Source organism: Tasmannia lanceolata, unplaced genomic scaffold (assembly GCF_043159265.1).
Source record: "Tasmannia lanceolata isolate RefF3 unplaced genomic scaffold, GAP_Taslan_0.1 ptg000002l, whole genome shotgun sequence".
NCBI lineage: Eukaryota > Viridiplantae > Streptophyta > Magnoliopsida > Canellales > Winteraceae > Tasmannia > Tasmannia lanceolata.
In genome coordinates this window covers 28,103,175-28,219,602 of record NW_027518679.1, presented here as the reverse complement: position 1 = coordinate 28,219,602, position 116,428 = coordinate 28,103,175, and the positions used below count along the sequence as shown (strand labels likewise).

Genomic DNA, 116,428 nt, shown 5'->3' with positions numbered 1-116,428 from the left:
TAATTGATAAAACTTCTATAACTGTGCTTTCATTGTCATCTGCTGGATAAAAGGATTTTCATCATTATAATTTAGGAATTTTATACAATTCTGTGTCTCGGTTTTATTCTATATACAATCCTGAGTTTCAATCCCTCCTAAGTACCATAAGAATTAGTGAGGTTATTAAGATCAGATCCTTTATGAGTTATTGAATAACATTGTTCAAAGGAAGAATTTCATTAGAAAGTGTGCTGCTCAAGAGATGAACATCTACCGATGAAAGCTAACACATTCTCAGGAGAACTCCATTAGCAAGTGTGTTGCTCCACATAGTCTTTCAAACTATCTGTATCCGCTAGCACATTAACAAAGCTATTGTCTACATGACAGATCATTTATTGCCTGATACACATGTATTGGATCAGTTAAAACCCTTTGTTTTCCCGGTTTCCCCTGGTTACTCTCTCTAGGGTTAGTTCAAAGAATTTTGATCGCTTGAGATCGATTGTTCCGCTTTTCTTGTAGTGATAAGGATGATTCTTTGTGCTGTTGATTGTAATATCTTTCTTATTTTTATATTAATATACTATAGGGGTTCTGCCTATCCCAAACTTACCTATAAAAAAAAAGGTATTGCCTGATAGAGTGCCGCTCCATGGTTACTCATTGTCCCTATGATTGGTTTATGGAGAATACGCTCATAAGCCAAAAATTGAGAACCAAGAGCTATATTCCAACTGCAGCCATTGGAGTTTAACTTTTCAGAAGTAGTTTCTTGACTTGAAGATGTTTGAAAGAAGGCCTTTGAAGGAAACATGTCCTCTATCAAGTCTCTTTATGTGAAATTTTAGTTGCTTATTAAAGAAAAGAAAGATGTCCTTTCCTATGGCAAAACCATACTGAATTCAACACTCGTGCTATTCTCTGCTTGTTTGGAATTGGATGTGTAGTGATATTTTGAGGCTCAGCCAATATTTGTCAGAACAAGGCATTTAGAAATGTACTTGATCAAGTTGGAGGCTATTTCTTATTGCAACTTAGAATACTAATGCATGTTGGCTTTTGTTACTTCCATCGATCAATGGATGCAATTTGTTTGGGGATGCAAGAGTCCTTGGGCATTTGCTTAACTTAAATTGAGTGGGAATTTACCTACTCAAACTAAGAATTTCCTTCACAATTATCTTAGCTTTGAGTTTTACTTGATTTAATGATGGGCAGTGGCTGTATCTTTATGCTATATTGCTTGGATTTGTTCAAGTGCCAATTATGCCTCTGTTCTGAAAAGGGATTTTGGATGCTTTTGATGCAGGAGCATCTTGGGAATCTCTAAATCGGCTTATGATTGACTATTAGCTTAGGTTTATCTTGTATTGGTAGTGGTAGGTTTATAATTTTGGCACATGTAATTGTCTTTTAAGTATTTTAGTGTTAGTCGAGGCAGTTTAGGAAGTAATTTTGTACTAGGGCCGAGATATAAAGCCCATTGTTTCTCTTTTTTACCTTAGCTTTTGATGAAATAAAAATATTAGGGTTTGTTTTAGAGACTTGTGCGAGGGAGATTTCTCTTGGTTTTTCTATTGGGAAGAGAGTTTAGGGGCTGTTCTATGCAGCTCCTTCTTTCCCAAATTCCGGGATTTGGCAAATCTTCGGTTTCCATCCATGATAAAGGCTATGTGTTGAGGAATGGGACCGAAAGAGAGCACACAAAAAAGGCACCTTTTGAAGAAATTACAGATACTTGTATATAACCCAGATGGATTGCCCACATTAGAATCCTCCATTTCAAGAATCTATAACCCAATTCAAGCAAGAACACTAAAGCAAACTAGATTTCAACTGGGTTTTCTCTGGATTTGAAGAATAGGTGAAAGAATCTTTCTCTGAATTGAGAAACTCTACCCAACAGTAAACCTCAAAGACCTAACAGTTAAAGACAAGAGTTTTGAATCTCTTGGCTTAGGAATTAAATCAAACACTAGAGTATTTCATCGAAGATTTACAGAGCAAAAAGTAACCTGCAAACTAGATTTCAACTGGGATTTGAAGAAATAGTGAAAAAGTCCTTTTTCTACCTCAAGAAACTGTACCCAACAGTAAATTTCAAAAAAAAAAATTCAAAAAAACTAACTGTTAAAGACATGGGTTTTGAATATGTTTTCTTGGGCATTAAACCAAACACTTTGGTATTTATGAAAGATTTGCAGAGCACAAAGTAACCCAGTAGAATGGAAACTGAAGAAGGAAACAATCTTACCTTGCATGTAGTAGTGCAATATGGGTAGAAGGGGGAAAAAAATCCTAACTTGCCTTTAGGAGTGTAGTATATGGGGCTACTTTCTTAGAAGAATCTAACAAGTTGAGGAGATCAAACTCCCCTTGTTCTTCTTTCTTCGAAGAATCCAATGGAGAGTTTGACTCAGGAAAAGCGTGTGTATGAACTTTTGTAATGAAAGAATAGCACCGCTGTACCCTGTTTTTAGAACGGACAACCGGCCCTCTCTCTCTCTCTCTCTACATGCTCATGGACCATGTTTACCTCAAGCTTCTCCTATATATTTCCGAATTCTGATCTTCCCAGTTATGTAAATTCGGATATTTCTCCTACTTCTTAGAAGAGATTTCCTTACAAATCGTTGTAACTTAGGCCAGATTCCAGAAACAATATGGAAGGCAGGGAGGTGATCACACGAACTTGGAAACCAATTTTTCTTACTTGGGTTTCTAATAGAGCTCTCAGAAAGTGACCCGGACCTCGGGTCCATCCGGCCCGCAGGTCTGGGTCACTAAATTATTGACCCATTGAAATTTGACCCGGGCTGGGTGGACCTGCTGGTGCCCGTAAAAGCTCAAGTGATCGAGATTTCATATGGTAAAAGCCCATATAGTACCGGATTTTTTAGAAAGTAAGGAGCGGACCACATCATAGGATGATGTAAACCGTCCATGTGATGGAACAAAATGTAAATAGATTGTGCCCCCAAAATCATTTCCATGGGATGATCCTAGCCCTCTGATTTATGGATGATTGCATATTATTATTTATGGAAACCTCGATGGATCGGAGGGCTAGGATCATCCTATGGGAATGATTTTTTGGGCACAACCTATTTACATTATGGCCCATCACATGGACACTTTGGATCATCCTATTATAGTGTGGAAAAAAAAAACAGCAAAAAAAAACAAAACAGGGTGACCTGCGGGTCAACGCGGCCCATACGGGTGGGGTCCGGGTTCACCAAATAGTGTGACTCATAAGATTCTAAGTCATTAGTGACCCGGCCCATACCACCCGGAACTGTACCAGTTGGGTGAAATCCGGCCCGGCCCACTCGTTTGCCAAGTCTAGTTTCTAAGCAGAGCATATCACCGGGGCCACACATTGATCAAGCAAAAGCGCAGAACCATAACCGGATACCGCCTCTGCCGAGTAGCAGGGGGCGGCCTTGGAAAATAAAGGGAAGAATTTATCGGTTCCTGGAAATTATTATTGGAGGAATGATAGAATGAAGGGTTCCCTTTAAAAAAAAACAGCCACAAAGGCGCTCCTATTGGTCGGTTTCAGCAAAGCGCATTTATAGCAAAGCCGTTTTCATATTTTTCTGTGCCATCATAAATGGACTTTGCTGAAACCGACCAATGAGGAGCACCGTTGTAGCTGATTTTTTCAAGGGCGCCCTTCATTCTATCATTCCTCTTATTATCTGATCCAATCAAAGGCCCTTTTCTAGCTCTTTATCCAAAGGCGACCTTGCATCTATCATTCCTCAAAATGTATTTTTGGGGCCCATGAAGGACATATTGCAGATCAAGACCGTTGATCTTTCAGATCATCATGACGTGACCCACATGTTCTTTGTCCTATGCCTAATTCACATAAAGGGCAGGTGGGAGGACCTTTTTATGTTGATTGAGAAAGAAACCTCTTGGAAACCCATATCCAGAAGTGAGAATTCTTTGAAGCCATTTATCCATCTCTATAGTACACTCCTCTTCTTCCATAAGGACCCCCTAACATGCAATTTTTGGGTTGGGGCACGTACATGGCAACTCAAATGGTGGTCTTGGTCCCATGTTGGAGGGACATCTCATGTATATGATAAAAGACTAAAATAATCAATGGTTTAGTATTTCTTTTTCTTCTTTTAATGAAAACTGAATTTTTTTTTTAATAGAAGCAATAACAAAGAATGTGACAAGGCATACCACTAAATACTGTTGGGACAAATGGTATGGTGGATGAACAGATTGCTTAGTGCAAAGAAAGAGAATGAGAAACAAAGAGAAGTAGGCAAGCCAAGCCAAGCCCAAGCTTTCTCTTAAAGAATTTAATTTCCTCACTTATGTAGGTGGCTACCATTGAAATAAGTCCTGATGATACAATGCCTACACTAAGAACAATGGGCTGTGATACAATGCCTACACTAAGAACAATGGGCTGCACCCCATGTTCAAAGCAACCAGTATGCCCTTTAAAAATCAAGAAATAGAGAAGAGTAAAAGATGAAAAGACATGGAGGCACCCTTTCAAATGAAAAACTCCCTTTCATTTAAAATAACACCTTTTCACAACATGTATCTCTTGAATGGAAATACCATTTCACAAAAAGAAGAGTCTTTGAAAAAAAATGTTTTTCTAAAATACAATATTTTAAAAATATCCAACAAATACACCAACTAAAGTAGCACATGCTGCCATGACCAATATCTCTTATCGAAACTGGACCACACTGATGGTAAAACCAGTGTTTCAAAATGTGAATAAGCATCAAAACACAACTAAAGAAAGTCCTAGTCGACTCGCCATGACGTGGTCAAGTACTCAGGTTAATGCGGATGAGTACTCAATTGATGCAGTTAGACAAAGGAGTTTTATTTGACTTAATAGGACAAAACACGGTCTCAGACAAGAACACAGCCAAGGGCAAAGGGTGACAAGGTAAAAGGGAGTCACCGATGACATTGGAGAGTTTTGTAACTATGGGTAAAATATATCCATTTCTTTGTTGAGAAAATCTGCTGGGCAAATACGATTCGATCGTGCACAAATTAAACGAAAAAGTAAAATTAACACAAGCCACAAGATGAACACCAAGATTTTACGTGGTTCGGCCAAGCCTACTCCACGGGCGAGAAACACGATCTTCCACTATGAGAAAACAATACACAGGATTACAATTGATTAAAACCCATACCCTCATACCTGCAACCCTTTCCTTGCTTCTCAAAGCCAAGATGGTACACCGAGAAAAACCCGAGAGAAAACCCCAAGAGAATTACCCAAGAGAAAGCTCCAAGAGGAACCCAAGAAAATACCCAAAGAAAAACCCACTCTCTTCTCTCTCTCTCACCCTCTCTTGTTTGCCGCAGCCCAAATTATGTACTTTGGGTTTCCAAACCCTAAAATAGGAATTTCCTATTTGCCTTGCCACCACGTGTGGAAATAAGGCAAATTTTCAACACTCGTTCAGCATATGTTGCCTTCAGCATATGTTGCCTTCAGCATATGTTGCCATGACAATGGTTTAGCATGCCTTGGCGGAACCCAAAATAAGGCTTGATGGATCAAGGACCTAGAATTGTCTGATTCAGGAGTTCACAACGGGGAATTTCCTGACTTATAATCTTGATCAACCATTTAAGTTCTTGGGTCTTTGTTATGGATGGGTACCACACAAAGTTCTCTGTCATTAAACAATTCTAAATATTCAATTATAAAAAGATTAAACTTCCTCTACACTCCTTTCCCTTCATCAAGATCATGCAACTAGTTGTGATTTTCCTGACTCTACCTATAGCTTGTTACATGTAACCTATGGAATCCAAACTAGCTTAAGTGATATCAGATTTCTTCACATCTTTAAGATATTTGATATTTGCCATTCACCTAAAATGAGAACTACTCCATTGAACATCTTAATCTTTATTTTCCTTTCATTGTTGCAATGGTGACATCACTAGTATACTCGACACATATGCACACTATACCTATGCCCATTTATTGGAACACATCGAAATATTCCTTCTTAGATCAAACACAAACATATCACCTACAATTCATGATCTACTAATCATATGGTGAAGGAATATCATCTGTGGATACTATAAGACTATCTCAGAAAGCTATATTTAATTTGCTTCAAGTGGTCAAATTTCTTACAATGAAAGCATTAATGCAAGCCTTAATTTCCTACTCACCCTGAATCCAGACCTTTCATGGTCAGATCCCCTAGCAAATGATCTTCCTATATGGCAATATGGTTAACTGATGATGCCGATTGCCTTCAGAATGAACTTCCTCTTCATCTCATTAGATAGGAGCAATATCGTGACCTACTTGAACTTCACTGTCTCTCTTTTTCAAATATTAACAGAGACAGTAGCTTGTTACCTATTCATGGTTTTGGAAACCATCAATTCTTTCTCTGTCTCTCATAGTCATACGAAGAAACAAAAGTCACCAACTGTTATATAGTTGGAAATAGGAAAATAAATGAGAAGCTTAAGTTGGGCCCACCAATATGATTTAAACATAACCTTCATCGAGGCCCTCCGACTTGCGGATCAAATAATCAATTCAAATATTTATAACCATTTGATCATAGAACTTTAACGTGGACTATTACTTGTTTTTTCTTAATCGTTCATTTGCAAGCCGTAGTTCCTACGGTTGGGATCATTTGATTAGAGAACTTGATCGTATGTAAGTATGTAACCACAAAGGGGCCCCACAAATGAACGGTCTAGATCATCCTAATGTCATGTAAGTGGGTCTGGTTCATGATTATCATGCTTTTCTCATATTAAGGCTACTCTAATATCATGTCCACTTGCACTCGAGCTAAATTTCTGGTAAGAACAATAAATACCTTCTAAATACCCAGGGAAAGCTGTAATCTCCTGTGAATGTTGGAAACTAAGGGGTGCAACTCGGGTCGATATTTGGGAACTTGGGTTGAGCTTTTACCTTAAAATCGCGTTCTGGTTGATTGGGGCTGTTGCATATGAGAATGGAGGATGGCAAACCTATCCAAAGATAAATAAATTAAAACTTTCCCTATCTCTCGTTTAGCCCTAAAACTCATTTGCAATCCACTGGTGGACGCTATCCTTCATATCCGTGCACCACAGTGTGATTGTGTTCACCGGTGAAAAACACACTAAAAATTCTTAGTATAAATTGCAAGTGGGCAAAATAATGGCTGGACCCAAATGAATTTGTCACACACAGACGAGAGAGAGAGAGAGAGAGAGAGAGAGAGAGAGAGAGATAAAGAGGGTAGAAAATTGAGTTACTAATAAGCACTAAGAAAAGTTGCTACACAATTTAGTGGTATACTAATAAGCATCAACAAAAGTGGAAATGGGGATACTTAAGTAGTGTATAATTGAAACACATTTCACGAAAATTCTGAAGAAGAAACGAAGAAAGCGCTTATCAAAGGCATTCTCCTCACGACAATCCACATCAACTACGTACAGGGCATCACACTTTGCGCACAAACTGACCAAAGAATTAGCATTGGCATGAGGAAGCTCAAATGTGTTTTGCATGCAACCTCTCCAAACAAGTTGTAGAACACCCTTCTGATCCCCTCGCATCTCGATCAGACCACTTCAATGGTTTACTTGACTGCCAACTGTGTATTAGAATGGAAAACAAAAGAGCGATTGGAAATAAAAAGGCAAGAGAACAAGATCCTGCTCATCAGAAATGTAATAGAATAAGGGATTTTGGATTATAAATTCTTAATTTGTAAAGTATATCTTAATTGTTATCAAAACTCATGAAATGGCCAAAAAGTTTAATTTTTTGAATATTTTTATGGGATGTCCATAAGTAGCACAAGAAACTTTTATCTTGACAGAAAGTGTCATTTAACCAATTATAAATTAATGTTTTTTCACATCAGAAAGGGTTTTTACTTTTATCAAATTAAACTCATTGAAGATCCCCCCCGCGTGATTTGCCGTAAAAAAGCGTTGAAGTCTGCCCATAATTCACGTTAAAGGTGGGGCGCATTATCCTACAGGGGGTGAAAAAATCATCTCCCTTGGTAAATGAGGAGTATTTAGGGACTTGCTAAAAATGTTATTTAAAAAAGTAAAGGGTTTTTGGTAAATCATGATTCTTGATTAGTAGGTGGAATATTATTTAGAAATGATGAATTAAGGGTTTTAGAAAAACCTTAAAATGTAAAAAGTTCAAAAAGAAAAATACAAAGGAGGTGTTGATGTATAGACATTATTTATTCTACATTAAATAGATAGATAAACGAAAGAAAGAAAGTTTAAAGACATGTGTAATTGAGAGCCATTTTATTAGAAAAAAAGATAAAGAGGGGATAAGGATATAACGAACCTGGGATGGTAGAGGAAAGAGTGTTCTTTTGAAAAATCGTTGCTGCATCATCTCGCCAAATTGGGACAGTTGTTAATTTCCAATCTTTTGAGTCGAGTGGGGAGGTATGGCAAATTCACCAGACTTTTGCAATTGCTAATTATTAGTTGTTGCAGTGTGATGACACATTGTAGCCCATCAGGGAGTGATTCCAACTTATCACATCTCTCGATTTTCAGATATTCGAGAGCGGTGAAGAAGTTCATGTCATCCGGCAAAGATACTAGCTCATTACACCCAGCAATTCTCAATGACTTGACACCAACGAAATTGTACAGCACCTTGGGAAGACTCTTCAACTTGGAACAATCATCAATAGATAATCTTTCTAGTGCATTATGATTTTGTAGAAACCTTTCTGGAAAGTATGACATCGCATCAAGTTTAAGAATAGAAACTTCGGTAAGGGTGAGAAAACATGGCAGCGTTTTCAACTTTGGACAATAGCTGATGATCAAATTACAGAGGGAAGGAAAAGCTTCTCTTTCCTTCGGTGATTCCCACGTCTCTAAATTATCCATTGATCTTAGCCGTAGTGTTTTCAAGGACGGAAATGAGAATCCATTTGATGTGCCATTTCCATAAAACTCATTGCCTATTGACTTCACTTTATTCATTCTATATATATCAAGATGCTTGAGTGTGCGTAGTTGCCCAAGTTGTGGAAGATTTTCACATTCATTGCAAGAAGAAAAAGAAACTTCAACTAGATTTTGTAGTAATGAATTCTGCATCCATACTGGAAACCGAATACCCCCATAGCCCTGTATGTGTAAATATTTCAAATTGGAGTGAGGTCGAAGGCCTTCAATCACTTTTTCCTGCATCTCAACAGCACCACCACCACTACCCTCATAGCCAAGTATGTCCAAATATTCCAAATTAGAGTGAGGTTGAAGGCCTTCTATCACTTTTTCCTGCTTCTCAACAGCACCAGCACCACTACCCTCATAGCCATGTATGTCCAAATATTCCAAATTAGAGTGAGGTTGAAGGCCCTCTAGCACTTTTTCCTGCATCTCAACCTTACCATCACCACCACCACGACCCCATGATAACACCAATTTTCTAAGATTTTGCTTGGTTCTGAAGTTGGCGTCTTCGGCATCTTCTACATTTCTTACGCTCGAAAGTCCTGTTATTTCTAGTTCTCCTCCAAGGTTTAAATCTCGCAACTCACTAAGGCGACATCCATCCTTCTCACCCACAATGAAAACGGATAGCGTTTGGAGGCAACTCAACTGCTCAATCCCTATGGGCAAACAAGTCAATGACTTACAATCAGAAATGTCTACACGTCTGAGGCTGCTCATTTTTCTCATGTCCTTTGGCAAATTACGGAGTTTTGAACAATTTCTTAGGATTAATGTTTGCAAATTTTGTAGGTGGCTAATCGAATCCGGTAATGCTTCAGTGTAATTGTGAGAGAGGTTGAGGTATCTTAAATGTTTGAAAGTGCCTATTGAATCTGACAACTCATATTGAAAATTTCTTAGGATCAATGTTTGCAAATTTTCTAGGTGGCTAATCGATTCCGGTAATGCTTCAATGTAATTGTCAGAGAGGTCGAGGTATCTTAGAAGTTTCAATTTGCCTATTGAATGTGACAACTTACGGCATTGACAATTTCTTAGGATCAATGTTTGCAAATTTTGTAGGTAGCTAAACAATTCAGGTAATGCTTCAATGCAATTGTTGGAGAGGTCGAGGTATCTTAGTAGTTTCAAATTGCCTATTGAATGTGGCAACTTACGGCATCGACAATTTGTTAGGATCAATGTTTGCAAATTTTGTAGGTAGCTAAACAATTCAGGCAATTCTTCAATGTCATTGTTGGAGAGGTTGAGGTATCTTAGGAGTTTCAAATTGCCTATTGAATGTGGCAACTTAAGAATTCGACATCCACCCAGATCCAGCACTCGCAAGTGTCTAAGTTTAGAGAAGTCGCTAGAGATCATGTAACGACATTCTAGTTTCAGTAGTAGTGTCCGTAAGGTTTTGGCTTTATATAAGCCCCTGCTTGTGATAGATGATGAATCACAATTATCACAATAGAGATGCCGAGTCATTTTAGGAACATTTTCTGCTTTTCTAGCATCCATGATATAACTCGTGTTCCCCATAACAAATTGTGCAAGACCATGCATAAGGTCATGCATCTTGCACCTTGTTACATTTTCTTCATCATCTGTTTCAATATCTTGGAAGAAGGACCTCCCTAATAAACCATTGAAAATCTCATTGCCAATGTCTTCCAACTCCATTCTTCCTTGAGTTGGAACAAGGCCATTAGCCATCCACAGATGAATGAGTACTTCCTTTTCATAGACAAAACCTTTAGGGAACAAGGAACAAAACGAAAAGCATTGCCTTAGATGAGATGGCAGATTACTATAGCTCAATCTTAGAGCGGGCAAAATTTCATTTTCATTTTGTGGTAGTTCCCAAATGTCGCTATCTTTTATAGACAACCATACACTTTCCTCCCTTTTGAAACGCATGAGGCTTCCTAGTGCCTTTGCAGCTAATGGCACACCCCCACATTTCTTGACAATATCTTTACCAATTGCGACCAAGTTTGGATGCTCTTTACTTCTCCCTGATTCAAATGCTTGTCTCTCAAACACGGACCAACAATCATCCTCTGATAAACCTTTCAGGTGGAGGGCTTCAGGATGTGCACCCATTATTAAGGCAACTTTTTCACTACGGGTGGTTACAAGGATTTTGCTTCCTTCAGCTCCACGCGTTAAGATTTTTTTCAGTTTCTCCCACTCATTGTCATCCTCATTCCATACGTCATCAAGTACAAGTAAAAATCTTTTCTCACCTATTAGCTTTCCGAGGTATTGTTGCATGTTTTCTAACAGTGTATGCTTTGATATTCCACCAGCAGTTTCTATAATTTCTTTTACAAGATTTGTAACATCAAAATCTTGAGACACAGAAATCCACATTCTTAGGTTAAAGTGACTCTCTATGTGCTTGTCATGGTAGGCCATTTGAGCAAGTGTGGTTTTCCCTAAGCCCCCCATGCCAACTATGGCAACGACTGGCACTTTGTTTTCATTACTATCGACAGTTTGCAACAGTTTCACAAGCTCTCTTTTATCCTCATCTCTCCCGTAAACATCTGAATCATTTACTAAGGAGATAGTAGGTGGTCTCTTGTCTCTCTCAAAACTCATTTGTTGAGTTGTTACTCCCAAATTGAACTTATCCCTCTCTTCGTCAATCGAATTTAATCTCTGGAGTATCTTTTTTATCCTAATTCCTATCTTATGGCGAAGTATACAACGTGTGGAATTAAAACAAGGTAAGATGGTATTGCTTACCTGATTGTTGTCACACCCACTTATGCTCCCCACTTCTAATCCTTGAGCTTCCACACTCCAGTCTGCCAAGATGTCATCAGCATCATAAGCCGCATCTGCAAGTTTTGTGAGCCAATCCTTCAGCTCCTTATTCTTGAATTGAATCGCCTCTCCAGCTTCGAGTTCATGTCGAATCTTGTTTAAGATGTTGTCAAGATTGACTATGTCTTCCTCAACACCCAATTGTAAATGAAGCTCACTTTGGATCAAAGACTTCAAATTCTCAAGCAGTAGATTAAGGATAACATCTGCCATCTTTTTCTTGGTAACAGAAAAACAATTTCTCTAGAGTAAGAGCGAGGAGAATGACAAAGATATCTAGTGAGTTTCTTCCTATGTGATGATGTGCTATATATATAAACTCTTCTTTACCTCATTTGCTTCATTCTGTTCATCGCTTGAGAACCGTACTTTCTTTTCCTTCTTTGTGTACGTCTGCTTTATTCTGTTATTCACTTCATATGTACGTCTGCTTTATTCTTTTCCTCCCCCTGATAGCTTTCTTTTGTGTAGGTTCTCTTTATTCTTTTCCTCCCCCTGATAGCCTTACTTTCACTTTCTGTCTTAATATTTTGCTTTTGAGCATGTTTGGATCTAGTCATTTTAAAGTTCTAGATTTTTTCAAAATCCAGCAGTTTAAAAGGCTTGATTATTAAATCCAGGATTTTAAAATATGTTGTTTGGACAACATTATGTAAATTCCAAGTATTCAACATTATGCAGTTCTGATTCAACACTGGATTCCAAAAACACTAATTTTGGTTTTTAGCACATAATTTTATAAATATCACCAGTTAATATAGTTAATTGGGAATTCAAATGACTGCTAAACACTTTTTACGAAGGATTTTCATCTCTAATCATTGAACACTCCCAACTATCAAAACCTACATTCAGTTTGGAATTCCAATGACTACTCATGGGGAATCAAGAGGAGAGACGCAAGGCTAAAGTACATAAGAATATTGAAGGCAACTTCCATTTGAGGAGGGGTTTGCTTTCTTTAAAAAAGCATGGAAAAGCCACTTAAAATAAAATCAAAGCAACTAACTAGGAAAGAATATCCACAACCGAAATAGAAGAAGAACAACGTAGCGAAAGCGAGTCTTCATAGGGCAATTGTCACTGCTTATGGACTCATCAACAAGATATATCCAATATATGATAGAAGAACAACACTACAAGAAAAGAACAATAGAAAAAGATGATAGCATATGTATTTCTATGTTTGTTATAGTATTGTAATATCGCTCTTATCTAAGGGCATTATTGTCTTGTAATAATTATCTAGTTAATATAAATAGCAGCCACATCTATCATTGATGGAAGGTTTGCAGAATAACTCAAATATCTAATTGTCTTCATGGTATCAGAGCCGAGAACGATCTTTCCCATTGATTCTCTTCTAAATTTTCGTTAAACAATATTCCTCCTACCGATTCTCTTTCCCCTTTATTTATGTTATTCAACGGATTATCTTAGAATCCATTTATTATGGCCTCTGGACTTCCACCTATTTCTTCAAATCCAACTCCAATAACCGAACCTAGTATTGCTTCCTCTGAAAATATTCCTTCATCTTCTTACCTTTCTCAACCGCATCCAGTTTTTGAGATAGGAAATATTAAATCACTTGTTCCTATCAACCTTGACCATGAAAATTTCATACTGTGTCAAACTCTATTCGTTCCCATTCTCAATAGTCATGATGTTTTACATCATGTTGATGGAACTTCTCTTCCCCCACCTTCTACTATTCTTTTCGATTCTGGTATCCCAATCATCAATCCTGATTTCACTCAATGGAAAAAAATTGATGATCGCGTTGTGTCTTGGCTAAACGCTACTCTATCCACTGATGTTCTCAAACAAATCCTTAAACCTTATCATTCTCTCACTGCTCGTGAAACTTGGACTGCGATTGAAAAATTATTCCACGATCAAGCCAACGCCCGATACCTACAATTGAAAGTCGCATTTAGTGGAATTCAAAAGGCAAACAAAACTATGGCTTTATTTCTTCAAGAAATAAAAACTATCTCTGATTCTCTTTCTGCCATTGGTCATCCATTAGATGATGATGACTTAGTAATGCAAACTCTTCGCGGTCTTCCCCTTGAATATGATAGCTTTGTTTCTGCCACTACTTCTAGACCCCCCCTTCTTACATTCGATCAAATTCGTCCCATTCTTCTTGCTCAGGAAGCTCGTATTGTACAACGTAATCCTTCCCCACCCCCTGTTGACAAAGTTTTCTTTGCAAATCGTGGTAGAGGCTATAGAAGTGACTGTGGTGTTAGTCGTGGTCGAGGGGGTCGTACAACTCAATCTCAATTTCCTCCTTTATATGGTCGAGGCCGAACAAATCCTAATTCTTACAAATATAATCGTGATTATTCTCATTCTCGTAATTTCAATTCTCTCCCACCACAAAGATATACTGATGGAATTCTTGGCCGACCTCCTCCCATACTTCCCAAACAAGAGCTTTGTCAAATTTGTTTAAAAACAAATCATACTGCCTTGGAGTGTCATAATCGCTTTAATCAGTCATATACTGCTGATCAAATCCCAAATCTTTTGCTGCTATGAACCTTAATGACAATTCGCGTCAAAACTGGTATCTTGACACTGGTTCCACCTCTCATATGACACCCTCTGAAGGTAGTATTCTATCTAAAACTCCATATTTTGGATCTAATCGTATTTATGTTGGTAATGGTCAATTGTTACCAATTACTCATGTTGGCCATTCGAATTTGACAACTAAAACTCATTCTTTTCGAATGAATGATATCTTAGTTGTTCCAAACATTAAAAAGAACCTTTTATCTGTCAAGAAATTTGCTTTTGATAACAATGTCTCTTTTGAATTTACATCTGATGGTTTTTCTATTAAGGATATGGTGACGAAGAAGTCTCTACTTCACTGCGTTAATCATGGGTCCTTGTACGAGCTTCCTCCGTCAATTGCTCAAGTCAATCCTACGCCAGAAGCATCCTTTTCTGCTGTTCGTGTCTCCAAATCAATATGGCATAATAGGCTATGTCATCCTGGTCAACCTTCATTTCACCACATATGTCGTTCTGTACTTGTAGACAAATGTCAACCCTGTCATGCTTGTGAAATTGGCAAAAGTACTAGGTTGCCATTCTCTGTTTCAAATTCTCGTTCTACGTCTCCTTTAGAAGTTATTCACTCTGATGTATGGATGTCTCCTGTAACTTCCTTTTCAAATTATAAATATTATGTGTTATTTTTAAATGATTACTCTCGTTTCTCTTGGGTTTTTCCTTTGCAGCAAAAATCAGAAGTGTTTGCTAAATTCCAAATTTTTAAAGCTGCTGTTGAAAATGTTCTACATTGTAAGATCAAATATCTACAATGTGATGGTGGTGGTGAATTTGTTAATACGAAATTCCAAAGTTTTCTTCATAAAAACGGCATTCAATATCGTCTTTCTTCTCCTTACACTCCTCAACAAAATGGGGCATCAGAACGTAAGCATCGTTCCTTATTAAACATGGTTCGTTCCATGTTATTTCAAGCTAATTTGCCCTCATCATTTTGGGTTGAGGCATTACTTAATGTTGTATATGTCATAAACATGCCACCTTCAAGCACTTTAAATTTTCAAACTCCTTATTTTACACTTTTTCATAAATTACCAAATTATGATTTCTTAAGAGTTTTTGGATGTTTATGTTTTCCAAATCAATCTGCTACTGCATCTCATAAGCTCTCTCCTCGTTCTTTTCCATGCATGTTTGTTGGATATGCATCATATTATCATGCATATAGATGTCTTAATTTAGCAAATAATAAAATTATAATCTCTCGCCATGTCAAATTCTTTGAAAATGAATTTCCATTTCATACTTTTTCAACGAAAAATAATTTTTGATTTAGCTCTAATTTCGCTAACCCTTCTCAATTACTTCCTAATTTCTCTCCATTTAGTTCTCCTAGTCTACAGCCCACTTCACAATCTAATGTATATTCATCCTTATCAGATCCCTTTTTAACCTCCCACCCAAACTTGCAAAGGACGTGCTTCTCTCCACCCATTCCCCGTTTTCAAAATTCAACTGATGATATTCAAAATTTTTTGAATCTCAATCCAACGGCCGCTTCTCCTATTATTCCTCCTCCACTTCACCACGACTCCAATATTCCCATTTCCTCTCCCACTACAACACGTTCTACTTTTCAAATAGATAATATTCAAAATTCTCCACTTCCGCCTGACTCTCCTATTTTACATTCACATCAGCCCCACGTGCCTTCTCCACTTCAAATTCAAAACCTTCCAACCGTTCCCTCATCTTCTCAAAACCAATCTAGTCACCCCATGATTACACGTCGGCGTGCTGGCATTCACAAACCCAAAACTCTTCCTTCCTTCTTTTCAATTGAAAAAGTAACTGAACCTTCTTGTTTTACAATTGCTTTAAAAAATTCTAAGTGGCGAGAGGCGATGTCCAATGAATATAATGCTCTTATGGAAAATCACATGTGGAAACTTGTACCTTTCCCACAACATAAAAATCTCATTGGTTCGAAGTGGGTATACAAAATTAAATATACTGCTGATGGAAGTGTTGAACGGTATAAAGCTCGCCTAGTTGCTCGAGGTTATAATCAACGCCCAGGTTTGGACTATGATGAAACTTTTACCCCAGTCGTTAAACCTGTCACAATTCGTATCATCTTATCTCTTGCTTTATCTCGGAAATGGAGCATACGTCAACTTGACGTTAAAAATGCTTTTCTACACGGTGAGTTACAAGAAGAGGTTTTTATGTCCCAACCTCAAGGATTTGTGCATCCAGATTTTCCAGATTATGTATGCAAACTTAAACGGGCATTATATGGTTTAAAACAAGCTCCGCACGCTTGGTTTCAACGGTTCACAAGTTTTATCAAGGAAAAAGGTTTTAGGTGCAGTCAATCTGATCCATCTATGTTTATTTTCCAATGTGATTCTGATATGGCAATTCTTCTTCTATATGTCGATGATATTGTTTTAACAGCCTCAAATAGTTCTTTGTTGGGTTCAATAATACATTGCTTAAATCAAGAATTTGCTATGTCAGATTTGGGCGATTTACACTATTTTCTAGGAATTCAGGTTCAGAAAACAAACGATGGTTTATTCTTGTGCCAAGAAAAGTATACAACTGATGTTTTGGAACGGGTTAAAATGGAAAATTCAAAACAAGTTGCAACTCCGATAGCACAAAAGATTGATATGTTTGATGATTCTAGTGCTCTATTAACAGATCCAACTGAATATAGAAGTATAGTGGGCTCTCTACAATATTTAACTTTTACAAGGCCAGACATATCTTATGCCGTGAACATGGTTTCACAATTCATGCATACTCCCAGGGACATTCATTACCAAGCAGTCAAAAGGATATTGCGTTATCTAAAGGGCACTAGAAGCTACGGAATTTGTTTGTTTTCATCTCCTATTACACATCTTCGTGCTTTTTCAGATGCAAATTGGGCAAATTGTCTTCATTCCAGACGGTCTACTACAGGTTTTTGTATTTTTCTTGGCGATAATCTTATATCATGGTCCGCTAAAAAGCAGCCAACTGTTTCTAAATCCAGTACTGAATCGGAATATAAAGCAATTGCTTATGCAGTGGCAGATACGTGTTGGATAAAATATTTGTTGCGAGAACTTGATATTTTTCTAACACAGCCAGTGACGTTACACTGTGATAATATTGGTGCAACTTATTTAGTGGCGAATCCGATTATGCACTCAAGGACGAAACACGTGGACATTGATTATCACTTTGTCCGAGAAAAGTTTGCACGTGGTGAACTTCATGTCTTATATACACCAACGGAATATCAGATTGCTGATATTTTTACCAAAGGATTGTCTTCATCACGATTTCAGTTTCTAAGAACCAATTTGACCGTTTGTTCCAAACCCGCTCAAATTGCGGGAGGCTGATAGCATATGTATTTCTATGTATTTCTATGTTTGTTATAGTATTGTAATATCGCTCTTATCTAAGGGCATTATTGTCTTGTAATAATTATCTAGTTAATATAAATAGCAGCCACATCTATCATTGATGGAAGGTTTGCAGAATAACTCAAATATCTAATTGTCTTCAAAAGAAAGCTTCAAACTATGGAGAAAATGGGGCGAGTTGGCTCTTTTCTTCAATCACAAGCCTGCACGCAAGAAAGCTTCAATGGAGGTCTTGTTAGTGGAGAATCTCTAGAAAAATGAGTGAATGAGATTAGCTCTAGTTAGTGGAAAATAAAGAGTAAATGGCTTAGGGCCTTAGGTAAGTGATGATGCCGTAATCTGTTTCCTCAATCGATGGCTGGTAGAGTTCTAATATGTGATGGATGTGCGCTGGGTCTCGGGTTGTGACTCTAGGAGACCGGCACAAACATGAGAAAACCAAACAACAGGAGAGCTGAGATTAGAAGTGTTTGTGGGTGATTATTAGTTGGAGAAGATACATACCTTTGTGCGTGTTAGTGATTTTCAAAATAAAAATGTCTTTGAAAATGAATTTTGAAAATAAAAATATTTTATTTTGGGAAAATGGGTGTTTTTAAAAGAGAGAAGAAAAAGGCTTGTGGGAACTTTTTCGTGCACTTTGAACTTGCTCCAACTGCTAGTGCTTGGTCGGATGCTATGTGGAGCGTTAGATCGTGTGGTAACCGCCGGTAACAGATTGGGTGCAATCTGGATCGTCGAATAGTGACCCATCGAGTACCAAAGGTTAGAGGCCGATCGGGTACGATCCAAGCCGTAAATTAGGGACCAGACATGATCTAATGGTTATTGGGGGAGGATGGAGGTTTTACATAAGACAAGAGTCACTCCATAAGTAATGTGAACCGATGAATCGCAATAAGGCGCGTTCTAACGGTGAAATAAGCCCCTCATAGTGATAAGTTGCCATGAAAGAGTGTGATTCTACATGAAAAGTCACCAAAAGGTCTATAAATAGACCAGAAATTCATCATTTCTGCAGAAAAACGGGATTCCTTAGGGGGAAGCACATTCTTCTAGTGATTTCCCAAGCCTTCTTGTCCCTCTTAGAGTTTTGTAAATACTTTTTTTATTTCCTTTTAGTTGATTTATCTCTAATTATTTGTTTTTCGCGAAACAAACAGTAATAATATCTCAAAAGACTTGAGAAGTCCAAGGGTGTTTCATGTTTGTTTATGCTCGTGTTTGTTTATGCTCGTGCAAAGCGTGAACAAACATCAATAGGCAAGGCCTATTGGGCTTTATTGTATCTTAGAGCCTCTCCCTCATTCTTAGCGCCCCTATTCATTCGAATAATAGTAGGGCGCTCTTTATTCGATCCTATCAACTAGCATTCAATCTGCCCTTCTAGTTCTTCCTCCCTTTACCAGATAATGAGGTCGAAGCATCAATTTCTTATCCCCAACATTTTTTCTCGAAGAGAGCTTTAGGTCCTTATATAGAGGAGGAGTTCACAACCAGAGGCGGAGCCAAGGGGAGCAAAGCCCCCCCCCCCCCGCAACACACACACAAAAATTCTTACAAAGCCAAAGCCTTTTAAATTACCAAAATTGGCCTTTGCCCCCTTTAATTTCCATGAAGGGACAAATGCTGAATGGCCCTTTTTTTAAAAGGGCACCAAGGGCAATTCGGGTTTCTTCTCCAAAACTCAAAGACGTCTGATCTTTAGGGATTTGTTTCTTCAAAAACGTAGAGGGTGAGCCTTGGCGCAGCGATAAGGTTGCTCCATTGTGACCTGGTGGTCACGGGTTCGAATCACGGAAACAGCTGCTCTGCAAATCAGGGGTAAGGTTGCGTACATCTAGCCCTCTAGACCCCGCAATGGCGGAACCCTCGTGCACTGGGCTACCCTTTGTTTTTTGTTTCTTCAAAAACGTGTGGTTCCCAGAGGCGATTTCGGGTATTTTGCATATGGTCTCTCTATCTCTCTTTCAATATGGGTTTCTCCAAAACAGCAACCCAAAAGAATCCAGATTTTTTGGGATTTGTTTTTCAAAAACGTGTCTGGTTTGACAACATTGAGAAATTTTGCACAAATTGAAAAGTTTTCTTCTCACGTTGGTTTAAATGAATTTTTCGGATTTTTTTTGCCCTTGGGATTGCTTACTTTGTTTGTTTTGTATACCCTAGTCATTGGGGCTGTTGCATATGAGAATGGAGGTGGGCAAGCCTATCCAAAGATAAAATAAAACCTAATGGAGGAGGACATGCACATACTTTCATAAAATAAAATGGAGCTCATACTATTCGATGATCCAAATCATTCATTTCTTGGGCCCCGCCAGTGCAAACAGGCCTACCTAAAAAATCATCTCTATAGGATGATCCTAACCCTTCGATCTCACAGATCCAATGGTTAGGACATCTTATAGAGGTGATTTTCGAGGCAAAACTTATTTACTTTGGGCCTGATTTCTAAATGGCTTGGCTCATCGAATAATGAGGGCCCATTGTTGTTTAAAATACCACATAAAAACTCCAGTTAGAGAATAAAAAGGGAAATGACATATCCGCCCCTTTTGATCACCAGGAACACCTCCTGTCAGTGTTTGTGGCAATCAGGGGCATTGAATTCTTCTGACATAAGTACAACAACTCCTCTTTAGTCATTGATACACTGACAGGGGGTGTTCCTAGTGATCAAAAGGGGTGGATATATCACTTCCCAATAAAAAACAAATCGCTTTCATTCATTGCAAATTTTGTGTCATCTTTTCATTTTTTTTTTACTTTATAATAATAGGAATGCTAAATTTAGGGGATCCCTTGCAAAAACCAAGTGAAAGGGCGCCCTCATTGGCTGCATGTCATCAAAGTGCATTAATATGCTGGCGTGCAGCCAATGGGGGTGCCCTTTCCCTTGTTTTTTGCAAGGGCGCCCTTGAGTCTAGCTTTCCTCTTTAATAATTTATTGATTATTATGTATCAACCAATATGTCCTCCTCTATTACCTTCTTCTTATATCAATAAAATTTAAGGTGTTGGCCTGGGTGTCTACCATTCTCTGCCACCCTTGGAACCAATTCCTGGCTCCATCCCTGCCCGACCCTACCCAAGTTGCACACCTGAAACTAACTATGAGCTTACCAAAAAAAATTCATCACGAAAGAACCATTTCCCATCATAAAAATGGCATGAAAGCCTATAATATCTATTTAAAATCATTTAATATCTAATTCTCTATGGGTGCGTTTGAGAGAGAGAGAGAGAGAGAGAGTCGCTCGAGAATCAACGAATCCCACCTCCTCTGGGGGGTTTCGTGTTGCACCAAATATTCCCCTAGATATTCCGCTCGGGTTTCCTGATCACACGCTATTGTGACACCCAAACGCAGGAATTCGTAGAAAATGAATCAAATACCCATTCTATTTCCCTATTCCAGCGTACCAAACGCACCCTATATTAAATCATATAATATCTAAGGATTTAATAGGAGAATCCAAATGTATTTTCATTTTTGGAATTTGTTATAAATACGAGATTCCAAATGTAATTTCATTTTTGGAATTTGTTATAAATACGAGATTCCAAATGTAATTTCATTTTTGGAAATTGTTATAAAATTAGATTATCATAGATTCGCTAACATCACACACTTATGTCATTGCCAACTGATACATTGCATAAATCTCTCTCTCTCTCTCTCTCTCTCTCTCTCTCTCTCTGTATATATATATACATTGCTGGGTTGTCTTTGAACTGTTTGCTTGTCTTTTTCTATTTAAAGGACGTCATCTACCTCGACCCCTCATCCTAAAACTCAACTAAAAATATTCTGGTCAACCATATTGTCAAAAGTCATAGCTATTTCTGTTTTCTCATATGGGTATCTTTTTGGGTCCAAACATGCTGGGAAGGAGGATTTTCTACACCTTCCTTTTCTTAACTCTAATGGGATTCCAACAAGAACCCCACAACCAAGTTTTGGCCCAAGGCAGCTTTGTCAAAACCAGTGAAACCCACTTTCTCCTAAATGGGAGACCTTTTTACTTAAATGGTTTTAATTCTTACTGGATGATGCCCTTTGCATCAGACCCATCACAGTTGGGAAATGTGTCTTCTGTTTTTCAGCAGGCCCAAAAGTATGGATTGACTGTATCAAGAACTTGGGCTTTCAGTGATGGTGGTTACAGACCCTTACAAATCAAACCAGGCTCTTACAATGAGGCTATGTTCAAGGTATAATGGGCTAATGAATGAAGGAAATCTTTATGTAAAATTAGGTTTTCTATTTTCTATTTTAATGATATTTCTTTATTTATTCTGTTTCTCTTTTAGGGGTTGGATTTTGTGATTTCAGAGGCTAAAAAATATGGGGTTCATCTGATTTTGAGCTTGGTGAATAACTATCCGGATTTTGGGGGAAGAAAACAGTATGTTCAGTGGGCAAGAGAGCAAGGGCAGTCCTTGAGCTCTGATGATGCATTTTATACAAATCCTGTAGTGAAAGGCTACTATAAGAACCATGTCAAGGTATAAAAAATTATTTAATATCTTTCTTCCTATGATGAATGACTTGATGGGTGTGTTTGAAATTCTTTTTGTGGGAAGTTTCATGTTCTGATCAATATTTTTTAGTTAATTTTCTTCCAATTTTATTCTTTTTTTACTATTATATTTTGATGATTTATAGCTTGAGCTTTCTTTTATATATATATATATATATATATTTTATTTTTTTTATTTTTTTTAAATTGACAAATATATCATATCAACAAAATTACAATGGGGACCAGTAGTCCCACTAGATTTACATAGTATGAATTGAGCAGGAGCATTCTCCTTGGCCCAAAAGAAAAATCCATTACCCCTTACATTACCCAATAGCCTCAATTTAATCGAATCCAACAAAAGTGCCAAATTTGTGGGACCCCCAAGTCAAGATCGTGACCTGCCACGTCACACCGATTTATCCGCTGACAAATTTGATTTTCAAAAAACCTGCTCGAAGGCCCAGAGCTATTGTGCGCCCCTAACCGTGCACAATAGCCAACCACCCAACATCATCATCCGATCTCCGGCGGCCTCCAACTCTACTACCACCAAACACCGACGGCTTCCCATTAAAAATATATCAAATTCTTCCACCATCTTCTTCAAAACCGACTTCCACTAGCCCAAAAATCATCTCATCCATAAGTATACTCCTAGCCCTAACCCTAAATCATAACCCTAAAGACTATACTACTCCCCACCTCCTTCCCCAATCAACTCTAACTTTCTTTTATATTATGTTTGCCTGCTTTTGTTGGGATTTAAAGCCATTTTATTGTGAAATAATTTTCAAGTCAATTGTTCCAAATTTCTGGAGTTCGATCTTTTTGCTTCTTAGTCACTTTATTTTCTTCCATTTTCTTTTGTGGTTATTTGAATGTAGTGTTTATTATTTCTCATATTGTAGAGAGTGATCTGAATATTAGTAAGAGTAATATTCATGATTTGTTGAAATTTTATACTATTATACTTCAGTTAACTATCTGAGATTTTATCTTGTGCAGACTGTTCTTACAAGGATCAACTCAATTACTAAGATTGCTTACAAGGATGATCCCACCATTTTTGCATGGGAACTTATGAACGAACCTCACTGTGAGAGTGACCTCTCTGGGAAGACTTTACAGGTAAGAATCTTGGAGATTGAGAGTGGTGAATTGTGATGGTTAGATTATAAGTAACCAATTGGATGGTTAGGATCATCTAATCAGTAACTCTCATATCTAAAACTTTCTACTCATTGGATGGGTATTTTTCGTCTTTTCGCATACACAAGCCCTGAGACCTCCATATATACCCCTTTAACCCTTTGTTTCCCACCAACTTCTCCTTCACTCTCTCTTACAACTTTCTTTAATACACTTTTCTAGTCACTCTTCCTTACTCTAAGCTTCAAGTATACTCTTCAACCTTCTTTATTCTCTCTACATTCAAAGTTTACTTCATCCAAAGATCCAAATAGAGATGTATTTTATTTTTTTTTGTATTTTCTTGTATTTTTTACATATTAACTGCAGTAAATTTATTTTTTAAGTAATATAGATGTCTTTTTTTTTACATATTTGGTTTATTTAATTGTTTCTTATATTTTCTTACAATTTCTGATTTTTTGGATTGTTTTATATTTTAATTATTAAAAAAAATTCCCTTGTCGTAGAGGAACGAAAAATTTCGATTGAAATAGACAAAAAACCGAAACGTTCCATTCCGGTCGCCAAACCGAAATGGCGAATGAAACAGAATTGATAACTAAGATGGACACTGTCGTGCAAGCGTCTAGTGTTGCTGTTTTGCCTACATCTGCCATTAGTACCGTTGTCATTGTCCATGTCTTCTGCGACTATCCTAGCAAATTCTATTAAAGAGACTGAAGAATGTTTCTTATATTCTACCTACACACAGTATGTACTTACATGTAGTATGTAATTTGAACATCTTCAGGGCATAACAGATGAATCCAAATGTGTCTATTGAATCCCTAACCCTAGGTTTGAGATTATTTCAGATCATGACCTAAACGTAATGTTTAAAAGGCACCCTCTAATTTACAAACAACATTTCGTTTTCCTTCTTTAAGTTTTGGCGACGCTTCTTCCCTCTCCCCATCTCTAACCTAATTCCTTCTCTATACAAAATAACCTAGGACACTCGTATTGAGCAGTCCGACTCGAAATGCATCATCACACGACTCGAAAAGTAAGATCCAAAAACACAGTCCATAAAAGATCTAATTGATAAATAATCCGAATGGATCACGACCTAGACATAGGTGGATCCATTGAAATCTATATGCAAGATTAGGCTTCTCGCATGCTTCTAGCTAATTGTCTCATTTTCTTTATATAAATCATGCTTGTGTAGATGTTTTCATATCATGAAAATGGCAATAATTTTCTGCAACCATTTGAATTCATAATTACATTATCTTGTTTTATATATTTATTTTGTTTTAGTTCATTCTTTTTTACAGGATTGGATTGCAGAAATGGCAGCTTATGTTAAATCCATAGACAGTAACCATCTACTAGAAGTTGGACTTGAAGGATTTTATGGAGAATCAAAAAAGCAGTTTAATCCTAATGGTTACATACTCGGAACGGATTTTATCTCCAATAATCAGATTCAACAAATTGATTTCGCTACAATTCATGCGTACCAAGATCAATGGTAATACATTTAAAATGTAATTTAAAAATTAATTGCAAAGAAAAAAGCATTTTCTAAACTAGGTCATTTAAATAAAATGACCTAAACCCACTGAACCTGTTGGGGGGACTTTTGAGAATAAAATGCACCTATTTAAAAAAAAATACTAAGAATTTGGATGGTTGGTACCATCTATAAAAACAGATTGTGATCATTTCTGGCATGTCTTGCAAAATTGAAAAAAAAAAAAAAATCTGAAATTTTATTCCAGAAAACTAATGTTCCTAGGTTTCAGTAAGCCACTTTTTTAAGTACAAGTTTTTTCAGAACAACCAATGTTCTAGCTGTGATAAACACGACCACAACAGTGGATTAGCAAATGAAGGGTCTAGATCACAATAATGTCATATGAGTGGGAACAGATTATGGCTTATTTAGATGTAAAATGGGTGTAAAACAAATTTTACGCCCATTTTAAGTGGAAAAATAGGCGCAAATTTGTTTTTACGCCCATTTTTAAGTGGGAAATGAGCATAAATTTTGTTTTATGCCCATTTTACATTGAAAGATCAATGGAGCCTAATAGAATTACTTCTAAATCCTATACTAATGTAACAAGTTCCCTATGTAATTACATCTAAAATGCTATACTTAAGTAACAAGTATTCATTTCATGGGTGCCTTTTCTTTTTTTTGAAGAAGGCAACAGAATATATATTTATATATATGAATAAGCAGAACCGAGATGGTCCTGTCGGAACAATGAGCAAATAAAATAGCAAGACAATGACTCAAGGGGGGAGATAGTCAAAACACTCCATTTCGGCCCGAGAAACACCACTTTTAGCCAGAGAGTCGGCTGCCACATTGGCCGATCTCCGGACATGCTGAAAGACCATGGAGTAGCCCTTTCCTCTATCCTCTATCTCCTCAAAGAAAGGCACAAATCTCCAAGGGGGAGAAGCATCTCCCGAAAGCCAGCGAATAACATTTACGGAATCGCCTTCGACTATCAGACTGTCGCACTCCAAGCGAGGCATGGAAAGAATCCCACTGTGAACGGCTCGAACCTCCGCCTCAGACGAGTCGGCAAATCCAAGAGGCCCTGAATAGGCCCAAATGACTTCCCCTTTGTGATTCCGACATAACCCCCCCACTCCAGCCGCCCCTGGGTTACCGATAGAGGAACCGTCAAAATTGAGCTTCAGAGACCCCGGTGGCGGGGGGGACCATGAGGGTCGAGATTGCACTTTGGTAACCGATTCCATGCATATGGTTGACCACCCTTCCCAAAGGGCATACGCAGAAACAAAACGAAAAAGAGGAAGTGAACGGGCCCAGGAGATGACCGCTGCTACCACCTGTATATAAATCCAATATGGGGACCTGACTTTCCCTTCAAAGACCCGCGCATTCCGCTCTTTCCACAAGAACCACCAGGAGGCTAAGAGACACATCTTCCACAAAATTCTACCTTTCCTCTTCCACGGAGCCCAGTCCCAACTCCTAATAAATTCGGCCATAGAATTGGAAGCAACCCAACTGACTCCAAATCTAGAAAAGAGCTGACCCCAAATATATGAAGCAACCTGGCAATGTATAAATAGGTGGTCGATGGATTCCCCGGCGGATAGACATAGGGGGCAGTGATCAACCAGCCACATTCCTCTTTTTCGTAAGAAATCTATCGTCTGAATTCGTCCCCTGCTAACCGACCACCCAAAAAAAGCAACTCTTGGGGGGCATGCGAGGCGCCAAACCGCGGAGGACGCATGCTCCATTAGAGTGGGGATCAGATGGAGATAAAAAGATTTAACAGAGAAAATCCCCGACGGATTCCAAATCCAAATACGACGATCTATGCCCGAAGACTTGATGAAGTAAGAGTTCAATAAGGAGATGAGGGCGTTGTAATCGCTTAACTCCCGGACAAAGAAGGCTCGACGAAACTTAGGAATCCACTCCACTTGCCCTTGGACCCGTTCGAAACATTCCGATACCCAAGCTTCTTTCTGAGAAGATACGATATATAAGTCAGGAAACAAAACTCGGAGAGAATGGGACGAACACCAAGGGTCCTGCCAAAACCGAATTCGATCCCCCCTATAGACTCTGAAGCGAACTCCAGGGGCAAAAACGGTCTTCAAACGCAATATGTCCCTCCATACCGTGATTCCTTTGATTTTGAAAGTATCAACAGAGTCCCAATTCCCATGAGATGAACCATACTTACTGTCAATGACCCGAACCCACAAAGAGGATTGTTCTTCTCCATATCTCCACAACCACTTACCCATAAGGGCCTGATTAAAGAGCTGGACTCTCCTGATACCCAAACCTCCTTTTTTAATTGGAGAACAGACTAAACTCCATTTAAGAAGGGAGACCCCTTTGGAAGTCCTTGAACCGCCCCACAGAAATCGTCTCTGAATTTGCTCGATGCTCTCAGCAACAGAAGCTGGACAATGAAAAAGAGATAGAAAATAAATCGGCATATTAGAGAGAACAGCCTTTATAAGCACCAATCTACCTCCTTTGGAAACCAAACGGCGCTTCCATGTGGCCAACCGACGCTCAATCCTTTGTATAATAGGAGTCCATAGGGTGTGTCTCGGACGGCCCACCCCGAGAGGGAGACCCAAATAGGTAGCGGGAAAGACATCTAGACCACACCCCATAATTCCGGCGAAGGATGAAGCCTCACTCTCAGATACATTAATCGCATACAACCGAGATTTACCAAAATTGGATCGTTGACCTGAGACCATCTCATAACACCGAAGCATGGCTTTCAGATTGAGAAGCTGGGAGAGGACCGGGGAACAGAACAGGAGGGTATCATCCGCAAACTGAAGCAGCGAGACTTCCACCTTATTGGTCCCAATTAGGAAACCTCTATATAGCCCCATATCACTTCCCTTTTTCAGTATACTGCATAAGGATTCGGCCACTATCAAGAAAAGAAATGGAGAGAGAGGATCGCCCTGCCGCAATCCTCTAGAGGATTTGAAGAATCCTTTTGCTGAGCCGTTAATTAGAACGGAAAACCATGCAGATGATAAGCAATTCCGGATCCACCCTCTCCACTTTTCCCCAAAACCCATACGACCCATAAGATAATCTAAAGCGGCCCAATCCACACGGTCATATGCTTTCTCCATATCAAGCTTACATAAGATGCCGCCTTCCCCTGACCGTCGGTAATAGTCAATTGCCTCATTTGCTGTTAAGGAACAATCAAGAATTTGACGCTTGCCTATAAAAGCACTCTGATTTACCGATATAATGGATGGAAGAACCACTTTGATACGGTCCGCCAGCACCTTCGCAAGCACCTTGTATAGGCTGCCCACCAAGCTAATCGGACGAAAATCTGATACTTTGGATGCTCCATCAATTTTTGGAATAAGGACTAGAAAAGTCGCCCCCGTCCCCTTGTCGAGAATAGCACCCTCAAAAAATTCTAGGAAGAAACGAATAAGATCCGATTTGACTGTGTCCCAACACGTCTGAAAGAAAGCCAAGCAAAATCCATCAGGGCCAGGGGCTTTATCCTGAGCTAGAGAGAATAGAGCGATTCGGATTTCCTCCTCAGAGAAGGGGATTTCCAATCCAGCAGAAGCTTCCAGGCTCAAAGTTGAGAAACAAATGTCTTGGGGTATTGGGCGAAGAAGTCCGTCAGCGGAGTACAAAGAACGGTAGAATGCAATAGTTTCCGCAATAATCCTCTCCCGGTCCGAGATAACAACCCCTTCCACCTCTAAAGATTCAATTCGGTTCCTTCGTCTGCGAGTACTGGCTATGGCATGGAAGAAGGCTGTATTTTTATCCCCCTCCATCAACCACTTGACTCGGGATTTTTGCCGCCATGAGATTTCTTCAAGCCTTAACAACTCTTTATGTTCTTGGATAAGCCTGCCTTGTTGCTCAAAATCCTCCGCCGTTGCCGATCCACTATCAGCCAATGAATGGATCTCCAACAATCGGTCCTCAAGGACCCTCTTCCTGCCGAGGGTAATCTCTTTCTGCTCCTTATCCCATGCTTTTAATTTCCCTTTGATAAACCTTAATTTTTTGCCAATGACGACATCACTGGGTCCCGAGAAGGCACAGTCCGCCCACCAACGGACTAATTGAGCCTCCAACAGGGGATTTTCCAGCCAAGCTAATTCAAATCGGAAGGGAGGGGGGCCCCAGGACTCCATTTTAGGGGACAAAAGAAGAGGGCAATGATCGGAGACAGAATGGGGTAATGCCTGCTGGTAAACTTCTGAGATACCTGCCAACCAGTCGCCCGATAAAAGAAACCTATCAAGCCGGCTCCGGTTCGTACCTCTTGCCCATGTGAAGGATGCACCGCCCAACGGTAAATCGACTAGTTCGTTGTTTGCGATAAAATCAGCAAAATTTCTCATACCTACAGTAATGCGCTGACCCCCAATTCGATCTCGTGAATCTGCCTTTTCTTTACTCTTTTTCTTGTTCAATGTTGATTTACAGGTTAAAGGGCTCCAGTGATCAGGCCCAACTTGAGTTCCTAAGAAACTGGTCAGAGGCCCACACCCAAGACTCAAGTGCAGTCCTAAAAAAGCCACTTCTCCTTGGAGAATTTGGGTTGTCTTCCAAGAACCCAGGGTACACCACAGGCAAAAGGGATACAGTTTTTAACACTCTTTATGACATCATCTACAGATCTTCTAGAAGTGGAGGCCCATTGGTTGGTGGGCTTTTTTGGCAGCTCATGAACCAAGGGATGGATAATATGAGAGATGGATATGAAATTATAATGGCAGAAAGCCCTTCAACAGCAAATATCATCTCTCAACAGTCAAAGAAGCAATCTGAGCTCAATTAATTAAAGATATGGAAGAGTATAGAATGTAAAAAGCCCAAACCATTTGTTCTGGGATGTAGGGCTAGAGACTGCAAGTGAAAATAAAATTAGTGTTTTGGTTCTAAAGGGCATTTCTTCTTTTCCTTCCCTTTTTTTTTTTGGGTATTTTACTGAGGATAATAATTTGTTGTGGTTCAGTGGTTCTAAGTGCGGCCTGCCTAGGTATGTGAGAAGGTGGGACCCAACATGATATGAGACAGGTTTAAAGGGCCTAGTCTAACGTGTTCCATCAGTCTTGGGGCTCTGGGCATTTTAGTTAGATAACATTTGGTAAGTCATATGTTATAATCTTGATATTTTTTTAATTAAATATCCTTTAAGTTTTCATGAGAATAAATAAACCAAAAAATTTGTGGAAAAAAAAAAAACTTTTTGGCTAAATTTTGAAGTAAAAAAAGTGATTCCTCATATACTATTTTGTGGGTTCATCTAACATTGCACCATCAGTTTGGCCAAAAATACATGAATTCCCAAAACCCAGTCTGATTATTCCCACCATAAACACCTTCCTCTGAGATCAGCCACAAACACGCAGACTCGCATCGAACACTATCCCTTTGGAATGAGTACGCATCGAAATGGAACTCGTTTACACTCTCCAACCCCATATCACAGTAGAAAAGTGTTGTTCCGACCACATTGATGGAAAAATCCCACCCGAATTCAGCTCCATCCGCCACCGTCTGTTCGCCGAGATCGTTATCTTTGGATTGGCAATGAATGGTCATGTTCTTCCCATCTCCCAAATGATTAGTGATACTTACATGAACTTTGTCTGAAAGAACAAAAGATCTGTAGAATGAAAATACCACAAGAACCAGAAGGATATAACTAAGAACTCTCATGTTGAAGTTGAATGACTAGCTCCAAATATTATTAGTTTTTATAGATGTTGTTGTTGTCCCTTGGTTTATCAGCCAAAGAGAATAACTGGCAAAGGGAAATAATATTCACACTCCCTTGTTTTGGTAATTACAGACTGGATAGGAAGGTGTCTTTATATCTTGGCTACTGATGTTGGCACTAAAATGTTTTGATCATTGCACTAACTCATCTTGTCTTTTATTACTGTTCCCAAAAAGCTCTTAGAAGCTCATTAAAAAAAATTTAAAAACAAGCTTAGTTTGTGCAATTATTAAAACCTGGCAGTGCAAATATTAGTACCTAAATCTTCTATGAATACACGAGAGGGTTCACACACTTTCTCTCGTTCCAGTGCTCAATCGCAATTACTGTACCCAACAATCCTGAAAAAATATTCCATGGAATTTTTTTAGGGTCCAGTTATGACTTATGAGAGATGGGTTGGAGAGGGTGAGGGTGTGGGGAGCATAAAAAGCTTGTGAAAATAAGGAAAATAAAAAACCAATTGTAAGTGGGTATCTTTTCTCACCTTATTTAGGGATTGTTTTATGCTCTCTCCACTCCTGCTAAAAGAAATTTCTTAGGAAAGTTTTTCCTTTCCTTAATTTAGCAGGAAATAATATAGGGCAATGATAAATTCGCCCCCTTCTATTACCATATTCACCCCCTATTTTTCAAAATGGACTGTACAGCCCATACCATAGGATGATCCAAACCGTCCATTTGATGGGCCACGGTTGTGACCCAGAAATAATTTCCATAGGATGATCCTAGCCCTCCGATTTATAGAGAAACTCCATATAATCAAACCTTTATAGATTGATAGATCCAAAGGAAGCTCTGGAGTTCTCTCTTGTTTGTATCTCTTACCATTGTTATTATCACGGATGCTTTGGAAGATATTCTAGAATCAAATGGTCGGTTATTACAAAGGGAATTCATAGTGAAAAATAACATCTGAAATGACCAAACATTCCTTACTAGATTGAGAAACTAAATCTTAGCCCACTAAGATAATGTGATTTCCTATAAAGGGTCATCTCCACAAAAGGCTATCAAACGAACGGTCCAGATCATGCTAATGTCAAGCGCGTGGGCTTTAGGCTTCTCATGCAGTCATGCACTTCTAATAGTATACTACCTCACCATACATAAGTAGATGCATTATACATTCATACACCTCTTTGAAAGCATCTCTCATGCAACAGTCAGCCGCGAAATTCCCTAGCAAATCCCTTTAAAATATAATAACAACGCTACTAACAAACACTTGGTTTATGGTTTCCCTAACTTTTCAAGTGTGCCCTAAAAACAAGGGTGTTTTTGTCATTTTGTGAAGAAAATATGGCTTGGTTGGTTGCTCCAAACTCTTTAATTAACCACTATTTGCCTGTCAAATGAAATTTGTCTTTATTTTTGTATGAATGAGAAGAAACTAAAGCTGAATTTGATTCAAAGAGAGAGAATTTATTCCAGTTTTTGTGGAGGCAGAAATGTTCGTGTTAATAATGTTTTGTTTTACCTTTATATGCTGACTGCCTCTCTGTTGATATTTACACATCCTCCTCTCTGCTGTGTGGGAAAAACAAAAAATCCTTAGATAACAGTTCCATCGCTAATTGTGGAGTTCTTTAACACCACGGTTATCCCAGAGCGGATGTAAAAGCCCTCAGATGGCCTTTCTGCCTCTTGAACATTCTGCATCACAAGAAGGAGAGTTTGAATCACATGAGAGAATCAAAATCTACTTAATAATGACATAAGATCATTAGAGGACATGGATGGTAGTGTATAATTACATCAGGATTAGTAGTTAATGGCTAGTTAATTACATGGTTAGAGTCTTTTTATGGGTGGAACACTCGTTTTCTATATACAAGGGTTGGATCTAACTATGAGGAGATCTTCCCACCCAGTCATCCAGAGAGGCAGTAGAAGATCCGGGTATGTTTTTTTTAGCAAATTGGGGTTGGGCCTGTAGCTCAATGGTTTAAAGCTTTGTATTCCAGCAGTGAGGTCGCAGGCTCAAACCCAGCTTACCTTTAACAAAAAAAAAAAGAAAAGATCCAGCCCTGATTGATCATCTGCCATGGACGTTCGACTTTTAAGTTTTCCAATTTTCATTGTATTCTAATGATCTGGACGGTTAGATTAATAGATCTAGATTCCACAAATGACTCTCCAAAAGGTCTGTTTTGAAACCAGGGGCAGATACTAGGCAGCAACTCCACAATGCCTTGTTATCGTCATGTTGGAGATTTCAGCGGATTTATTGGAAGAAAAATGTAGTCTGGTTCGGATAGAGGGGTTTAGGGTGGAAGGTCAGTTCTAGTAAAGCCTGAGTAGAACAGAGGGTCAGAGGGTGAAGAGGTCATTGTAGATATTTCTAGGAGGCTAGGTTGTTAGAAAGGTTGCTTTCTTTTTACTTGTACTTCTGCTTCATATTGGTAAATCCAAGAAGAAACCACCCTGAAGAGTATTCTAGTATATTTCACTTATTCTCCACACACACCAAGAAAAAGTATCAGAGCTGGAAAATAAGAGAAGGGAATTTTTATGGAATGGTCGCATAAAGTGCACGTTTTGGGAGTAATTAGGTACAAAATGTGAACCAGAATACTGGCATGATTTGGTATCTGTTGAATTACAACATATTCTTTGTTGCAAGGTCTTGAAAATCTTCTTAAATTTGCGGTCATTCTTCTAATTGAGGATGTTGATTCGGTAAATATCATTAGGTGGATATGTTATGAGGGACTGTGTCTCCATGTAAGTAAGAAAGCCATTACGAAGAGGTTCAAGGCTTCTGTCTCTTCCTTGAGCTAACCTTGAGCATATCCTTTAGAAAGCCAACAAGATTTCCTCACCCATTATAGCCAAGGATAGAATAATGAGAGTCCTTCATGATTGGGGACTCCTCCCTCATATTAGTTTATCTTCGATCAATAGACAATGATAATCATTGCTCATTGTTGAAGAACTTTAGTGATATGGATCCCACTGCCTGCCCGCGATCAATTTATATCACTTTAGATTTAGTATTTTTATGTTTAAATTGATAGGGTCTACAACCCTTCCCAGAGCTTCTTGGTTACGGCTTGATTCATCTTCCTTCTTGGAGCTTGGTATTCGCGTTTGTTGCTTTTTCCAATGAGTATCAAATTTCTTGATTTTTCCCCGAATCCTTCTAGTGAATCCATAGTAGTTTTAAAAGAAACCAAATCGAAAAGGATTAGTCGTAGACTTAGGGGTTCCGTCAAGGCCAAGGGCCAAAGGGAGAGATCCCAACTTTCTCGATATTCAAAGGACTCCGAAATTGGATCTAGGGTTTAGAGGAGAGAAACCTCTTCTTCAGAAGCTACGAAATCGGATGCTCCTCCTCCCAGCTCACCTCCTTTAGCTCTTCCTGGCCACGAAGCGAATATTATGGAGATAATGGCCGGAGAAACAATTCATCTTGAGGGGGTAATGTCCTCTGAGTGCACCCTTAAGGAGGGGGCAGTAGAAAGAATCAGGAAAGAGTACCGGATACCAGCGGGATATGGTGTCCGGCTCCCTACTACTGATGAGCGGGCGTGTGAGGGCTCATCTGCAAACGAGACAGCCTTTTACGTAGAAGCCTTCAGGGCCGGTGTCCGGTTTCCATTGCTGAGTATTATTATAGAAGCCCTGGAATTTCTACCGAGTAGCCCCTACTCAGTTAGTACCGAACAGTTGGCGTACCCTTTTAGCCTTTGTCGCCAAAGCCCACTTGCGAAAGGTTGATCCCGAGCTGGGACTACTTCGATGTTGCTCTGCCTTTAGTCCTCAGGTGAAGGGCGGCGATGGTTGGTTATACCTAACTCACCGTCCCCAAGTGAAAATTGCCACGAATCTTCCTTCTTCTATCAAAAAATGGGCCCTAATGGCATTCTTGTAAATCTTCTTAAGTTGGGAATTATAAATACAATAGACTCGTAGGGTTCGAAAAATAGCCCACACAAATTCTTTCTCAATCTCCTCTTCCTTTTTCTACTTCATCTTCGCCTTCATTTTTTTCTCTCGAGCTTGCATGGATGAAGGAGGCTATTAATTGTGACATGTGCCACAGGCCTTCTCTTTTCCGTGCAGACAAACTCATGCAGCGCCCCTTCATACGCATATGTTGAGGCCAGTCATCTACAGTGCAAGGCTCTGAAGGCCCTACACACCCACACCTCTTGATGTTTTACTTGTTCTCACAATCCCCAAGTTGTTCAACAGTCTACTAAGCTTGTTCTTATAAAGCACCTATTGATACTTTGCTCACAACCACCAAGCCTCTCATCAAGCTACTGAGCATGTCCTTGTCGTGACCAATTTTGAACCTATTCTCGTGATCAGCCTGCATCATGAGTCCATCGAAAACCAGGCCCTGGAGCCTAGTGCAAAGTTCATCCTATGCGAAGCATGATGATGCCAAACCAATTCGCCAAGACTTATGACCCTACAGCTCAAGACATAGACCTATGCCATGAACCAATCCGTAAGACCGAAGTCCACAAGGCAACTCCAACCGTTTGGAAGCGGGGCTAGGTCCAGCCATGCTCTGCTCTGCCAAGCCCAGAGACTTAGGCGCTCAATCCACCGCATCAAGGGACCTTCGGATAGCTGAAGACCACCAAGGAACGAGGCATTGTCCGTCACATTCTAATCCGTCACACACGAAATTTTTGTCATCCAAGGAGCAAGCATACACCATGGACTTGTCCGCCAGGCTTGCACCTCGCAAGGGCAACCGAAGACGCCCCAGTGCGAACACATGGAAAGCCTAGAAATTGGCCTACCCACATGTCGTATGCCGAGGCATCGTTATAGTCAACCCCATGCATCATCCGTACACGCAATGCAAGTGGGACCCAACCAACATGCATTGTCTTTGGCCCCTTTCCCTTGACCAAAAAAATTGGAGCATCCTCTGGAAAATTCACGGTCTTGTGTCTTCTATCCCTTTTCTTTGCTTCTTGACCTTCTTCTTTCCCTATTACTTCGATCTGACTGATACCCTTACCGAGTTACAATGCTTCGCCTTTCTTTCATTTTTTCTTCTTGATTTCTGCAAGTTCAACACTGCATAGCAGCAACTTGCTGCCTTATACATATTTCCTCATTGATTATGTTGTCCGAGTGCAGCTCGAGAGCATTTTCTCCTCTCCAGTTCAATGGTTCCATCCATTGCAGGTTGAGATTATCCTGGACTGTTTCAAACCTTCTCAGCTTCACAACTTGTCTTGAGCTACCATCACACGAGATTCGAGGGCTGACGTGCTGACCCAGGTGAGATCTATTTCGGACAAAATGATTAGATGCTTTGAAGCAATAGCCAACCAAAAAGTAAACTTCATAAAATTCGTGGTTATGAGAGTAGGGTTGTTGGGAGACCACGAGGTGGAAGCCCACGCTTATGCTTTGGGATGTAAAATGGGTCACACCCTGAACTTTTACTTAGGCCTACCTATTTTGTGGGTAGGAATACGAAAAGACTTTGGGACCCAGTGATCAAGAGGATGGAAAGGAAACTCTCCCCTTGGAAAAAAAAATGTGTTCTTTTCTTGGGAGTATTATATGTTGCTTCTTCCGTGTCCGGTGTCCATTTTAATTTTAATTGACCAGCTCCAATTGAATTCTTTATGGAGTGACAGATGTTTGTAAATCACTCGAAGAAGGTGTGTTGGGCATTGAAAGACTTAAATTAGTGAACAAAGACCTCCTCAAGAAATGGCTATAGAAATTTGACGTTGACAAAGAACTCCTAAGAACTCCTATGGAGTGCTTTGATAAATACCAAATTTCGGTCACATTTTTGTGTATGGACCTCCAATGGATAAATACATAATCAAGGGAACATCGGTGTGACGAGACATCATGAAAATATTGACCCTATTTCAAAAAGGGATTCACTTCAAAGTGGGCAATGGGGATAAGACTAAATTCCGGACAGATAAATGGTGTGGGAGTAGAACGTTAATGGAATACTTTCCGTTTCTTTGTAGCCTAGCCTTGCACAATGACGTGTGGCTGATACCATTCAAAAAAAAAAAGACGTGTGGCTGATACCATTAAAAAAAAGACATGTGGCTGATTCATTTCATATACTAGACGGATCAGTTGAGTGGAATTTTCACTTTATAGGAATCTTTTTAATGGGGAATTAGAAGTTGTTGCTTCATTCCTATCCAGAATCAACCTTATATACTTTATGGGTTGAGGACCTAACAAAAGGGGTTAGTCTTGCACGCCGATGGGGTACCTTCATAGTCAAATCCTTTTTTTTCTATCTCTTCCCCTTGTATTGTGATATGATCCATTTGATCATTCTTTTTCATTATTGTACTTGTTATTTTATTTTTATTGAGGATTGTTGGACTTATTTATGTTTATTTGATATGCCTAGATGTGAGGGGTTGTCCACATCATCTAGGGTCCACCATTGCACACACCATCCATCCCTTATTTAGTTGGTTTAGCCTATTTTTTCCATTGTGCTCTTATGAGTTTATTTGTCTTTCTTTGTTTCAGGAGCAGGACAGTCTTTTCACCTGGAGATTAGAACTAACAAAGAGGGTCCACTAAAGCCAACATATAAATATGAGTTTAATGAGGAGAAGCTCTAGTTTTGATGAATTGAAGAAAAAGAAAAAAGAAAGGAGCCGCACGTCTCCCCTCTACCTCCCTCCACGCCTCCATGGCGCCTCTTCTTCTTGTCTGCCAAACTCACGGCTGAAGGTGAGTCTTCCCTCCTCCATCCCTCACTTCTTCTCCTCTATCCCCATATTTCTCTCTTTCTTCCTTCTCTCTACTACTGCCCCCATATTTCTCTCTTTCTTCCTTCTCCCTTCCGCCCTCAAATTTCTCTCTTTCTTCCTCCATCCCTACTGCTGCCCTCATACCCTTTCCCTCTCTTTTGTTGCCCCATATTTCTCTCTTTCTTCCTTCTCCCTTCCGCCCTCAGATTTCTCTCTTTCTTCCTCTATCCCTACTGCTGCCCTCATACCCTTTCCCTCTCTTTTGTTCTCACTCTCGCAATTGTCTCTCTCTCGTCGCATCTTTTCTCTCTTTCGATCTTTCTCTCTCGTTCTCTATTCTCTCCCTATCATTTCTTGATCTCTTTCTCTCATATTCCCTCTTTTACATCCCTCTTTCTCACATTAATTGAGAGCTAGCTGCTGTCCGGAGGTTGGAGACGTGACCACGGGCTCCTCCACCACCCTCTTGGCCTCTTTGTTAACGAGATCTACACGTTAAAGGACTGCTGCAACTTACTGGTAATATTTTTTCCATATTCTCAGTCCCTTTAGTCATATCTCAGCCTTTAGAAACCCTTAGGAATATCCCTAGTTAATTAACCTAGTCTATTCAGAGCCTTTTGTCATTTATTCATTAATATTTGGGCCCTATATCTTTATTTTATGTCAAGGACAGCAATAAAACAGTCAATAAACTTGATTATTTGAGCCTCACATCCCCATGTTTTTATGCTAATTAGGATGTTAATTGTTTCATGCTTAAGTATAGAATATTGCTTATTCATGGTTTCTCTTTATAGTTAGTTTTGATGGTTCTTTATACTGACATTAAAACACTTAAATTTTGTTCATTTATTTTGGGTGTGGATATGACTATGAGAATTGTGAATAGTTGGTCCCATTGAGTTCCTAACCAATAACCATTACTGTAGGAGTCGCGAGCCTCCGGGTTTGCACCACCTTGGGTAACAGTCTTGAACCCTACACCTCCAGGCAAGAAAGCAATTATTGCCTTAAACCACTACAGCGTGTAAGAGATTGGTATCCTTTTATGAACATATGGTAGAATTTTCTTGTCTATCGCCCACTAGATATGTGTGCATTCTGCTGGTCCACGTGTCTAGACAAGATCCTCATGATAGGCCATCTTCGACACATACATAAGGTTATAGTTAATCATTGTGCCCTATGTCTAGCAAATGTCGAGCCAGTCGTTCACCTGCTCTTGCACTATAGTTTCACTTGTGATCTCAGGCTTTTCATTTTTGGCCTCTTTGGTGTAAGTTGGATTGTTGGGTTCTCCCTGGCCACAGCGCTAGTCATAGGGAGTCATGGAGTTTCGCTCCTTGGACTTCCAGAGGTAGGATCTTGTGGAAATTATTCTTTGTTGTCACCATGTGGCTTGTATGAAAGAAAAAAAACAGGAGAGTTTTCAAAGGGGTATCAAACGTTCCAAGGAATATTCAAAGTCAAATTTACTCTATGGTGGTCCAATGGTATTTAGGTGTCTTCCTTTTACATGTCTAGGGAGGAGATCAGGCAAAGTTGTGAACACTTTAAGGGTCCTACGGCCAAGGTGGGACCCCTCTCCTCTTGCGAGGCTGAAGCTAAATTTCGATAGGTCGAGTATTGGCAACCATGACTGACCACTATCAGAGGGCTACTAGGGAATATGATGCTAGTGAAGTTCTCTTGAATTTTTCGGGGCCGATTGGAGAGAAGATATCTAACGAGGTAGAGGTTCAAGCTCTTCTTAATGGGATCAAACTAGCTGATCATTCTCAGATAGATCAGTTCATTATCTGGAGAGATTCCCTCAACACTGTCAGATGGGTGAGGGGCAGGAGTTTGTTCTCGTGGAGGTTTGCAGATGCTATAGAGGAGATTCATGACTCATGAGAGGGACATGATACAAAGGTCCAACATATCGGGTGATCGTCTAACTCTGAGGTGGATCCCTAGCTCGCACGGGTGTCGACGGAGAGGCATTTTTGAATTTTGATTACTTGCCTCCCTGAGGATGTTGAGGATGTTGGGCCAGTTGAATTATTTTTGTTTTGTATCTATTATGTTAACTGTGATGTATGTACTTTCTCTGACCATCTTTGTCATTGGGCTTTTGTTTTAATCAGATCTTCACCATTCCAAAAAAAGTAATCACAAAATATCAATGAATTGAAGAGAAAATCACCTAAAGCCAATCAATTGTCATTTGGTTTAAATTGGAGAGAAATAGGCCCATGAACTGGGCATGAATCAAATGGAATGAGGAACATAATCATGTGGATATGCAGTTCTTGAATTGCAAGACACAAGTAAAATCAATTCGAAAGCAGACTAGATCTAACAGGAAGTTAATCAAGTCACATTCTCTAACAATATAAGATTTATAAATGTGAAACAACCAGTAACTCCAAAAGCTTAAGCTGTTGCCTGTTGGAGAAGGTGTTATTTAATCTTTTATACTCTAACACTCCCCCTCACGTGTGGCCCCTCTTTTAGATTTGGCCTACACGTGGCACATGTGGCCTCTTTTTGGGTTTGACCATTGCATGTGGATTTTTGACATCAAGGAGGTTTGAACTCAGGACCTTTGGCTCTAATACCATGTGAAACGACCAGTTACTCCAAAAGCTTAAGCTGTTGGAGATGGCATTATTTAATATTTTATACTTTAACAATAAAGAATAAAGAACAAAACAAATAATGTTGCACAATAACTTAAAATGTAAAAATTATAAACACATCATACTGCCTTGGTTAGGAACGACTTACGTCTTTATTTGCAATGACCACATCCTTTCCGATCTTTGCATTCTTGTCAATGATGCAGTTTCTGCAAGAAAGATCATTCATGTCTTACCAAGACGATATAGACTACAAGAATATATGACCATTATAACTATTGGCATCTCAAAAGGTGATACCTAATTTTGGTGTTCCTCCCAACACCAATGGGAACTTTTCCCTCAGCCAGAAAGGATGCTCTCTCTGACTCAGTTTGATAATAGTCAGCACCCATCATCATGGTATCCTGTGAAATATAATAAGAAACTATTTTTTGGACAGAGCAACTTAAAGTTGATAACAAAAAAACCTAATGTATATGTTTTTTTTTTTTGAATGGTAAAAATTAATGTATATGTTGGCTCATCAACTTTCATCAAAATAAAGAGAAGAGGCCAAAAAACTCGTCAACTTTCATCATAATAAAGAGAAGAGGCCAAAAAAAATATTATGTAAACCTAGACACAACTACACTGAAATATGTTCAAAATGGATCCAAGCATAACAGTACTGAATTTCAAGCAAGAACATGGAAGGAAACAGTGAATAGTTCCACAAAATCATTTAAACCTTAATAGTAGAATAGGAAGGAAAAGGATATCTAATTTTAAATCCTATGAACAATAGAGGAATCAAAATTACGCTGGATACAAAGTGATGGATATGGATACGATCCCAGATAAAAGAATTTCTCCAAAAGGACCTATAATACCAAGATATTGCATGGATATGGGATAGCGCAGCAATGGCTTTTACATTTATATTGAAGTGACAGATATAGATATGTTACCTCTTTGTACATATCTAATTATTATAGCCAAAGTCCCATGCATGAATATAGTAAAAATATCATATTTGATGCATGGATATTCAAAGAAACCCAACCAAGGTGCTGAGAGGATAGTTGGCTAGAGAAATGAAACAACATAAGACCATTATGGGGAAACCTATATGATGATTTCTATAAGTACCAAAAGGAACCGAACACAGGCTGACTGAAAAGGCATTTCCCTCATCACAAAATACAAAAGAAGAAACAATTAACCTCAACAACCCACCACATAGAGTGGCTGTCAGAAGCTAATTGACTCTTTTACCCGTGACCACAGCTTTTTGCATTGATCAATAAAACAATTAAAATAACTACAATAACCTCAATTTATTAGATAGAAATTGTTCTAGTTAATATGATGGGCATTTAGGTGAAATTAAAAATTCCACTCACTTCGATTGATCTGTTAAGATGTAGGGAGATTTGTTAAATAAACATTTTCATACAATAAACCTCCTATATATGTGTGTGTGTATGTGTGTGTGTGTGTGTGTGTGTGTGTGTATATATATATATATATATATATATATATATATATATATATATATATATATATATATATATATATGAGGAAAGTGTTCCTATGCTCAAGCGCAGATAAGCCTATCTACACTCGAGTGCAGAAAACAGGGTGGGCCCACATTTTGGGGTGATCCAAAGCATTCATTTGGAAGGCCCCATCATGGATGGGGTGTGTACAAAAAACCAGCTCTATAGGATTATCCCTTCCATTTGTGGAGGGAAAAAATGGGCAGATTTGTAGACAAACAGTATCTGTCCATTTTTCCCTCCACAAATGGACACCCTAAGATGATCTAATGGAGCTGATTTTTGGTACACACCCCATCCATGATGGAGCCTTCCAAATGAATGCTTAGGATCACGCCCAAAATGTGGGCCCACCCTTGTTTTCTGCACTCGAGCGCAGGAACACTCTCTCTCTCTCTCTCTCTCTCTCTCTCTCTATATATATATATATATATATATATATATATATATATATATATATATAGAGAGAGAGAGAGAGAGAGAGAGAGAAAGTGTTCCTGCGCATATGCTCAGATAGCTTATCTGAGCAGCTGCTTCAAAAACTCATGTGGCCCCACATTTTTTGGCGTGATCCAAAGCATTCATTTGGAAGGCCCTTCCATGGATAGGTTGTGTACAAAAAATCAGCCATTTAGGATCATCCTAACCCTACCATTTGTGGAGGGAAAATGGTAAAAAACAATGTCTATTTTCCCCTCCACCTTTGATTGGGTTAGGATGATCCTATAGGGCTGATTTTTGGTACACACCCTATCCATGGAAGGACCTTTCAAATGAATGCTTTGGATCACCCCAAAAATGTGGGCCACATGAGTTTTTGAAGCAGCTGCTCAGATAGCTTATCTGAGCAGCTGCGCAGGAACACTACTCTCTCTCTCTCTCTCTCTCTCTCTCTCTCTCTCTCTCTCTCTCTCTCTCTCTCTCTCATATATATATATATATATATATATATATGGGGTTGATTTTTCTAGTCGGCCGACTAGAAAAGTTTTCTAGTCCGTCCGCCAAAAAATCAGTGCGGGCCCACAGTTTTTGTGTGATCCGAAGCATTCATTTAATAGGCCCTGACATGGATAGGGTGTGCCCAAAAAATCAGCTCCATAGGATCATCCCAACCCTACGATTTGTGGAGGTTAAAATGGATGGGTATAAAACTTCACTAATTTGTCCAATTTTTAGCTCCACAAATCGAAGGGTTAAGATGATCCTATGGAACTGATTTTTTGCGCACACCCTATCTATGTGAGGGCCTATCAAATGAATGCTTTGGATCATCCAAACATTGTGGGCCCACTGTGTTTTGGGTCGGCGGACTAGAGAAGGTTCTCTAGTCGGCCGACTAGAGAAACTTTTCTCATATATATATATATATATATATATATATATATATATATATATATATAGAGGAAACTGTTGGTGAGCTAGCTTGCCCAATCACATGGGTCCCACATTTTGGGGAGTGATCCAAACCATTCATTTGCAAAGCCTTATCATAGATTGGTGGTGTACCAAAAATCAGCTCCATAGGATCATCCTAACCCCTCCATTTGTGGAGGACAAAAATGGGGAAGATTTGTGTCTGTCCATTTTTGTCCTCCACAAATGGAGGGGTTAGGATGATCCTATGGAGCTGATTTTTGGTACAACCCCATCTATGTAAGGGACTTTCAAATGAATGGTTTGGATCATCCTAACAAAGTGGCCCCCCATGTGATTGGGCAAGCTAGCTCACCATAAGTTTGGTGAGCTTAAGCTCACCAACAGTTTCCTCATATATATATATATATATATATATAATATGGAATTGGTGTTGACACTTGACATCATAAATTTAAGCTTCTTTTATCATGTCAGATTATCTTTTTAATTTGCTTTTACCCTTTTTTTTAATGGTTTATTTGCTTTTACCTTTTTAAACATAGAAAAATGAGATGGCTGTCAGCCTAATTTTTAAGGGTGATGTCATGCCCACCCACCCAAATACATATATAAGGTTTCTGCGCTCGAGCGCAGATACCATACCTGTGCTCGAGCTTAAGTCTCGTTGTATGTATATATGCGTATGTATGTATGTATGTCTTTATGTGTGTGTATGTTACATGCATACATACACTGATGCACACATTTGTATGTAGTATGTACTTATGTATGTATAGACAGCACATAATTGCATCATTGGCAAGTTACCTTCAGCTCAGCTCCATACTCTAGTCTTGAGCGGACCCCAACTATGGAATGATCAACACTGCATTCCCTTACGAAGCACCCATGTGAAATTATAGAGTTCAAAACCTGCAGTTATTAAAAGTAATGACTCACGGAATTTGTCAAAACAGGCTTAGTCACAGCAGCAAGAAGAGTAAATACCCATCTTACCTGGCATTTTTCTATTTTAGTTGGTGGTAGGAACCGAGGAGATGTGAAGATCGGCTTCAATGGATCAAAGAAGTGAAACTTGGGAGGCTACAAAGAGAGAATTGAAGTTTTTTACATTCCGGAAATTTATATAACTTAATAACATTGTAAGACAAGTATTTCAAGGGAGAAATACCTGATCGGTGAGAGCCAAGTTTGCATCAAAAAAGGATTTTATTGTTCCAATGTCTTCCCAGTAGTCATTGAACAGATATGCCTGTCATGGAATGAATACCACAGCCAACTTGTTAGACTTGTTTAGTTTTATTTAACCATACAAAACCCATTTCAGTATATAGTCCTTTTTCTTTAAACTAAAGCAGACAAAACTAATGCAATCCAGGCTCGGGGAGGTGGCACCAATTACCACAGTAGCCAGATCTTATGTTCTTAATGAACCTGCATTTGTATGTAGGATTTTTAAAAACCAACTACCTGAACATTGTGTTCTTCAGCTGCCATTGGAATGATTTCTGATCCAAAATCATTAGCTGTTGGATATCGGCATCTGAAAACAACCAAATAATAGATGCTTTAATAATAAAACTAAATAATCATTAGAAGTTGTACTTAATAATAGATGCTTTGTGAAATCTGTTTAACATGTAATTTATTCATTTGAAACTAGAAAAGGGAAGAGATGAGACTTGATATTCTCAACTCAACTCAACTCAACTCAACAAAGCCTTTGTCCCAAACTAGTTGGGGTCGGCTAAATGAATCCTTTCAAAAAAAATCATGAAGAAGGAGATGAGACTTGATATTCCCAAACAAAAAATCAATCAGTGACGTTTTTTTAGTTCATTCAAACAATACAAATGCAACAAACAAGTCAACAAGGAACCTCTGTTTTTACAAGAAAAGAAGAAAATGAATCAAATATGCATGTCGGACAAGCATCTGAAACACCTCATCGAGGTAATCAGTATGATACACTAACTCATTGTTTCAGTGTTTTTCTTCTTGGCTAGTATTGAATGCATCTCTGCTTATACAGATTTTATATACATGTTACCTTTTTATTTACTAATATTAGCATATTGATATGTTTTTAAAATCAGTGCTTATACATACATTCATCTCAGTGAATTATCTCAGTTTTTCGGAGTAGGGTTGTCAAATATATCAGGAATGTGCCAAACATCGACATGCGTCCCTATGTCTGTTGCATATGAGACTAACAGGTCCATCTTTAATTGATGGCAGATAAAGGCTAAAAGCTCATTTTTATGGATATAGCACATGAGAGATCGGAAATTACATTGCATATTTCTACATGCAAAGACAGGAAGCATGCATGTTACAGACAAGGAGCAAGCATGGGTAGACAACTACCTCAGAAGATTTAGCAGAACCTCTGTTTTGAATAAATATATCCCCATTGATGCTATATATGGAAACTGCTTTGCCTCCTGGGCAGACAATCCTAGAATAGTTGTGTCCACTTGCTGCAGTAACCAACCCTTCCATTTAGACACATGTTGCATGAGAGAAGAATAAATCTAGACAACAATTTTAGACTTCACACCAGTTAGTTTGGATATATGTGTGCATGGGTGTATGAGCGAGAAAGAAATAGAGAGTGAACAGTTTCTCTTACCATAGATTTCAGACTTTCACCCTTCGGTTTTTCATTAAAATAACATATTCGACCTGTTAAATCAATCTTCATCAAGCCAAAATCAGAAGCACGGCTGCAGTAAGAAAAGAAAGCAAATTTAATAGAACAGAAGTTAATGAATATAATTTTTATTTCTTGCTGAAAAAATCCACCTAATAAGATAATTCAAATAAAATGTTATGCAATACATCAAACTCGTATTTTACCTGCCATCCACAGGAACACAAGAAACAGATATATCAGCACCCGAATTTATGTGCTTCTGCACATGAATTTCAAGTTCTTGATAAGAATTTTATGGGAGTAATTCCAAATTAAATATCCAAAAAGAATCTTAGGTTGAACCTGAACAAAGTCCATGTAATCCATTCGATAAAGATGATCACCAGATAATATCAAAATGTTCTCTATATGCCTGTTCTTGGCATCCTGCAAAAATTTCCAGGAATAAATGTAAAATTTTAATTGAATAGATCAACAGGGATAAAGAAAATTGCAGTCGCCAGGCATGCTTATTCATATGTGAATGCCTGAAAGTATATCACTGTATGCCATTTTGTACTGCTATCCTTAATGAATGAATTAATGCCCAGCTATAGGAACTTCAGAATAAATCACAATTAGAAATCAAATCAAATTTATTTACTGTTTGCACACCTCAAAGAGCCATATGAACTGTCTTACAGCATCAGCCGTTCCCTGAAACCACCTCTTGCCAGATTCACCAGGCCTCTGAGTAGCAGCTAATACCTATATAGAGGAGTCAAACAAACTCCATCAGAACAAAATAAAGCAGAAACTAACCACCCTGTTTCATCAACTTCTAGAACTGATACAGACCAGTCGTGTGTTTGAACGTTGTCATCCGAAAGGAGCTAGGGTATTGATGTTCTTAGGTTTTGCTTACCATGACAAAAAAAAAGTACGATATAGCATACCTCAACAAACCCATCGCCGAAGTTAACACCATTTCCAAAACTATAGGTTCGAGCAAGATGGCGGTTGAGAGATTGAGAGTTGAACTGGGTCAGGATGTAAATTTTGTTTATTCCACTATTGATGCAGTTGCTCATCGGAACATCAATAAGCCTATAGCCCCCCCCAATTGGTACCTATGGACCAGGCAAAACAATATTTACTAGGATACATGTGTAGTACTCGATTCATGGCATTGTGTAAGAAATAGGTTTCCGTAATGAAAAGAATAAAACCATAATTACTAAATTCCACACGGTAACGAAAGTCAACTTGTGAGTGTTTCCATTGCAAAACCCAGAATATTACACATTAAATAATGTAGGGCGATGATATTTTCACCCCCCTTGCATTACGAATGCGCCCCCTTATAACGTGATTTGACGTCAAAAAGCGTTAAAGTTGCCCACTTTTTCACGTCAAATCACATTATAAGGGGAGCGCATGCGTAATGCAGGGGGAGTGAAAATATCATCTCCCAATAATGTAAGCAGTCTTCACAACCTATCAAGAACAAACAATCAGTTCAAGGTTACCCTTAGAGTCACCGAGGTTCCTGATATCATTGAGAAGTTATAGCATCCTACTTTCTAATATGACGCATATATACCCTAGAATATCTCAAGGAAATGCATTTCATTTATTTTTGGAATATGTTCCACGAGACTTCATTCTTCGTGTTCATCTGTCTAGTTAACATTATAGGTACATTGTGACACATGACATCCACCGCATTGGACGCTCAAAATGGGAAGAATTAATACTTTTCAGTCTTTTAAAACCTCAGAGAATTGAACTTAATATAAATCATCATTGTAGAGGTTCAAGAAAAAGGCTCTAACTTGTTCTTCTACAATCATTTTGAACTTTCTATCATTTATTCATTTCAGTTTCAATGGTTAGAAAACTTGATCAGAGGCTCAGTTTAGTAGACAAGGTAAAAATCCAGTTACATTTGCCAGGCCTTATCCTTTATCTCCATTCTTCTTGTTACTCTTCTTCCCAGGCAAGAACTTGCTCACGAATATTTTTTAGATGTTTCCTGACTGAAACTGAGACTGCCGATTTAGGATCAAATAGATGCATGAGCAAGAATTATATACCTTTTTTCAACTTGCAAACAATTATGGGTTATTCCTTTTCAACAAGAAACAATATAGGCAGAGAAAAATCAAATAATTGCAGTATAGAACACCATAAAGTGACAAAACATGATACATCATAAAGCAAAATATAAAATAAAAGATATCTCCACATCTCGAGGTCACTTACAGCTGGCTTGGCTCTTCTTCGAGTTAGAGGAAAAAGTCGGGTCCCAGCACCACCGCCTAAGATAATTGAGGCGACAGTTTTTGGATCAGCTTGTGGTTTTGCAAACATTGGGGCCTGCATGCTCTGCATATCAAGAGCAGAAAAAGAACATTGGATTTCTGCCAATTTCTAGTATAATAAATTAAGAAAGAGCAGTAGTCTACAGGTAGCTGAGTAAAAACTACATTGAATTTCCAACTTTTATTTATTTATTTTTGAATGGCAAGTTCCAACTTTTAATTGCAACACAAAATGGGTCAATATCTGTCATAAATCAGTAGAACAACACAGCAAAGACAAAAAGGAAATCTATAAAGAAAAATCCTAAAAGTTAAATAACCACCAAAACACATTTAAAAGGTTATACAAATTTGTTCTTGTCCTCTGATAATTAAGAATATCACCTAAATTTATTAATAAAATTGTAATGAGGAATTCACAAGTAGGAATTTGGTGATACAGTTTAGTAGTCCAAAACTCAGAAATTGCAATTTGGTGCTGCAGTTTAGTAGCCCAGCTATTAGAGCTCTTTATTCAGATCAACCAACAAGGGATTTTAATTTCTTTACGGAACAAAAGAGGTTAATATAAATAATTATCTTACAACGAACCAGATATGAATGAACATAATGTAAGAGAATAAGAATGAAAAGATGGAATAAGAAAGAGAATAAGCCTCAAGTAATTCTTTCTTTAATCTTAGGCACACAAAAAAAAGAAGAGGACCAGACACAATTGAGCATAATGTAAGAGAACATAAAAAAAAAAGATGGAATAAGAAAAAGAATAAGCATCAAGTAGTTCTTTCATTAATCATAGGCACAAAAAATAAGTAGAGGCATTTTAGACCAGGAAACATAAACAGGCCAATTCATATAGAAATCTGAATAAAGAATTCAAGATTTAAATTAAATCCCACAAATCAATAAAAGAAAGACTTGAAATGCAGAAAAAGAGTCCCACAAAACAAAGTTACCATAAACTCCTTAGCAACATCTGCAAGAACAGAGCTAACTCCAAAGCCATCCTTTCTCCTGCAGGATCTATGGTTTTCTTGGGTACCCAATACGCCGCTCTTAGCATGTCGTACTGAAACTCTGTCACCAAAGAATGACGACGAATGACCACCAACCAAACCCCTTCCTTGATGTGGCTGGATCAAAGACAATTCAAACGACCCACGAATCGAAGGATGTGTGTGTAACACCCCTGTCATAGCTACCAAGAAAATGCGATAGGAAATCCGAAAATATATCTCTTGTCTGTGATCCCAATTCCCCTGATTCTTGAATTGCAGAATAATCAAATAGGCAAAGAAACTGAGATCTCTAGAACAAATTTTCTATGAACAGACTTTTCAACACCTGCTAATTCTCGTGCACTCAGAGTCTATTGATAGCAACCACACTAAAAGGACACTCTATAAATGACAAAATAGTCTTTTTCTCAGCCTTCACAAAATAGTCTCTTGTTATTATATGTGGAATAACCAATCTCAATTTCTCAAACGAATATAAAATTTTCTTCTCTATTAAGAGAGATCCGAAAATTCTGACAAAAACAGAGACAGCTAAGCAGATCAAAACTCAACCGTTCTTGAGAAGTGAATAGCTATTGTTTTCTCGAAAATCCGTTGCGGCAATATTCAGCAAAGGATGGCCCCCACCTGTGTCTTTATCTCGCTTTTGGACGGGGAATCCGTATTGATTCTCAATAGCTTACTGGAAAAGCCAATAAAAACAAGAGATCGGATTCTTACAGATCTGCATTTGCCCTCATCTAGGGTTTTCACTTCCAGGAAGACATCTTTCTTAATTCCAGACCTTGAGATGCAATGAAAAGCTGAATTTGTTAAAAATTAGTTGATCGTATGAGATTCTTGGAGAAAATCTCGACCTTTAGAACAATAAAAAAGCTCAATTTCTTAAAGATTAGTTGATCGAATGAAATACTGGAGAAGCAATGAAAAGCTGAATTTGTTAAAGATTAGCTGATTGGATGAGATTCTGGAGAAAATCTCAATCTTGAGAAGCAATAAAAAGCTCAATTTCTTAAAGATTAGTTGATCGCATGAAATACTGGAGAGACTCCCTAATTTTCGGGTTGATCTAAGCGGATCCGAAATATGTTACGTTTGATCTTAACGGATCCGATAAATGTTAGGTTTATTTAATCGGATCCGATAAATGGAACTAGCTTAGAGAAAAAAAATATGTAAAGAATAACAGAAAATTCTTCGATTTTGGGAGAAAAAGCTGAAGAACACCTGATCTGCAGATCCAAATCGAGAAACTGAACTAAGTTTCAGAGAATATCAGTGGAAAATACACAGAACTGATTTACGCGAAAAAAACGAGTAAATTTCAGCCTGCAATCTGTGTATTTACTGATCTAATTCAGAAGAAATTTCAATCAATAGATTGAGATCGCATTAAATGTTGCTCTAAAATGCATTGATTCTCCTTTTTTATAAAGAGTATTGGAACAAGATCTCAAGATCGCATTACATGCAACTAGAAAATAAGAAACAAATTACCGTTAAATCATCATCAGCCTCTTCATGAATGTAGTTGTTCGATTTAAAAAAAAAGACAATCCGATCTCAAGATTTTCAGCTGATCTAACTAGAATGAGAGCTTATGAAGTATAAATCTTGAAAAAAAAGGAAGAAGTGATTTGATTAAAACCTAGCAGAGATCTTGTTGCAGGAAGACTCAAGTTAGTAGAAAAGATGGAGAGCTTTTTGCGGCGAAAGAGACGGTTAATGTAAACGACTAATGGATGTGAGAGTGGATTTCATTCTATTTTATAATTGTTTTCAGGTCTGTCCGACGTGGACTGTGGGTCCCACGTTGCTGATCATTCAACGGTCCAGATGATATCTGTGGTTGGGATCTTGGTTGCGATCGGACGGTTTAGATGAACGAGGGAGAAATGAGATGGTCGGTGTAATTTTTTTGTTTTTTCGTTGAGATCCAGTCCACGTGTGATTTGTTTTAGAAGTTGAGATCTTGGGTGATGGACAAGCACGTGACCTGTCCACCGCCCTGGAGACATCTCTCTCACGTGACCTGATATTTTTCAAAAAGTACGGGGCCCCACTCCATAGGATGATCGAAACTATCCCTAGAGGGACTGGACATCATGACGACTTTTTATACGGTAGACCTGGCAAACGGGTGGGTCGGGCCGGGCCAACCCGCGGGTGCGGGTCACACGGGTCGGGTCAGGAAATGACCCGCATTTTTGCGGGTCAGAATTTAGGTGACGCGCACGGCCCGCGGGTGGGCCGGGTCAACCCGCGGGTCACCCACAAATTCAAACCGTTGTTTATTTTGGGAAATGTTATCACTGGATTTTGATGAGGGCGGTATGGCCGGCACCGTGGGATGATCCAAACCGTCCATTAGATGGCCCACAGGCTAAATAGGTGTTGCCCCAAAAATCATTTCAATAGGTTGATCCTAACCTTCCGATCTATAGAGGGTTAGGATCAAGTGATCAACCCTCTCACATTCAAATCGGAGGGTTGGGATCAACCTATAGTGCTAGCCATAACCTATTCAGGCATCAAACCCTTAAAAAATAGATTAGCATGACTAAATCACCATCCTTTGCATTAGAAAAAAAAAAGCCATCTAACTAGATTAGCATAACAAAATCACTACGCTTAAAAAAGCCAAGTGACCCGCGGGTGCTTGGGGGTTGACCCAACCCGACTCGTGTTTTGCGGGTTGGGTCACCCGCGGGTTAGTTTTGACGGGTCACTAAAACTCAGACCCATGCCTACAAATTTGCGGGTGGGTCGGGTCGACCTGCGGGCATGGGTCGCGTTTGCCAGGTCTATTATATGGTGTAAGGCCTTATATGCCCTTATTTTTCAAAATGTGCTGTAGGGACCACCTTATAGGATGATCCAAAACTTAAACTGCCCGTCGAAATTAACATGGAATAGTGGGTCATCATAGGTTGATCTTGACCGTCCATTTCAAAGGCTTTGATTTTGAGAATCAATTTTGAGTTCAAAACTGACTATCGGACACAAAATTAACTGTAAATTTGAGACTGATAATCAGTTTTGGAAGCACAATCGGTTCTCAAAATCCAAACCAAACATGGCTTAAAAGCATTCATGATTCCTCTTGGTCAGATCTATTAATTTTGTCTGGTACCATGAGTTCAATCCAACTACATTTGTTCTACCTAATTTGGTGTTTCTATCTTATTATCCTAACCATCATTTTGTGGAGTTGTTTGATATGGGGATAGCAAACCGCGGTTTAATTTATCTTAGGATAGAGTAGCAATCTTTTATTCATGTCAGCCTTTGTTCTTAGATAAATTTTACCACAATAAGATTGTGGAATAGCAGTGTGGGACCCGGGCTGAGCGAGGGCTAGGAGAAATTCCCTCCTTTTAATGGAAGTTTGAGGGTCAGGATAATCCTGTAGAAATGATTTTTGGGGCACAACCTATTCACGTTGTGGCCCAACAAATGGACAGTTTGGATCATCCTATGGAGTGAGATGTAGGGGTGGACATGGTTCCGGTTCGAACCGAACCGAACCGATTATATATGGTTCTGGTTCGGTTCGGTTCCAAACTTATATGTTTCGGTTCTGGTTCCAATTTTAGGGAACCGATTATATATGGTTTGATTCTGGGTATGCCCCAAAACCAAACCGAACCGAACCATGTCCACCCCTAGTGGGATGTACCATACATTTAAAAAAGAAAAATGATTTTGTATGGGCACCCATCATATAATTTCTAATGTTTTTTTTAAAAAAAAAAAAACGGAGCCTATCTTGTAGAGAGAGTGAGAGAGATCTAATGGCACTTATGGCACAACACATGGACGGTTTGGATCATCCTAGTTCATATGAAAATGTTCAAACAAGAGTCATGAATGCAATGGAGTGACATGGATGGAATAGGGGTGCCTTTCAATTTAGGATTGGGAAGTGATATATTTGCCCCCTTTTCTTCAGGTGACCACTCCGATAGTGTATCTGTGGCTGCTCAGTCTCAGGGGGTGGTCCAGGGGGGAAATGAGGCAATATATATCATTTCCATTTAACATTCCTCTCATAATCTGATTAGTAATAGAGATGCTCGAGAATGGGAGATGGAAGATGGGGCCCGTCAAGTGGAGAATTAAGATCCATCAAGTGGGACCCACCCATATGATTGATCTAACAATTCACAGCAACAGTAATTAATTATAAAATGGTGATTAGCAAAAAGGTAATAGTGAAATTTAGAGAAGATGTAGTGGCATTAATTGGATGACACGTGTCGGAAATTCTCTCTCTCTCTACACTCTGAACGTCCTCTAATGGTATTAATTGGATGACACGTGTCGGAAAAGATCACAAAATCAGTCTCGAAAAGCGAAACGTCCTCTAATGGTATAAATATAATATGACGAAACTACCCTTATTATTTCCTAACAATCAAAACCATGTCCCGACATTTCTCAAAGGCTTTTGTTCACTTGTCCCGTGTAAGAAAAACAACAGGTTTTCAGGGAATCTGACGTGGCATTAGGAAAAGAAATCCAGGGAATCTGACGTGGCATTAGGAAAAGAAATTCAGGGAATCTTACGTGGCATTAGGAAAAGGTTTCCCAAGAAACTGCTTGCCCACCTTTTTCACTAGTTTTCCCGAGAAAGCAAATCCGACTAAAATAGTGGGATTTGGTTTTCCACACCTGCGAGAAAAGAGACATTTTCACATCATTTTTGACAATTTTCATGTCATTATTTGACATTTTCCACCTAAGCTTGTTACTTTCTCAGGAAAGCGAGTGAACACCAGAATTTTGTCTTATCAAGGAAAAAAGAGGCTGTTTTCCAGGGATTTGCTTTCCCGGGAACGCAAGTGAACAAAGCCCAAAGAGTAAAAAATATCAAAAACATGTGACGTACCTTTTCTTTCCAGGGTATTTTTGTAACTTGAGATTTAGTGCGTGTTTGGCTTACCGTTTAAAATACCGTTTTGGGGCCCAACGGCCGTTTGGAAGTGTTTGGGTGCACATCCACCGTTTGAAACGCCGTTTGAAACACCGTTTTGAGGGTTCAAAATGGTGTTTTGCAAACGGAAATGGAGTTTTTGGGCTGTGGGTTTTCACGTGTTTGCCCTCACCAAAACCCATATTTACGTATATGCGTGCGATTTTACGCGTTACGTCAATTACCAAAAAAGTGGGGGTGTTAGTATCATTCTTGAGGACACAAATTTGTTAAATTGTTAGTATTTAATTCAAAACAAGGGGATGCTGATATCAGTATATGATCTCTTAATTTTGATTTTTTAAAGACAAAAGAATTAAAAGAAACCCTAGTTTCTTATTTTCTTCATCTACTTTGCAAAGTTGCAAACCCTCTCACGCCTCACTGCCTCAGCGCCTCCACTCGTCCGTCAAATCCGGCCGTTAAGAAGAAGAAGTAGAAGAACCCCAAAGGTATAGTCATTTTATTTTTTGGCAATGATGTTTAATTTTAATAGTGTTTAAATAAGATCCTAATGACCTTTTAATATTGAGCCTAATGAGAAAGTAGTTGAGTTACATTGAGGCCAACCAAACAATGCCCTTTTTGGTCATTTTAGGCATTTGCAACCAAACACACAGTACCTCCGTTTGCCGTTTAAAATGCCGTTTTGATCTGGCCAACCAAACATGAAAACGCCGTTCTGCAAAACGACGTTTTAAAACGCTATTTCAAACGGTACGCCAAACACACCCATAATCCATTTTCTGCAGAGAAACTTTTTTGGCCTCAAGGAGGCTGGCTTTCAGTTTACTGAAGTCACGCTTGGGCGTTTGTATATCGAGTGTATACACTAAAGTTCGGTGTATTGTCTGTATGCTCAAGAGAGAAAGAGAAATAGACCTGCAACCACGTCCTTGGGTGTAGCAATCTCGAAAAAAGCAAAAAGATGGTGTTCTTTTAACCTGTTATACGAACGATTTTTAGGATTTAAATTAGGCGTTTGCTAGGGACTTTCGCAGGAAGGATTATGCGGATGGCTGTTGTATGAGACAGGCTCACTTTTCAGCAGATTTTGTCTTATTAATCTGAGGTGGCTGCTCTCTCTCATGCAACATAAACCCGCCAAATAACTTCCTACGAAAGTCCCTAGCAAATCCCAACAATAGCATTTTTTTGGCTCTCTCTCTTGCATTTCTGTTTCATTTTTACTTTTGAGTGGTTCTTATTGATTTACTTTTGAGTTCTTATTCACTCTGTAAAATTACAATTACCTAATTGATCTCTACTCTGATTTTTTATCTGTTCCTCTCTACTGGTAGAAGTTTCTTTAGCACTACCATGTTTTGATGATTGCACTAAATCATCTTGTCTTTTATTTTTTAAACAGCCGTCAAAAGTTTATTACAGTTCCCTAAAAGCTCTTAGAAGCCAATAACTCATCTTGTCTTTAGAGCTTTTTGAGAACTGTAATAACCTTTTGACAGCTGTTTAAGTAATAAAAGACAAGAAGAGTTCGTGCAATCATCAAAACATGGGAGTGCCAATATAAGTAGCCTTGATTTATACTCTGTTTTGGTAATTGTACTGACTCATCTTGCCTTTTCTTTTCTTATGGGCTTAATACAGCTGTCAAAAGGTTATTGCAGTTCCCCAAAAACTCTTAAGCCCATAAGAAAATAAAAAATGAGTTCGTGCAATCATCAAAACATGGTAGTGCCAATATCAGTAGCCTTAATTTATACTCTGTTTTGGTAGTTGTACTAACTCATCTTGTCTTTTCTTATGGGCTTAATACAGCTGTCAAAAAGTTATTGCAGTTCTCCGAAAACTCTTAAGCCCATAAGAAAATAAAAGACAAGATGAGTTCGTGCAATCATCAAAACATGGTAGTGCCAATATCAGTAGCCATGATTTATACTCTGTTTTGGTAATTGTACTAACTCATCTTGTCTTTTCTTTTCTTTTCCTATGGGCTTCTAAGAGCTTTTTGAGAACTGTAATAACCTTTGGACAGCTGTTTAAGTAATCAAAGCCGCATGCTAGTTGAGTGAGAACTAGGCAATCCAAGTAGTCTTTTGAGCTGTTTCAATGATGTATATAGGGAATTTGTTTTCGTGAGAAAGGAGAACATCTTGTTGAGGTTCCTTTTGCCTTTTATTTTTACTTCTATTTAAGGTTGCTCGTAGATTAATGTACTCACTCACTATAGACTACAAGGCTAGTTATTTTGTCCATGCTTCTTGTTCCTGTGATTGATTTTCTGATATTTTGTTGTAAGTTTAGATTCTTTGAAACTCAAAGATGTCAAATCCAGCTGAGGAGTTTGGAAAGCACGGTGTTAACTCTGACCAAGACATGAGGGGAGATGGTGAGTTTGTGAGGCAGTTTATATCAAATCTTCAAAGATTTAATGAAGTTATACCAAGCCGTTTGTTGAACTGCTTGGTTTCATAGCTTCTCTTCTCTTCTTTCTGAAATGGGGAGATTTTGTTCTTGAAAAGGTATTTATTATCACTGTTATTGCTCACTACTACTAGTTTACTCACTATTGCCTTCTAATATTTGTTTTTGAAAATTCTTCCTGTGGATGTCGATTAGTATGCAATTATGCATCATGCTTTTGCTCTTCAACTTCAACATGAAATTATTGCAAGACATTATTCTATATAAATATGAGTTCAAGTATGAACGTATGAACAAAAGAATGGCGTACCTCGCCAAAACAGAATTACAGTAAGACAATATAACTAATATTGAAATCCAAGAAAAATGCTCATGTAAACTTCAATCCTATAAACACGTGTACGGTGATCAGGCCCATTAATATTGTTGGCCAGCACAAGTCTGTCCTGTTGCCATTCGTCCGATCCTTATTAGATGATTCTAGACCTTTGATTGAGAGTGATGAAAAAGAAGACCTTTAAGATGTCTTCATGCTGTTTCCCTGTGATGGTCTACCTGATCAATGGTTCCGAATTCCAATCACTAAGCACTTATTCCATGCGTGCACTGAGTCATGGTCATTTTCATTCATCAAGTCGAGATGGTCTTGTTGGTCTATCCCTTTTCAAATTGGTGAATTGAACCCTGGGTAACCTAACAAACTAATGCATCCTCGGTACGATATCAAAAATGTGAACAGAGAAACAGAGTCTTTTCATTACAAATGGGTCCATTTGGATGCACCAAAAAGGTAGAAAATTCAAAGTAGGACACATTTTCCATTTCCTTTCCTTGTTTGGGTGCCATTTACTATCTCTGTCCCAATGTCACTATTTGAACCAGTCAGTACTGAAACTATTTTGTACAGAAAACCCTCTAAGGAGCTTTATAGAAAGAGATGTTAATATGCAGCTCAAATTCGAATTGGTGTGCATATTCTACAATAAGTAATGTATATAGTGCTTTAATAAATAGTCTGTAAGCCCATATGCTAAAATGATGGCACATCTATTATAACACCTATCATAGGATTAAGAATTTTTATTTTAATTTGATAGGAGCTGAAATATTTGAGAAGCTTCATCCTACTCATAATGTCACAAAAGATGCAGCTTGTTGGACTAAAAAGACCTCAATAAGAATGGGAATTAAGAATAATATTATACTTGTGTGAAACTTTAAATATTTTACATTTAATTATCTTGATTTTCTAAGACCCGATAAATGCTTGAGGATAATATGATTTGATAAATGCATTTACATAGTTGTTTGGAACATAGAATGAAGTCAAGGTGGTAGTTAGGAACTTAGAAGTTAGCACGTTTGATAAGCCAATTGATTCAGAGTACGAGATAATAGCATTTAAATATAAGGCTGAACATACAACCTCAACCTTGATATTGTAGGTTCAATCCCAGCTTTACAAAAAACTTTCATTATACATAATTTTTATAGGTTTTGTAAGCATATGCATGGAGATTAAGTTATGCTTTTCTTTTAAAAAAAAAAACTATTTCGAACTAAAATCGAATTGGAAACTTATTTTTGAATTTTGTAACCCCCCCCCCCCCATCGCTACTTCTCACTTTACAGAACTATGATTTCCAGCATGTGTTTGAGAAGGATATTTTTAATGTTTTGTGGATTATCCTTAATTTATAGCAATCAGCCTACATTGTTAAATTTCTATTCTCAACTATTGTTGATATCATCATGTGAGTGGATGACCTCTTATCTTTTGGTGTAGGTTCTCCAGCTAATCATGCAATGGGAAGCAACTGTTCTTGGGCAGTTTGTTCTTGCTTTCGTGCTTGTTGCCTCTATGGCTTTCTCCAAAGTGCTATTAATTCCTCCCGGACTTTCCATGTGGCTGACGGGAATGATTCTTGGACATGTCCTTGGTTTTGTGATAACAATGATAGGAAGCACAATTGGCATTTCATTGCTCTTTTTCATTGGGACGTTGTTTCGTGACCGTGGTCATGTAAGACATCATGGTTTTGCATTCATGAAATTGATATGGTTTGAATGGTGATTGTTATTTTTTTAGCTGATTTCTGTTCTGTTTTTTCTATTGCCTTAAAATATGCAGAAAGTTGCCATTGATAGGAGGCTGGGTCAGCAAGGGAGGTGGTTCCTTCAGTTTCAAGTGGTTGCACTCTTCCAATGCTTATTATCATCAATCCCATGCACACTTTTGACTATGTTATGCTCATAAAGGATATGAATTTCGGGCCATACATTTGTGGGTCCATCGCCGGAACGCTACCCGAAGCTTTCATCTCCATCTGCAGGTTATTTCTCTGAGTTTCATATGATAATACTTTGTGGGTTTTTTAAAACAATGTAAAAAAAAAGGACTCCCTGGCCTTCTGATTGGTAAGCAAAGGCCTGTGACGAGGATACTACAATTTTCTGTGAAATTTCTAGGCTGGACACATCTTTTAGATCATTCTAAGTCTATTTTCTTTCTTTTTCTTTGATATCATTTAGCCCCATTCACTTAATCAATTATATTACAACTGTTCTAACTTTTTTAACCCCTCATCTCACACTAACACTATCAATGCCTGAATTACAGAAGCAAAAAGAAGGCCTCATTCACTTGAATCGCCTTATTTCAGTTATATTACATACATCCCTTCAGATTTCTAACTTTTCTTTGATGCAGTGGGCGGTTAATGAGGACTTTGGCAGACACGAAATTTGATAATCACCAGGTGACAGTGGTAGAAGCAGTTTTCAACATCATCATCCTCTTCCTCGATGCTGCAATCGGCTTTATTGCTATCTCGGGCATGGATACAATGGTAGTCTGATATGAGGTACAATGTGATGGTAGGCTTAGTGTTTTTTTGAAAGCTTAGTTTTGTTACAATGATGGTACACTCGGGGTTTTTTTTATTTTTATTTTTTATTATCTTAGTTTTGTTTTGATGGTAGGCTTAGTTGGTTCACAATTTAGAGTCGTAGGTCGATTTACAATGCCAATTCTCAACTCAACTGTAACGTGTTTAATTATGGTACGTGGTATGAGAATGGGTACGGGATACGATAGCCTGGTATGTGGTGAAATGATGGTAGGATTAATTAGTTCACAATTTGAGGTTGTATTTCGATTTGGAATGCTAATTCTCTGGTACTCTATGTGTGTGTGATTTGGACTCAAAATCAAGAGTAAGTATATGATGAATGGGCATACAAACACTTATTTGTGGTATGACAGAAGTACCACCCTTGATATTTGATCCCAGGGCAGCATCTTAAAAAGTATGCTGCTGTTGGATCAAATGTCAAGGGTGGGATGATGAGTACGAGTTTGTACACCCATTCATCATATAATTTCTCCAAAATCAATTCTCAAAATCTTAAACAAACAAGGCATATGAGGATTGTAAAGTAGTGAAAAATGTCAAATGGAGTGAACTTTATAAGAAAAGAATACAAAAATCATAATCAACCGACAAATTTGGTGAGCCTGAACAAGGGAAATTTCAAAATTTTAAGGGCATAAACCATTAAAACTTGATAATAAACCACCAGTGCTGCTGGCTTTGAGATGGGTAAGCCTCCAGTTGAAAGGCTAAAGCATCTGGGCATCTTATCTTTACATCTATAACATTCTGTGTTGAGAAATCTGTCCGAGGCAGGGAAGAAGGTGATGAGAGTTTGTGTGGAATCAATCATGCTCTTACATAACACAAAAATCATGGCGGCCAAACATGACCATAATGAAAAGAGAAATGAGTGACCAAACATGACCAACACAAAAATCATCTGCAGGTTACACTTCAATAAAAGGCAAAATGTAAAATGGGAGCATGGGCTGTGTGGTGTAGCATTTGCAGGATGTTATAACTGTCTTTAGATCCCATCCATTTGTAAAAGAGACTCCAAATTTTAGGAGTTCAACAAATGGCTTCAAATTTTGGGAGGAATTCAACAAATGGCATATACTATCTAACAATGCCAATGTCAAAATTGCAGGATCATGCTTCTCAGTTTAAGCCATTAAGTGTATGTAACCAAGAGCAAAGTTTCAGGATTATGGATTATTGTATTCTGACATGCACACTACACTTTTATAAGTATATATGCAGACCCGCAGCACTAAAGAAATCTAAAAAGAGAGACCATTAAAGAAGCATACAACCATCTAATAATTTCTATTAGCCTAATCTGGGCTGTTCTCAATGGGATAGCAATCTGGGGTTTATTTTATCCATGGATAGACTTGTTATCCCCCGTTCATGTTAATAAAAGATCCAATGGGACTGGGTTTCTCAAGCTTTGTATGTTCTTTTGCTGCTTTAGCATAAAAATAGTGTCCTTCTTCAGCTCTTTCTTCCCTTTCAGCAGACTTTCCCGAGTCAGCTATTGTCAAGTAAACTCTGAGTTTTTCCTTTCTGGTGAATGGTCTATCTGGGAGGTGGGTTGATCTTCAAAATCTTTACCAGATTTGTGAAAGTGTCTCCCTATGGTTCAAGGAGCTCCTCTTTCCTCTGGTATTTCACCTGACTTTGTTCTGTTTCCATTTTTCAACTTCCTAAAACTGGTTTCATGCTCTTGGGAAGGGCTCTGTAGCTAGGTGGGTTAGGAGTTAGGACCATCCTATAAAAATAATTCTGGGGGCACAAATCACAACCTATTTACATTGTGACACCCAACACATGGACGGTTTAGATCAATCTAGTTCATTTGAAAATGTTCAAAAAGAGTCATGAATGCAATGTAGTGACATGGATCGAATTTGGTGCCCTTCAATTTAGCATTGGGAAGTGATACATTTGCCCCATTTTCTTCCCGCAGCTACCCCTCTAGTGTATTTATGGAATAATGGCCGTGGTCTTAAATTTCGACCGAAATCTGAAATTTTGGATTTCGGTCAACACCGAAACCGAAATGTTCCGAAACTGAAATCATGGAAATGTCCCAAATTTCGGTCGGCCGAAATTTCGATAAAATACTAATTAATTTTTTATTTCGTTACAGAATTTCAGCAGAAATTATCAAAATTTCGGGACAAAAAACCGACATTTCGTGATCTTCTACCGAATTTCAACCAAGGATTTCGGTGAACACGGAAATTATACCCAAAACTGAAATTTAACACTATGTTTATAGCTGCTCTCTTTACACTATAGTGGGGTGGGCCGGGGATGAAAGGAGGCAATATTTAGGGGCCGTTTGGATACGCGGATTTTAGAATCCAAGAGAGGGGTCATGATCAAGCTGATGTATGCTGTCGTGACAATGTTTCTTGGATTTTAAGTGAGAAATTCCGGTTATAAAAATCTCTCTTGCATCCTGAGATTTCTAAAATCTTGAAATATGGGAGGATCTGCTACTTTCTTGCTGACGGAACGAAGGGCAAGAGGTAAAAAATGAGTCAAAAACGACGGCTGGTCCGCTTCTTCTCTTGTCTCGTAGCTACAATTTTTGAAGAAATCCCGGATTCTAAAACCCGCATATCCAAATGGCTCCTTAGCATTCCTAATAGTCTGGTTAGTGATATCGATGCTCTAGTATGGGAGATGAAAGATGGGCTACATCTAATAATTCACATCAATAATAATTAATGATAAAATGGTGATTAGTGATTTGTGATTACATAATTTGTGGTAAAAAGGTAATAGTGTAATTTGGAGAAAAAGTAGAGGCATATAATTGGATGTATGCCTTGTGCTCTGAAATCCTCTACTCTCAAACTGACATTTCCTTTCCCCTCTCTCCGTACTTAGTACAGATCACAGAATCAGCTTAATATGACGGAAATACCCTCACTTCTTCCTGACAATCAAAACAATGTCCCGACCTTTATCAAAAACAAAAAAAAACATTTGAAAGAACTTTTCCAGGGTATTTTTGTCTTTAGAAATTTTACCCATTTTTTGCTGGAAGGCTTTTGTGGAGTCTGTATGGAGTTTATACACTAATGTTCGGTGTATTTCGTCTATTGTCTTATTTATCAATTAAACCGATTAAGAACATAATGTTCTGTTTGTTTTGGATTTTGAGGACCGATTGTGAGTTTAAAACTGATTATTAGACTCAAAATTAGTTTTAATTTGGTCAGAGCCTTGAACAAGGACTCAACAAGTGCATTTTAAGAAGCTAAATGAATTTGTCTTTAGAAATATCTTTTGAATAATAAAGACTATCAATCTTGTAGAAAATGAAGGGATAAATATGGTCTTTAGTCCATGCAAAGTAGACACTTCATTGGTAAAACAATAAAGACTACAAAAATGGAGAATTTATATGATGGGTGGCCGTGAAAACACGTGAAGTCTGAAAAAAGTAGGTATGGCCCACTTTTTTCCATGATCCAAAACCGTTCATCTGTTTGGGCGGGCACAACGTAAATTGGTTGTGCCCCAAAAATCATTTCCATAGGATGATCCTAACCGTCCGATCTGAACTGATCTGAAAATGGAGATTTCCAAAAATCATTTATGGAATCTTCTACAGATCGGAGGGTTAGGATCATCCTATGGAAATGATTTTTGGGGCACAACCCTATTTACTTTGTGCCCAAACAGATGAACGGTTTGGATCATAAAAAAAAAAAGTGGGACGTACCTACTTTTTTAGACTTCACGTGTTTTCACGGCCACCCATCATATAAATTCTCACAAAAATGAATTACATTTTCTAGGGCTAGAACAAAAATGTGGTCACCAATAAAATGGGTTTAGAAACCCTGGAATGATCCTCACCCTCCGATCGGTAATAGGACTCTTACATTATAGAAACCTCTATAGGTTGAAGGGTTAGGATCATCCTATAGAGACGATTTACAAGGTACAAACCCAAATTGGTTTGGAATAGTTATTTAAAAAAAGGTAGTGATGTTGGCACTACCATGTTTAAATAATTGCACGAACTCAACTTCTCTTTTCCTTTTTAAACAGCTGTCAGGAAGGTTATTACAGTTTAAAAAAAACTCTCAAAAGACAAACTGACTTCGTGCAATTATTAAAACATGGTAGTGCCAATATTAATTGCCTAAAAAATTGGTTTTTAGCAATCTCCAAAAAGGTGTTTTTTGTGCGCATGGCATGGCAGAGTGTGATGGCGGGTGTTTGTAATGTCTGCGTGGTGGGAAAAAAAGAGATAGTGTTCTTTTGACAGTTGTGGGAAAGTCCCTAGCAACTCTCTCTCTCTCAGATGACAATATATTTCCTCCCTCTCAGAGTCTCTCTCCCTACTCACTTCCTTCTCCCTCTGGTTCTTCCTCCAAACTAAGAGCCTCTCTGTCTCTACAAAAAGCAGTAAATCTCTCTCTCTCTCTCTTGCATTTCTGTTTCTTGTTATTTTGTAGTAATCTGCATCAACTATAGGTATATTTGGAGAGGTATAACAACTGGTTAGGGTATTTGAGGTTATGGATTGTTTTGCATTTTCTCTTTTCTAATGGGTTGCTATTGAGTTCTTTATTCATTCTTCCCACTACTCTAAAATTACCATTACCTATTTGATTTAGCCTACTGATATTGCCACTACCATGCTTTGGTAACTTGTCTTCTCTTTTCTAATGGGTTTCGAAGAGCTTTTTGTGAACCTTTTAACAGCTGTTTAAATAATAAAAGACAAGATGAGTTAGTGCAATCATCTAAACATGGTAGTGCCAATATCAGTTGCCTTGATTTATATTCTGTTTTTCTCTATGTCTGCTTTCAGTTCATCCATTTCTCGATCTTCAGACAGTTCATCTTTTTTGTTCTGTGCCTTTGTATTAGAAGTTTCTTGTTTTTACGGCTTTTTTTCTTCTTCTATTGAATGTTGCTAGTAGATTAATATACTCACTCATTCTAGACTACATGGCTTGTTATTTTGTCTATGGTGGTTGTTCCTCTGATATTTTTGTTGTAAGTTTAGATTCTTTGAAACTCAAAGATGTCAAATCCATCTGAGGAGTTAGGAAAGCACGGTGTGGACTCTGATCAAAACATGAGGAAAGATAGAGAGTTTGTGAGGCCGGTTATACCAAATGATCAAAGCTTTAATGAAGTTGGTATCTTACAATCTAAACCAAAGGGGTTAAAGGTCTTTTGCATCTGCTTGGTTTTGGTAGCTTCTCTTCTCATCTTTCTGAAATGGGGAGGTTTTGATCTTGAAAAGGTATTCATTATCTCTGATATTTCTCGCTATTACTAGTTTACCCACTATTGCCTTTAACTATTTGCTTTTTGAAAATTATTCCTTTTAATGTGGAGGTAAATTTGTATGCATCATGCTTCTGAAACATGAAATTTCAAGACATTATTCTATATAAATATGAGTACAAGTATGAACAATAGAATAGCACCAAGCCAAGCATCAGTCTAGTAAGACAGTATAACAAATATTGAAAAACAAGAAAGTTGATAAGGTAATGTTTTTGTCGTAATAGCCATATCAATGTGTGATGTATGTGCTCAAGTTACAAACTCGCTGATCAACTCTAAATTCAGCCAAGTCAGCTCAGTTTGGCTAGACTGTAGGAGCTGAGGCAAAATTCAATCCTATAGAAATCTGTCAAGTTTATGATCAACTTCCCCAGCTTACCCATCAAAAAACAAAGTTTATGATCAACTTGGCACTTTATTACAGTACTCGTAATGTCGCAAAAGCTGCAGAGAGTTGGACTAAACAGACCTTGATAAGAATGAAAATTAAGAATAATATTATAATTGTGTAAAACTTTAAATATTATACATTTAATTATCTTGATTCTCCAAGACTCGATAAATGCTTGAGAATAACATGATTTGATAATCATTCAAAAAAAAATTTTGATTTGATAAATGCATTTACATAGTTGTTTGGAACATAGAATGAAGTCAAGTTAGTAGTTAGGAATTTAGAATTTGGCACATTTGATTACCCAATTGATTCATACTCAGAGTACGAGATAACGGCATTTAAATATAATGCTGCACATACAACCTGAACCTTGAGGTTGTACGTTCAATCCCAGCTTACCAACAAAAAAAAATTCAGTAATGCTTCATTTTCTAAAAAAAAAAAAAGACTTTAAACTAAAATCGAATTGGAAACTTATTGTGGAATTTTGTGCCCGTCCCCATCGCTACTTCTCGCTTTAGATAACTATGATTTTGAGCATGTGTTCGACAAGGATATTTTTCATATTTTGCAGATTACCCTTACGACAAGGATATTTTTCATATTTTGCAGATTACCCTTAATTTGTAGCAATCAGCCTACATTGTGAAATTTCTATCTTCAAGTTACATTGATAAATTTCTATCCTCAAGTATTGTTGATATCGTCATTTGAGTGAATGACTTCTGATCTTCTGGTGTAGGTTCTCCTGCTAATCATGCAATGGGAAGCAACTGCTTGTGGGTGGTCTGTTCTGGCTTTCGTGCTTGTTGCCTCTTTGGCTTTCTTAGACATGGTATCAATTCCTCCTGAAGGCTCCATGTGGCTGGCGGGAATGATCTTTGGATATGTTGGTTTTGTGATAACAATGATAGGAACTACAATTGGCATGTCATTGTTCTTTTTGATTGGGGCGTCGTTTCGTGCCCATGGTCACGTAAGGCATCGTGGATTTGCATTCATGAAACTGATATGGTTTGAATGGTGATTGTTATTTTCTTAGCTGATTTCTTTCTTTTTTTTGTCTTGCCTTAAAATATGCAGAAAGCTGCTCTTGTTAGGCTGGCTCGGCAAGGGAGTTGGTTCCATCAGTTTAGAGAGGTTGCACTCTTCCGAGTCATACAATTCCAATACACACATTTCGACACACTTTTCGACTGTGTTATGTTTGTAACAGAAATGAATTTTGGGCCATACATTTGGGGATCTATTGCTGGAACGGTACCTGCAGCTTTCATCTTCACCTACAGGTCCGTTGTCTCTGAATTTCATTTGAATTTACATTCTGGGGTTTTGAAAACAATGTAAAAAAGGACTCCCTGGCCTTCTAATTTGAATTTTCTTTCTGCGTTTCTGTGACATTTCTAGTTTGGGCACATCTTTTAGATCATCCTAAGTTGATTTTCTTTCTTGTTCTTTACCATCAATTGGTCCCATTCACTTAAATCAATTATATTACAATTGTTCTAACTTTTCTGAAGCCTCATCTCACACCAACACTATCAATGCCTGAATTACACAGGCTAAAAGAAGGCCTCATTCGCTTGAATCACCTTATGCCCTTCAGATTTCTTGCACATTGGCTGTTTCTTTGACAAGTTTACTGTTGTGATGCAGTGGGCGGTTAATGAGGACGATGGTAGACACGAAATACAATAATCATCAGGTGACACCTGTAGAAGCAGTTTTCAACATCATCATCCTCTTCTTCTCTGTTGTATTCAGCTTCATTCGTCTCTGGGGCATGTTTCGTTTTGGTAAGTGGTAGGAGAACGGGTGTGGGATACAATGGTGGTCCAGTACTAGGTAGAATGATGGTAGGCTTAATTGTTTTTATTTTTATTTTTTAAAGGCTTAGTTTTGTTTTGATGGCAGGCTTAGTTAGTTGGTTCACAATGTAGGGTCGCAGGTAGATTTGCAACACTAATTCTCTGGTATTCTATATGTGTGGGTGATGGACTCAATCAATTCTCAACTGTAACTTGGTTTGTTACAATATGTGATACAAGAACGGGTATGGGATATGGTAGTCTAGTACGCAGTACAATGATGGTATGCTTAATTGGTTCACAATTTGGGGTAGTTATGTTGATTTGGAATGCTAATTCTCTGGTACTCTATATGTGTGCGATTTGGACTCAAAATCAATTCTCAAAATCCTAAACAACAAGGCATTTGAGGATTGTAAAGTACTAAAAAATGTCGAATGGAGAGAACTTTACGTGAAAAGAATACAAAAGGCGTAATCAACCGTCAAGTTTGGTGAGCTTGAACGAAATGCCAAAATTTTAAGAGCATAACACAACACGATAGAGTAAGCATGCTGCCTATATGTAATTTGTAAACTGAGCAATAGGATGGAAATCCCTTGTTGATGTCTCTCTCATAAGCATAGTTTCAAAACTCCCCCGAGTCGACTCCCTTTTGCCTTGGCCGCATTTCGCGCTTTGTCCTGACCGCATTCCATTCTTTGCCTTACAAAGTCAATAAAAACTCCCTTGACTCTCCCGAGTTATGACCGTGTCAATCGAGTACTCAGCCGCACCAACCGAATACTCGACCGTGTCATGCTGAGTTGACTAGGATTTTCTTTGGCCGCGTTTTGATCTGCATTTTGAACACTGCTCAAAAGGCAAAAACAATTCTTTTATTTTGTCTATGCTTTCTCTCTTCTTCTAACTCACGTAGCGTATGTTGAAACTAACCTTTATCATTCTCTCATATGGGCTTCCATTTTTATCTATTTAAGTCACAAACAAACCATGATTGGAGTTGTGCGACCTAGATCTCTATTTTCAGCTATTTGGGCCGCAAACAAACCGTAATTTGGGTTGTAAGATTTAGATCGCAGGTTGATAGGGGGTGGCAACCTCAGCCCAGTAACGCTGATCATCCCCATGGTTGCCTTCACTTTCTATGCAAAGAGAGCTCTAAATGACCTTGAAAAGAGGGAGGGCGGTGACCATGAAGAAACCACCAGTGTTGCGTGTTAGGATCTGGGTACAACTCACCCTTAAATGCTAGCCGTTAAGGCGAGGGTGCCCAAGTCCTTATAAACCCATCCACATCTCCATACTTTTTCCGATGTGGGATCTTTTGCTTTTGCGTGGAACCCCCAACAATCTCCCCCTTCACGTGGAAGCAACATGGATCATCTCACCCCCTCCACGTGGTGGCAACATGGGAACACCGGGGTTACCATGCCCCGGCTCTGATACCACTTGTTGTGACACGGGTAGAACTTACCCTTAAAAACTAGCCATTAAGGGGAGGGTGCCCAAGTCTTTATAAACCCATCCAAATCTCCATACTTTTTCTGATGTGGGATCTTTTGCTTTTGTGTAGAATCCCCAACATTGCTGGCTTCAAAATGGGTAAGCCTTCAGTTGAAAGGCCAATGCATCTGGGCATCTCATCTTTCCCTCTTTAGCTGAGAAATCTGTCCAATGCATCTGGGCATCTCATCTTCAAAATGGGTAAGCTGAGTCTCCTATTAGCTATGACCAGGAAGGATCTCTTTGGGCTTCATCAAAATTGGCTCTTATTTGTATATAAGTGATTGATGTCTGCAAGTGACTGATGTCTGCATTATTTATTCAAGTGAATTGCTTGCAGACATCAAACTGAACAGTCATTTCTTAGTGAATTCAAGTGAATTCCTTTATTTATTCTAGTGACTGATGTCTGCATTACCATTTTTTCGTAGTGCCACACTGCTTAGTTGGAAATGGGCTTATAGACCATCCTTTGAAGCCATTAATTATGCCATTTCTAACACTATCATAAACATTATTTGCAAATAGTAATATTTTACCTAAACCATTGCACATAGGACTATATGCTGAAAATTTTAGAACAGTAGTTGAGAATACAAGCTTTGCATGTAACAGTTACCAATATCCAAACGAGAGAAGTGTGAAAACAATTGGGATTGGACTTACATTCGTGACTCTCGTTCGATGTTCTTATTACATCTTAATCTAGTGATCAGAGGAACCAACAGTCTGTAAGGCCAAGTTGAACAGCTCTTTGTATATCTTAGAAAGTGAATACACAAATGGCCTCTGCTAGGAATGGCCCTTGCTAAGAATGACAAGCTAAGTTTTGTGTGGCTACTAAAGATGGTGGTGCTTATGTCTGCAGTCCCCTTTCTTCTTTTGAACCCAACACTGTCTAGTTTCAATAAATGGCACAAATAGTTTTGTTAATTGCACAAGGTCGGTTACAACTATCTGTTTTGCTTTGATAATAAAGGAGGCTAGAAGCTATTGATACTTGCACTATTATGTTTTGGTAACAGCATGCTATTAATTTCTTCTTAATGGTTATCTGCCTAAACGGATTTTATACTCAATTATCTCTTGCCATATGATATGGTGAAGTCAGAGGGTTCCAATTTCAATCGATTTGTCTGACTTGCCGAAGTTAAAGCTGAATTCTCTTTCAGACCTTTTAACCATATCTTCTTTGTCACCACAAGATGGTTATGACTGAACCCTTTTCAGTTGGAGCAAACTCTATCTAGATGTGTGCCCAACAATGGAGGGTTTGGATCATCCTATGATGTGGGCCTTACAGTACTTTATTGAAAAAATTCGGGTTTATACGACCACACATCATATAATTTCATAATTTTATATGGTGAATGCGCATGCCCTTGATATTTGTCCCAACAGCAGCGCACTTTTAAGGATGTTTTGCTGGCCTCAAACCATGAATTGTGAAATACTTGTGTCATGTTTGTTTTGGGGAATTGTGTGCCCCGCCTACTTGTCCAATGATATAACATTAGTAGGAGCTAATTGATGGGGTCTTATCCTTGATCAGCTACTCCATATTCCGTGAAAAAAAAAAATATTCACTGCTGCCAAACACGACCATAGTGAAAAGAGAAATGAGTGAGTGTTACACTTTAATCAGAGTCAGCAAAATGTAAAATGGGACATGGGCTGTGTGGTGTATCATCTGCAGGATGTTGTAACTGTCCTTAGATCCCATCCATGTGTAAATGAGATTCAAAAGTTTAGGAGTTCAACAAATGGCTTCAAAATTTTGGGAGGATTTCAACAAATGGCTTATACCATTTAAAAATGCCAATGACAAATTTGCAGGATCATGCGTCTCAGTTTAAGCCATTAAGTGTATGTAACCAAGAGCAAAGTTCCAGGATTACGGATTATTGTATTCTGATATGCATACTTCACTTTTATAAGTATATATGCAGACCCAGAGCACTAAAGAAATTTAAAAAGAGAGACCTTTAAAGAAGCATACAACCATCTAATAATTTCTATTAGCCTAATTTGGGCTGTTCTCCATGGGATACCAATCTGGGGTTTATTTTATCCTTGGATAGACTTGTTATCCCCCGGTTCATGTTATTAAAAGATCCAATGGGTAAGTGGTTTCTCAAGGAGCTCCTCTTTCCTCTGGTATTTCACCTGACTTTGTTCTGTTTCCATTTTTCAACTTCCTAAAACTAGTTTCATGTTCTTGGGAAGGCTCTGTAGCTAGGACTATAAAAATAATTTTGGGGCACAAATCACAACCTATTTACATTGTGACCCAACACATGGACGGTTTGGATCATTCTAGTTCTTTTGAAAATGTTCAAAAAAGAGTCATGAATGTAATGGAGTGACATGGATCGAATGTGGTGCCCTTCAATTTAGCATTGGGAAGTGATACATTTGCCCCATTTTCTCCCCGCAGCTAACCCTCTAGTGTATTTATGGCCATGGTTTTAAATTTCGACTGAAATCCGAAAACTCAGTTTTCGGTCAACACATAACCTAAACATTCCGAAACCGAAATCACCGAAATCTACCAAATTTCAATCGAAATTTCGATAAAATACTAATTTTTTATTTCTTTACAGAATTTTGGCCGAAATTACTGCAATTTCGGTAATTTTGGCAGAAATTTCGGAACAAAAAACCAACATTTCATGAGTTTCTACCGAATTTCGATGGAAATTTTGGTTTCAGTGAACACCGAAATTTAAAACTATATTTATGGCTGCTCTCTTTAGTCTTTACACTATAGTGGGGTGGTCCGGGGATGAAATGGGCGCAATATTTAGCAATCCTAATAGTCTGATTAGTGATATCGATGCTCGAGAATGGGAGATGAAAGATGGGTTACATCAGGTGGAGAAATATATGATCCATCAAGTGGGACACCACCCGAGGGTTGATCTACTAATTCACACCAAAAGTAATTAATGATAAAATGGTGATTAGTGATTTGTGATTACATAATCTGTGGTAAAAAGGTAAGAGTGTAATTTGGAGAAAAAGTAGAGGCATATAATTGAATGTATGCCTTGTGCTTTGAAAGTTGAAACCCTCTTCTCTCACACTGACATTTCCTTTTTCAGAGAATCAGAATCGAAAATCGAATAGAAACTTCCTCTAATGTATAATATGACGGAAATACCCTCATTTCTTCCTGACAATCACAACAATGTCCCGACCTGTCTCAAAAACAACAAAACTTGGGATAGACTTTCTAGGGTATTTTCGTCATTTGAGATTTCACTCATTTTTTTGCAAGCTTTCAGTTTACTGACCAAGGGTGGGATCATGCTTGGGCTTTATTTAAAGAGTCTGAATAGAGTTTATACACTAATGTTCGGTGTACTGTCGTCTATTGTCTCTATGCAATACAACTCAAGCTATCTTGGCTTCTAACATCCTCAACGGGAAGAAGTCTTATTTATCAATTAAACCAATTAAGAACATCATGTCCTGTCTGTTTTGAATTATGAGGACCGATTGTGAGTCTAAAACTGATTATTAGACTCAAAATTTGGTTTAATTAACTTGGTGAGAGGCCAAAAGAGGGACTCACCAAGTGTCTTTAAGGAAGCCAAAATGAATTTCTCTTTAGAAATTTCCTTTGAATGATAAAGACCAAGGATCTTGTAGAAAATCAAGGGAGAAATATGGTCTTCAGTCCCATGCAAAGTGGACATCTCATTAATTACAAAAATGATTTACCTTTTCTTGGTCGAACCATAAATCAGGCTTGTTTGGGGCCCAACAAATGGATGGTTTGGATCATCCAATCCTATGAAGTGGGCTTTATATGGCCACACATCATATAAAATCTCATTTAGAAACTTGGTTTTTTAGAATTTGAATTAGATTAATCCAAGGAAACAATCTGATGAAGAAGGAAACCAAACAAAGTCCCTTTGTCGCATTCCAAAGACAGAGACCCAAAAAGGTATGTTTTTTGTACGCATAGCATGGAAGACTGTGATGGCCAAAAGAAAAAGAAAAAAAAAGATCTTGTTCTTTTAATCGTTCTGCAGAAAGATTTTCTCTCTCTCTCTCTCTCTCTCTCAGTAACAATATATTTCCTCCCTCTCAGACTCATTCCCTACTCATCTCCTTCCTTTTGTTCTTCGTCCAAACTAAGAGCCTCTCTGTCTCTACAAAAAGCAGTAATCTCTCTCTCTCTCTCAACTAGAGAATAGAAGAAGGCGTTTGATGGCTCTTATTGACTTACTTTTCAGTTATTTATTCACTCTTATCAGTTCTCTGTTCTCACCACTCTAAACTTACCATTGCCTATTTGATATAGGCTACTGATATTGGCACTACCATGTTTTGGTACTTGCACTAACTCATCCTGTCTTCTCTTTTCTAATGGGTTTATAACAGCTTTTTGGGAACTTTAATAACCTTTTGAAACCGGTTTAAATAATAAAAGACAATATCAGTTAGTGTAATCATCAAAACATGGTAGTGCCAGTATCAGTAGCGCGCCTTGAGGTATACTCTGTTTTTCTCTTTATGTCTGCTCTCAGTTCGGGCCTTTTGATGTTTTTTTCTTCTGTGCCTTTGTGTTAGTAGAAATTTCTTGTTTTTGCGATTTTACATAGACGTATAGCCTTTGATGTATAATAACTGTTTTTATTTAATACATCTCTTGTTTTAGGTAGCACTACATATTGCTCAGCTCTGTTGTGTCAATATTTGAGTCTGTTAGGCTCTGTTGAGTTGCAGCGTGGAAACAGAAACGGAATGGAAATGAGGCTGATTTTCCGTAGAAAAGTAATAAAACGGTCGTTTTGTTGGCCTGAAACGGAAAGCGCGCAGAAAATTGGGTCGGTGGATGTCGAATCCTTCGTATCCGCCGTGTCAAGCCTCTTATCCGCCGTGTCAAGCCTCTTACCCCGACTCGAAATCTGTAAAAAAAGCTCGGATTTGTAAAAATTTTCCGTCGGAATCGCGTGAAGAAAAACCGAAGCCGCATCTGCCCTGACATCTACCTTCCTCTCTCGCCTGAAACATTGTCTTCCATAGCTTCAAGCTTGGGTCTCGACTCGCCCAGGCTCCGACCTCCACTCCTCCTTCCCCAACTCCCCAACAGATACGCCTCCTCCCTTTCTCCTCTTCCCCTCATTTTTTTTTTCGGATTTCTTCTTCGGTCGACCCAACGAAGTAAGCTCCATCCCTTTCTCCTATTTCTCCCTTTTTTGTCTTCCTTTTTTCTTCCTCCAGCGAGATATCTCCGGCGAGCCTTTCTTCTCAGGCGAACCTTATTTTTTGTCTTAGATCCAAACCCTCGACTTTGATGTTTTCCTGTTTTGATGTTTTCTTCGCTGGTTTTTTAATCCAAAACCTCGACTTTCTTACATCCAAAACCCTCTATTTTTATACTGATTTGTTAGATCCAAAACCCACTATTTTTATACTGGTTTATTAGATCCAAAACCCTCTCTTTTTCTGATTTCTTACGCATGAAACCCTCGATTTTTTAGCCCTGAAACCCTCTTTTACTGATATGTTGTCTTTGTTGGTTTTTTAGCTACGAAACCCTCATTCCATTTGTAGCCACGAAATCCTCGATTGAATCAGATTTTTCATTTTTATCTCTCCATCAGATGTGGGTTTCAATAGTAGCACTGTATTGATTTTTTGTTTCTATTTTGCATTTCTATCTTCTCCTACAGATGTGGGTTTCACTATTTTTCGTTACTTCTATCTTCTCCTTCAGTTCTATCTTCTCCTGCAGATGTGGGTTTCTTCTCCTTCAAACTTTTTTCCTTGTTCTTGTTCTTCTTCAGAACTGCAAAAATCCTTCTTTTTTTAATTTTTAGGATTCTTGATTTATCGTTTCTAGGGTTTACGGTTTGTTAATTTCAATTTTTTTGGGCATCCTTCCATTTATTTTTGCTCTCCTTTGATTTTGCAGATCGAACTCTGATTTTTTTTAAAGTGCCATTCAACTCTGATTTTCATTTTTTAGGGTGTTTCACCGAAATGGCTTGGATCTATTTATATTATGTGGGGGTGGATCCATAAACACCCTCTTTTTCATGTTAATCCTTTTATTTATTTTTGCTCTTATTTGTCTTGCAGATTGTTGGTGTCCTCATCCGAGCTTCATTTTCAATAACTTTCTCATTTTTTGCAAGGTAATCAATACTCACACTTAATTTTTTTTCCCTTCCATTTCTGTTAAATATATTTAGGTAGATGTGCTTGTATGTGTTTGGAGGATGGTTATGGATGGTTATGGATGGATGGGTTGTGGATCGATGGATTGTTTATGGAGGGAGGGATTACGGATGGATGGATTGTTTGTGTTTGTCTTGTTTGTGATTGTGTTATGGATGGATGGGTTGTTTATGAAGGGAGGATTTGTGGATGTATGGATTGTTTGTGTTTGTCTTGTTTGTGATTGTGTTATGGATGGATGGATGGTTTTGGAGGGATGAGTTGTGGATGGATGGAATGTTTATGGGTGTAGGGTTTATGGATGGATGGATTGTTTGTGTGTGTCTTGTTTGCTTTCTCAAGTTTCTCTCTCTCCGGCCCTTCTCACAACTGACCCCACAAATATTCTATGGAATATTTTTTCAACATTTCCAAACATGGCCTTTTTGTTCCCCCAATAAGTACCTTGATTTCTTAATTATTAATGTTTGCTTGCCCATATTTTTACCTGAAAAAATACAAATTAACTCTGTATAATTTCTCATAGAAAATGATATTTCCACCACTTCTGTGATGTTCCTTTTCTGTTTCCCTGGCAACTGAATGCACATTCCTGTTGTTTCTTTACTGTTTCTTTTCCATTTCCTGGCAACTGAACGCGCGCTCTTACTACTTTCTTAGCAGTTTCTTTTCCTTTCCGTTTCCTTCTGCCACGCCATTTCATTTTCCTTTCCGTTTCCTGCGCGCAACTGAACAGGCCCTTAGAAATTCTAGATTCATTGACGGATTTGATTACTGTTTGAGGTCAAGATAAGGTCTCTTATTACTTACCAAAAAATAAAAAAAGAAAAAAAGATAAAGGGGTTTGATGGCTGAGGGGGTGCTGAAAATAACTACCTATTTCTTAAAATAACTAGGTTTCCTCGTAGTTGTTGTGGGAAGACTATGCTTAAAATTGAGTTTTATTTTTCCTAAATACTAGACGACAAAACAAGGAGCACATGTTTATTAAAAGCACATGTTTCATTTTAAACACCCGAAGAATCAAAACAATGATTGCGTATACCAAAAACCGCGTACATATGGGTTATAAATTAAAGAGACCACGGCAGTAACAAAAGTTACAAAACCAACCCAAACCTTTTTCTCGCAGCAGAAGTTATCTCTGTTTTTCTTTCTCTTTCCTTTCCATTTGTTTTTAACTCTGTTTGGTTTTTTACACTCATGGTGTTCTTCTTCCCCGACTCTACTCCTCCTCCTCCGCCATCTCCTCCTCCGCCTTCTCAAGGACAAATGCAACCCCCATGGGTTGTCATTGTGGTGGCTCTCGCCATCGTTTCTGTACTAGTCATCATTGGACTCATGGTGCATTACTTCTACAAGAAAGCCAAATGCGTGGGGCGTTGCGACGTGGAGCTTCCCCGTCATGCGACGTTTATTTCCCTAGGCTGTACCCCGAAGCCGAGGCCGAAGGTATAGGGTGCGATGTTTTTTTTTGAATGGTAGGAAATGTAAATAATATATATCTTATACTGATCTAATCAATTTGGGGTTTATAATGAATACATGAGCTTCTTGGGTTTCTTCTTAATCAATCCGTATGTTAGCAATCGTAGAAATCTTGTTTGAGAAATTGGAATTGAATGGAAATTTTGTGTTGTAATGAAGAAATTAGAAACTAAGGAGATTGGGAAAAATGTTTAGAGCGAAAGATTTGAGACGGAATTGGAATTAGGAATTAGGAATTGGGATGTCTGCAATTTTTGGTTAGGAAACTTAACTTTGAGAAAGAAGGGTGGTCGTAGATCCGCTTTATTAGTAAGGTTGCTTGTTTTATATCTCCTCAATATAGGCGAAAGGTTGCTTTACTAAGATTCTAATATAAGACGCTAACGTGCTTTAGTCTAATTGCTCGGGCTTATACAGACCTTAATAGGAGTAGTGTCTACCCTACCTTTCTCTACTGTATAAGGAGGGAAGTTGAGCTGCTTCCATTGGCATATATTTATTGATATGGATTCTCTTTAGTCCCTTTCTAATATAAATTATTATCTTAAGATTCTTATCTTCACTTTATTGACCCCTTTTTAGACCGGGAGATAGAGAGAAAGATGGTTCTGTTCGAGGTTGCTTAGCAGCGCTGGCTGAAGATTGGGAAGAAGAGAGAGGTTGGTGGATGGGATAGGGTATGCAATAGATGGTTTCCACTACTAGAGCCCCGCCCGAGTCTTTGTCCCGCTTAATGGTTTGAAGAATCGAGTCGCCTTCGATTGCTTCTCTTGCCTCATTAGATCCACTCGATGCTAGATCACTTAGATCCGAGTACAGGAGCGAGGTACCTAACCAAAAATTGCTGACATCCCAATTCCTAATTCCAATTCCGTCTCAAATCTTTCGCTCTTAACCTTTTCCCCAATCTCCTTAGTTTCCAATTTCTTCATTGCAACACAAAATTTCCATTCAATTTCAATTTCTCAAACAAGATTTCTGCGATTGCTAACACACAGATTGATTAAGAGGAAACCCAAGAAGCCCATGTATCCATTATAAACCCCAAATTGATTACATCAGTATAAGATATATATTATTTACATTTCTTACCATTCAAAAAAAAACATCGCACCCTATACCTTCGGCCTCGGCTTCAGGGCACAGCCTAGGGAAATGAACGCCCCACGCATTTGGCTTTCTTGTAGAAGTAATGCACCATGAGTCCAATGAGGACTAGTACAGAGACGATGGCGAGAGCCACCACAATGACAACCCATTGGGGTTGCATTTGTCCTTGAGGAGGAGGAGGAGGAGGAGTAGGGGGAGGAGGAGTAGAGTTGGGGAAGAAGAACACCATGGCTGTAAAAAAACAAACAGAGTTGAAAACAAATGGAAAGGAAAGAAAAAAAACAGAGATAACCTCTGCTGTGAGAAAAAGGTTTGGGTTGGGTTTTGTAACTTTTGTTACTGTTGTGGTCTCTTCAATTTATAACCCATATGTACGCGGTTTTTGGTATACGCAATCATTTTTTTTATTCTTCGGGTGTTTAAAATGAAACTTGTGCTTTTGATAAACACACGCTCCTTGTTTTGTCGTCTAGTATTTAGGAAAAATAAAACTCAATTTTGAGCATAGTCTTCCCACAACAATTACGAGGAAGCCTAGTTATTTTAGGAAATAGGCAGAGGAAAAATAGCCTCGCTTGCAAGGTCAGCATCCCCCTCAACCTCCTTCTTCCTTTGGTTCTTCGTCCAAACTAAGAGCCTCTCTTTCTCTACAAAAAACAGTAAATCTCTCTCTCTCTCTCTCTCTCTCTCTCTCTCAACTAGAGAATAGAAGAAGGGGTTTGATGGCTCTTATTGACTTACTTTTGAGTTCTTTATTCACTCTTCTCAGTTCTCAGTTCTCACCACTCTAAACTTACCATTGCCTATTTGATTTAGGCTACTGATATTGGCACTACCATGTTTTGGTACTTGCACTAACTCATCCTGTCTTCCCTTTTCTAATGGGTTTATACGAGCTTTTTGGAAACTTTAATAACCTTTTGACACCAGTTTAAATAAGAAAAGACAATATCAGTTAGTGTAATCATCAAAACATGGTAGTGCCAATATCAGTAGCCTTGAGTTATACTCTGTTTTTCTCTTTATGTTGCTTTCAGTTCATCCATTTCTCTTCAGACATTTCATCTTTTTACCGTTTGAATTTGCATTATTGGCCTTTTTATGTTTTTTTCTTCTGTGCCTTTGTGTTAGTAGAAGTTTCTTGTTTTTGAGATTTTACATAGACATATAGCCTTTGATGTATAATAGGTAGCACAACATATTGCTCAGATGCTGTTGTGTCAATATTTGAGTATGTTACAAATTCCAAATACATCGACAGATTTGATTACCGTTTGAGGTCAAGATAAGGTCTCATGGTTGTAGTGCAGGATGCAGGGAGCTAAGCTACTGAAACAAACTCCTGAATGAACACTAGGTTACAATTTCTAACACTATACAAAGCCACAATCTTATCAAATTTCTTTGATGATTGTTTCTCCTTGATCAACAAAGGATGGTCATTGCTCTATACATGATTTGAACATTCATAATAGAAAAGAAATGAGTCAAATTACTAATGACCTTCATATACTCATATATGCACCATTAACCATACACTTACTAATAATTACTGAAGTTTATGCCATGGGTTACAAAACTTGGACATGTTTTTAGGGTGGTGGCAGGCCATATTGTAACATACCTTATGTTATTTTCTCTACCATGCCATGTCATCATAGATTCAGGTGAAAGCACTCATTAAATTTTGAGGTATTCTTTGATAAACCTCAAAATCATCAATACATTCTTTATTGTAATATGGGTGAAATTTGTCAAGGTACTTCATTCCTAATATGTGAGAAATTTGTCTAACAAGTTTTTTGTTTCCTGCCTTGCAATACTGTGATTTCCCAACTCACATATTTGAAGCATCCATGCTATTAGCATGTCCTTTTGCCTTCTATTTTTTTCTTCTATTGAATGTCGCTACTAGATTAATAGACTCACTCACTCTAGACTCCAGGGCTTGTTATTTTGTCCATGGTCCTTGTTACTTTGATTGATTTTCTGATATTTTTGTTGTAAGTTTGGATTCTTTGAAACTCAAAGATGTCTGAGAAGTTAGGAAAGCACGGTGTGGACTCTGATCAACACATGAGGAAAGATTGCGAGTTTGTGAGGCCGGTTATTCCAAATGAGCAAAGCTTTAATGAAGTTGCTATCTTACAACCTAAACCAAAGGGGTTAAAGGCCTTGTTCATCTGCTTGGTTTTGATGGCTTCTCTTCTCATCTTTCTGAATTGGGGAGGTTTTGATCTTGAAAAGGTATTCAATATCTCTGATATTTCTCACTATTACGAGTTTACCCACTATTGCCTTTAACCATTTGCTTTTTGAAAATTATTCCTTTTAACGTGGAGGTAAATTTGTTTGCATCATGCTTTTGAAACATGAAATTGCAAGACATTATTCTATATAAATATGAGTACAAGTATGAACAATAGAATTGCACCTAGCCAAACATCAGTACAGTAAGGCAATATAACAAATATTGAAAAACAAGAAAGCTTACAAGTTAATGTTTTTGTCGCAATAGCCATATCAATGTGTGATGTATGTGCTCATGTTATGAACTCGCTGATCAACTCTGAATTCAGCCAAGTCAGCTCAGTTTGGCTAAGGTAATATTTTATGGTTTTTGTTAGTATGATGTATGCAGTTATGCTTCTCTTTCCAAGAAGAAGAAGAAGAAGACTTCAAAAGAAAATCAAATTGGAAACTTATTTTGGAATTTTGTACCCGACCCCATCACTACTTCTCGCATTAGATAACTATGATTTCCAACATGTGTGACAAGGATATTTTTCATATTTTGTGGATTACCTTTAATTTATAGCAATCATTCTACATTGTGAAATTTATATCCTCAAATATTGCCTAAATGTTAAATTTCTATCCTCAAGTATTGTTGATATCGTCATTTGAGTGGATGACCTCTGATCTTCTGGTGTAGGTTTTCCTGCTAATCATGCAATGGGAAGCAACTGCTTGTGGGCGGTCTGTTCTGGCTTTCGTGCTTGTTGCCTCTTTGGCTTTCTTAGAAGTGGTGTCAATTCCTCCTGAAGGCTCCATGTGGCTAGCGGGAATGATCTTTGGATATGTTGGTTTTGTGATAACAATGATAGGAACTACAATTGGCATGTCATTGTTCTTTTTGATTGGGGCATCGTTTCGTGCCCACGGTGGTCACGTAAGGCATCATGGTTTTGCATTCATGAAACTGGTGTGGTTTGAATGGTGATTGTTATTTTCTTTGCTGATTTCCGTTCTGTTCTTTCTCTTGCTGTAAAATATGCAGAAAGCTGCTGTTGTTAGGCTGGATCGGCAAGGGAGTTGGTTCCATCAGTTTCGAGAGGTTGCACTCATCCGAGTCACACATTTCGATACACTTTTCAACCGTGTTATGTTCATAACAGATATGAATTTTGGGCCATACATTTGTGGGTTTATTGCTGGAACGGTACCTGGAGCTTTCATCTTCACCTACAGGTCAGTTGTTTCTGATTTTCATATGATAATACTTTCTGGGTTTTTGAAAACAATGTAAAAAAGGACTCCCTAGCCTTTTAATTTGAATTTTCTTTCTGGTTTCTGTGAAATTTCTAGGTTGTGCACATCTTTAAGATCATCCTAAGTCAATTTTCTTTCCTGTTCTTTACTATCATTTGGTCCGATTTATTCAAATCAATTATATTACAATTGTTCTCACTTTACTGAAACCTCATCTCACACCAATACTATCAATGCCTGAATTACACAGGCAAAAAGAAGGCCTCTTTCACTTGAATCACCTTATGTCTATTTTACTACATATATCCCTACAGATTTCTTGCACATTGGCTGTTTCTTTGACGAGTTCACTGTTGTGATGCAGTGGGCGGTTAATGAGGACGATGGTAGACACGAAATACAATAATCATCAGGTGACAACTGTAGAAGCAGTTTTCAACATCATCATCCTCTTCTTCTCTGTTGTATTCAGCTTCAATCGTCTCTGGGGCATGATTCGTTTTGTTAAGTGGATGGTACAGAGTAGGAGAACAGGTGTGGGATACGATGGTGGCCCAGAACGAGGTAGAATGATGGTAGGCTTAGTTTTTTTGAAGGCTTAGTTTTGTTTTGATGGTAGGCTTAGTTGGTTCACAATTTAGGGTCGCAAGGTAGATTTGCAACACTAATTCTCTGGTATTCTATATGTGTGGGTGATGATGGACTCAATCAATTCTCAACTTTAACATGGTTTGTTACTATACGTGGTACGAGAACGGGTGTGGGATATGATAGTCTAGTACGTAGAACAATGATGGTAGTAGGCTTAATTGGTTCACAATTTGGAGTTGTATGTCGATTTGGAATGCTAATTCTCCGGTTATCTATATGTGTGTGTGATTTGGACTTTAAGTCAATTCTCAAAAGGGAAATGATCTCAGCCCTCCAATGTTTGATAAAGATGCACAAAGCATCTTGTTGTGTAGTATTTAAAGGGTTGTCAGTAGAATATTACGGTTTTCAAAAATCTCTTTTAAGTGAATTTAAAAAAAAAATCTCTTTTAAGCCCTTTAAACACTATAGGACAGGATGCTTCGCGCATCTTTATCAAAACAGTGGACTGCTGAAATCATTTCCCTTCTCAAAATCCTAAACAAACAAGATATATGAGGATTGTAAAGTAGTGGAAAATGTTGAATGGGGTGAACTTTATGAGTAAAGAATACAAAAACCATAATCAACCTTCAAGTTTGGTGAGCTTGAACAAAATGCTAAAATTCTAAGAGCATAACATAATAGAGGAAGCATGCTGTCTATCTTTAATTTGTAAACTGAGCAACAGGAAGGAAATCCCTTCCTTCTGTCTATATATAATAGAGTCACTCCCTTTTGCCTTGGTCGCATTCCGTGCTTTGCCTTGGCTGCATTCCATTCTTTGTCTTACAAAGTCAATAAAAACTCCCTTGACTCTCCCAAGTTATGACCACGTCAATCGAGTACTCAGCCGCGCCAACAGAATACTCGACCATGTCGTGCTGAGTTGATTAGGATTTTCTTAGGCTGCGTTTTGATCCTCATTTTGAAACACTGCTCAAAAGACAAAAAAAAAACAATTCTTCTATTTTGTTTATACTTTCTCTCTCCCTCTATCTCACTTAGCGTATGTTGACACTCACATTTCTCTCTCTCTCTCTCTCCTACGGGCTTCCATTTTTATCTATTTGAGTCGCAACGAAACATGATTGGAGTTGTGTGACCTGGATCTCTATCTTTAGTGATTCAGGTCGCAAACGAACCGTAATTTGGGTCGTGCGATCTAGATCGCGGGTTGATAGTGGGTAGCAACCCCAGCCCGGTAACACTGATCATCACCACGGTTGCCTTCACTCTCTATGCCAAGAGGGATCATCACCATGGTTGCCTTCACTCTCTATGCCAAGAGGGAGGGCGGCAGCCATGAAGAATTAAACCACTAGTGTTGCTTGGCTGGACCCGGGTACAACTCACCCTTAAAAGCTAGCCGTTAAGGGGAGGGTGCCCAAGTCCTTATAAACCCATCCACATCTCCATACTTTTTTCGGTGTGGGATCTTTTGCTTTTGCGTGGAACCCTCATCATTGCTGGCTTCGAAATGGGTAAGCCTTAAGTTGAAAGGCCAATGCATCTGGCATCTCATCTTTCCCACTATAGCTGAGAAATCTGTCCAAGGCAGGCAAGAAGTTAATGAGAGTTTGTGTGGAATCAATCTTGCTTTTGTATGATACAAAATAGAGTTTTATTTTTCATGTTTTTCAGCCACTTATCACCATCTCCTCCCTCATGCCTCTCAATTCTCTCTCTCCCAGACTCCCACCCTCGCTCCTCTCCCACCACTGGATAAACTAATAATCCATGGAAAAAAAATTCATGGCTGCCAACACAAGGCCATTGTGGAAAAAGAAATGAGCAAGGGATAATACTATGATCAAAGTCAGCAAAATGAAAAATGGGAACGTACGCACTGTAGTGTAGTATTTGCAGGATGTTGTAACTGTCCTTACATCCCATCCATTTGTGAATGAGATTCAAAATTTTAGAAGGAATTTAACAAATGGCTTATACCATTTAACAATGCCAATGACCAAATTGACCAAATTGCAGGATCATGCTACTTAGTTTAAGCCATTATGTAAACAAGATCAAAGTTCCAGGATCATGGATTTTTGTATTCTGATATGCATGCTTCACCTTTACAAGTATATGCAGACTCAGAGCACTAAAGAAATCTAAAAAGAGAGATCATTAAAGAAGCATACAACCATCTAATAATTTCTATTAGCCTAATTGGGGCTGCTCTCCATGGGATAGCAATCTGGGGCTTATTTTATCCTTGGATGGGCTTGTTATCCCCGTTCATGTTAATTAAAGATCCAAGGCGTTATTTATCTTTTATACTTTAACACTCTCCATCGGATTTTGTGACTACCCATTCATTAACATTCAGATCTTTTGGATCCATCGGACCATCTGGGTCCATTGACACCCCTTACGGATAGCCAATCCCAAGGTCTATTGAAGAAAATATTATCCAAGCAGATGAACCCAAATTCAAATTCAGAGCATTTCTATGTTTCAAGGACAGTTACCATCCACCATTCTTGCAGCGAGCATCATGATGATAGATTAACATTTTATTAGTGGACGATTAGATGGAATCAGTTCTGTTTTAATCCATTTCAATCAATATATCTTGATGGAAACTTAAAGTAAACCCAGCAACCTTGACATCCACGTCCATGGCATCAAAATGCAATTTGCAGCTGCTAAAGCAAAGAATCAATCTAAAAATTAACAGAAATACCTTCAATATTCAACATATATGCCCCCAATTAAAACCAACTTGCATTGTATTGCTCTAGATTAGTTGACTAGAGAAAGTTCCTCCTGATTCCTTGATTTGAAATCACCCTTTTAATGGTTTTTAACCCTTTTATATTAAGAGTACATAAACTTCTATTGGTTTATATATTTCAAAAATGAAGAATATCAAGAAATTCTATATTCTTAAGAAGCTAAAATCTAAACAATTGCAATGCCCAAGACACTACCTTTGCAATGGCAAATGATTTTTTTTTTAAAATGAAGTTTGTTTTGGTATGGCAAATGATAGTGTTACCATGATTATGTTAGGAATAACATGATTCATAAATGCTATGATTATGGAAATTCAAAATTGAAAGCAGAAGGGGCAGAAGGGGCCCATTTTAAAACTTTATAAAGGCTCTAGTACTTTTAGAATGCAGAAAACATGAAAGTATATGTATCTCTTAATAGGAGGTTAGTGCATCATTGTCAACTAAATCTAGGTCATCCGTAAAGATATATTACATTCGTGATCTAGATAAGTTCAGGGTTTTTCGAGTATGTTACATAATTATGATCTAGCAAGTAATTAGTGGCTTATCTTGATGTTTCTAAGGTTATATAAGTGACTTCTGTGTTAAATATCAATTGATTTTGAGCCATGTCCCGCTACATCTGGTGCGCAATGATGGAATGATACATAATGCACAAAGGAAAAGAAGAAAAAGAAAGTGCAGTGACATCTGATTAAAACAGCAGATATCATGTGGGTAGTGTGGTCTTCGCTGTATCGATCCAATCATTCAGATAAATCAATTTGTAATCTCAGATAGATCAATCTTAGCGGAAACTTCGAAACTTGGCAGACTTATTCAAGATCATAGACCACTATCTTTGCACTATTCTATCATTCAGAAAATCATGTGATCCCAAGGTTTCTCTGCTTTTACATAGAAATGCTTTGTAAATCTATTAACAAGTTGGTTTTCTGAGCTGGAAAATGGTAACTAAGACTTTATTTAATGTACCAATTCTTGAATAAAGCGAAGCTTTATCTCAGATCTATTAAATGGTTATTTTCTTTCTCGCAAATGAGATGGTGCAAATCAACATGCTTTTCTAATTAATTAGGAGAAGAGAAAAGAAACAAAATAGTAAAATACTACTTAGCAATATCAACAAAATGAAATTTGGAATTCTCACAGGATTCTCAAAGTAATTCCTAAGCCCATTCTGTACACTAAATTAACAAAAATAGATGAACAAAAACCATTTTTTTCTATTACCCTTTCAAAAGTTTCTTTCCACTTTGAAACGCCACCTAGAAATCACTATTTCTACTACGATACCAAATTTAGTCTCTTATCAAAATTTGGAGGCTTTTAAAGACTTCTATCTGATCTACTCTAAATTTCTCTTGGTCCTTCTAATACAACCTTGATTACTCTGGCATTACCAAGATATATAAGGCAGCATAAATAAGAGATAACAAAGAAGTCAGGATTATTACTAACCTTAACATTAATAACGTAAGAACCTAGAGCTAAGGCCCGTTTATAGGATGGATTTAATAACGTAAGAACCTAGAGCTAAGGCCCGTTTATAGGATGGATTTATCATCCTGATTTCTATAACTAATCATGAATAGTGAGTGTGCTGATGCTAATAATAGCAATACTGAAGAGCACCATTCTCATGGTCATACATTAAGGTTACATTTAATGGTCATATTGTCTTTTCATGAGGAAATGAGGTAGGAAAAGAGAACAGATAGGCCAAAAAGTTAATACTCAAGATAACATTCAGAGATCATAAAATTTAAAATAGAAATGATTATCCCAAAATCTAAATGCATGGTAAATCTTTAACTATAGAAGTTCATGAAATCAAATTAAAGAAATGCGACAAAGAATCACTTACAACACTTACTACGCTTATTCACAGCCAAAGTATAAAAAAGTGGGAAAAAAAGCAAATGAAGGATTGGATGGTTACTCAGAAAAATCAAATGAACATAACCAGTTGTAGGAGATTTAACTAGTCTATATTGGGAGACCTGTCCCTAAGGAACAAGACAAGAATAATGCAGAAGACAAATTTCCCGGCAAAGTTCCAACATTGAATGGGTAAACTAACTGTAACTATGAAAGCTTGGATGAGGCAAGTTTGCTTACAGGTAAAATATTTGATATAAGGATTAAGGACTACCTCTATATAAGAATAAGGAACTAATGCAAAATACATTTTACCTGCCATGATGGCATTTCTCTTTGCCAGATTCTACAATATCTGGACAGAATTAAGTGGGTGGATGATCAATCAGCCAGGCAATGTATGCAGATACCGATATTATTTACTGACATTTCTCACATCCAATATCTGAGACAGCAATGTGTCCCACCTGGACTTCATAATCATATAAGACTAGATGCTTTGTCCTAAAATAACTTACTTTCTACTTTTAATTTTGGTGACCGAGCTGCTAGCTACAATTCTCATTGTATCCCCTTCTTGAAATAATCATATAAGCTTCTTTCTACATCTCTATTGCAGTTTATGTTTCCAACAATAAAATGAAGCAAGAGTTCTCGTTGTCAGTTTAAAAACTTTTGCACACCAACCTCATCCTTCATGCTCATAATTATTTTAAATTATCAAATTCATAAGTTTGATGATGGTTTCTTAAGGTATATCTGTATTAGATAGGCAACAGAACACTTTCTCAATGAGTCTCGAGATTTCAAAGACAGAGAACAGATAAATGCTGCATTCTGTTCCTTTTACAACCAGCAAATGAACCATTTGAACTTCTTTAGGACCCAGTAGGTGGGAAATAAACCATAAATTACTATTAGATGAGGTTCCTAGAATTATATCTGTAAATTGAAGTTAGATAAAATGGTGGTATAGAAAGAATGAATCTGAATTTGATAGGCACAAATTTAATTCTAAACAGAAAGAAAAGAAGAATACAAAAAAAAGGGAGAGAATAACAAGAATCCTTAGGAATACCAGACGAAACAAAAGAGTTCATTCATTGGACAGTTCCAGAGTATCAATCCTCCTCCTGTCATTCTGTGTGTTCATTTCTTCACGTAGATTTGAATACTAATCTTTTGCTTTCTCATCTCCTCGGTATTCAAAATTAACCTGCAGCCACTATCCCAGAATTTGCATCACAATGAGACCTTTCAAACGGCAGTAAATATTTGGTGTTTGCAAGTGAACCGAGAGAATTATTGGCTCAAAAATCATTGAAGAGAAGGGAATTCAACCTCTGTGCAGTTTCATCTGTCTAAAGAATAGTTTTAACACTCCCCCGCTTCATTGTGGACTTCCCCAATCAACTCCCTTTTACTTTGGCCGCGTTCTTGTCTGTGTCTGAATTTTGCCCTGTAAAGTCTATCACAGCTCTTAGTCTGCATTTTCCCTACAAAGTCTATCAAAGCTCCTTTTGACTCTCCTATGTTATGACTGCATCAATGGAGTCATCAGCTGAGTCGTGCCGAGGCGACTATGATTTGCCGTGCCTGCGTTCTGACCCGTATCTGCGTTTTAAACACTGGTCTAAAGACGAAGCTCCTTCAACTTATCAGATTTGCATGAAATCACGGTATCTACTTTCTTCCCATTACAATTAATTACCCAATGATAAAGATTTCCCAACCCATATAGAATATCAGACTCTAGGTTCCCTTGGTTACCATTACGAAACAATCTTCAACACAATTTAAACCGCCCAGCGTTATAATATTCCCATGACCAAAGCACAGCCACCCATTTGGCCAATTTTGAAAACATGTCATGAATTCTTAGACTGCCAAATCATAGACATATAATCAAATTTAAACTGTAATCCGCCAACAGCCACTTTCTATAAGCAAAAGCCCCAAACCCGTTAGGCAAAATTTGAATGGAGAGAAAGCATACAATGTCACAGATTCAGAATCCGCCAAATCGCCCAATGTTATAATATTCTCATGATTGAAACTCCGCCACCCATTTGGCAAATTTTGAAACCAGTATGAAACCAAGTCGTAAATTCTTACACAGCCAAATCATAAACATATAATCAAATTTAATCTGTAATCAGCCAACATCCAATTTCTAGAAGCAAAATCTGACAACCCATTAGGCAAAATTCGAATGGAGAGAAAGCATAAAATGCCCCAAATTCAAAATCCACCAAATTGCATTCCCAAAATTTCTGTTGGGGCCCGGGTAGAACTCACCCTTAAAAGCTACCTTTCATAGCGTTGCCTATCCATGGCTAGGGCAGAAATCAGATTAAGACGCAAATCAGAAACATCTCACATTTCACTCAAAGGCCTGGACTCCACAACAATTTTCATATTGAAAATTTTCAACTTTTTGGGATTTCCAGTCTCCATAACAATCATAGACAACAAAGGAAAGTTCAATGCTCTATGTTATGTCTCTAGGCATATCAAATATCAACATGTACATTACATTCCTTAACATAAAAATCATTACTCTCAATCAAAGATTTCAAGAACAAATCTGTATTGTTAGGATCATTTGTCTGAGATCTTACAGGAGAATCTAAAGCAATGGGCTGCATAAAACAAAGACAACAACCCTTACCTTGATCTTCAGAAAATCTCTTCTTTCTACATAGCTTCTTAAACTTTCTGAATGGAAATAAAACCATCTGTTTTGCCTTTCTAATCTTCTTTTTGTACCCTTTCTGCTTCTTCCCTTCTTCACTTGAAATGATGGGCATTCCATCCTCACGATTTTCTTCAGAAATCTCCTCACCAGACATGAAAACAACCCAGAAATTTCAAAAAAAAGAGGATGAAATTGGGTTAGAACAGAGAAATTGAAAAACCCATTTGTAATTGGGTTTAAAGACTCTGGTTTTTGTATGGAATAAGTGATGAAAAATGGGTTAAAAGGGGAAAAATTGAAGAACCCAATTGCAATATGAGAGAATCAGTTGCAGTTTTAGCAATTTGGTGGCCAAATTTTGTGGAGAATATGAAGAACTATTTAATTTTTAAGTATTTACGTCGAGGTAAAGTATTTTATGATGTGACACGTGTCAGCTTCCTAGTGAACCAAGTTTGAAGAATATAGAGGCTGAAACTTGGGCTTGATTTTGTGCTTTTCTGCAAGCGTGTAGACTATACGACCAAGATTAAAAGAAGATCCTTTGTGTAAATTATACACTGAAATTCGATGTATAAGCCATTTTTCCTTTTGATTTTTGCCTACTCTCTGTCGTATGTGTTGCGGGACCTCTTGTTTTGGGCTGGAAAAAGGCCCTCCGATGCTTAAGTGGTAGGAACATATACGTAATGAAAGCTCAATAATGGTTTTAGGATGTGTACCTTTGAGCTGTAGCTCGAAGATCCTTTGTGTAATTATACACTGAAATTCAATGTATAAGCTATCTTTTCCATTCCATTTGATTTTTGCCTACTCTCTTTCTTATATGTTGCGGGACCCCTTGTTTTAGGCTCGGGAAGGCCCTCTGATGCTTAAGTCAGCAGTAAGAACAGATACGTAATGAAAGCTCGATTATGATTTTAGGATGTGCACCTTTGAGCCTTAGCTCCTCTTTTATAGACTAAGAGTCCTTGACCTGTTGAGAAAGTTGCCTTAGGAGTATTCTTTGATTGAGTTTCCTTTGTGGTAAGTTTACTGAAATCTTGAATTTCCTTTATGGTAAGTTTCCTTTTTTGCTAACTATTTGTCACGGGGTATTATGAGCATTGTGATGGCATTGAACAAAGTGGGCAACGTAGTTATGGTCCTTATGAGGTCCAAGTTCTATACACCAAGTCTCAGTGTATTGTGAGGGTATTTATTTTGAGGAAAAGACAAACAAAGGGTAAAAGTACTGGGAAAAGGGGTGAAAATATCATTTTCCCATATCTATATGCTCCTTTTTGTCATTTACCCATAGTTAAAAGAGAAGTATAATATGACAAAAAAAAAAAAGAGGGGGAGGGAGAAATTTCAAAGCGAACTTACTGTTGACACTTTGCCTAAAAACTAGTAAGGTGGTAAAAGCATTAGTTGTCATTGTCTTCATGTGTTTTTTCACCGAATAGGATGATAGCAGAGAAATTCAGAAGTTAAAGCAACTCACTTTTGTTTTTTCACTGCTCACACTTTGTACTTTTATTCCTTTTCCTTCAAAGTTCAAACCTGCAAAAATTTAATGCTACCACACAGACCAGATTCCATTATCCAATACAATCATGGATTTGGGTTTGGGCCGATATCTCCCAATGTTACGGTTTCTATGTGTATCGGTTCCAACCCGATGATGCAAGATGAGTATTTATATGAGAACGACTTGCATCCATGTTGGTGCCCACCAGTCACCACAAACCAATTAGCTATTCCTGGATACATCTCTCCTTAGAAATTATATGGTATCAATATTAAAATAAAGGATTTGCTAGGGTCTATGGCAAAAGAAATTTCTCGTGAATGCAAAAGCTTTTGTCTCCATTCGCAAGGTGGCTGGTGTGATGTGCGGCCAGCCGCGAAGCTAACAACTCCCTCAAAATAATCTCCTAACAAATCTTCAAGGAAAACACTCCGAGAACGTGATTCCCTTCGGAAAATAAAAAGGGGACTGAAATGACCCTTGTTTTGACCTTTTAAATGTGTATTTATTGCTTTTATGGGGATTTGAGCTCTCTCCATTTGTCTTTTAGTGGACGTGGCTCAAATGGTTGAAGCCTGTTCTTTTCCAAAACGGAATCCCATTTTCATAGTAGTGCTCAATCTTCAAAATCTCCTAACAAATCTTCAAAAGTATAATAAAGAACATATGTTATGGGGAAATGATTTCTGCGCTACATTGTTTTGATAAAGATGCGTGAAGCATCTTGCCGTTTAGTATTTAAAGGCTTGAAAGATCTTTTTGAGAACTATAATATTTTCAAGCCTTTTGAGAATTGTAATATTCTTCTAACAACCCTTTAAATACTAAACGACACGATGTTTCACCCATCTTTATAAAAACATGGTAGTGCTGAAATCATTTCCTTATGTTATGTGGCAAATTCAAGAACCAAAAAAAAAAAAAAAAAAAAACGGGGCCATAGATAAAGCTGGGAAGGATAGATGAAGCTCGATGGAAGGATCTCGTAACAAACCTTCAAAATCTTAACATAAAACATCTATCAAAGAAAAAATGGGTGTCATTATTAAAACATAAACTTAACAAACGCGAATTCGGCGAAAAAAAATAGGGGACGGGAAAAATTCTAGCTCAATACGGTGTTGGCTCAAAAAAAAAAGTAGTCTAAAATGAGGAAACACAAAAAAAAAAAGCGTTTAACTCTTTGTCATTTACAAAATGTAATGGGGTAAAGTTGGAAAGTTGGCAAAACAATGCATTTAATATGTTTAAAAAGCGTTTAAAACATGTTTAAAACATTTTTCTCAAAAAAGAAAGAAAAAATAGATTTTATTTTACCGTAAAAGTTTTTAAACGGAGTATTAAACAACAAACCAACAAAATGCGTTTTATTTAAAAGGAGTTTAAAACCTCGTTGTGCTAACTATGCTCTTATCATTAGGAGTGTCGATGGATCCCCTTCGGATCCGGCTATGTTTTGGTCGGATCCTTTTTGGAGTCCTTATTTGATCCTACATTCTGAGTTCACGATCCATTTGGAATCGGACCGTCCATCAAAGTGTCCCAAGTCCTATTTATGTTGTACGCAATTAAGGGAGCATGTATTGGAATTGAGATTTGATTTTAATACCGCTCGATTTCAAGTGTTTGGTTCAAAGAAAGAAAGGAATCAAGGGGGCAAGATTGACACCATAGTGGAGTTAGAGGGAGGAATGCCGGGATTTGTTGCCCAACCCAAGAGGTGGTATTTTGATTTCGCCTGGATCAGAATGGAATTTTATTAAGAAAAATTTGAATTCCAACTTTTATTTTTGTCTTCCCTAGTTCCATTTAAGGGAGAATCGGAATCTGATGTCGATTCTTATTCATTATTCCGGCAATCCAAACGCAACCTTAAGGCATTGGTTTAGGGTAGGAAAGAAACTCTGAGACATTGAAGGGCTATCACCAAAATGAAAAAAAGGGAAAAATAAAATGGTGTTTGTCTTTTTTAGTAGGATTTTTGAATATTACAAATTAATAAATTCTGATATTTCACTAAATCTTGGATTCATTACAAAGAACCCAAAGAGTGTTTATATAGAACACTCATGGGATAAACATAAAAAGAGATACTGATAAGAACGGAAAGAGATAAACATAATCTAATCTAATTACCTATTCAAATCAGTATGCCTAAACTATGCCTAATCAATCTAAGATCTTGAGAGATGTGATTTTATTCTCAAACATGCCCCCTTAAACGCATATGGATTGAAAATCGATATACGTTTGATTAAAATAAAATTCCTCAAATAAGATATCCCAAATTAAGAAATGTAGTTTGAATCCTCTAGTTGATTCACCCGATTGAAAGTGGATGAAGAATGTCCGCCAATGGTGATTATTGATATCTGTTGCCAAATGTAATTACGATGATTGATGCCGTAGATGTGTCGCTTGAAAGATGAGTCACAATGGACTGGATGGACCTCAAGCCTCGACGGGCGAGTTCTTTACGGGTCGATTTTAGAATACCGATCCTCGTAGGAATGGGTCATTATGGACTAATGCTCAATGGCAAAAGAAAGCCTCAATGGGCAAGAACATGAGTCGCCTTTAGATACCGATCCTCATGGAAGAGAATTACACTCTCGGGCACGCACTTCAATGAAGCACCTCAAGCGAAAGGATTGGATATTTTAGGCACGCGCCTTAAGAAAGGCACCTCAACTGAAATAGGAAAAGAAGAATTGAAAAAATCAGAATATGGGAGAAAAGGGATGCGAGATGAGCGACAACGAAGGACTCATGGTAAACTTTAGTGACATCAGGAAAGACATGACAACAAGCAACTCTTGTGCAAGACAAATGAAGGGGGTGCAGTTATCAACATGGGGATATGTTCTTCACATAGGATAGAGGAAGGAGAACAAAAACAAGATACTTGGGTAAAGATGGAAGGATGTGCCATTATCAAAATCAAAAGATGGGTTTGGAATAAAACTGTAGGAAACTTTTCCGATGGCAATATTTTCAAACATTATTGTAGACACCCCATTTTGACCGGACCCAGGTTCGCTGTGTTTGTGCGAAGCCCTATCCAATCGATGAGTGGGGATTCCAAATTACATCATAAGCTAGATTGGGGTCTCACCAAGACCCTCGCAAAATCTCATCAAATTCCGAGCAAATTTGTCAAATAGGACGAGCGATGCAAGAAGCGCAGTACAAGCAATGAAGGGGGGTGATTTATCCTGCGGCGGGCCAACCCAAGTAGCAATAGGACAAATTGACGGGCGCGCCAATCAATTTTTGTGCGCCCATCAATTTTTGGGGTGCCATTATCAGTAGCTTTTCAAAGGTTATAAAAAAACGAAAAAAAAATTAAAGGGGGAAACTGTTCATCTTCGTTTTCTAGCAGAGAGAGCGAGAGCAGAGGGGACTTGGTTTTTTTTTTCTTTTTTCTTCTTTCTTCTCTTTTCTCTCCTCCACCGATTGTCTTCTTCGACCGTTTGCCAGAGATCCTATTTCCGATCGGAAGTTAAGAGAGAGAGGGAGAGATCTGGATCTAGAACTTTTTGTCCGAAACCATAACCCTCCGATCGCCTCTCTTTTTTTTTTCAACCGTTTCTCCAGCTTAGGCTCCGGCCGAGGCTCCGGTCAACAGAGAAATCTCATATCTGAGATCTCAGATCTGAGAAGAGAGAAAGAGATTACAGAGAGAGAGAGAGAGGAGAAAAGGGGATCGAGGATTTTCTCATTTGCAGAGGGTTTCAGAGAGAGAGAGAGAGAGAGAGAGAGAGAGAGAGAGAGAGAGAGAGACTTACATCTTGTTCGTTTTCCATCTTCTCCGGCGGCTTGCCAGTGTTAATCTCTTGCAGATTTGATCAAGACTCTTTCAGATACCATGGCCTCTCTATTTCAGCCATGTGAAACCCTAAGTCTTCATCTTCTTCGATAGTTTCCACCGGAATCCGGCAACTCAAGTCTCAGATCCGCTTACAATCGGTTCATCTTTTACCTCCATTTAAGCTAGATCCGGTTACTATCACCCGCATGTTTTCACATCTTTGATTCCCGATCTGAGTTTTATTTTTCAATTCCCAATTTTAAACCTTAGATCCAACCATTTCTATTTCTGATCCAGATCTGATATCCATTGATTCCGAAAATTTTCACCGGAATCCGATTACCTTTGCTAATAGCCTAATCTAAGCTCAGATTGCCTTGGATCATATCTCTGATTGTCTTTACTTTCATCTCCCTTGCTGATCATCGCTATCTTGGACAAGATACCATTATCTCCGGTCATATCATGCGCCTTCACCATGGTTTTCGCCTAGGTCCGATTGCAATTTGTCCAAAAGAGGAGATCTGTAGATATAAAAGAAAAATCAAAGGGAAGAAATCTCATATTTCAGGTATTCTTCATATGCTTTTCCTTTTAATCCCGAAACAACTTTAGTTATGTCAATTTCTGTTCATTGCATGTCATTGATTATCCGTGGTTTTGCTGGTATGGTGTAAATTGTGTTGGAGATGAATTGGAAAGTTATGTGTGTTCAATGGTTGTAGGAAATCAGATGATCGCTCTACTCCATGTCGAGGGTATGGGCACCATCTGATTTCACAGGAGACCCCTTGTCGAGGGTTTGATTGTGTGCTTTATTTGATCTCGTTTCTTTACCCCATGTCGAGGGTGCGGGAGTAGGAATTATTTGATCCCTTTGTTTTCTTTTATCTTTAGAACATTCTTGGGTTTATTCAAGCTTGATATTGTTACACTCGGATTGGTCATTTCCTTGCAAAATTTCTAGATCTGAATTTCATTTGGTCAGGTTCTATGATTTCCTTTAATGATGTGTGAATGAATATTCATTGAAATTAATATTGTGGGAATTTGGAGTCAAATGTATAACTTTGTAGCTACTCATATTCAACTATGTTCTTCCACTTGATCTGTTGTGAGAATTGTTTAGAAGTGCTGAAATACATCACTATTCTGTAAGTAGTAAGATAGCAAGTTGACATGAATTGATTTAGTTCGGTTTGTTTATTTGGAAGAGAAATGCCCCATCAGTTAAAAAAGTGGCTAGGGCATTGTTGCAGATTTGATCCCAAATTGTCAGTCATATGCTCGGTATTTTGGAAGCTTATTGATAGTATTATATGCTAGTGATGCTCCTCTCATAGTGTTTGTACAGTACAACTGAACCTTTCATATTCCTTCATTACTGAGTCAAAAGGATACAGCATGAATTCACTTTATTGTGCTTCTTTAATTAGCTGAAAATTAAGGTAGTCTAGTGTCTGAATTGAAGGCTATGGTTTCATTTCAGTTGGAAGTTCATTGATTGTTGAGATGTTCTGAATAGTCCATAATGAATTCTCTTATTATACCATTCCTTTCACAACAGATAATGCTTATGCTATGAACAGGATCGAATAAGTATGGTGTTGCATTTTGGAAATGGTATAGTACTACTCATGTATGTCTGTTGAATGAGTTGATAAATGGCTGTGAATTGCTTTTCTATGAAATTCCTTAACAGAGCCTCATTTGATATTTAGTCATTGGGTAGGGGATGCTTGAATGTTCAATTGTATCAATACCATGTATATAAAAAAAATGTGTTGGTATTATAAATTGCATCAGGTTTTAGTCTGTTCGAGGAGTTATGATGACTTTGTATGGGTTGGCATTCCTTAGGGGGACTTGCCTAATCTTTTAGATGTCTTTTAGATATTAGTAGCTGCATTCATTGCTAGGGCGATGAAGGCGATAGCCCAAGCCCATCCTTAGGGGACTTGCTCAATCTTAGTAGAGCTTCCCCTCTTTTATTCAGAGACTTCTCTAGTCTTTTAGAAATCTTTAAGTGGTAGTTTCTCTTCCTCATTTAGGAGACCATTGTGGTCTTATTAGCGAGTTCCGTGCTAGGAGACACACTCTGTCTCATTGAGGTAGTTCTCTTTTGGAGACAAGCCTCATTTTGGACCTACCCTTAGGGAGGTCACTTTAGTTTGGTAGGGAGTATACCCATAGGAGGCATACCTTGCCTCATTTATAGAGCCCCTACTTGGAGACAAGCTTTGTCTTATTTAGAGGGTTTCCATTTTTAGAAGGCTTACCCAGCCTTATATTAGAGCGGCTCCTTTTAGAGAGCCTTTGACTCATTCCTCTTTTAAGTTGTAGTATTAGAGAGCCTCTGGCTCATTTGTCTTCTTTAGTGTTCTTTTATTAGAGAGTATGTGGCTCGCTCGTCCTTTGGACGGTGTTATTAGAGAGTCATTGACTCATCTGTCCTTTTAGGAGCGGTATTAGAGGGTCTTTGACTCATTTCTCCCTTTCCTTTAGTTGTTTTTAGGAGTTTCCCCTTAGTGTTGTTGTCACTCTTTGTGCTAGAGACTTGCCTAGTCTCATTAGAGCTTTGCCTTTAGAGGTCTTAAATTCTTTCGTCATCTTTGATAGTTAGCTTACCTGGTTTAGGGGTTTCCCCTGTTGGCCCTAGGGTTTGGCCCTAGGGAGTTGCTTTGTGTTTTTCCTTAAGTCTTTGACTAAAGGGTGAAAGCATTTAAAAATCCAAGAATACTTAAAACATTTTAAAAGACCCAAAAATATCAGAAATTCAAAATCCAAAAACATTGAAAAAGTTTTAAAATAAAAAAAACATTGAATACCTTAAAATTCAAAAACATTTGAAAACTTTAAAACTATAAAAAACATTGAAAACTTTAAAAATATCAAAAACATTTGAAAACATTAAAAACCTTAAATCTTTTGGAGTGTTAGGTTTTAGTTAGGAGAGTTCGATTTTCGAACTACGTTGGCTTGATCCTCTTCCACGAGGTACGTAGTGCAGCTTGGGATTTATATCCCAAGTCCAGCCAAACTTTTGTAAATAGCGTTTTAAACCTTTTTGAATAAGCAGCATTTGATTTCGAAAAGCTCTTCCTTTAGAGTTAGGACTTTGTCCTAGATAGAGAGTTTAGAGTTAGGGTTTGACCTTTGTTTTGGTGTGTGCTTGTTTGTGATTGTTTTAGAGTTAGGGGTTTGTCCTAGAGTTATAGGAGTGCCTCCGTCCGGTCAGTGGGCGATTCACATCGCCGACTGATGACTAGAATAGGATGCGTTAGTCAACCCTTTGTTTTTCTTAGGAAACATAGCTTAGTTACACATAGGTTGTAGGAACCACCTGCATTAGCTTAGGGCTAATCTGCATTTAGTTAGGGCATATAGGGTGTCCTAAAATCCACAATTCACTGGGATTTAAATAATCGTACAATAAACTTTAATAATTGGTCAAGTCTTTTAGATCGAGTCTATGATAGAGGGCTAGGTGTCTTAGGCATCATAGCTTAGAATAGGCGCGAAGAACTACGTTGCCTTGATTCTCGTGGAGGCGGGGATATGTAGGCTTCTTTGGATGAATATCAGATCATCCGAGGACTCGGGCTAATCATTTAGAGTCTTAGGATTTGTTGTGTAGTCATCGTATGTTTTGATGTGTTTTCTTACTTTCTTGTACTGATCCTATACCTTTAGCTATAGCTTGCATGTATTTGCACATCAGAACTTAGACACCCATTAGGCATGTCACTCATAACCTAGCTATGCTTAGGTGACACATCTTTCATTATATTTTATGTGTTTATTATTTGTATTCTCAGGAAATGCATGCTTAGATAGACGATTCCTGAGGGTTGTTCCCATTTCACATGATTTTTACCTGAACTTCTTTGGAGTTAATGAAAATGGCATAAGAGACCAAGTGCTTGCACTCGGACGAATTGGGGGTGCTCTCAGACCTTCTTCATTCGTAACCAGGCACGAACCCATATATATTTCTGGTTATCCATTGCACAGAGGATTTGATTTTAGGGTTCCATGGCATATCCATGGATGGCGACTCTGAGTTTATTTTAGGTATGTCTTGGTTTCGAGCCTTGGCTCCGGATCAAGACATATCTCTTTCTTTTTATATCGCCACCCGTGCTATGCTATGAGGGTGGCAACCGTTTCGAGAGTTCCTTAGTAGAGCTCTCCATTCACGTGGATGATCTAGAGAGGGTGTCAGGGACTCATTCCCTCTCGCCTATCTCGGATCGGGGTCCACAATTAGGTTATGTATTGGATACGCAACCCAAAAAAAGAGGGAAAAGAGAAGTTCTCTTATGCGAAATGGAGAAAGTAAAAATTGCCATTTTTGCAGCCCAAAGGAGTAGCAAGTTGAGGATAAGTGGTTGGTTCGGCTGTGCTTGCACAAGCGAAAACTTTCAGCCTGGTGCTTGTTTGTGAAGGAGAAGAGATTGCATATGCCAGGCATGACAACTAGAAACCCGGAAGGGCTGGGATTCACTGTGTTAATGGATATTTAGAAATGACAACAAAAGTTTTCGGGAAATGGAATTTGCAGTTTATATTAACCTCAAAGAGAACAAGGAGAGAGCGGCTTTGGGCTACAGTTTGGAGGCCGAACAAGAAAGGCAAAGGCACATTGAAACGAACTATCCAGTGGGGATGGTGGAAAGCTGTGATCTCTGATTGTTCGAGAAGAGATTGGAAGAGAGCAAGGAAATAAAAGAGAGAGAAAAAACTAAGGGCTTATTGTGGCCGGGCGGACGGCCGGCGGCTTGATCGGCCGTCCGGCGGAGAACGAAGCTTGATGGATTGTGCTAGGTCCGATAGACCTGCTCTGATATCATGATAAAGTCTGATATTCCACTAAATCTTGGATTCATTACAAAGAGCCCAAAGAGTGTTTATATAGAACACTCATGAGATAAACATAGAAAGAGATACTGATAAGAACGGAAAGAGATAAACATAATCTAATCTAATTACCTATTCAAATCAGTATGCCTAAACTAATCAATCTAAGATCTTGAGAGATGTGATTTTATTCTCTAACACAAATGAAGGAAAATATGAAATATATTTTGTTACATTGGAGCTTTCCATTCCGACCTAGAATGCTCCATCGGACTTTGTGGCTAAACTAGGACATGGTTTCAATAGAAGGTTCAGATCGGTCAATGTTCAGATTTTTTGGATCCATCAAACCGTCTGGGTCTATTGTAGATGTGGGTATGCATCACAGTAAGTCAGATCAATGGTAAAAGCTAAATTCTTGGTCCCACATGAGGATGTGTAAGTAAAATCAAGACCGTTGATCTCGTACCCAATAAATGGCTTTTAGCAAGGATCATAACAACCCTTTTTCTTTTTCACATCTTTCTATAGGCCTATTGATATTTCCACTACCATGTTTTTTTTTTTTTTGGTAACGAAGGGTGTCCCCACCCCCTTCCCCTTCCCCCTTCGGGCGTAGGACTATTTCCCTACGGATGCGCGCAATCACCCGGAAACCACGCGCATCAGGTAAGCAAGCGGGGGATACGGATGCGCGCAATCACCCGGAAACCACGCGCATCAGGTAAGCAACGGGGGATACGGATACGCGCAATCACCCGGAAACCACGCGCATCAGGTAAGCAAGGGGGGATTCGAACGCTTGTCACTGGGGAGCAAACCCATGACTTTACGCCAAAGAGCCACACCCTTGCGGGTTTTCCACTACCATATTTTGATAATGAGATGAACTCCCCTTTTGACAACTGGTTAAGTAATAAGAGATAACTTAGTTTGTGTCATTATCAAGACATGGTAGGAGGAAAATGATATTTCCATCCCCTTTTTCAGTTTAAATGATATCATCTCATCCTTTGAGTTTTAATAATTTTTTTGGTAAGTAAGTGGGGTTGAACCTACAATCTCGTGGTTGAAACATATAGCACCTTGCAAGTTTGCAACACAAGATGGACCTCAGCCTTTCGAGTTTTCATGAAAACAATTTCTAATAAAAAAATGATGTTTAGTACAGCACAAGCTATGCCCGGGTTTAAAATAGTGTGGGACCTGCCCCATCAAAATATGAGGCGTAAACAAGAAGCTCCACCACATCAAAAATATTAGGTGTAAATGGTGGGCCCGCCCTATGCGTGGGTGTGGTTGAGATGATGGCCCCCTATTCCATCAAAGTGATGTGTTAGATGGTGGATCCCACCCTATGCATGGGTTTGGGGGGAGATGGTGGGCCAATCCCCATCAAAACATGGTATAAAAGCGTGGGCCCTACAATATCAAAACATTAGGTGCAAAATGGTGTCCCCCCCACCTAACCATGCACGAGTGCAACTGATAAGCCATACCATATCAAAACATGTGCAAAATAGTGGCCCCATGACCCACCTGACTATGGATGAGAAGTAAAAATATTCACCATAAAAAAATTTCCAATAAAAATAGTTACATAATCGAATCAATTACCAAGCCATTTGTTTCATGGGTACATGCATAGATCAACAGAGAGAACACAACTCCCTCCTGCCCTTTCTAGAGTAATTTCTCGTCAAGCACTAACCTGCTCTCCTATCCACTACTCATCCTAAATATGAAAGCAACATGCATGCCCTGCAATAGACCACATCTGCTTTCTCTATCCACTCATTCAAGCAGCCAGCCATGGAATTTCACCTCCAAAATCAATTCTATTTCTATGGCGAAAGTGTCTTTTCACTCAATAAGAAGAGAAAATCCAATAATTAATGGATATTAGGAGTTCCTTTGGGCAAGGGAAATGATATCACCACTACTGTATTCTGATGATCGCACTCCTCATATTATTAAAAATTAGGTATGGCCTGCGCCATAGGATGATCCAAACCGTCCATTAGATGGGCCACAGCCTAAATAGGTTGTGCCCCAAAAATTATTTCCATAGGTTCATCCTAACCCTCCGATCTATAGAGGGACTGAATATTAGAGGTTTGATCATAACCCTCTGTAGATCATAGGGTTAATTATCAGTAAAACCCAAACATTAATCATCATTAGGAAGGAGATATACCTTTTCTTCCTTGGGCCACTCTCCTCTAGTGTATTTATGACTACTTTTTTTAGACGAAGAATAAGGTTAACGACCCACTCATTTTTTTCATATTTACCCATTCCATCTTCAAAGTTAGTTAAGTTGGACCAACAGCCTAATTATAACTATATTTTATTGCAAATTAGACCCATATCCATTTCTTGGCAAACAGTGCGACAAAGTCTCGCTAACGAATGATTCCAACTACTTCATCAGGCTATCCATGTGAACAATCTCGTTTCCAAATCCTCAGTGCCACAAGTAAACTAGGCAATATAGGACCCATTCCTCAAAGCTTTTAGAGAAATCTTATCATTGTTACTTAAAGTATATCAATTTGGTTTGGTCATAAGCCTAAATAAATTAAAATCTATCATACTCTCTCTCTCTCTCTCAAAAGGAGCAAGTCTACCTGAGAAAAGCTTTTGAACTCGCCAAACCATCATCAATAAAGACCACACGTTTTGAATCATTCCATTTTATAAACCATTTATATAGAACTTGACCCATGTACCTATGCCACAATTATCTGATTCTAAACTCCCATAAAAGCATAAAAAGAGCTTTGGAAGAGATGAAAAGGAAAGGAGCTATGTTCATGTGGGGGGTTCCTTGTACTAATAAGAAGTGTATCAGAACAGAGTCAAAGAGAGACATAGAGGAAATACTGAAGAGCAGACTCACAACGATCGAAGAAGAGCCAGATGAGCTTGTAGAGATGGAGAAACCGGCGAAGAATCAGCATCGGGTGAGGAAAGGGAAGAGAAGGGCCAAGCTTACACTGGGACGCCTTGTTAAGCGACAATTCAGTTCTTTTGGAGATTCTTATGTGCACCTAATGGTTGCTTTATCGACTAAGGCTCCATCTCTTTGGTTGTAAGATGGGCATAAAACAAATTGTTTGCATTTTTTATTTCACACTTAAAAATAGGCGTAAATATTTTTAATATGAAAGAAAAATATGATTCTATTCAAAGGAAAAAGTTATTGTTAGATGTAAGTTATAGAGCTCAATTCTGATTCCAGATGCACTCTAGAGAACGAGAATGAGAATCATGAAAATGGTCAAAGAACGCAACCTAACCGATCTAGGAATAGTTCAACTGATCCATGTAGCTTGGGGTGCGTTTGGATGTAAAAATCATATTGCAATTTGGGCCTATAAAAAGACCCATATTACAATTAGAGTGTACATTCTAATGTAGCATTGTTTAGAAATTTCAAACATTTCTTGAGTTTTCTTTTCGTTTTTTGCAAATTTTTGCGAGTCATACTGTTGGATAGTGGCTAAACATATCAAGACCGCTATCCACACACATAAACCAGGTGTACAAAACTTCTTTTTCCTTTAAGATTATTTATTAGAGGTTAACAGGGATGCTAAACTCACAGGCACCCGTGCAAAGGGCGCTCCCATTGGGTGGTGACTTTCACCCAATGGGAGCGCCCTTTCATCTCAAATATGCAAGGGCGGCCTGTGAGTTTAGAATCCATTTATTTATTATTGGGGAATGCTATATTCACAGGCCCCTTGCGAAAAAGAGGTCCCAACTGGTCAAATGTCATTTAAGACAATTATGATCATAATTTTCTGTGCCGTCTTTAATGGCATTTGACTAATAGGGGCGATCCTTGCCCCCTTTTTTGCAAGGGCGCCTGTGAATCTAGCATTCCTCTTATTTAGAATAGAAGGACTAGGCCTATAGGGCGGTCAGATTCAATGGTGTTGATCAATACTAGGGACCCCGCATGCAATCAAGACCGTTGAGCATATATAACATCATGTGGTGACTCTCCTATAGTCGTAATACTTATACCGAATGGTGATCCCATGCTTTAGATAAAGAACTACAAAAAACCAACGGTTTAGATGCTTTTAGCGGAACCCTAAGATCAAGATCTTAAACTCATATGATCATGGAGTTCTCAGAGGCATTTGGCTTGACTTGTTGTCCCACTCTTGTCCAAGTCCTCATTTTGCTCTAAAAAAAAATCAATCAAAACTCCTTTGGTTTGGCTCTCCTTAGTTATGACTGTGAACCAAGTGCTTAACCGCCTCAACCAAGTATCAGAGTATTCGATCGCATTGCATCTAGTCAACTAGGATTTGCTTTGACCGTGTTAAGGCCCCATCCCCATTTTGAAACAAGGTAGCAAACCCTTGTTTGAAAGCTATGGCAGTCCTTAGCACTCCTAGTCTCGTTTCTCTTTAGAATCCTAGATTTTAAGTAAGAAATCTAGGTTTTAGAAATCTCTCCCCCATCCTGAGATTTTTAAAACCCGGAAACATGAGACGATCTCTAACTCTCTTGCTCGACCGAAAGAAGGGCGATAAATTAGAAAACGACGGACGGTCTGTTTGTCTCGCCTCTCTTCCAGGATTTTGAGGAAATCCAAGATTCTAAAATCCGTGTATTGGAATGGCCTTTATAGAAGTTAAATTTATCCAAGAAGAAAAGCCAATCCAACGAACAGATTATTACTAGATTTCTGTTATGGTCCTAAGTGGGGCCCATCTAGGTATGGGACAGGATGGAACCTGGCCTGGTATGCGACAAATTTGAAGGGCCTTGCCTAACGAGTTCCATCAGCTCTGGAGCTTTTGGCATATCGGTAAGGTACCTAACATTTGGTATCAGGCGACCTGTGGATCAAGGCTTCCTGGAAAAAAAAGGTCAGAGTGAAAGCCGTCACAAAGTGGGCTGCCGAGGACGGCGGATTCGGAATCGTGCTAGTATGTTACTGTCCTAAGTGGGAGCCCACCTAGGTATGGGATTGGGTGGGACCCAGCCTGCTATAGGACAAGGTTTGAAGGGCCTTGCCTAACGCGTTCCATCAGCTCTGGAGCTTTTGGCGTAATGGTAAGGTACATAACAATTCCTATCTCCATAGAGATGGGATAAAAGTCCCAAAAAACATATTTAATTAGATGGTTAGGATTGCTTGACCTGATCATTCGAGATTGAATGTAAGGCCTTGCTCGTATTTTTAAATTATACAGAACATATGATGTTAGCTAGTTGAAAACCCTCAACAAACCCTCGCATCAAAATCTGTCAATGAGTAAAAAATTTACAGATTTTTTCAAGTCTCCAAATTAAGAACCCTTAAAGGCCAAAACCCAAGAACAAAAGATCTCTCAAAATAGTAAATTCACCAAAGAATCGGTCCTTCCTTCCCCTCAACAGATGAACAAGGCCTTTCCATGTCTGGTTGTGATGAAAACCGCCAAACCCTTAAAAATAGAAGAACAAAATAACAGGAAAAAGGGAAAAGAAAAGAAAAGAAAAACAACACAACAATGTCATCTCCATTCTCATAAAATCCACAACCTTAAAACCTCCCTTCTCATTCACGGGCGGTCAAGATGATGCTGTCTTCATCGCGTCTTCTCTTCTTTGTCGTCGTTTTCATCCTCTCAATTGCCCTCTCGGACGTTGCTAATGGTATTACCGCCGATGTTGTCATTGACTCTCCGCTCTTGACGGAGAAGATCGGCACCAACCGTACTATAATAGTTGATCAGAGTGGGAAGGAGGACTTCAAGTCGGTTCAAGACGCCATTGATTCTATAGCTGAGGGGAATTCACAATGGATTATCATCCATGTTAGGAAAGGGGTGTACAGGTAATTATGGACCCACAATAAATTATTATGGGTAACCTGGCATTGAACCCGTATATCTTCTTCTTCTTCTTCTTCACTGTTGTTGTTGAGATAGCATTTAGTTTTTTATGGTAAATAAAAAAACATGAATCAAATCATGTATCTTATGAATTGACTAAGGATTTTGTTGGGACGTTTGGGCGGTTAAGATCATCAAATTGGTGCGATTTTTGCATGATGACTCATTATGTGCGGCTCGGAGGGACCATTTTCTAATGCTTCCCTCGGTCCTAGCTAGGAGGCGGGGTCCTAGGAGGCGACATATATAGTTTCTATGTTTGAGTGAAACTTTGTACTTGATTAGGTTGGTGGTAGGAGGCGACATATATAGTTTCTATGTTTGAGCGGTCAAGATCATCAAATTGGTGCGATTTTTGCATGATGACTCATTATGTGCGGCTCGGAGGGACCATTTTCTAATGCTTCCCTCGGTCCTAGCTAGGAGGCGGGGTCCTAGGAGGCGACATATATAGTTTCTATGTTTGAGTGAAACTTTGTACTTGATTAGGTTGGTGGTAGGAGGCGACATATATAGTTTCTATGTTTGAGCGGTCAAGATCATCAAATTGGTGCGATTTTTGCATGATGACTCATTATGTGCGGCTCGGAGGGACCATTTTCTAATGCTTCCCTCGGTCCTAGCTAGGAGGCGGGGTCCTAGGAGGCGACATATATAGTTTCTATGTTTGAGTGAAACTTTGTACTTGATTAGGTTGGTGGTATTATATAAAGTATTGGCAGACCTTATATTGGTATAGTCTTGAGATTTAGCACTCTTCTTTTTCTCTCTTCCTCTCTCTATATTGGTAATGACACTTCCTTGTTGCTCCCTAATTATGAAAGTGACACTTCACCCAGGAAATTACTTATGTTGACAATCAAACACTACTTACATACACTACTCTATGATGAGACTACTTCATTGCTATTATACCTGTTGACTACATCAATTCTAATTCACCACTATACAATTAAGGCAACTATGTGCAACCAAAAGTGACTCTTGTTCTTTTGCTATTCTGCATTTGTATCATATCCTTGATCGACATTTGCACAACAGGGAGGGGTAAAGAAGAATGATAAGAACAAGAAAAATATTTTCTCTTTGCTTCGTCTGTGTGAAGCTATGTCGCAAATATCGTTTTCTGGAATTTATCAGCAAGGGAATATCTTGAGATATACTATTATTTTTTATTTTTTCAGATTTATTTCAGGAAAATGATAAAATAAAATAATTTAAAATATATAAAGTATATAAATTAAGAAAAAAACTAAAAAAACTAAAAAATATCGTGATAATATCACAATAAATTAAAATATCGCTATATTTTTTAAATTCTCAGGATTATATCGGGATTTTTTCCTTTTATCAAAATATTATGATAAAATCACTATATTTTGAAAATATCGGAGATATTTGTGACATGGTGTGAAGCAATAATACGTAGTTTGAAGATTCTTTTGCTTTTTCGCACAGAGAAAAGATTTTGATACCAGAGAACAAGCCATACATTTTCATGAGAGGAAACGGGAAGGGAAAGACGATTATAATATGGAATGATAGCTCCACAAATAACTCTGAGTCGGCGACATTGGAAGTTCAAGCTCACCACTTCATTGCATGGGGAATCAGCTTCAAGGTACTAAAATTAACAATTAGGTTTAGCCTCAACTAATCTAGTGTAATTTAACATAATTTAACATTTTTTTTTCTTTTATAGAATGATGCTCCAGTAGGGGCTGCTGGGGTCTCAAATAACCGAACAGTGGCGGCATTTGTTTCAGCCGACAAGGTCGCATTTTACCATTGTGGATTTTACAGCTTCTACAACACCCTCTTTGATGCTGTAGGCCGACATTATTATGATAATTGCTACATCACGGGATCCATCGATTTCATCTTCGGCCGCGCCGAATCCCTTTTTCATGTGAGTGAAATGCTGCATTTATTTACACTCCTTAAGTCCCTGTTTGGATTGCAAGAAAAAAAATTTCTAATGAAACATTTATTCTTGAGACAAAATTTTCTTTCCAAGATTTAGAAGGAAATGATATGACTATGGTAAATTTAGTGGGATATTGTAATAAAGGAAATGATATAAGCCCAACCATGGTTTGATAATTTCACTAACTCATCTTGTCTTTTAGTAATTAAAGAGCTGTCAAAGGTTATTATAGTTCCCAAACAGCTCTCACAAGCAAATTTAAAAAGAACTGACAAGCTGAGTTTGTGCAATTATTAAAACACATATGGTAGCGCCAATATCAGTAGCCTATAATAAAATGAAGGTCTCTCTAAGTAAAAATTGAATAGGGTTGGCTCAACTTTTCTTCTTTCGTGTGTTAAAAAGTAGCAACTATTGAAAATATTTTTCTTTCCCAACTTTTTTAGAAAATTCCAAACAGGGACTAAGTCACATGCTTATTTCTCTAGTTCATGATTTATTTGCATATCTTTTTCTCTTTTTCTTTGAAATGGAAAATCTTTTTTCTCTTTTACTCCAAGAAATATTCAATTGACTGTTTTTCTTTCTTGCTTGCCATGTTAAAGACTCATTTTCTTGTTTAGTTCATCTCTAACTAAATGGGGCAAAAACATTAAATGTAATTATCTAAAAGTCACCATAAGCTGCATTGATTCAAATTAAACTATATTAATATGATTATGATAGGTTGATAGATTGGGAGAGAGAAATTATGTTGAAGTTTGAAGTTAGTTTCTTCCTTTGCTTTTGGGTGCAGAGCTGCGAGATCTTTGTTGTTGCAGACAAGCGAACGACAATTCATGGCTCCATCACAGCTCACAACAGGAAATCCGCAGACGATAACTCTGGTTTCGTGTTCTTGAAAGGCAAGGTTTATGGAATTGGAAAAGTTTACTTGGGTAGACCAAGGGCAGCTCATTCCAGGGTCATTTTTGCCGAGACCTACCTTTCCATGACAATTGTTTCAGATGGATGGACGAATTGGAGTTACGACGATAGCACAAAGTATGTTTTCCAAGCTCCTGTCCTTCATTTCGATGTAAAACAAAATTTACGACCATTTTTCGTTAAAAATGTGTGAAATTTGTTTTCTGCCCATAAATTTCACACCCATTTTCACTTACAACTGGGTGTAAATTTTGTTTTACTCCCGTTTTACGTCCAAAGCAACAGACCTAGGAATAAATGATATCAGTAGCCTGATCGATCCTTTCAGAGGCAAATATACAGGAAACAGCATTGTTCCTATATTGTTAATTAATACTCTCTTATTTCTGATACTTAATGCAAAAATCCGGTGATATAAGTTATAAGAGAGTACCTTCTTTGAAAATATTGCTCAAAGCACATATAGGCGAACATTAATGTGGTTAAAAGCAAATACTATAGTACATATTGTATTATATAAGTATATAGGAAATATTGTTCAGCTTCTTCGAAATAATCTAGGTACATATTGTATATAAGTATATAGGAAATATTGTTCAACCTCTTCAGAAGAATCCATTTTGATGGTCACAACAGCCATGGACACTAGTATGGCAGTGGCAGTGGCAGTGGCACCAATTTCAAATGTAGGCAGAGCAACAACATCATACTCTCACCTGATAGTGGCCATAGTTAGGTCGTACGGTTTTCTTATTGTCAGACAAACACGTATAAAACCCGGTGCACTAGAAACATAGGTAAGGAGCAGGGCAAGTACAAAGAATTGAATGAAGATTGTCAGGTGGCTAGAGGAATGGGGTGGTGGACAATGCCTAGCTGATAATTAATACTCTTTAATGCTGTACATAAAAATGTGGCACCAATAATATTATAATTATTAGAAACGCAACTGTACGACAGTTATGTCTAAGAGAACTATGCTGTTTAATCATTCCACAAAATGGTTTTGCACTGTAAAAATGGGTGACCATATAAAAATCCCAAAAATATTTTCTAAATTTTATGCTACTCTAGTACCAAAAAAACAGTAATAATTCCTTCATTTTCTTACTATGAATGTTGATTGGAGCAGGAACTTAACTCTTGGGGAGTACCATTGCCATGGACCAGGAGCAGACCCAGAAAATCGCGTCTCATGGTCTCGACAGCTGACCGAAGAAGAAGCTACTTCGTTCATGTCGATCGATTTCATCGACGGCAAGGAATGGTTGCCTGTTTACTAAATCTTGAATATTAGGGATAATTCTGCAAGACATTGTTGATTGTTGGATTGGAAAGGTGAAGTCATTGTAAAGATTGATCCCTGGTTTGTTGGAGCTGTAAAGGAAACCATATGATTTGATTATTTCGTGTATCAAACATTGTATTTAATCAAAGGTAAAGGGAATTTGCGTTTCTCATGCATTGTTATTGAGTTAAGGGTTTTCTCCACTACTAGTAAATAAGTGAATTGGAAAAAAAAAACCTTGGGTAAACATTGTTCTCTGTTTAAATTACCCAAATTTTTTTTTGGAGATTTTGCAAAAGAAGTCTCCTACTTTGTCATATTTGCAACAGCGATCTTCTTCCTTTACAATTTACAAAAGGCAGTCATCCCATCTGATGTCATCATTTTGTGACCGAATTTCTCGTGAAATATTTTTCTAATTTGTTAAAATACCAAAATGCCCTTAAATGTAAAAGACAAAGATAACTGCAATTTTAAACTTAATCAGTATTAAATTAATATATCATTTATTTAATACTAAGGCCACGTTGAAAATAATATTTCATTGAATATTTCTGAGGAGTTGTGAGAGATGGACGGGAGATGGTTGGGAGAGTGGGGTGAGGGTAGGGGTGCAACTCGGATCGAGTTGGGTCGGGTTTAGGCCAACCCGAACCCGACCCGACCTGACTTCGAACCCTACGAGGTTCAAACCGACCTCACCGAGGAACCCTTTTTGCCAACCCCAACCCGAACCTGACCGACCTGAGTTCAACCCGATCCAACCCGAGATTTTAAGCTTAAAAAATAAAAATATTATTAAAAATGTCGGGTTCACTTAGGTCGGGTTGCCCAAGCCCTCAACCCGAACCCGACCTGAACTCAACCCAGGTTGAGAAAACCCAACCTAAACTCAACCCAACCCGACTTTTTTCCGGGTTGAAGCGATTGGGTTCTGGTTGAGCCCGCCCAAGTTGCATCCCTAGTTGAGGGGAGCATGAAAAGCTCCTAAAAACGGCCACGAAAATAAAAAACCAATTCTAAATATGTATTTTCTTTTCACTAGTTTTTAGGAATTTTGATGCTAATTACATGCCAATAGGGGTGTAAACGAGCCGAGCCGAGCCGAGCTTGGCCAGGCTCGGCTCGGCTCGTTAAGCTAAAAGGTTAGGCTCGGGCTCAGCTCGGGCTCGAACCAGGCTCGGCTCGGCTCGGCTCGGTCAGGCTCGGCTAGGCTCGCGAGCAGCTCGCGAGCCTTATCGAGCTTGGCTGGTTTGCTATTTTAAAAAGAAACAGATGTCTTGCAAAGGTCGCTAGCAAAAAGAAAAAACTGGTTCGGTTATTTTAAAAAGAAAAAGTTGTCTGGCAAAGGTCGCTAGCAAAAAGGAAAAAGAAAAAAAGTAATCATTACGGGCGAAAAAGTAAAATACCTAAAAGCAAAGTTTTAAATGAAAAATTACGAATAAAAGTTGGCAAGTTATGACAATTACTAAAAAAAAACGAACAAAAGTTTGAAAATTATGACAATTACAGAAAAAAGTCATGATTATGTACAGCTGTTTCCTACTCTATTATATTTAAATTATATTTATTACTGTTATAATTACGGAAAAATTTATATTATATTTTATACGAGCCTTAACGAGCCGAGCCGAGCCGAGCCTGGCCTAAATCGGGCTCGGCTCGTTAAGCTTAACGAGCCTGGCAAACCGGCTCGGCTCGGCTCGTTAAGGATTCGAGCCGAGCTCGAGCCGAGCTTTTTTCGAGCCGAGCTCGAGCGAGCTTGCGAGCCCGAGCCAAAATTGACACCCCTACATGCCAATAGACACACCCGCCCACTCAATTTTCTCTTTCTCCCTTTTCATCTCCTCTCACATAGTTTGGCCCATGAAGTTTCCATGGAATAATTTTTCAGGGTTGCCAAACATGGCTAAGTGTTCGATGGAGAAGAAGATGCTCCAAGCAAATCGGTGTCCCTCAGAAAACAAAATATTCTTGTGTAATACACTCAAGACGAATGTGTAGACAAAGAACATGTCAAAAGAACCAGTTTAAAAAAGAAAAGAAAAGAAAAGAAACGAGAGAACATGTCAAAAGATTTTAGGAAAAATAACTTAAGAAAAAAAATATCGGTTGATTGGTGTAGGCAATATAAAGGGCATAGATATAAGAAGTCAATGAAGATTTGGTGACAAACTAATTTAAGGTCTGCCCCAAGGCAGCATTCTTTTCCAGGTTCAAATAAGGGCACTGAGCAACTATATTCTCGGAATTTTCTTAATAATTCAATACATAGAAAGGTTTTTATTTTTTACTTAGTAAATTACATCCTTCAAATTGAGAGTAAAGAATGCTCATACACAAAACATGTCAACAGTTTGTTTGTTTGAATAAAAGTAACTATTCATACAGCCACTCCAATGCCTTGCAACCAAGGTTTAAAATTTCGGTTTCGGTACCGGTTTCTGACCAAGGATTTTCAAAATTTCGGTCAAAATCTGGTACATAACCCGAAATGATTATTTTATTTAATATTAAATTTCGGTCGAAATTGCAGTAAAATATTAAATTAATATTAAAAAAACAGTTTTTTTTGGTCAAATTTCTGAAAAACCGAAATTTCGACCGAAATTCTAAAATTTCGGCCGAAATAAATGACCGTTTCGGTTTTGGTCAATTTCGGTGTCGGTCTCCACCGAAATCCGAAATTTCGGTCCAAAATTTCGGATTTCGGTTGAAATTTAAAACCATGCTTGCGGTCCGAAATTTCGGATTTCGGTCGAAATTTAAAACCATGCTTGCAACATAGCATCTTAATTGAAGACTCATGTAATACGTGCAAATTTTACAAGAACATGGTTATTTACAATTTCCTCATTCTGTGTAGGGAGGAATGCCGATGTATAATAGTACAATCTATAATCATATAGTTCTTATGTGAAATTTTGTTTGGTTATTTTGATCATGAATGATTTTACTAAAAATATATTCCTTTCATGAATTTTGATTAACATGAAACCTATAAATCTAAAAGCACCATAGAAAATTCACGTTGATGGGGAGGTTTTGGCCTCTCGACACTGGTTATTCTTATAATGCATCTTTGTATTTCTTATAGGGCAATGAATTTTTCGTCCCCCTATAGGATAATGTGCCCCCCATTCAACGTAAATTGTGGGCAGACTTTAACGCTTTTTGACGTCAAATCACGTTAAGAGGGGGCGCATTATCCTTAGGGGGCGAGAAAATCATCTCCCCTCTTATAATGCATTTTCAAGCTCATTGACACAAATAAATTAGATTCTTTGTTTGGTGATACCATTATGATTTTTTTTTTTGAAATGATAGGAATTTTCATATTAACTAGAAAAAGGAAAACAACACAGCGACCGAGATGATCATTACACGGAGCTAAACATCTACATGAAATAACACTCTTCTTACGGTGGAAGTAAAAAATCTCAAGACTTGCTCTAACGACCCCATCTTTGGCAAGCCTATCAGCATATGAATTCGCAACTCTTTGGATAAGATTGAAGGAGATGGATGAAGCTTCTTTTCAATCATTATTCTCATCTATCCAATGGGAAACCTCCATGAATGACAAGATGATCCCTTGAATCATTTTATATAGGGCTGCAACTCGGGTCGGGCGGGTCGGGTTTTGGAGAACCCAACCCTACCCGAGAAATATCTCGGGTCGGGTCGGGTCAGGTTTTTTTTCGGAAAACCCACGATTCCCAAACCCGGCCCTACCCATGATAAATCTCGGGTCGGTTCGGGTCGGGTCGGGTTTTTTCACGTTGACGCAAATTTTTAAGGAAAATTCTTGTTTGGCAAGGCAACTCAACTCATAGAAGCAGAAATTACACTCACATTACACTTGAATCAAACAATGATGTAATTACACTCACATCACACTTGAATCAAACAATGCTGTAATCAAACAATGTTGTAATTACGATCAAACAATGCTGAATCAAACACTTGAATCAACTCAACTCATAGAAGTAGGAAATTACACTCACATACAGTAACAGTGGGTGCGTGGGTTTTCACTTTTAACTTTGGGATAATTACATTTACACCCCCTCTAGTTTCTGACACATCCACTTCCACCCCTATAGTTTAAAACGTGACAAATACACCCCTGTAGTTTCAATTTGTTTAAGGTTTGCCCCCTCAGCTGAAGGTTTGTTCATAGATTGAAGGGTTAGGATGATCCGATGGAGCTGATTTTTTGGGCACACCATATCTATGTCAGGACCCATCAAATGAACGCTTTGGATCATCCAAATAATGTGGGCCCCTACCCGAATCCAAACACTACCAAAAAATCATCCAAATAATGGGGGCCCACATTGTTTGGATGATCCAAAGCGTTCATTTGATGGGTCCAGACATAGTTAGGGTGTGCCAAAAAAATCAGCTCCATCGGATCATCCTAACCCTTCAATCTATGGACGAACCTTCAGCTGAGGGGGCCTACCTTAAACAAATTGAAACTACAAGGGTGTATTTGTCACGTTTTAAACTATAGGGGTGGAAGTGGATGTGTCAGAAACTAGAGGGGGTGTAAATGTAATTATCCCTTTAACTTTTAACTAACAATAGAAAAAAATGTACACACTATAACTTATGTAACTCAGGTCGGGTCGGGTCGGGCCCCTTCAAACCCGGCTCGACCCGAGATTCATGCGGGCTTTTGAATGCTGAACCCGGCTCGACCCGAAACCCATGAAACCTGAACCCGACCCAGGTTATTTTCGGGTCGGGTCGATGCGGGTCGGGTTTTACCCGGCTCGAGTTGCAGCCCTAATTTTATATCATTAAATGAATCCCCCTCTATTATTAGATTACTCAAGAGGCTAGAACCAATAAGTCTAATTCCCAAAAGCCCCGAATATAGCATCACTGTCACCCCCCTGACTATCTCTTATAAGACTCCTACTCCGGCATGCCCAGGATTGCCCAAACTTGAACCATTGAAATTTAGCTTGAATATGCCTTGCTATGGACGAGTCTGTTAGTGATTTTGCATTTTCAAAATATTGTATATTACATGTTTTAGTGTTTTGGAAAATGTTTTATCAAAAGCGTTTGGGAAAAAGAAAATGTTTTCTTGGAAATATTTGCTTTTACAAAAGGATGTAGAAGTGTAGTTGAAAAGATAGTCCCGTACCGGATGAGAGAAAAGAAAGAGAAGGGCTTATAAAGCACTACCTTTTCTAACTCTTGTTGATTGCACATTGGATTGAACCCATGGTTGGACCCGCGGGACGGTGCAACGCACCGTTCGCACGGGCGCGCGCGGCGTGGGCAATGGGCTATAGGACGCATAGTGGCGCTTTATTGGCGCTTTTTTAGGCGCACTTTGCAAACATTCTGAAAAGGTGCCCTGTAGAGGTGTTTTTCACACTGAAAAGACACCAGATGGTCTATAAAATGTGCAAACTTCAGTCATTTCATATAGAAATCGAATTGGCAATTCTGACTGACTTTACACTCTCTTCTACACTCCTACAAAAATCCCCAAGTATTTCTACATACTGTTTTTCTTTTGTTTACTGTTCTAGATACTGTTTTTCTGCAGAAACAGAATCTAGAGATTTCTCTAAGGCTTGAAATTTTGGAAGGGCATTTCGGGTTTGATTCCGCTAGTGCTACGCGTCATCAAACATTAGTAGGGCTTCCCTACTAAGCTTCATTGTATCTTGGAGGCAATTCGCGGATCCCCTTTGCACACTACTAGTGGGGGCGAATCTTGTCTTAAGGAAAGTGATATCACGACTTGAAGCAACAAGTTTCTGTTTTCTATCATCAACAGTACCCTCAACAAATTTTCCAACAATCTTAAGACAAGATTTTCTACTGTTGTTTCAATGGCACTTTATTCAGTTCATCAAATGACCCAAGACTTTGTCAAACTCGAACGTTTCGACAAAGGAAATTTCAAGCGCCGGCAGAAGAAGTTGCACTTCATTTTGACATCACTCAAAGTGGTCAATGTTCTCACTACTCTAAAGCCGTCAGCAAATGAAAATGAAACTTTGGCGGAGGCTCGTGCAAGGATGAAGTGGGAACAGGATGACTACATTTGCAAAGGGCACATCCTAAATGCTATGTCAGATACACTATTTGACATATATCAAGGCATGGGATCAGCAAGTGAAATCTGGAATGCACTTGAAGCCAAATACTTGGCGGAAGATGCCAGTAGCAAGAAATTCACTGTGAGTCAATTTTTAAATTTTAAAATGGTAGATGATAAGTCTGTTATTGATCAATTACATGAAATACAACATGTAATTAATCAAATTCATTTGCAAGGCATCCTTCTTGATGATTCCTTCATTGTCCCGTCAATTATTGACAAACTTCCACCAAATTGGAAAGACTTTAGAAAAAGTCTAAAACACAAGAAAGAGGAAATGTCTATTGAAGACTTGGCTCAATGCCTCAGGATTGAGGAAGAGTCAAGAATCAGAGACAAGAAAGAAAATGAAACTGTATCCTCTAAGATCCATTTGGTGGAAAATGTCAAGAATTCGAACCAACAAGGAAAAGGCAATTGGAAGAGAAACAAACACCCTGAAAAGAAGACTAATAAGAATAAGAAAAGAAATGGTGCTTGTTTCAACTGTGGCAAACCAGGCCATTACAAGAGTGAGTGCCGACTTCTTAAGGATAAGAAGTCGGGTGCACCAACAGACAAAGAAAAGTTTGCCGCCATGATTTCAGAGGCAAATATGCTTGAAGATGGCAATGATTGGTGGATTGACTCTGGTGCGACGATGCATGTCTGTAAAGACAGGAACCTGTTTTCAACTTATGAAACAGTTGAAGATGGAAGCGTGTTATACATGGGAAATTCGTCGACAACAGAAGTCAAAGGGAAGGGCAAGGTGGAACTTGAGTTCACATCCGGCAAGCGACTCACTCTAACCGGTGTCTACCATGTACCAGAAGTTAGAAAGAACTTAGTGTCTGGAAGCATTCTCAACAAGAATGGCTTCAAACTTGTATTTGAATCTGACAAGTTCATTGACCATTTATCAACCAGTGGGTGGATTTTCACCCTTGGTGGGGGAGCAGTCTCCTGGGCCTCTAAGAAATAGACATGCATAACAACTTCAACTATGGAAGCAGAGTTTATAGCTCTGGCAGCATGCTGTAAAGAGGCGGAATGGCTTAGGAATTTGTTATTGGAAATTCCGTTATGGTCTAAACCAATGCCTTCGATTTATGTCCATTGTGATAGTCAGGCCACACTATCAAGGGCATATAATCATGTTTATAATGGTAAGTCCAGACATATAGGACTTAGACATAGTGCTATAAGAGAGTTACTTACTAATGGAGTAGTAACTATTGATTTTGTGAGATCGAGCCAAAACTTGGCCGATCTATTCACTAAAGCTCTTGCAAGAGATCTGGTGTGTAAAACATCATTAGGGATGGGGTTAAAGCCATTAACCAATAGTCACCAATGATGGAACATCAACTCAACACTTGAATAAACATCAAGTCTTGAGTTCAATGAGTCCAAGTACATCATATGGAGTGATTGCAAGCACTATAATCTGTATTATTTGCCATCCCAAGGTAAAGTGCTTGGTACCTGTAATGTTTAAAAGGAGAAGGCTGAGTATTTAAACTCTTAATAGGCTTATAACATAGTGTTGGAGTGTTTTAGTTACAGGGGCACT

The 116,428-nt window shown here is 38.3% G+C and overlaps 8 protein-coding genes across 19 annotated transcripts; 5 read left to right on the top strand and 3 right to left on the bottom strand.

The window, feature by feature from the left end:
- Window positions 1-8,394: 8,394 nt before the first annotated feature.
- LOC143890233 (disease resistance protein RGA2-like) lies at window positions 8,395-12,015 on the bottom strand. The gene has a single exon (XM_077394834.1). It carries the CDS (start codon window positions 12,013-12,015, stop codon window positions 8,395-8,397), a length of 3,621 nt encoding a protein of 1,206 aa, XP_077250949.1.
- Window positions 12,016-21,498: 9,483 nt separating this feature from the next.
- LOC143853773 (mannan endo-1,4-beta-mannosidase 4-like) lies at window positions 21,499-29,898 on the top strand. Its single transcript, XM_077363531.1, has 5 exons — window positions 21,499-21,977; window positions 22,077-22,271; window positions 23,297-23,419; window positions 24,763-24,959; window positions 29,439-29,898. Exons 1-5 carry the CDS (start codon window positions 21,621-21,623, stop codon window positions 29,791-29,793), a joined length of 1,227 nt encoding a protein of 408 aa, XP_077219646.1. The 5' UTR covers window positions 21,499-21,620; the 3' UTR covers window positions 29,794-29,898.
- A 377-nt stretch (window positions 29,899-30,275) lies between these two features.
- On the bottom strand, window positions 30,276-30,677 carry LOC143890209 (self-incompatibility protein S1-like). The gene has a single exon (XM_077394805.1). The coding sequence runs from the start codon at window positions 30,675-30,677 to the stop codon at window positions 30,276-30,278; it is 402 nt and encodes a 133-aa protein (XP_077250920.1).
- Window positions 30,678-31,817: 1,140 nt separating this feature from the next.
- Window positions 31,818-50,712, bottom strand: LOC143853495 (glucose-1-phosphate adenylyltransferase large subunit 1-like). 4 transcript variants are annotated; one of them, XM_077363390.1, is made up of 16 exons: window positions 50,487-50,712; window positions 48,927-49,792; window positions 47,912-48,034; window positions 46,603-46,776; window positions 46,322-46,414; window positions 46,010-46,093; window positions 45,871-45,926; window positions 45,644-45,737; window positions 45,379-45,491; window positions 44,479-44,551; window positions 44,180-44,260; window positions 44,005-44,091; window positions 43,816-43,920; window positions 40,388-40,494; window positions 40,236-40,296; window positions 31,818-32,394 (listed from the first exon to the last, which is right to left on the bottom strand). In XM_077363390.1, the coding sequence occupies exons 2-16, from the start codon at window positions 49,164-49,166 to the stop codon at window positions 32,293-32,295; spliced, it is 1,593 nt and encodes a 530-aa protein (XP_077219505.1). In that variant the 5' UTR covers window positions 49,167-49,792; window positions 50,487-50,712; the 3' UTR covers window positions 31,818-32,292. The 4 variants fall into 4 exon arrangements, with proteins under 4 accessions (XP_077219505.1, XP_077219493.1, XP_077219578.1 ...); XM_077363378.1 differs by having other exon boundaries at window positions 48,927-49,773; XM_077363463.1 differs by having other exon boundaries at window positions 48,927-49,773; window positions 50,638-50,692.
- Window positions 50,713-56,247: 5,535 nt separating this feature from the next.
- Window positions 56,248-59,207, top strand: LOC143890203 (uncharacterized). Its single transcript, XM_077394792.1, has 5 exons — window positions 56,248-56,314; window positions 56,401-56,447; window positions 58,136-58,372; window positions 58,481-58,518; window positions 59,060-59,207. The coding sequence occupies exons 1-5, from the start codon at window positions 56,248-56,250 to the stop codon at window positions 59,205-59,207; spliced, it is 537 nt and encodes a 178-aa protein (XP_077250907.1).
- Window positions 59,208-63,507: 4,300 nt separating this feature from the next.
- Window positions 63,508-67,110, top strand: LOC143883534 (uncharacterized). Its single transcript, XM_077386875.1, has 6 exons — window positions 63,508-63,662; window positions 64,270-64,512; window positions 65,699-65,932; window positions 66,040-66,245; window positions 66,613-66,752; window positions 66,871-67,110. The coding sequence occupies exons 2-6, from the start codon at window positions 64,288-64,290 to the stop codon at window positions 66,894-66,896; spliced, it is 831 nt and encodes a 276-aa protein (XP_077242990.1). The 5' UTR covers window positions 63,508-63,662; window positions 64,270-64,287; the 3' UTR covers window positions 66,897-67,110.
- Window positions 67,111-72,319: 5,209 nt separating this feature from the next.
- LOC143852990 (uncharacterized) lies at window positions 72,320-81,424 on the top strand. 9 transcript variants are annotated; one of them, XM_077362907.1, is made up of 6 exons: window positions 72,320-72,445; window positions 74,370-74,425; window positions 79,075-79,313; window positions 80,002-80,238; window positions 80,347-80,537; window positions 80,923-81,424. In XM_077362907.1, exons 3-6 carry the CDS (start codon window positions 79,098-79,100, stop codon window positions 81,158-81,160), a joined length of 882 nt encoding a protein of 293 aa, XP_077219022.1. In that variant the 5' UTR covers window positions 72,320-72,445; window positions 74,370-74,425; window positions 79,075-79,097; the 3' UTR covers window positions 81,161-81,424. The 9 variants fall into 9 exon arrangements, with proteins under 9 accessions (XP_077219022.1, XP_077219122.1, XP_077219083.1 ...); XM_077363007.1 differs by lacking the exon at window positions 72,320-72,445 and adding an exon at window positions 72,627-72,776; XM_077362968.1 differs by lacking the exon at window positions 72,320-72,445 and adding an exon at window positions 72,814-72,849.
- A 22,731-nt stretch (window positions 81,425-104,155) lies between these two features.
- On the top strand, window positions 104,156-108,878 carry LOC143883522 (putative pectinesterase 67). The gene is made up of 5 exons (XM_077386866.1): window positions 104,156-104,540; window positions 106,057-106,219; window positions 106,301-106,507; window positions 107,322-107,569; window positions 108,585-108,878. Exons 1-5 carry the CDS (start codon window positions 104,281-104,283, stop codon window positions 108,733-108,735), a joined length of 1,029 nt encoding a protein of 342 aa, XP_077242981.1. The 5' UTR covers window positions 104,156-104,280; the 3' UTR covers window positions 108,736-108,878.
- Window positions 108,879-116,428: the final 7,550 nt, after the last annotated feature.

What these genes read in the sequence shown, in the direction of transcription:
- LOC143890233 (XM_077394834.1), bottom strand. Translation starts at nt 12,015, where the DNA reads ATGGCAGATGTTATCCTTAATCTACTGCTTGAGAATTTGAAGTCTTTG.
- LOC143853773 (XM_077363531.1), top strand. Translation starts at nt 21,621, where the DNA reads ATGGGTATCTTTTTGGGTCCAAACATGCTGGGAAGGAGGATTTTCTAC. An exon ending in ACTATAAGAACCATGTCAAG is followed by an intron (nt 22,272 to 23,296) that starts GTATAAAAAATT and finishes TATCTTGTGCAG; the next exon opens with ACTGTTCTTACAAGGATCAA. An exon ending in CATGCGTACCAAGATCAATG is followed by an intron (nt 24,960 to 29,438) that starts GTAATACATTTA and finishes GTTGATTTACAG; the next exon opens with GTTAAAGGGCTCCAGTGATC.
- LOC143890209 (XM_077394805.1), bottom strand. Translation starts at nt 30,677, where the DNA reads ATGAGAGTTCTTAGTTATATCCTTCTGGTTCTTGTGGTATTTTCATTC.
- LOC143853495 (XM_077363316.1), bottom strand. Translation starts at nt 49,166, where the DNA reads ATGACAGGGGTGTTACACACACATCCTTCGATTCGTGGGTCGTTTGAA. An exon ending in GAAGAAGAGCCAAGCCAGCT is followed by an intron (nt 46,777 to 47,911) that starts GTAAGTGACCTC and finishes CCTGGTCCATAG; the next exon opens with GTACCAATTGGGGGGGGCTA. An exon ending in ACTTGGCTCTCACCGATCAG is followed by an intron (nt 44,092 to 44,179) that starts GTATTTCTCCCT and finishes CTCTCTTTGTAG; the next exon opens with CCTCCCAAGTTTCACTTCTT.
- LOC143890203 (XM_077394792.1), top strand. Translation starts at nt 56,248, where the DNA reads ATGTCAAATCCAGCTGAGGAGTTTGGAAAGCACGGTGTTAACTCTGAC. An exon ending in CCAAGACATGAGGGGAGATG is followed by an intron (nt 56,315 to 56,400) that starts GTGAGTTTGTGA and finishes TTGGTTTCATAG; the next exon opens with CTTCTCTTCTCTTCTTTCTG. An exon ending in AGGCTGGGTCAGCAAGGGAG is followed by an intron (nt 58,519 to 59,059) that starts GTGGTTCCTTCA and finishes TCTTTGATGCAG; the next exon opens with TGGGCGGTTAATGAGGACTT.
- LOC143883534 (XM_077386875.1), top strand. Translation starts at nt 64,288, where the DNA reads ATGTCAAATCCATCTGAGGAGTTAGGAAAGCACGGTGTGGACTCTGAT. An exon ending in GCTTTCATCTTCACCTACAG is followed by an intron (nt 66,246 to 66,612) that starts GTCCGTTGTCTC and finishes GTTGTGATGCAG; the next exon opens with TGGGCGGTTAATGAGGACGA. An exon ending in CTGGGGCATGTTTCGTTTTG is followed by an intron (nt 66,753 to 66,870) that starts GTAAGTGGTAGG and finishes TTTTGATGGCAG; the next exon opens with GCTTAGTTAGTTGGTTCACA.
- LOC143852990 (XM_077362709.1), top strand. Translation starts at nt 73,961, where the DNA reads ATGTGGGTTTCACTATTTTTCGTTACTTCTATCTTCTCCTTCAGTTCT. An exon ending in TTCTATCTTCTCCTGCAGAT is followed by an intron (nt 74,025 to 74,369) that starts GTGGGTTTCTTC and finishes TTTGTCTTGCAG; the next exon opens with ATTGTTGGTGTCCTCATCCG. An exon ending in GAGGTTTTGATCTTGAAAAG is followed by an intron (nt 79,314 to 80,001) that starts GTATTCAATATC and finishes CTTCTGGTGTAG; the next exon opens with GTTTTCCTGCTAATCATGCA.
- LOC143883522 (XM_077386866.1), top strand. Translation starts at nt 104,281, where the DNA reads ATGATGCTGTCTTCATCGCGTCTTCTCTTCTTTGTCGTCGTTTTCATC. An exon ending in CATGGGGAATCAGCTTCAAG is followed by an intron (nt 106,220 to 106,300) that starts GTACTAAAATTA and finishes TTTCTTTTATAG; the next exon opens with AATGATGCTCCAGTAGGGGC. An exon ending in AGTTACGACGATAGCACAAA is followed by an intron (nt 107,570 to 108,584) that starts GTATGTTTTCCA and finishes TGATTGGAGCAG; the next exon opens with GAACTTAACTCTTGGGGAGT.